This window comes from Pan paniscus, chromosome 6 (assembly GCF_029289425.2).
Source record: "Pan paniscus chromosome 6, NHGRI_mPanPan1-v2.0_pri, whole genome shotgun sequence".
In the NCBI taxonomy this organism is placed as follows: domain Eukaryota; kingdom Metazoa; phylum Chordata; class Mammalia; order Primates; family Hominidae; genus Pan; species Pan paniscus.
This window is the reverse complement of record NC_073255.2, coordinates 34,454,486-34,571,061: the sequence shown is the minus strand read 5'-3', so window position 1 is coordinate 34,571,061 and position 116,576 is coordinate 34,454,486. Positions and strand designations below refer to the sequence as shown.

General features: G+C 39.0%; 1 protein-coding gene and 1 pseudogene across 1 annotated transcript in view; both read right to left on the bottom strand.

Moving 5' to 3' along the window:
• Window positions 1–4,637: 4,637 nt before the first annotated feature.
• On the bottom strand, window positions 4,638–66,714 carry LOC117980901 (probable C-mannosyltransferase DPY19L2; annotated as a pseudogene).
• A 45,466-nt stretch (window positions 66,715–112,180) lies between these two features.
• The window catches only part of LOC112440511 (thymosin beta-4-like), a 7,635-nt gene continuing 3,239 nt past the window's right edge, over window positions 112,181–116,576 (bottom strand). Inside the window, exon 1 of the mRNA XM_034963858.3 lies at window positions 112,181–116,576. This exon is cut by the window's right edge and continues 3,239 nt beyond it. The gene's annotated coding sequence lies outside the window, so the exon portion shown is untranslated.

The following is a 116,576-nucleotide window of genomic DNA, read 5'->3' as shown; positions in this document are numbered from 1 at the left end:
CTTTAACCAGGTACCACTGAGATGTGCAGAACTCTGTGGCTGCAGACCCTGAGTGTCAGTGTGCATTGTTTCCTGATAGGTACGAAGGCTTTTCCTGGGGTGGCAGCCCCAAAAGCAGAGCACCTTCTGACCTGGGAGTCTGGCAGAGTTCCAGCCACCCAGCTCTGTAGAGTTGAGGAAGCGAGGGCCAGTGGGGCTACTTATGCTTCTTTCTAGCTGCTCCCTGGGCTGTGGGGCAGCCTTCCTCCCTTGGTTTCACTTTCTTAATTTCAGTCTCTAAGGCTCAGCCTTGAAACTCCAAAGGATACTGAGGCAGGTCACCCTCTCTAACCCCTGTCGAAAATTTTGCACAGGGGAAGGGAGCTGAGGAAGTCACAGAAATTCATGGGGGTGCCAGGCCCACACATACCTGCCTGTGGGGCTGAGTGGATTGGCAATGACAATGCTGACAGCTGACATTTACTGAGTACGTGCTATGTTCCAGATGCTGCATCTCTGTTTCTCAGATGAAGAATCTAAGTTTCAGGGCCTCATCCAAAACCATACAGCTAATAAGCAGTAGAGTTGGGATCTAAGCCCAGGGAATTTTACTCTAGAACTCACAGTATTAACCACAGTGCTCCCTTGGCTTATATTTCTAAGGCACATGCTGTAACCACTTTTTTTTTGTTTTTGTTTTTGAGATGGGGTCTCACTCTGACACCCAAGCTGGAGTGCAGTGGCGTGATCTTGGCTCACTGCAACCTCCGCCTCCCAGATTCAAGGGATTCTCCTACCTCAGCCTCCTGAGTAGCTGGGATTACAGACACGTGCCACCATGCCTGGATAATTTTTTGTATTTTTTAGTAGAGATGGGGTTTCCCTATGTTGCCCAGGCTGATCTGGAACTCCTGACCTCAGGTGATCCGCCCGCCTTGGCCTCCTAAAGTGCTGGGATTACAGGTGTGAGCCACCGTGCCCTGCCTATAACCATTCTTTTTTAGGGAGGTGTGGTATATGGTGCTACCCTGGATCTGTAGTCAGGATTTGAAGAGGGGAGAACAGACCAGTATAGTTCTTCAGTGTTTGCTTGTGAAGAAGGCACCATGCATTGTGGTTGGTAGTGGTGACTGGAGAGAGAGATAGGAGGGGCACAGGCAGCAAGGTCCCTGCTTAAAGACAGTTATCTAGTTTGGAAAAACTTAGCTGGATAGTCAGTTCTTACATGCATTTGGCAAGCACTTATCATACACTGTAAAGAGGCAATATGTCTAGCTTGTTAGAGGGTGGGCTCTGGAGTCAGACTCCTGGCTTTGAACCCCAACTTCCCTGCCATTTTCAAATGACACTGGAGAAGTCGCAAAACCTATTTCTGTCTCAGATTCCTCCCCAGTAAAAGTGGGATATTAATAGTACCTCCTTTGGCTTGATATGAAAATTCAATGAGTTGATATATGCAGAACATCTTAGAACAGTGACTAGCTTAGAGTAAATCTTCAGTAATTGTAAACTGTGATTATACTATGTTTTTGGCACTGAAGCCACGTCGTGGTGAGTAAGACAGTGCCTGACCTCAAGAAGCTCAGAGTCTAGTACTGGAGAGAGGTAAACAAATACTTGCAAAGTGTGTGGTGTGAGAGAGGTGTGACAGGTGGGCGGGAGCCTGCAGCAGGCACATCTGACCCATCCTAGGTGTGTATGGTGCAGAGAAGTTAGCCTAGGCTTTCTAGGGGCACTCATGTCTGGGCTGAGTCTTGCAGGGCAGGGAGCTAGTCAGGGGGAGCTGTAGTGATCCAGCTAGGGGCTGAGCAGGAGCTGAAAGTGAACAGCTCACATCTGTAGGGTTGCCAGATTTAGCAACGGAAAGTACAGGATGCCCTATTAAATATGAATTTCAGATAATGAACAACTTTTAAGAATAAGTATGTGTCATGCAATATTTTTAGTAAAAGTATGTCCCAAATATTGTATAACCACACACATTATTCATTGTTTATCTGAAATTCAAATTTCACTGGGCATCCTATGAAAAGTCTGGCAATTTTACCTTTCCACATTTAGGAAGGTGCAGTATGTTTCAGAGTAGCTGGAGTGATGCAGGGAGGAAAGGCAGAGTGGGCGGGATGGGGCTCAGAGGCACACAGGAGGCAGTTCATAAAAGACCTATGCTATGTTAAGGGATTTGGATTTTATCCTGAAATTAACGATGAGCCCTTGGAGAGCTTTAACCACAAGGACATGAAACCACGGAGACAGCAGTGTCAGGTACGATGAAATGAGTGTTAGTTTCTATGGCCGAATAGCAAATTACTCCAAATTTAGAGTCTTAAACAGTAAACATTTATTATCTCCTAGTTTCTGTGGCTCAGGAATTCAGAGGCAACTTAGCTGGGTGGTTCTGGCTGAGGTTTCTCATGAGGTCGTAGACAAGATGGTGACCAGAGTGGCAGTTATCTAAAGGATGCACTGGAGCTGGAGAATTTGCTTCTAGGGTGACTCACTCTAATGGTTGGTAAGGCATTGCTGGCTGTCAGCAGGAGAGCTCAGTTCCTGGTCACAGGGACCCACCACAGGACAACTTGAGCCTCCTCACAACATGACAACTGGCTTAGTGATCCGAGAGAGCAAAGTGACCTTAACTTTGGAGGTCACATGCCGCCTTGTCATTGCCATATATCCCAGTGATAACACAGCTCAGCCCCGCTCAATGCAGGAGGGTCCTACACAAGGACGTACACACAAGGAGGTGGGGATCATGGGGTTATCTTGGAGACTGGTTTTCTGGGATGGGAGGCTTACATGGTGATGCCTGTGACCTTGGAGGTGGAGGAGAATGATGGGCGTACAGAGGAGTGAAGAAAGGCTGGGAGGAATAGAGATGTGGGAGAGGAGGGGAGGGAAAGAAAAAAAAACAGGAGGAAGGGGTGTTGGAGCAGAATGTAGTCTGTCCGCAGCAAAGGGCATCACCAAAGCCATTCCAGGAGGAACTAGATCCACCTCCTTCTCTCCTGGGCATGCTCCAAGGATGGTTGTGACCTCCAGAGAGGACCCCAAAAGAAAGCACAAAAACTAGACAGTGGGAGGGCAGTACCCAAAAGCCCTGAGTTTCTGAGCAAAATATTGAACGTTTCTATGGTGAAATAGGAAGTTAATATGCTTAGGAAGAAAAAAGTGGTAATGATTCAAGGAAATATAATCACACACAATTTCAGTTTTAATGGACACGGGAGGAGCCATAAAAGTAATCTATCTATCATCTATCAATTATCTATCTATCTATCTATATCAACTATCATCTATGTATCTACCCATCTATCAATCATCTATCATCTATCGATTACCTATCTATATCAACTATCATCAATATATCTATCATCTATCAATCATCTATTACCTATCAATTATCTATCTATATCACCTATCATCTATCCATCTATCAACCATCTAATTATCTATCATCTATCAATTATGTCTATATCAACTATCATCTATACATCTATCCATCAACCATCTAATTATCTATCATCTATTAATTATCTATATCAACTATCTGTCATCTATATGTCTATCCATATATCAATCATCTAATTATTATCTATCAATTATCTATGTCATCTATCATCTCATCTATCATATCTATCATCTATCTCTATCATCTATCTTCTATCTATCTACCTATTTATCATCTATCTAATCTGTCATCTATTTTTTAAAGGGCCGTAAACTTGTTAACATATATATACACAGGCATTTTAACAAGTGTTTTCCTTGGAGAAGTGAGGATAGAAACTAACCCATAGGAAGAGTGCCCTCTGCTGCTACTTATTCAAAATAGCTCCTCTGTCTGGCCATACCAAGGAAAACATCCTAAAAGGTTCTTTGCCTTCTGGCTGCTGTCTATAACAAAAAATTAATAACTAACATCTTTACCTCTTAAAATACCTTTAAGATTTCTTTTCTGTTTTGTAGACAGCCGTGTTGCTACATTTTTCCATTTGGTTTTATTCTTTCCATGGTTAACTAAAGCAAACATAACTAAGAAACAGACATTGGATACTTATGCAGTACACAGAAAGCATTTCTTCCAAACTCTTAACTAAATAAAGTAAATCCTTTTCTAGGTGCACAAATCCATAGGTGAGAGGTCAAGATTACCCAACCAGGAATAGCTCATCACTGTAGGCTGGAGGAAATGGCTTTATTTACTCCAGAGCACCCAGGAAAATGTACTGACCTTTACAACCAGCTCTGTTTGCTATTCCAGGGGAAAGCAGGAAGGGAGGGGCGGAAGGACAGACCCATAAATGTTCTATGACAATTACTTGGCAGCACCGTTTCAAAGAAATAAGGGAAGCCTTTACTTGGCATTCTGTACTAAGCAGTGCATGGAAATGGGTTGGTTTCAGCTCTGGACTGCCCACCCACACCTGGCCCCTCTGGGCATACTAAACACAGGAGTGACACCGCTACCCCAGGTGTTAGCCTGGAAACTTCCCTCCCTTCCATGCATCATCCCTGCTTTCATCTCTGTAGTTGACAGATTCTCTGGGTCTGTTGTGTGGACTTTGGGATCAGCTTCTGAGCCCTTGCCCTTCTCTGAAACATCACTTTTGGCTCACTCTTTAACTCAGGACTCTGCAGGGCTCCTGATTCTGAAATACTTGCAACTTCAGGGAGAAGACACTCCCTTGGCCAGCTTCATCCCAGCCTCTAGCTGAGGAAAGAGGATTGGACATGCTACATTTTTGGGCAAGGTATTTATCTTCTCCAAACCTGTTTCCTCATCTGTAAAATGCAAATGATAAAATAACTCACATGATCAAGCTTTTGTGAGAATTATAACTGATAAAGGATAAATGTCGATTATAACATAGCAATAAATGTCGATTATTATAAAATAGTAATAAAACAAGTATTATGGAATATTATTAAAGTTTTCTTTTTCTTTTCTTTTTTTTTTTTTTTTTGAAACAGTTTTGCTCTTGTTGCTCAGGCTGTAGTGCAATGGCACGATCTCGGCTCCCTGCAACTTCTGCCTCCTGGGTTCAAGCCATTCTCCTGCCTCAGCCTCCCGAGTAGCTGGGATTACAGGCGGCTGCCACCACACCCAACTGATTTTTTGTATTTTTTAGTAGAGATGGGGTTTCACCATGTTGGCCAGGCTGGTCTTCAGCTCCTGACCTCAGGTGATCTGCCCACCTCGGCCTCCCAAAGTGCTGGGATTACAGGCGTGAGCCACCGTGCCCGGCCCTGGTTAGAGGACAAATATTAATATATGGGTATCTAGTGGCTGCGACCAGGCCAGAGAGAGGAAGTTTAAAAAATCAAGGGAAGGAGTTTTGTCCATAAGTTTAAAAATACATAACATTAAGTCTGGAGATAAATAGACCAAATACTAACAATGTTTATCTTTGGCTTTTTTGTTTTATTTTCAGCTTTTTTATTTTTTGTGGATACATAAGGGGTATATATATTTATGGGTTACATGAGATATTTTCATACAGGTATGCAATGTGTAATAATCAGATCAAGGTAAATAGGACATCCATCACCTAAAGTGTTTATCCTTTGTCTTACAAACAATTCAATTATACTGTTTTATTTTAAAATGTAAAATTACATTATTTTTGACTATAGTCACCCTGTTGTGCTATCAAATATTAGGTCTTATCCATTATTACTTTTTTTTTTTTTTTTGAGACAGCCTCACTCTGTCACCCAGGCTGGAATGCAAAAGGTGTGATCCCGGCTCACTGCAACCTCTGCCTCCCGGGCTCAAGCGATTCTCCTCCCTTAGTATCCTGAGTAGCTGGGATGACAGGCACATGCCAGCATGCCCAGCTAATTTTTGTATTTTTAGTAGAGACAGGGGTTTCACCACGTTGGCCAGGCTGGTCTCAAACTCCTGGCTTCAAGTGATCCTCCTGCCTCGGCCTCCCAAAGTGCTGGGATTACAGGTGTGAGCCACCACACCTGGCACTATTTTTATATCCATTAACCATGTCCACTTCCCCCCAATACCCAACTACCCTTCCCAGCCTGTAGTAACCACCATTCTACTCTCTGCCTCTGTGAGTTCAATTGTTTTAATTTTTAACTCCCACAAAAAAATGAGAACATGCAAAGTTTTTCTTTCTGTGCTTGGCTTATTTCACTTAACATAATAAACTCCAATTCCACAACAATGGTTATCTTTGAGGGGGGAATTTATAGGTGATGACTTTTTTTTCTTCTCCTATTTTTCAAATTTTCTCTAATGAGTACTTTTTAAATACTTTTTAAATAAAAAGTACGAAATTTTGTTGTTAAAAAGCCATCATTTGTTCTTTCTTTTCACTGACTTATACAATTAATACATGATTTTATTCTCAATCTAAAGCTTACAAGCCAGAGGTAAGGCTAAAACCCCTCATGGACACACAAACATGACTGCTGTCACACCAAATGCAGTCACTTCCCAGAGGTAGTCATGATATTAATTTTGTGCCGACCCTTCTAGATATTTTTCTATCCACTTATGTGTTACTGGCTCATTGATCAAGGACAATTTGTGACATGATTAAACACGCTTTATTTTTCTTCCCATCGTCTCTTCAGAAGTTGTGGTGGGGGGGTAATCATCTCTTGCCACTAGATGAAGAATAGGGCCATTCTAGAGGCTCTCTGGTCAGTCATAGGTGATGGACACTTCCACATTTTCTTCCTTGTGAGACACAGGGTCCATTTGGAAATTCTGAATATCCAATGTAAGGTACACAACAAACCGTCCTATGGCAAAGGGGAAAAACCTGAGCCTAAATATGATCAAAACTATAGATCAGTGGTTTTCAGCGTTGGTTGCACACTGGGATCATCTGAGGTAGTTTAAAAAATTCCTGTGTCTCAGTTCCCCCCAGAGTCCCTGGTATAATTGCTCTTGGATTTGCCTGGGCTTCAGGGATATTTATTTATTTATTTATTTATTTATTTAATTTATTTATTTAATTTTTTTGAGACCCAGTCTCACTCTGTTGCCCAGGCTGGAGTACAGAGGCGTGATCCCAGCTCACTGCAACCTCTGCCTCCTGGGTTCAAGTGATTCTCCTGCCTCAGCCTCCTGAGTAGCTGGGACTACAGGCACCCACCAACACACCTGGCTAATTTTTGTGTTTTTAGTAGAGTCGGGGTTTCACCGTGTTGGCCAGGCTGGTCTCGAACTCCTGACATCAGGTGATCCGCCCGCCTCGGCCTCCCGACGTGCTAGGATTACAGGTGTGAGCCACCGCGCCCGGCCGGCGTCAGGGTTTTCAAGAGCTCCTCAGGTAATTATAGTGGGCTACCTTTGAGAATCACTGCTCCGGATTTAACATCCAATTTATAGAAAATACATGGGAAAGCATAGAAGAACAGCATGGAGTGCAATAAGCAATAGCCACACTGGGACACGCTATAGGACAAACACTCAGTTTCTTTAGAAAAAGTTGTAAGAAAAAAGGATGAGGAGGAGAGAGGAACCTACAGGTTAAAAGTGACTTACAAGAAATTACTAATTGCAATGTGTGAAGAGATCTTTTTGGATCTTCAGGTGAACAAAGAAAACATATGAAAAGTTTTACACATCAAACAGGAATATTTGAACATTCAGTAGATATTTGATATTAAGGGATTGTTTTTAATTTTGAGGCTACGATAATGTTGTGGGTTTTTTTTTAAGTTTTTTTTTTAACTTTTAGGCTCAGGGGTACATGTGCAGGTTTGTTATACAGGTAAACTCGTGTTATGGGGGTTTGTTGTACAGACTGTTTTATCACCCAGGTACTAAGCCTAGTACCCAGTGGTTATTTTTTTCTGCTCCTCTCCCTCCTCCCTACCTGAGGCTTCGCGTAGGCCTCGGTGTCTGTTGTTGTTTTATTTTTAAAACAGTTTTTCTCTTTCAGAGACATGTTGAAATAACTGAATGAAATATCTCCAGATTATTTATCTGGGATTTACATGAAAAGAAGCCTATGAGAGGGAGGAGTGCGTGAGGGTGTAGATTAAAAAAAATGATTGGCCATGAGTTGATAATTGTTGAAGCTGGGCAATGGGTACATAGGCAACTCGGTATTCTATTTCCTCTATTTTTGTATGCTTAAACGTTTCCAAAATAAGAAGTTTTTCTGGAATGCTTAGTCCAAGATATTAATTAACAATTTAGTGCTTAAAGACAGAACATCTTTTTCCTGCTACAGAGTGCAGTTCTTGGCTGTCTGCTTTTGGGGAGACAGGTGTGACCATCTGTTCTGCTCCTTGCCCATCCCCACCGCCTCTCCCTTGCTGAGCGTTGCTTCCCAAGGCCAAGGCCAGAGGGCGGAGGAGACATGAGGGTATTAGACCATTAGACAGCTCTCATCTACTGGATGGCCTTGGGCTCCCACCCTGGCTGGTTTTACAGCTGGCTTTTCCTGGGTTTGGTCACTTTGCTTGTGTTATGCATCAATTCTGTTCTCCCAAAAGACTTTTTTTTTTTTTTTTTAACAGAGTCTTGCTCTGTTGCCCAGGCTGGAGTGCAGTAGCATGATCTCAGCTCACTGCAGCCTCTGCCTCCCAGGTTCAAGCAATTCTTCTGCCTCAGCCTCCTCAGTAGCTGGAATTACAGGCACCTGCCACCATGCCTAGACGATTTTTTGTATTTTTAGTAGAGATGGGGTTCACCATGTTGGCCAGGCTGGTCTCGAACTCCTGACCTCAGGTGATCTGCCCGCCTTGGCCTCTCAAAATGCTGGGATTACAGGCATGAGCCACTGTGCGCAGCCCCAAAAGACATGTTGAGCTTCTAACCCCAGTACCTGTGAATGTGCCTTTATTTAGAGAAGAGGTCTTTGCAGATGTAATCAAGATGAGGTCAGACTGGGTGTGGTGGCTCACACCTGTAATCCCATCACTTTGGGAGGCTGAGGCGGGCAGATCATTTGAAGTCAGGAGTTTGAGACCAGCCAGACCAACATGGTAAAACCCCATCTCTACTAAAAATTCAAAAATTACCCCAGTGTGATGGTGTGAGCCTGTAATCCCAGCTACTTGGGAGGCTGAGGCAGGAGAATCGCTTGAACCTGAGAGGCGGAGGTTGCGGTGAGCTGAGATGGTGCCACTGCCCTCGAATGAGGTCATACTGGATGACAATGGGCCCTAAATCCGATGACTGGTATCCTTACAAGCAGAGAAATTTGAGAACACAGAGGAGACACAGGTGAAATAAGGCCATGTGAAGACAGAGGCAGGGCTTGCATAAGCCAAGGAATGCCAAGGTTGGCAACCAAAGGAGTTAGAAGCAAGGAAAGATTATTCCCTAGAGACTTTAAATTCCCTAGAGAGCATGGCTCTGCTGACACCTTGATTTTGAACTTTGAGTCTGTAGAACTGTGAGACAAGTTTCTGTTGTTTTAAACCACCCAGTTTGTGGTACTTTCTTACAGTTGCCCTAAGAAACGAATACACTCGATCCAGACCTTCCCAGCTCTGGGGATGTCTCTTCTGCTGCACACTGTGTTATTTGGTCCCCAGGAATGCCAGCTCCAACTGTGGCTCCCAGGAGCCCAAGCAACACATACTCCTGCAATTGGGGTCCGTCACCTTTGCCTCTGGGTCCACTTGGGCAGGACTTTGCATTCCTCTGCCCTAAGTGGTTCAAAGAGTTTGAGTGGGTACACTCTGGTACTAGAGAAAATCTGAAGCAATTCACCTAGTTGGATGAAAAGGGACTTACGTACCCTTGATTTATTAAAATTCATTGTTCTTTTATATACATTTCTCTTTAAAACTCTGAAGTGAACATTTGTTTATGCAGTATGACATGATTGAATAATTTATATGACAAGCTTAATAAGGCTGACATTCAATGAACAGAAAAGTAATTTACCTTTTAGTAATCAGAAAAACTTTCAATCCATTTTTATCTTATTTTTAAGTGTCTGTTATTAAAGCTTGTGATTTTTATTAATGTAAATAAGCCAAAGGGTGATTGTTTTTGACACACGGCATTGTGCCATAGTGTAATGGGTAGTTTCCTTCTCAGTTAACCTTCAATACTCTGTACACACTATTCTGAAATACTGGCATCTTCGAGCAGGACACTACATAAGGGAGGGTTAGCTGCATTGGAAGGGTCTTCCACATCCCAGATTTCAAGCATACTGCAACCAGGCCTGAAAAAAACATATATATCCATATTAGAAATGTATTCCTGTCTAGAGAAAATAGATACATAACACACATCTAGATTTTCAGAGACAAATTTATCTAATGTTAAATATTTTAAGGCGTCATTTCAAAAAACATAATTTCAATGTTTAGAAATTTAAAAAATAGAATGAAATTAAGTATGTTGCCTTTTCACATCTCATTTAACCAAATGAAAGACATATCCTAATAATAAAGCTTCAATATACATTCATAAATACGTATTTAAAAGCTCACTTTCAAGATGAAACAAACATAAGTATACTTTCCAAGTGCCATCACCATCTAAACATAAGGCCCATTTGTAGTAAAATAAGATAAATTAAAACCTAATTCAATTCCTGATGAATTTCACATTTTTTAGCATAAACTGCCTTGGATTAGCATGAAATGATCCAAGGCAGGGACAGGAGACTCTTATGGCAATTTGTTTTCTTCAATGCTTTCCCATTTTGGGTGGCTCTACGACTGGGCTAAATGAGACACTTTCCTCCCTAGAGAGTAATCCTGGATGGCAGTCATTAAAGGGAAGGAGTCAGACAAAATTGATTTCTAATTTTTTAACATTTATATTGAAGTATAAGTTATACACAATAAAATTTCACCTATTTTATGTGTAAAGTTTGCCAGGTATGGGCATATGTGTATAGATGTGTAAGCACTACCACAATCGTAATACAGAAAATGTCCATCACCCCCACAAGTTCCCTGTGCCCTTTTGCAATCTACCACCTTCCCCAAACATGGCCTCAGGCAACTACTGTACTTTCTGCACTATAGTTTTCTTTTTCTAGGATTTCATATAAATATATTATGTAGTCTTTTCACTTTTGGCTTCTTTGCCATAGCATGTTTTTGATACTCATATCTGAGCTGTAGTTCCTACAACTTCTGTTGTGGTTCAGTAGTTCCTTCCTTTTTGTTGCTAAATAATATTTCATTGTATATAGAGAACACAATTTGTTTATCCATTTGCAAGTTAATGAACATTTGAGATGTTTTGAGTTTTTGGTGACCATGAACAATGCCACTATAAACATTCATGGACAAGGCTTTTTGTGGACATATGTTATCATTTCTCTTAGGGAAACACCTAGGAGTGGAATTGCTGGGTTGCATGGTTATGTATGATTAAATGTGGATTTATCTTTATAGGCAAGTTCAAAACTGTTTTCCAGAGTAGATGCACCATTTTTCATTTCCACCAAGAATGCATGAGAGTTTAAGTTGTATCAGTTTTTGTAATTTTAATCATTATAGTATGGTTATGGATGATTCAAAATATCTTCTTTGGTGGAATGTCTATTCAAATATTTTGCCAAATTTTGTGTTGTTTCTTATTGAGGTGTGAGAGTTCTTTGTATATTCTGGGTAAAAGTCTGCCAGATTTTTTTAGCAGATGTATTAAGGCATAACTGTTCAATAATTACTCAATAAGCTGCACATATTTAGTATCCACTTTGATACATATTAACATATGTATACACCTGTAAAACAGCAGCCACAATAAAAATCATGAACATATCCATCTCTCCCAAAAGTTTACTTCTGCCTGCTTGTAATCCTAATTATTGCATGCTTTCTTTTTTGTCTGGCTTCTTGTCCTCAGTAGAATTATTTTGAGATCCATCCATATTGCTGTTCAATAGTTTGTTCATTTTTATTAGTGACTAGTATTTACATTGTTTGGATATTCTAGTAGTGTGTTTATACATTCATCTGTTGATAAATAAGTGGGTTGTTTCCAGTTTGGGGCTATTACAGAAAATAAGGTGATATGAACATTTGTGTACAATTACTGGGATGGATATATGCTTTCTTTTATCTTAATAAATATAGTAGTTGTATGTTTAACTTTTTATAAAATTGCTAAACTGTCTTGCAGAGTGGTTGTACCATATTACTTTTGCACCACTGGTGTATGAGAGTTCGAAGTCCTCCATAGTGTCAGCAACACTTGGCATGATCAGTTTTTTTTTTTCAATTATAGCTATTTTATTGTTTAGCGATATCTCACTGTAATTTGCATTTGCATTTCACAAATCACTAGTAACATCAAGCATCTTTTTGTGTGATTATTTGCCATCTGTCCTTTTGTCTTTTTTTTTTCTTTTTCTTTTTTGAGACAAGGTCTTGCTCTGTCGCCGAGTGGAGTGCAATGGCACCATCTCGGCTCACTGCAACCTCCATCTGCTGGGTTCAAGCGATTATCCTGCCTCAGCCTCCTGAGTAGCTGCGATTATATGTGCCCACCATCATGCCTGACTAACTTTTTGTATTTTTAGTAGAGACGGGGTTTCGCCATGTTGGCCAGGCTGATCTTGAACTACTGACCTCAGGTGATCCACCCGCCTCAGCCTCCCCAAATCCTGAGATTACAGGTGTGAGCCACCCACTGCACCCAGCCTATTTTGTCCATTTCTAATTGGGTTGTTTTATGATTATTGGGTTTTGAGAGTTCTTTATACATCTAGAGAAAGTCCTTTATCAGACATAGGCTTTGAAAATATTTTCTCCCAGACTGTGGTTTATCTTTTAATTCTTCCTAACACTGTTTATAAAAAAGCAGAGGTTTACAGTTATGAAGTCCTATTTATCAATATGTTCTCCTGTGGATCATGATTATGTTACTGTATCTGAGAAATCTTAGCGTAATCCAAGGTTACAATAATTTTCTTCCATATTTTCTTCTAGAAATTTTATATTCTTGGATTCTTAGTAGCAAGTTACCTTCTACTCCTAGTTTGCTGAGGGTTTTTAATCAGTTATGGATACTGAATTGTGTCAAATACTTTTTCCTGAACGTACTGAGTGGATGATGCACGATGATGCGATCTTTCTTTTTCAGTTTGTTACTATGGTGAATTCACCTGATTGGTTTTCAAATAGTGAGACAACTTTGCATTCCTGGGATAAACTCCACTTGCACATTATGTATTGTCTTTAATATATTGCTGGATTCATTTGTTGCAATTTTACTTAAAAATTTCACATATGTGTTCATGATAAATTTTGATTGGTTGTTTCCTTTTACTGTAATGTTTCTCTCATGTTGGTATCAGGATAATGCTGACCTCACAGAACCAGTTGGGAAGTAATCCCTCCTTTTGAATTTTCTGGAATAGTTTGTAGAACTGGAATTATTTCCAGTGAAGATATCTGTCTTAAAGTTTTCTTTGTGACAATTCTTTTTACTACAAGTATAATTTTATTAATAGATATAAGGTCATTCATAATAAGGTAATAGATATAAGATTTTCTGTTTCTTAAGTGAGCTTTGGTTTTGGATCTTTCAAAGAACTTGTCCATTTTATCTATTTTGTCCTACTTAGTGCAGTAAAGTTGTTCCTAAAACTCCCTCATTATCCTTTTCATTTCTTCAGATTCCTGTAGTGATAAAATCTTTCTTATTCCTGATATTAGTAATTTCTGTCTTCAATCTTTTAGTTTGGGTAGAAGTTAATCAATTTTATTAATCTTCTCAAGAATCGGTGTTTGGTTTTATTGACTTTTCCCTGTTTTGGGGGGAAATTCACACTGATTTTGATTCTAATCTTTATGCTTTCTTTTCTTCTCCTTACTTTGGAGTTTACTCGTTCTTTTTTTCTAGTTGCTTAAGGTGAAGCCGAGTGACTGATATGAAGCCTTTCTTCTTTTTCTATTATAGGCATTCAACATAAAAACAAATCTCTCTACTGCTGTATCTGCATCCCAAATAGCGGGATGGTGTTCTCATTTTCCCTTAGGTCAAAATACGTTGAAACTAACCCTCCTTTTGTTTCTTCTTGAGCATGGATTATCTGGAAGTGTATTACTTAGTTTCTAAACATTTGAGGGAATTTCCACATAGAATTCTGTTACTGATTTCTAATTTAATTTCATTGTAGTCAGATATTGTACTTTACATGATCTAAAGTATTTTAAATGTGTCAATACTTGTTTTGTGGCCTAGAAAATGGTCTTTTTTGATAAATAGTCTGTGTGTGCTTGAATGTCTATTTTGCTGTTCTAGGGTGGTGTGTACTATAAATGTCAATTAGGTCATATTGGTTGATGGCGTTATTCAAGTCTTCTGTATTCTTGCTAAATTTCTTTTTATTCTACAAATTATTTAGAGAAGGCTATTAAAATTTCTAACTATACTGTAGATTTGTCTATTTTTTCGTAAAGTTCTATCAGTTGTGCTTCATATATTTGAAGCTGTTATGTAAGTGCATAAATGTTCAGAGTTGCTACATCCTCTTGAAATATAGATCCCTTCTTCATTTAAAAATCCTTGTTTAACCTTGATAATATTCTTAGCATTCAAATGTACTTTGATGTTATTACAGCCACACCAGCTTTCACTGACTAGTAGTAGCATCACATGTCCTTTTCCTACCTGTTAACTTTTAACCTCTTTGTTTCTTTATATTTAAATACATTTCTTGAAAGTAGCCTACAGTAGGGTCTTGCTTTGCTATGCAATCTGACAATTCTTGCTTTTCATTTGTGGTGTTTAGAGCTATATTCATTTCCTATTGCTGCTATAACAGATTACCATAAACAGTTGCTTAAAGCAACATGTATTTATTCCCTTTCAAATTTTGGAGCTCATAAGTCTAAAATCACGGTATTGGCAGGGCTCCAATCCTTCAGGAGGCTCTAGAAGAAAATCCACTTCCTTGCCTTTTCCAGCCCTAGAAGCTGGCCTCCTTCCTTGGCTTGTGGCCTTATATCACTCCAACTTCTGCTTCTACCATCACATCGCCTTTTTGATCTCTTACTCTTTTGCCTCCTCCTTATAAAGACTTTGTGATTACATTTGTCCTACCTGGATAATAAGGATAATCTCCACATCTCATGAGCATTAACTTAATCACATTTGCAAATTTTCTTTTTCCATGTGAGTAATGTAATTCACAATTTCTGGGAATTAGGACACAGCCATCATGGGCGGCTCATTATTCAGCCTACCACAAGTCCATTTACACTTAATGTGATAATTGATATGGTTAGATTTAAGTCTGTCATCTTGGTGTTTTCTCTTTGTTCCACCTGATCTTTATCTCCCTTTTCCACTTCTTCTGCCTTATTTTGGATTGAGTGATTTTTATAATTCCATTTTAATCTTGTTTGTTGCCTTTTGGGTTCTGTCAGTTTTTGCTTCATATGTTTTGATATTCTCTTTTAAGTTCATATGCACTCAAATTATTGTACCTTTCTTCTGTACTGAACTATTTTGCCTTATAAAACATAGTCGTTTCTAGTAATATTCTTTGTCTTAACATCTATCTTATCTGATATTTATACATTTTTCACTTCAGCTTTCTAATGTTTACTCACATGCTATCTTTTCCATTCTTTTTCCTTCAGCCAATATACATATTTGTATTTAAAATGCACCTCTTGCAGGCAGCCCATAGATAGGTTTTGCTCTTGTATTCAATTTGCCAATCTCCGCCTTTTGTTAGGAAGAATTTAGTCCTCTTTCACTTTGAAATTACTGATATGGTTTGATATAGGCTTGCTATTGTGCTCTTTTTAAAAAAAAACTTTTTATTTCAAGACATTTGGAGATCCACATTAAGTGAGAGATAATACAAGTAGCTCTTGTACAGTCTTTAGACAGTGTCCTCCACCATGGTAACATCTTGAACATTTGTATAATATCACAGCCAGATAATTCACATTGATAGAATGGTGATAGAGAGCATTTCCATCACCACAGAGATCCCTTGTACAGCCACACATACTATACTCCCCCCACATTCCCACCCCACCCTAACCCCTCGCAACCACAAATCATCCATATCTATAATTTTGTCATTTGAAGACAGTTATACAAATGGAATCATACAGTATGTAACCTTTGGGGATTGTCTTTTCTTCATTCAAACAATTCTCTGGAGATTCATGCAGGCTCTTGAGTGTATCAATAGTTTGATCCTATTGCTGAGCAGTATTCCATGGTATGAATAGATCACTATTATTTAACCATTCACCTTGCGAAAAACATCTGGGTTGTTTCAGGTTTAGGCTATTACAAATAAAGCTGCTATAGACATTTTTCTACAGAATTTTGTGTGAACACAACTTTTCACCTGTCTGCGAAAAAATGCCCAATACAATTGCTGGGTCTTAAGTTGGTTATATGTTTAGGTGTTTTCCCCTTTTATTTTTAGTTGGCAAGTAATACTTGTACATATTTAGGGAGTATAGAGTGATATTTCAATGCATAATTACAATGTGTAATGATCAAATCAGGGTAATTAGGATATCCATCATCTCAAATGTTTACCACCTGTTTGTGCTGGGAACATTCAGAATCCTCTGTTCTGGCTTTCTTGACATATATGATAAGTTACTGTTAACTAATATTCACTCTACAGTGCCAGAGAACACTAGAACTTATTCCTTCTATTTATCTGTAGTTTTGTATCTCTTAACCAACCTCTCCTTATCTTCTTCTCCTCCCTACCCTTCCCTCTCAGCCTCTAATTACCACAATTCTGCTCTACTTCTATGAGCTACTTCTTTGAGCTTCCACGAGCGACAACATGCACTATTCATCCTTCTGTGGCTGACTTATTTCACTTAATGTATCCAGGCTCAGAGGCTTGCCATTATGCTCTTTTTTTCCCCACTGTTTTATTTATTTTTTGAGTGGTTTTGATAGGGATGACAACAAGCATCTTTAACATATCATGATTTACTTACCATTTAAATTGGGTTATTTCTAGTAAATCATACATTTCCATTTACTCAATTTTTGTGCTATTGTCATGTATATTTAATTTCTGTCATAAAGTAAAAAATATAATGGTATCACCTTTGCCTTAAATAATGTCTTTTAAAGCTTTTCAGAGAAGAAAAATGTATAGTGATTAATATCCACATATTTACCATTTCCAGCGCATTTCAGTATTTCTTGTATATCTGAGTTACCATCTGGCATCATTTCTCATCAGCTGACAGAACTTCTTGTCCATCCTGAAGTATAAATCTGTTACCATCAAATTATCTTAGATTTTGTTGATCTGAAAAATGTATTTTTGGCCTCCATTTTAAAAAGATAATTTCATTAAATATAGAATTCTTGATTTTTCATCTTCAGCACTTTGAATTATCATTCCAGTGTCTGTTAATTTCCACTATTTATGTTGAGAAGTCAGATGTTTATATAGCATATCATTTTTTCTCTTATTTTCAAGATTTTCTCTTAATCTTTGATTTTACCGTTTTGACTATAATGTGCCTTGCTTTGGTTTTCTTTGGGCTTCACCCAGTTGGATTTGTTGAGCTTAGCAGATCTCTAAGTTAGCAGCTTTTATCAAACTTGAGAAATTTTTGGACAACATTTCTTCAATGTTGTCCATGAACATGGACAGAAAAGAACATTTTTCTGTCATGTTCTTTTTTTCATTACATCTAATACTAAAATTATGCATGTGTTGAACTACTTAATGTTACGTAGGTCTGTGACTTTGGTTATTTTTCAATCTTTTTGGTTCCTGTTCTTTTGATTAACTATTCTCTCTTGATCTATCTTCAAATTCACTGAATTTTCTGTTCAAATGTTCTGTTTACATCTCAAAATTGTTGAGCATATTTAAATAATTTTCATTTCATTTACTATACTTCTCAGCTCTAGAATTCCCATGGGGGCTGGGGTGTTTCTATTTCTGCTGAGATTCCATATCTCTTCACTCATGGATACCATGTTTTCTTTTAATTCATTGAATATATTTTTCTTAAGCCTTTGAATGTATTTGTAATAGTGGCCTTGCAGTCTTTGGCTGCTAAATCCAACATCTGGACCTACTTGTATCGGTTTCTATTAACTTATTTTTTTCAGAGTGTTGGTCATACTTTCTCATTTTAGTTTGCATCTCTGAAACTTTTTGCACATTGTAAATGATATAGTGAAGTGACTGTAGAACCTCTTTTGTTCTTCTGATTGCCAATGTGTCATTCTAGGAGACAATTAATGTGCCTGAATTTCCTGTCATGTGCAGCAGCTAATATCTCTGCTTAGGAGTCTAAACAAAGGACTCAAAAGATCCATTACCCATCTTAGAATTTTATGATTTTTAGAGATTCAAAATTCAGAAATTAAAAAATTTTAATTAGGAAGTTTTTCTTATTATGTCATTTTGGTTTTTGTCACTTTCAAGTCTTACAAATCCAATATAATTCAGCTATATAATACAGAATGCCAATATCTCACTTTGTTGTGAATTCAAATCCATATTTCAGATATCTAATAAAAATTTTCATAAATATTTCAAAAATTATGAAAAAAACTAAGTAGAAGATGTTAAATTGAAAAATCAGGATATTAAAATATACTATAATGTTTGGAATTAAATTCTACTTCATTGATAGTATAATTTTACTTCTCTAGATGAAATAATTTAAACTAAGATACCAGGATAATATTTTAATGAATTTAAATTAAAATTTCGTAAAGAATCAGGACTACTGTAATAAAGTGAAACATTTGTTGCTTAAAAATATACCATATCAGATAGCATAGGGTTAATACTCACTTAGTTCTCACAACACACCATGCCTCTTCTAAAACACAATAATTCACATGTAACTCCAACAATTTCTCTCCTACTTCTTTGGCAGATTTTCGACTACATGTAGAATAAACTACTTTTGTCTGGGCCCTTTAAATTTAAACAATAGTTTAAAAGATTTTAAAATGAATGATAATAGAATAGACTAAAAAAATCGTACTAGCAAATTGAAATCTCAGTACTCACTGGATGGAACACTGATATACATGACTCAAAACAGCATCAACTATTTTGGGGATGGCAGTTTCCACATTCCTACTTATATTTTGAATGTAATAAAACTTACAGCAATTTTAATTTTGCATATACTGCTCATTAGTATATAAAATAGTCTAAAGCTGTACTGGGAGCAGAGAGCAGCTTAGGATATACAATTTTCTTCTTATAATTCACACAGTTTTCAGAGAATATATTCTGACAGAGACTGAATGTAGTGAAAACATATCTTTCAATGCTTAATTTCATCTAAAGAAGCTCTGACAAATACACGAATTGAAATTGAGTGTATCAAGTAGAACACTTAGACAATGGGCATCCAGGGTGTCAGAAGAGGTAGGAAAAGCACCTTCACAGAATCTTGAGAAATGGGGATGGTCACCAAAATATGGTACAATAGGTGATTTGACCATAGTGGGAGTTCTTACAAAATCCTGACAAACTATCACTTATGCATTGGATGTTGCTTAGAATTTCAAGCATATGGGATGCTCAGTCACCACAGTGGTTTCCATGCCAGTTCACCGCAGTAGAACAGAGAGAGCATCAGGTACATTTCTAAGGTGTCTCACTCCAAGCCCTGGCTCCTAGACAGCAGACCTAAAACTTATAAATAATTTAAAGATTTGCCTCTAACGATAGGCCAAAAATCCACTTTAAAAAAAGATTACCCTGAAAATTACTAGAATAACCAAAATAATTTTTTAAACCAGCCATTTAAGGAAAGCAAAACTTTTAGACATCAATGGAAACTAGAGTTCTCATAATCGGCTAGCAAAAATACTCTAAATTTTCATGAAAGCACGTAGTGTATAATAGCAACTTTCATGTACTTTTTCTACCTGTCACAAAAAGCTAGTCATTGGCCACCAGTAAGATCTAGAAATCATTTCTTAAATCAGAGTGGGGCTTGTGGTGTAGAGCAGGGGTTGGCAAACCACGGCTGCGAGTAAAATCCATCCTACCTCCTCTTCCAATTACCTAGTAGTTTTACTGGAATACACACACACATCATAAATGTGACACATTTGTCACTTTGGGAAAAACTGGCTTTTGCATTTTTCAGTTTTCAGAGGTCTGCTTGCTCCAGAGGCAACAGGTACGTATTGTCATTTCTGGATGGTTATTGTCAATTTTTTTTTTAACTTCCAGCATGAAAATGAGGACGAGTTTGTGTGTGTGTGTGTGTCTATGCATGTATGTGTGTAAAAATTTCCCCAATTCCTAAGAATTGGGAGTCACCAAGTGAGTCTTGATGAAATACTCATCGGCCGCCAACCTCAAGTCTGCATCTTCGTAATGTGGATGATTCACAATGGGATGAAGTGTAGACAGCTTCACGCTTGCCATTGTAGGCATGGCACCTGCGAAGACAGCATCTGAAAAAAAAAAGGCTCTCTTCTTCAATGAAATGTTTTAAAGAAAATCAGAAGTTAAACTTACCTCTAATATGTAAACCCGAATTAAGAAGGATGATGCCTATTTACAAGACCATGGACCTCATTCTTTTATTGACTCAATAGTTATTCATTGTCTACTATAATAATAGCTGACTTTTGTTAAATGCTATCTTGGTGCTAGAAATTGTGCTCCATATTTTAACAAGAATTAAATAACTTAATTTTCACAATTCTAAGAGGTGGGTCCTCTGTTCTTACTTTGTAGAATCTACAAACCGAGCATGTGAGGGGTCTGGGTTGTGCACTCATTAGAATCTAATGCCTGATGGTCTGAGGTGGAACAATTTCATCCAGAAACCACCCCCTACCCCCCAGTTCTGTGGGAAAAAAAGGTCTTCCAAGAAACAGGTCCCTGGTGCCAAAAAGGTTGGGGACTGCTGTTGTAGATGATGAAGAGACACAGCCAAGTTAAGTGACTTGCCTAAGACTGCACAGCTAGGAAGTTCCAGAGCCTGCCCTCTTAGCTGCTTCACTGAAGCTTCCTGCTATGCTAGAGCACCATGCTAACAGCAGGACTACTGACACACATGAAACAAAAAGAATGTAAAATGTCACATCTGTTCCAAGAATGTGAAATGCCAGGAGCTGAGAGACTGCCATGAAGGGCAAGTCTCATGGGACATTTTTTCCAATGACTTTTGTGGCTGGTGAACTGTGGTCCTGTGGATGTGCCATAAAAAAAGGAAAGCATTGTTTTCTTCCCGCAGATCATCTTTAATTAAGTTCTCAGAGTTACCATTTGACTTGACACCATTTATACATGCCATGAAATCATTTCACTACTTGCTGCTAGTACTTTTTGGTGTAATGACATGTATAAATTTGGTCATAACTAGAGATACATCAAAATCTACTATCTGGCTTCCATTTCATCTCTTGAAGCACCAGAAGACCAAATGCTTACTTCCTGGTACTTTTGTATAAAAAACAATTACATAATTGTGAAGGTTATTATTTTTAATCAGCACAATAAAATCAGTAACAAAGACAAGACATATTATTCAGATCTACTGTAAAAAACTGTATGCTGGAGAGGAGGTGGAGCATGATGACCAAGTAGAAACCTCCACTGTTCATCCTCCCCTCAGGAACACCAAATTTGATAATGATCTACACAAAAAGCACCTTCATAAGACCCAAAAATCAGCTTAGGTACCAGCTTGGCCACAGTGGGGAGCAGCACCAAGCAGGCTCTTGTGGTCCCCGATTCCAGGCCTTGGCTCTTGGGTGGCATTTCTGGACCTGCCCTGGGCTGGAAGAGAGCCCACTGCCCTGAAGGGTGAGTCCCAGGCCTGGCAGCACTCACCACAAGCTGACTGAAGAGCCCTTGGGCCTTAAGTCAATGTTGTCAGTAGCCATGCAGTACCTCCCATGGGCCTGTGGTAGTCGTGGAAATGGAGAGAGACCCCTCTGCCTGGGGAAAGGGGAAGGAAGGGTGGGAAGGACTTTGGTGGTTTCGGCACCAGCTCAGCTGCAGTAGAATAGAGCATCAGGTAGATTTCTAAGGTGTCTCACTCCGGGCCCTGGCTCCTGGACAGCAGCATCTCTGGACCTGACTATGCCCTGGGGAATCTTGCCACCCTGAAGGGAAGGTCACCAGCCTGGTTTGCTTTGCCACCTGCTGACTGTTGAGCCCTACACCTTGAGCAAACATAGGTGGTGGCCAGGCAGTAGTTACAATGAGCTTTGGGCAAGACCCAGTGCTGTGCTAGCTTCAGGTCTGACCCAACACATTCCCACTAGTGGTGGCCACAGAGATGCTTATGTCACCCCACCCCCAGCTCCAGGCAGCTTAGCACAGAGAAAGAGAGAGAGAGAGACTCCATACGGGAGAGAGTAGGGAAAGAGAACAAGAGTTTCTGCCTGCTAATCTTGAGAATTCTGGATTTTATCCAAGACCACCAAGGTAGTAACTCTAAGAGTCTGTAATAGCTTCAGCGTTACTGGGCATGGGGTGTCTCCTAGTGCAGATACAGCTGCAGCAACCAGAAATTTAGATCACAACACCAAAGTCCCTTTGAATACCTGGAAAGCCTTTCCAACAAGGATGGGTACAAACAAGCCCAGACTGCAAAAACTATAATAAATACCTAACTCTTCAATGCCCAGACACTGACAAACATCCACAAGCATCAAGACCATTCAGGAAAACATGACCTCACCAAACAAAATAAATAAGGCACTAGGGGGCCAATCCTGGAGTGACAGAGATAGGCGGCCTTTCAGACAGAGAATTCAAAATAGCTGTGCTGAGGAAACTCAAAGAAATTCAAGATAACACAGAGAAGGAATTGGCAATCCTATCAGATAAAGTTAACAAATAAATTGAAATAATTAAAAAGAATCAAGCAGAAATTCTGGAGCTGAAAAATGCAACTGCCATACTGAAGAATGTATCAGTCTCTTAATAGCAGAATTGATCAAGCAGAAGAAAGAATTAGTGAGCTTGAAGACAAGGAGTTAGACAGAGAGATAGCAGTAGGAAGTTTATTCAAAAGTATAACAGAATTTCTCAAAGCTAGAGAAAATATCAATATTCAAGAACAAGAAGGTTCTAGAACGCCAAGCAGATTTAACCCAAAGGCTAACTCAAGTCATTTAATATCAAACTCCCAAAGGTCAAGGATAAAGAAAGGATCCTAAAAGCAGCAAGAGAAAAGAAACAAATAACATACAATGGAGATCTAATAGATCTGGCAGCAGACTTTTCAGTGAAAACCTTACAGGCCAGGAGAGCATGCCATGACATATTTAAAGTGAAGGCAAAAACCTTTTACCTGAGAGTAGTGTATCCAGAGAAAATGTCCTTCAAACCTAAAGGAGAAGACTTTCTCAGACAAACAAAACTGTGAAATTTGATCAACACCAGACCTATCCTACAAGAAATGCTAAAGGAATTTCTTCAAGCTGAAATAAAAGGACATTAATGAGGAAGAAATAATCAGAAGGTACAAAACTCACTGGTAATAGCAAGTACACAAAGAAACACAGAATATTATAGCAGTGTCATTATGGTATATGAACTACTTATATATGACAAGTAGAAAGACAAAAAGATGAACCAATAAAAAATAACTACAATAACTTTTCAAGAGACAGAGAGTACAATAAGATATAAATAGAAACAACAAAAAGGTAAAAAGTGGGAAGATGAAGTTAAAGTTTAGAATTTTTATTAGCTTTCTTCCTTTGGCTTATTAGTTTGTTTATGCAATCAGTGTTGTCATCAGTTTAAAATAATGGGTTATAAGATATTATTTGCAAACCTCATGGTAACCTCAAGTATAAAAACATACAATGGATATACAAAAAATAAAAAGCAGTAAGTTAAAACACACCACCAGAGAAAATCACCTTCAATGAAAGAAAAAGAGGAAGGAAGAGAAGACCACAAAACAATGAGAAAACAAATAACGAAATGGCAGGGGTAAGTCTGTATCAATAATAACACTGAATGTAAATGGACTAAACTCTCCAATCAAAAGACAAAGAGTGGCTGAATAAGAAAACAAAACCCTAAGAATCTGTTACCTACAAGAAACACACTTTACTTGTAAAGGCAAATATAGACAGAAAACAAAGGGATGGAAAATTATATTTCATGCCGAGGGAAACCATAAAAGAGCAGGAATAGCCATACTTATATCAGACACAATAGATTACAAGACAAAAACGATAAAAAGAGACAAAGAAGGTCATTATATAATGATAAAGGGGTTAATTCAGCAAGGGTATATAACAATTGTAAATATGTATACACCCAATACTGGAGCACACAGATACATAAAGCAAATATTATCAGAGCTAAAGAGAGAGACAGAGAGAGACAGATCCCAATACAATAATAGCCTGAGACTTCAACACCCCACCTTCAGCAGTGGACAGGTCATCTAGACAGAAAATCAACAAAGAAACACTGGACTTAATCTGCACTATAGATCAAAAGGACCTAATAGATACTTACAGAACATTTCACCCAACAGCTACAGAATACACATCCTTCTCCTCAGCACATGGATCATTCCTCAAGAATAGACCACAAAACAAGGATAGGCCACAAAACGAGTCTTAAAACATTTTTTAAAAATTGAAACAATATCATGTATCTTCTCTGACCACAATGGAAAAAAAACTAGAAATCAGTAGCAAAAGGAATTTTGGAAACTCTACAAACATAGAAATTAAAGAATATGCTCCTGAATGACCAGTGGGTTAATAAAGAAATTAAGAAGGAAATTGAAAATGTTCTGGAAACAAATGATAATGAAAACACAACATATCAAAACCTATGGGATACAGCGAAAGCAGTATTAAGAGGGAAGTCTATAGCTATAAGTGCCTACATCAAAAAAGAAGAAAAACGTCAAATTAACAACCCAATGATGCATCTTAAAAAACTAGAAAAGGGCAAACAAAACCCAAAGTTGGTAGGAGAAATGAAATAATAAAGATCAGAGCAGAAATAAGTGAAATTGCAATGAAGAAAACAATATAAAAGATCAACTGGTTTTCTGAAAAGATAAAATTAACAAACCTTTAGCCAGACTAAGAAAAAAAGACAGAAGGCCCAAATAAATAAAATCAGAGATAAAAAAGGAGACATTACAACCATATCACAGAAATTAAAGGATCATTAGAGACTACCATGAGCAACTGTATGCCAATAAATTGGAAAACCTAGAAATGGATAAATCCCTAGATACACAAAACCTACCAAGATTGAACTATATAGAAATCCAAAACCTGAACAGACCAATCACAGGTAATGAGATCAAATCTCTAATGAAAAGTCTCTCAGCAAAGAAAAGCCCAGGACCTGATGGCTTCACTGCTGAATTTTATCAAACATTTAAAGAGAACTAATATCAATCCCACTCTAACGATTCCATGAAATAGAGGAGGAGGGAATACTTCCAAACCCGTTGTATTAGACCAATATCACTTTAATACCAAAACTGTACAAAGACCCATCAAAAGAAAACTATGGGCCAAAATCTCTGATTAATGTTAATGCAAAAATCCCCAACAAAATACTAGCAAACTGAATTCAATAACGTATTAAAAAGATTATTCATCATGACCAAATAGGATTTATCTCAGGGACACAAAGATGGTTCAACACAGCAAATCAACATGATACGTCATATCAACACAATGAAGGGGAATAAATCATATGATCATCTCATCTCCATAGATGCAGAAAAATCATTTGATAAAATTCAACATCCTTTCATGATAAAAACCTTAAAAAAACTGGGTATAGAAGGAATATTAATGAACATAATAGAAACCATATACAGCAAACGCACAGCTAGTATCATACTGAGTGAGGAAACGCTGAAAGCCTTTCTTCTAAGATCTGGGACAAGACAAGGATGCTCACTTTTTACCACATTATTCAACATAGTACTGGAAATCCTAGCTAGAGCAATCAGACAAGAGAAAGAAAGAAAGGGCATCCAAATTTGAAAGGAAGACGTCAAATTATCATTGTTTGCAGATGATACGATCTTATATTTAGAAAAACCTAAAGTCTCCACCAAAAAAAAACTATTAGAACTGATAAATTCAGTAATGGTGTAGGACACAAAATCATACAAAAATCATTAACATTTCTATATGCCAACAGAGAACAATCTGAAAAAGAAAATTTAAAAAGTAATTCCATTTACAGTAGCCACACATAAAATTAAATATCTAGAAATTAACCAAAGAAATGAAAGATCTCTAGAATGAAAGCTATACAAAACTGGAGAAAGAAATTGAAGAAGACACAAAAAATGGAAAGCTATTCTACGTTCAAGCATTGGAAGAATCAATATTGCTAAAATGTCCATATTATTCAAAGCAATCTACAGATTCAATGCAATTCCCATCAAACTACTAATGATATTCCTCACAGAAATAGAAAAAACAATCTTTAATTATATGAAAACACAAAAGACCTAGAATAGCCAAAGCTACCCTGAGCAAGAAGAACAAAACTGAAGGAATCACAATACCCACAATACCTGACTTCAATTATACTACAAAAGTATAGTAACCAAAACATCACACAGTATTGCCATAAAAACAGACACACAAACCAGTGGAACAGAATGGAGAACCCAGAAAGAAATCCATACATCTACAGTAAACTCATTTTTCACAGCAGTCTCAAAAACATACATTGGGGAAAGGGCAATCTCTTCAATAAATGGTGCTGGGAAAACTGGATATCCCTATGTGGAAGAATGAATCTACACCCCTATCTCTTGCCATATACAAAACTCAAATCCAAATGGATTAAAGACTTAAATCTAAGACCTCAAACTCTGAAATTACTACAAGAAAACTTTGGGGAAACCCTCCAGGACTTTGGATTGGGCAAAGATTTCTCGAGTAAATACCTGGGAAACACAGGCAACCAAAGCAAAAATGAACAAAAGGGATGACATGAAGTATAAAAGCTTCTGCACAGCAAAGGAAACAATCAGCATGGAGTATGGGGTTAATGGAAATTCTCTCTACTGTCTTCACAATTTTTCTATAAATCTAAAACTATTCTATAAAGTAGAAGTCACAAAATAAAATCAAATATTCTACTTACAAATATAAAATGTAACTTGAAAACTACTATTAGGTACTATGCTCACTACCTGGGTACAATATACCCATGTAACAAGCTTATACTTGTGCCCCCTGCATCTAAAATAAAAGTTGAACACTAAAAAACATGTCATTTGAGATCATATTTCCCTCAGAAGGAAATTTTCATCACAATTTACTTCTTGGGTCCTATAGCAATTTACTTATGTGTGACTGATATGATACATTTTGCTGGCATCTGCTTATGCTAGTGACATTACTAAAACCATCCAAAAATGTTATACAATAAATAGTTTTAACAATAAGTTTAGAAAAAAATTCATAAATATTCAGAAACACAAATAATTATACCCCCTCTGAAAGTTAAAAAAAGAGAGAAAAAGAAAAGCCTGACCAACATGGTGAAACCCCCCCTCTACAAAAAAAATACAAAAATTAGCTGGGCATGGTGATGCACACCTGTAGTCCCAGCTGCTTTGCAGAGCTGAGATGAGATGATCGCTTGAGCCCAGGATGTCCAGGCAGCAGTGAGCAGAGATCATGCCACCGCACTCCAGCCTGGGTGACAGAGCAAGACTCTGTCAAAAGAAAGAAAAAAAAGAAAAGAAAAGAGAAAAGAAAGGCAAGGCAAGGCAAGACAGAGAGAGAGAAGGAAGGAAGGAAGGGAGGGAGGGGGGGAGGAATTCCAAAAATAAATCTTTAGCTTACTGACTTTAAATTCTAATGATAAATTATAATTTATCAATTTAAACTTTGAGTTATTTCACAAATATAAATATCTCCAAAACAAGTCCAAATACATATAAGGAATCTGTAAGAATAATATTTTTAAGAAAACATCTGTTTGGTTCATATCTCCTGTCTTAATCATAATGCTAAAGTTTAATGCATATTCATTTGAAAAATTAATGTTACAGTAAGTTATTTAATAATTGAATACAGTATGTTTTAAAAATGATGATATAATTACCTTAGATAAGTGTTTGTAGCTAAAACACATGAAATATCACGAACAGTCTGTGAACAGAATCAAATCAATGAAACTTTTCTAAGGAATACTGCAATATTTAAAATGTTCTGATTCATTAATGTAAACACTCCGCCAAAGAAAGAAGTATTTTTTAATGTTTAAGGGAGTCCTCAGTAACAGGACGATCATACTATAGATGCCTTCCTTTTCTCCTTCTGAGAAGTGACTTCACATCATTGAAAACTAAATGACCATCAGAAGTATCCTTGGGGTGAAAAATAAGCCACAATAGGACAAATAAAGACTGAGGGGTTTATAAGAAAGCAGCAAGGAAGGAGTGAAACTTGGCTGGCTGCAGGGATGAGAGAGGGACAGAGACAGAGAGTTGTGTGTGTGTGTGTGTGTGTGTGTGTGTATGAAACTTGGCCGACTAGAGGGATTTGTGTGTGTGTGTGTGTGTGTGTGTGTATGAAACTTGGCTGGCTGCAGGGATGAGTGTGTGTGTGTGCACGCACACATTTGTGTATGTGTGTATAAACTTGGCTAGCTGCAAGGATGTTTGTATGTGTGTGTGCGTGTGCGTGTGTGTATGAAACTTGGTTCGCTGCAGGGATGTGTGTGTGTGTGTATGTGTGTGTGTGTGTACGCACATGCCCCTGCTAGTGCACATGCATAGTTCAGGTTGTGGTGTGTTTGGAGACTAGTAATGTATTTATAAGTCTTGGATCTTAATTTTTTAAAATACAGCAGTTGTGGATCTAGCTATCAGTTTCTCCCACATTGACTGACTCTCCACTGAATAGTTAATTCATGCATTGGCCCCTCTAAGTGGAGCCTTATAAGGATAACTCGACAGTTTGCCTTGATGGAAAAGAAACAGGCCAGTAGAGAAAATCTTCATTCTAGGCCAGCATGGGCCGAAAGAATGCAGGGCAGTAAACCTGCTCACATTTTACTCATGTCTCCTGGTTTCCTTTATCCTGACCCTTTCCACGTGGTCCCCAGGGAACTGGATCAAGGGTGAAACAACAGAGATGTCGAGGGAGATGCCTTTCTCACTCTTAAATTATTCACATCTCTGTGTAAACAAAGGAGTGAGAAGTGTGGCAACTAAAACTACATAGAGAAGATATGCAATTTGACTGTAAATACAGAAAACTCCTTTCAACAAGAACACAACTGGTATGGTGGTAGGGAAATCGCATTATTGTTATCTGCTTAAAAGTATACAATAAATACATACTGGCTTAAGACTTGATAGCTTGTAAATAATATAAATAAAGATAGCTCAAGACTGCTAAAAAAAAAAATAAACCCACTGTCTTTAACCATGCTTTTAGATAAACTCTACCCAGACCAACAAAACCTGCCAGTGGTATTTTAAGGATTATTTCTTTTATTGAGATATTATTTTCTTCTGTCATGAAAACAGTGAACATGTAGAAAAATATTTTTTAATTAGCTATACAGAATTCTTCTACGCAAGCCCACTCAAACTAGATCAAGACTTCACTGTGCTTTATATTTGAAAGATACTAATGTAGTTGTCACTGGACTTTTCTTTCATAGCACCTATAAAAATTTTAATTCTTTAGACATTTGTGCGATTATCTGCTTCATGTTTGCACCCCCACCCTCAATAATCCAGGACTGTAAGTTCCAAGACAGGAGTGGCCACGTTTTATTTGTCTGGGTGTACCTACAATGTTAATGTAGTCCTTGATACACAGTTGGTGACTGGTATATATCTTTTGAAAGAAAAAATAAGAATACCTTTTATCATGGCTTTTTATAAAAAGATCGATAATGAAAGATCTAAATAAAAAGCAAACTTTTAGAGAGAGAAAGAGTTCATCCTAAAAATAACATGGAATTCTGAGCAATTGGCATTATTATAGTCCTTATATTGATGCCAAAAACAAATAATAATTTGTTTAAAAATACCTTTTTAAAGATAAAACGTAATCACCATAACAACTGGAAGCAATAATGTCTTTGTGTATCTCAGTGGAGTCTGAAATATACCAAATTATTAAAAATAGTTACTTACGATTTTTACATTAAATTAGTAAACATCTATGTCAAACTAAGTGCCATGATAACATTCCTTAAAAGTAAAAGGTAAAATTTGTCATCAGCAGAATATATATTTATTGTCTTCCATGTCTTAATGGAATAATTAAAATTATAAAAATAGTTATAAAAAGTATTCCAAAAATTTAATGAAAAATTTATTATTTTAATAAAACTAGAATTGCTATATCTATTATGTTTTTCTTTTCTTTTTTTATTTACATAATACTAAGTTTTAAAATGTGTGTTTACCGATCCCTGGGTCCTACATTGTAATTTTCTGTACTACACAGCTCCATTATTTTCATTAGTGAAACTAGAGCTAAAAAGAAAGCTAACCAAAGTTAATTACTAAAACTATGAATAAGTACAGAAATAACATTGGCTAACTAATTCTGATGACCTGTTATTGTGATGATAAGGAGTAATTTACCATGTAACTAAATTATACATTTCTTAAAAGCAAGAAACCAGTTCATTTTCCTCTTTGTCGTGCTATAGCAAACTGCCTCATGGATAACTATAGTCAAGAATAGTGTTTGAATGAATGGATGATTGGTTAGATGGATAAGAGAAGAATGTAAAATTTTATTACTTACCACTAATTCAGAATTCATAATAATTACACAAGGAATAATCAATCCAGTAGCAACTTTGTTATGTTCCATGAAAAAAATTAAGCTACAAATAGAGGAAAGCCCTGGATTGAGAGTTCTAGAATCCATTAGAATCCATGTCCTGATCTTGGCTTGTGTGTGCTTTAGGCAAATCTCTTAAGTTTTTCTTTATCTGCAAATGAAAGAACTATACGGCATGGTCTCTAAGAGCCCTTCCTGATCTTGTGTTCCATGATTCTACAAAGAGGCCAATTTTTTTTTCTTTTTTTTTTTTTGATACAGAGTCTCACTCTGTCGCCCAGGCTGGAGTGCATTGGTGCGATCTCAGCTCACTGCATCTCCGCCTCCAGGGTTCAAGCAATTCTCCTGTCTCAGCCTCCTACTCAGGCTGGGACTACAGGCATGCACCAACATACCTGGCTAATTTTTGTATTTTTAGTAGAGATGGGGTTACCACCATGTTGGCCAGGCTGGTCTCAAACTCCTGACCTCACGTGATCCACCCGCCTCGGCCTCCAAAAGTGCTGGGATTACAGGGATGAACCACCATGCCCAGCCTATGTTTTAAAGCTTTATAGCATGAACTTTTTAAAAAGAATAATACCTTGCCTTTGTATAATTAAAAATGAATTTTTATATGTTCATTAAAACTCATCAGTAGCATACCTTTCTTGGTAACACCTTGTTAAAAATGTTATAATATTTGGGGTGTTAACTGTAATAAAACTGAATTTCTTAAAAACAGAAACAAGAATTTAGACTTTTTCCTGAATGGTCCCATACTTCCAAGTGGCCTAGGTTATTAAAAGTAGTTGATTGGTAATAATAATTATTACGGGTCATATAGTATGTTAAACACTCTTCTCAGATTATCTCATTTAACCATCATCAATAACTCTGTAAGATATGAGACTATCTTTTTTTTATTCTACAGACAAAAAAAACGAGGAAGGTGGATTAGCAAGTTATAGTAAAAAAAAATAAAATAAGTTGACTGTTTCTGAGTAAAAATTTTGAGTTTCAGATTAAAAAAACTAGAGCAAAAACTTATAGTAGTAGAGAAGGAAAAAAGAAACATTCATACCGCTTTTTCCATGAAGTCAAATTTGGGAGCACAGGTGTATATTAAAGTATCAAATTCCGTATACCTTAAGATTCTGGCTGCTATAAGATCACTCAGGCAAATCTGGGAGAAAATAAAGTAACATGAATTAAAATTACACAAATGATTATAGCCTATAGCCAGTAATACTTTATTGATGTAAGAATAACAAAGTTTATAGAGCAGATAAATCCAATGTATTTAGACATCCCTCTAAGAAAACAAAAAACTACAGTGAACCAAATATACGACGTGCTGACTTCTCAAGATAACTGAAAATTAAGAGAAATATCATGAAAAATGAAAAGTAGAAAGAAGTCAGAAAAAAATAAAGAGAAGATGATAAAGAGTGAGCTAAAATCAATATCTGCTGAGAAGAAACCATCATGTAGTTAATTACATTTTATACTAAGATAATTTATCATGAAAAACTATTTTACTTAACCTCTTTCAACATACATTGTAGGTCATAAGCTTTCTGTGCATTGTCAATTTCACAAAGCCTCACAGACTGATTACAATATTTGGGTATTTCTTGATGTTTTACAGACATATATTCAAACCACTGAATATAAGATCTGATCCTCATAAGAATTACAATTATACATACCACTTTGATCTTTGACTTAGCTATTTGATCTCCAAGGCTAAAAATAGATACCAACAACCAAATCCAATGCAGAACTTCTATTTTTCTACTGATTATTTACAACCTGCTCTTGGTGAGACAATTATTTTTCCACAGCATCCTCAGAAGGCCAGAAAAAGGAAAATATTTGGCAAGTAAACTCTTAATTCAAATTATTTTATAGGGACAGAAATTATAACAAGTTTGATGATTATAAGTGGTTTTCATTCAATTATTTTTCCTAATCTACCAGTACTCAAGGATAATTTAGAGTTGCAATTTATTTTTCTAATTTAGAGTAGGCCTGGTGACTAACAGTAATTTAACCAAACCACTATAATTTCAGGTCTTCCTCATAACTTCACATAAAGGAAGTCACTCAGGACTACCAATGAAGTGTGTTTGTATTTTTTTTTTTTTTAAGATTTGTAGGGCAGACATGGTGGTTCACACCTGTAATCCCTGCACTTTGGGAGGCCAAGGCAGGCGGATCACTTGAGGTCAGGAGTTTGAGACCAGGCTGGCCAACATGCTGGAATCCCATCTCTACTAATAATACAAAAATTAGCCAGGCGTGGTGGCACGTGCCTATAATCTCAGCTACTCAGGAAGCTGAGGCATGAGAATTGCTTGAACCCAGGAGGTGGAGGTTGCTGTGACCCGAGATTGGCCACTGCACTCCAGCCTGGGTGAGAGAGTGAGACTGTGTTTCAAAAAAGATAATAATTTGTAAAGAGCTGGGGGTCAATGTGAAGTAAGTGAGACTGTTTTTAAAAAAATAATAATTTGTAAAGAGCTGGGGGTCAATGTGAAGTAAGTGTGAAGTAAGGCAAGAAACATAATCATGAACAAACTTAACAGATACATAAATAACTTAGAAGCTCTAAATAAAGTTTATCATAAGACATATATAATAAAGTTAAAAAAAATAAAAAGGAAAGGAGAATGGGGAAATGTGTCAGACATACCAGAGAACAGCAGCAACAAATAAACTAATAAACCACCATGCAAAGCTAGCAATAAATGGCAAACGCTTACATTTAGAAATTTTATTTAATAGAAACACGTTGTATGTTATATTGCATAGAGATAGCATTTGACCTTTTAGAGAAGTAATACTATAATCCCTTGCCAAAGTACATAATTTCAGCATCAAACAGGGCCCTAATTGGATAGCATTAAATGAGGTAAATTTCAAAATTGATTATTGTATGATATACTCACGTATGCTTATTTCTAAACAGAAAGTGCTAGAAATAAAAAGTAGATTCATGCATTGTTTTCTATTCCCTAAACCAGTTAGTTAAGCAGGGACTTAGGCCTTGAAGAGGGCTACTCTTTAAGACATTAACAAACAGAAATACCACATGAGAGATAAATGCTCTGCATGTATTTCCTAGAAAATGAAAAGATCAAAATTTTTTAACATTCTCTTTTTATATAACGAGAAAGGCCTTAAAACATCAAATCATACATTGATTTTAGTCCATAGTTATAAATAAATAAAACAATACTGAGATTTTAAGAGCTCTGTATTTTCAAAGCTGAGGACAGCCTCCCATATGTTAATATCTGCAATAAATGGATAATTTATGATGTAAACAACTAATTATTTGTATTTTAACTGAAATATAAACAACTACTTAATAAACTTTTTAAAAGTTAGTTAAAATAAAAAAGTTTTTTTTTTTTCCTAAAAGTCCAAGTCAGCCTTCACGAATATTCTTTCTTTTTAGTGGGTTGCAATGATCACTGAACTGCAAGACTTTATTGTTGACTCTGCCAATAACTCGTCTAGAGACCTTAAAGAAGGCACTTAACCTCTGTGGAATGAGATAAGAATAGATGGTTTCAAAGTTTTCATTCAGCTACATGTTTATAAGAACTTTTATGTTTTAACTAAAAGTACTTACGTGGTCTGAAACGCCTAAGATTTTAGATGTCAGAAATTTCAAAATGATTGTTCCACACCACCAGGCACTACCTTGAATTAGCTAGAAAATAAAATAGAAGTCCAGTATTTAAAACTACAAATCACCCAGTTAAAGTATTCAATTATACCTATAAATGACATAGAAAAATTTTAATTATGTGAGGTATAAATGGTGAGGTTTTTAAAAAAAGTTCCTTTAGAAAATCTTGTTTAAAAGCAAAGAATTAAAACTGATGACACTGGTATAAAATATATGGCAACACTAGAATTCTACATATCCTAAATCTTTTTTTTTTTTTGTCTTAAGGAGTGAAAAGGTTAATAGGCAAGAAAGAAAGAAGGAAGAAGAAAACAGCTCCCCGTACAGAGACAGAGGGAGGGGGGATTTGAACAAAGAGAAAACCCTGTGTGGGTCAGAAAAGTGGCTGCTCATACATATCCTAATCTGAAGTTTTAAAAGGAAGTTTTAAAAGGTTACTTCCTTTTGATTTCTGTTAAGAAAAGGGAGTGTTTATGTGTTTGTTTCCAAATATTATTTCTCAGCTGAAAATCCATTTTTCAAAACACTACCTTAAAAGTTCTTCTACCACTCCTGTGGAAATATAGGCGCCCATCTTCAAGAAATAAGTTTGAAATGTGAAAACTTAAGGTTTCCTTTAAGAAAGAGGAATATGAACTAGAACTGGCAATGAGGCTTCTGTTTTGTTGTTGTTGTTGTTGTTGATTTTTTGACTAGCCTTGATTAAAAAGGGAACAATTGTGTACTTCTGGTTAGCCTGGGGAAAGTTAAGCAACCTAAATTCAAATCTCTGCATATATCAACCAACAAGTAGAACAATACAATCACATATATGGAAAAAAGGTAACAGCACAAACTTCAAATTACCTATGAATCGAAAAGGAAGCAACGAATCTATAGAGTTATACCTCAAGTCCCTGACCTAAGCCTTTGCAGAGAATGAGGGGAGACCCATAAAAGGATAAAGAAGAAAAGGAAAGACAGGGGTCAAAATTGGAACTAAAATAACCCAAGAAAGAGACAAGTCTATCATATGTGTAAAAAGAGCCCTGGGAGATTGGTAAATGGGAGTACAGAGCAGGGCCTAACAGTGAGTAGAGACAAAAACACTGATGTTAGAAAGGCATCATTTCTGGAAAGAAAGTAGGATAAAAAGGGGAGTGCAAGAAGGAAAAAGTATCCAGCAGGAAAAATGAGAACCCAAACCAAAAGACTATCCATCACTACTGCCATCATGCACACAAAAAGAAAAAAGTTATTCATTGAAAAAAAATCACACTATGCTACATTTTCAGAAGAGGTTTGCACTTGGACTAGAAAACACAAAATAATTAATAGATGAAAAAATGCCTATATAAATATCCAAAGCTTCTTTAAGAAGATAACAAACATGAAAGTCAAATATTTCAGCTAATGAAATCCACACCACTGAACGATAAAATCTCACAAAGCAAAAGAAAATTATGCAGAATTAAAAGTTGAATTAAATATCCTCAAACGAGCATTCAGAAATATTAAAAAAGCAATTTAAACAAGAAATTCAAAAACCAAGAACAGAAGTGGGGAAAAAATCAGAAAGAAATAAAGAGTTTATTAGACATAGAAAGGGAATGGAAGAAAAGGAGAATATTATCAAAAATAAAAACGAAATCACAAGATGATTAAAAGAAAAGAAATTCAAATAAGTTAATGAAGGAATTGAAGTAAAGGCACTAAAACAATGATGAAGAATGAAAATGATACCAGAGAAAGAAGTGAGAAGTATCAGAGAAAGTGGCAGAAATGGAAGAAAGGCACATGATTATAACTGGAGTGCCTGGAAAAAAACAACACCACAGCAATGAATCAAAACTAGTGTTTAAATTATAATCCAAGAAAACTTTCCAGAAATAAAAGAAGACCTGAATCGGGATTTGGAAAGGATCCAGGGGGTACTGGAAAAAAATTAATCTGGTATGGTAAACTAACTCAAGACATCTTTCAGTAGAACTATGAAAAATGAAGAAAAATTTCTCAGAGCCTCCAGGCAAAAAAGTCACATAATTTATAAGGGACAGAAGAATTTGGCTAGCATCAGACTTGTTAAAAGAAACATACAAACCAAAGCAGTGGTGTAGACGCATTTTTAAGAAACTTTAAAAAGTGAGAACCAAGGATTTTATATCTAGCCAATCTGTCATTCAAGTATAGATGTTATAAAAAAGGTTTCAAATATGCAATAATTGAGGAAATAATAGTAACCTTCTTAAATACAAAAAGTTTTAAAGAGAATCATATACAGAAACAAAGCAAATATAGTCAAATACACATAAAACTTACAACAAAGGTTTTCACATTATCTCACAAAGCAAAGACAGACTCAACTTATGCTACACAGGGAAGACAAATAAAAACAGATTCAGAAAGATGAAAAATAGAATGATGGCAGCAAGCATGGCAGGCAAATACCATTTCCATATGGAAACTAAGGAAGACATTTAAAGCAAGCATAAGAAGCAAATTCATGGCCTCAAAAGCTTTATCAATAAAAATGAAAGAGTGAAAATAAATGAATTAAATCCTTGACTTAAAAATCTAAATAAAGAATAACAAAATAAAGTGAAAAAAGTACACAAAGGGAAATACTCATGAGAAGAATAGTCTATTATATCAACCCCTCTGTGTATCTGTTTTGCTGTTTTATATTTCTTCCCTATATTCTAGGATTCTTTCTTTCATTTCCTTTTTGTTTTCAGAAGTTTTTAAATTTTAAGTTCAGGGGTACATGTGCAGGATGTGCATGTTTGTTACATAGGTAAACGTGTGTCATGGTGGTTTCCTGCACCTATCAACCCATTACCTAGGTATTAAACCCAGCATGCATTAGCTATTTTTCCTGATGCTCTCCCTCCCCACACCCTCCCCTGACAAGCCCCAGTGTGTGTTGTTCCCCTCCCTGTGTCCATCTGTTCTCACTGTTCAGCTCCCACTTATAAGTGAGAGCATGTAGCGTTTGGTTTTCTGTTCCTGCATTAGTTTGCTGAGGATAATGGCTTCCAGCTCCATCCATGTCCCTGCCAAGGACATGATCTCATTTCTTTTATGACTGCATAATATTCCATGGTGTGTATGTACCACATTTTCTTTATCCAGTCTATCATTCATGGGCATTTGGGTTGATTCCACACTATCAAAAAAGAGCTCATATAGCCAAGACAATCCTAAGCAAAAAGAACAAAGCTGGAGGCCTCAGGCTACCTGACTTCAAACTATATTACAAGGCTACAATAACCAAAACAGCATGGTCCTGGTACAAAAACAGGCACATAGACCAATGGAACAGAATAGAGAATTCAGAAATAAAACCACATATCTACAACCATCTGGTCTTCAACAAACCTGACAAAAGAACTTCAGTTAACCATTCTTTAAGGTTCTCTGCTAGCCACAAACTATCTTAATTTTCCTTGATTGGAGAATGTCTATTTCCCCTTCATTCCTAAAGGAAACATCCACTGGATATGTAATTCATCTTGACAAATGTTCTGCCACAACCTTCTGGCTTCCTTACTTTCACATGAGAAGTCTGCTACAATTTAAGTCAGTTTTGCCCTGTAGGTGATGTGTCATTTCTCCGTACCTGCTTTCAAGATTTTTTTCTTTTAGTTTTAAAAGTTAACTCATAATGTATCTTGGCATGGATTTCTCTGGGTTTGTCTTACTTGGGAATGGCTCAGGGTCTTCACTCTGCAGGTGTGTCTTTCACCAAATTTAGGATGTTTTCAGCAATTACTTCTTAAAATACTATTCAGCCCCACTCTCTTTTTCCATTCCTTCTGAAATTTTGATGATACAAATATTAGATCTTTTGATACTACACCATAGGTCCCGGAGGCTCTGTCCTTTTTCCTGTGATTTTCTCTCAATTTAGATTGGGAGATTTCTATTGTTCTATCTTCAAGAGCACTGACTGCTTCCTCGGTAATATTCACTCCACTACCAAGTCCATTTACTGAATTTTAATTTCAGTTATTGTATTTTTCAGTTCTGTAATCACCAAGCTGTTCTTTAAAAAAAAAAAAAAGACAATTCTTTGGTGACATTTTATAGCCTTTTCATTTGCTTCCAGAGTATTTAAAACTGCTCATTGAAGTGTTTTTTATGATGACTGCTTTAAAACCCTTGTCGAATAATCCCCACATCCTATTCATCTCAGTGTTGACATCTGTTGATTGTCTTTTCTCATTCAAGTTGTTATTTTCTCCATTCTTGCTATGATGAGTGGTTTTTCTATTGTGTCCAGTACATTTTTTATATTATGTTAGAGACTGTGGATCCTATTTTAAATTTCTATTTCAGTAGACAGTCACTTTGTTTTTAGGTTTATCATGCAAGTCCTGGCCTACTTCTGTGTGCTATAGTTACAATGACAGTTTAGTTTTCAGAGTCTTTGCAGTGCTAGTGCTATTCTGGTCAGCTTGATTCATCTGGTGCCCTTGTGGTCCGTCTCTGCCCCAAATCATGCTGCCGATGCAGGAAGAATGTACTTCCCATGTCCTGTTGCCATGAGGTGGAGGGTGAGAGACACCAGGATTGTGGGGTAGGAGGTCGGCAGAGAGCAGAGGGCTCTTTCCTGGGCTGCCTAGTCCCGGCAGGGCACCTGTTAGATCCCCGCTGCTGCTACCTGCATGGGCAGCCTCCCTGGAGGGAATAGTAGATACCAGAACCACAGTATGGAGAGTATTTCCCCGGACCCTCTTTCTGAGTGTCTTCTGCCACTGGATGGAGTTTCAGGAGATGGCAGCCTGTGGTGTTTTTCTGTGAGTTCTGAGGTACCTAACTAGTCTGCCTTTCTATAGCATTGGGCTGGGAATGGAGCTACAGATATGAAATCATGATTTCATACACATACACAAGTGTGCACATACGTGCAGTGAAAGGGCCTAGAAACAAGGACATGCTGGTAGTAATGAGTGCACATACCACTCAGGTCTTGGTTTCCAAATACCATTCTCCTCTAAAAGGAACCAAGCCTCCTTGGAAAAAATGGCTGATTCCAAGGCTAGCACAAGGAAAATCAAGAGAAGCCTGGAGCATTATAAATTTATAAAGACATGTCAAAAAGACATCTAGCTTAGGAACATTCAAAACAGCTAGGCCTGGAACTGATATTTGTGTATAACATATGGTTTTTCTCATATAGATAGACTATTCCAGCATCATTTAGTGAAAAGTGACCTGCAAGACAATCTTGCTGAAATTGCTTTGAATCTGAACATCAGCTGGGGAGAACTGCATTACATGAAACTTCATACACATAAATGTGTTTTATTTTTCTATTTATGTCTTAGAATTATTAAAATAAATTTTCATACAAATACTATATGTATTTTGTTGGATTCATTCAGATCCTATGCATTTTTCTTCCTAATACATAAGGCATATTTTTAAAAAATGTTTTCTGTTTGTTGCCAAAGAATAGAAATGCAATTGATTTTTGAATATTAAACTTATATCTAGCCATGGTATTGAATTCTTCTAATTCCTAATAATTTGTCAACTATTTTATTCTTTCTAGGTAATCTTTATTTATTGATACTATAATAAATTTTCCTTCTTTCTGTTTCTTTCCTTTTCCTATTTACTTTTCTTGAATTACTAGGCTAGTTTGGACTTTAATAAAATGTGAAAAAGCACATTTATCTTTATCGTGATTTTAAACAGAACACTCTAAATACTTTATTATCGGTAAGACTAATGACTGCTGAAGAATTTTATGGGGTTGAGAAAACTGTTATTTCTATTGTGTTACATGTTTTCATTATAAATGGGTGTTCAATTTTATTTTCTGCATCTAATGGGATGATCATAAGATTTTTTCTCTTTTAATCTGTTAGTGTGATAACTTACATTTTTGGATTTTCCAGAAACGTCTTTGGATTCCTAGAATAAGCCAGATGTATCACAAGTGGATTATCTTTATCACATATATGGCTGTTCTTGAGCTACTAATCTTTTATACTTTTGTGTGTAAGGAATGTTTTTAATCTAGGTGAAATTTTGAATCTATGCTCACAAGTAAGAATATCCTTTCTCAAACTATCCTTATCTGGCCTTAGTACTGAGCTTTAGATTATCTTGGAGGTTCCATCTCCCTTCTTGTAATGATTCTTATGCCTCATGATGCACACAAAGTTCCCCTTTGTAAATTTCATATGAGCTCAATTCAATAATTACCTTGCCACCAAAAACTGGAGTCTCCCATTAAACAGTGAATTTGCTTCTATTGATGTTAAACTCTAAACTGAATCACTTAGATCTAAAAATACCTTGTTCAGGTTGTGTGTAATAAATACTTACCTTTGCCAAAGATATACAGAGCTAAAAACAGAAAATAATACCTAGGGAGGCTTAAAAAACATGTAAGCTGAACATTTGGTTAAATCTCAACTTTTCTCTCCTTAGATTTTTTGTTTCTTTGATATTCTTGAATTTAAAACTTACTCAATTCATGTTCTTTCCAGTCTACTACTGAAAATATTGTTGAAAATGAAGACAGTAAATTTTCCTTTGAGTGCAGCCTTGGCAGAATTTTTTTGATGTTTATGGACACCTTCTGTTTACTGTCATTTTTCAATAGTTTGCAAATGAAATTCTGACCTTCTTTTGAGTTGAGTTATTAAATTGCTCAATTTTTCTGAAGTGAAAGAATTATATATTACAAGTGTAATGTCGACATGTGAATTTCTACAAAGTCTGCATGCCTAAGGACAGGTGGCCTGGGTAAAGAGTCAAATGGGTAGAACCAATAAAGAATAACAAAAAGACAAAAAAAGCATCATGTCATTCATTCAACAACTTAGTGGACAAATCTTTCTATATTTTCACCATAAAGGATGGGAGAATGCCTCCAACAAGAAGAAAATAGCAACTCCTTCCATTTTGTTCTCTTGTATTGTGGGTAGGAACCTACCTCCTCAACTTGTAACATTTCCAGACTTATCCTCTCAATATATAACATGAAAACATACAGTTCATTTCTCCTGTCACCCAGGGTGGAGTGCAGTGGGGTGATCATGGCTCACTGTAACCTTCCTGGGCTCAAGCGATCCTCCCACCTCAGCCTCCTGAGTAGTTGGGATCACAGGCTCATGACACCATGCCCAACTAGTTTTTCTACTTTTTGTAGAGACAGGGTTTTGCCATGTTGCCCAGGCTGGTCTCAAACTCCTGGGCTGAAGCCCTCTGTCCATGTTGGCCTCCCAAAGTGCTGTGATTACAGGCGTGAACCACTGTGTGTGGCCCAGGGTTTATTTTTTAATAGAAGTACATCACAGACCAGAGAAAAAGAATATCATCTGTCTCATATTAAGAGAATTTAAGAGTTGCACTACCTGCCTAATAACTTATATTACTAGGAAACCATGGAGGTAATACGGGCCATCCATCTGCATATTTGGGAAGAAGCCAAACAAAGATTAGGTAGTGGCTGAGTTCAAATTAGAAGGGGCTGGGAGACTGTAAGGAAAATGTTAAAAGGACAAAAGTAATAGAGTCTAAAGTTGGAAGCAGAAGGAAAGAGAGATAGGCGATGGATAGATGCAGAGGAAAGAAAAGGAGAAAGGTGGAAAGAAACTACAAACCTGAGTTATGTTGAAGGAAAGTTTAACTGAAGCTAAAGAGAGAAACTCAAGACGAACAAATTTTAAAAAGCAAGACTGTATGGATATAGCAGAATGAAACATAGAGGAAAAGTGGTCTGAAAGTTAGTTGTGAAATATGTGAGCTAACTTCTTGAAAATGATTTCTAGTCTTTGCTGAGGACTATTTCCTTACATATCTATCTACCTTAGATAGTAGCTATTTTTAAGACAGTAGCTATTTATTAAATATAAGTCATTAGCATTTTAAAGCATATTAACTGTGTTTAGTTTGTAGAAATAAAAAGTAGAATTTAAATAAACCGCATTAAAAACACTGAATCTTACCCAAAAGTTGAGTTCAGATACTCCCAGTTTTTAAATTTTATTTCCTTTAGAATTATTGCCTAAAATGCACATAAGGGAAAATGAAACAATTCAATTCAATTAACATTTATATTTTGTATAAATGGTACATTCCAAAAATTACATAGTCACCCTGTTCCATCTCAGCTATCACCAGCCATTTTCCTCCTTAACTGTTTATTTTTCAAATTCTGGACATGGCAAATTTCCTTGAGGTGAGAGTTAAATGGTTTATGTGTCAAAAAGCTGCCTCTTGAATCAAATTATTTCCTCACTTAGACAAATGGCCATTTTCTGCAGGATAATTCCTCTACAAAGGTAAATGGTATGTGAGCAGATGAGAGCATCCATGCAAGTCTGTATGTGAGTTATCCAGCAACATTAGTGAACTAAAGTAACATGTAAATCCTTCCTCTCCAAACTGCCAAATAAAATATTTAAACATGTTTAAAAAATGTATACTCATGTGAAAGAGAAGGAACTTCTGATGCTAGAAAAAAGGTGAATTTTTAAAAATACAATATTCATTAGCAGAGAGCCACCACCCCTGGCAGTCTTTATAAGTGCCTGTAGAATAAGGTCACAACTATAGGCTTGTATTGTAAAGGGAGGGCAGCAGAAGAGGCCTTGGGTCTATGCAAGGTAAGAAGTTGGAATTGAGACTAATACATAAAGCTAGGGTCCTCAAAACTATACCTGAAGTGCTATGCACTGAGTATTTGTGTCCACCTCAAATTCATAGACTGAATCTTTAATCCCCAGTCTGATGGTGTTTGGAGGGTGGGCCTCTGGGAAGTAATTGAGTCATGAGGGTGAAACCCTCATGAATGGGATTAGTGTGTCCATATTACAAGAGACTAGGGAGTTGATGTCTCTCTCTACCATGTGAGGACACAGTAAAAAGGCTTCTGTCTGCAAACCACACAAAGGGCTTTCACCAAGAACCAAATCAGCTGGGACCTTGATTTTGAACAGCTCAGCCTCCAGAACTGTGAGAAATAAATTCCTGTTGTTTAAGCCACCCTGTCTGTGGTACTTTTGTTATAACAGCCCAAACTGACTTAAGACACACAGTGACTAAGAATACTTCACCTACCATCTCTACAAGTTGATAGGTTATTTGTTTATTCCCAAGTTTGGGGTGAAAATAGTGCTCACATGAGAAACTGAATTCTTGGACTTGTATATTATTTAGACTTGGATTCGAATTTTGTATCATTTAGTTGGTGTAGAAATTCCCAAAGTGAGCCAGGATTACTAAACTTCCAATAGGAAAATATAAATGTATCAGATTATTCATTGCAACATTGTTTGTAAATGCAAAATTTAGGAAACAACCTAAATGCCCAGACATAGGAGAGTGACTGAATTACAGTAAATCCAAACCAGAACACTAGGAAACTACCAGAAAGAATGAGGAAAATCTCTACGAACTGATATCCAGAATAGGTTGTTAAATGAAAAAAAAAGTGCAAAAGACTATCTTTAAGACAAGAAGAGGAGATATAAAAAATATACATGTAACAGTTATTAGTACTCAAAAAAGCCCAACTAAATGAGGTCAACCAGAAAACTAGTAAGATTTCTTACCTACAGGGAATAGGCAGTAACAGGGTGAAAAGAAAGGTGGACAGAATGGGCTGGAAGGAATAGTGGGGAATATTTTCTGAGTATAATTTTATATATATATATATATTTCTTGGGAATATTTTCTGAGTATAATTTATATATATATATATTTCTTCCTCATTGAAACATGGTAATGTTTCACCCAAAGTAACTAAAATCAATCAGAATGAAACTTCAGCTTCTGTCCAAGTTTGTATAACAGAAACCACATTTACTTTCTCACCCTAAAAAACTAAAATACCAAGCCAAATAGATTATAGAGACAGCTATGAAGAATTATATGCCAACAAATTAGATAATTTATAAGAAATAAATTTCTAGAAACATACATCCTACCAAGAGTAAATTATGAAAACACAAAAAAACTCAACAGACCTATAACTAATAAATCAGTAATAAAAATTTTCTCAACAAAAGAAAACCTCAAACCAGATGGCTTCACTGGAGAATTCTATGAAACATTTAAATAAGAATTCACACCAATCCTTCTCAAGCTCTTCCAAAAAACTGAAGAGAACACTTCTATACACATTTTATGAGGCCAGCATTACTCTGATACCAAATCCAGAAAAAGATACTACGAGAAAACTACAGGCCAGTATCTCTGATGAATATAGCAAAAACAAAACAAAACAAAACAAAACAAATATTTCTATTAAAAATGAGCAAAGGACTTGAATAAACATTTCCCCAAAGAATAAATACAAATGTCCAACAGGTATTTAAAATGATGTTCAACATCACTTATCATCAGGGAAATGTAAATCAAAACCACAATGAGATACCACCTCAAACCTATTAGGATGGCCATTATAAAACAAAACAAACCAAAACTAAACCAGAAGTAACAAGTCTTGGCAAAAATGTAGAAAAATTGGAATGCTTATGTACTGTTGGTGGGAATATAAAATAGTGCAGCCAAAGGGCACACCAGGTAGTCTACACAGAAGAGTTTGCTTCAGAGTGCAGCAATATTAGCCACAAACTAACCACTACTTTAATTCCAGCTAACAGATCTTAAAAGCAAGACCTGAAAACATCAGCCTGTGTTCAAGCAACTTAACTGCATCACAGAAAAAAGCTCAAGAGTATCTATAGGAATAAGAAAATATCCAGCAGCTAAGAAGGTAAAATTCACAAAGCCTGGCATCCAAGTAAACATTGCCAAGCATGCAAACACTCAAGAAAACACAACCTCTATATGAGGAGAAGAAACAATTAATTGAAACTGACACAGATGACAGAATTAGCAGGGGGAGGCACTGGGGCAGTTACTGTAACTGTATTACACATGGTGAAGAAGTGGTAACAGAGAGAGAACAAGTTAACTAGAGACAAAAAATACTTCAAAGATACAAAATGAACTTTTAGATATGAAAACTACAATGACTTAAATGAGAAATACACTGGATGTAATTAACAACAGGTTAGATACTGCAGAAAAACAACCAGTGAACTCCTGAAGACACAGCAATAGTAACTATCCAAAATTAAATAAAGAACAAAAATAAACATAGGCTCCATGAATCACTGAACATTTTCAAGCAGCCCAATATGCATTTAATGAGAGTCCCTAAATGAAAGTGAGGTGGGGAGGCAGAAAAATATTTGAAGAAATAATAGCCAAAATTTTTCCAAATTTGATAAAAATTGTAAACCTAAAGATCTAATGATCTAGGATTCATTTCAATGAATCCTAAATACAAGAAACATGAAGAAAGCTATAGTAAGGCACATTATATAAACAAACTGCTCAAAATCAGTGGTAAACAGAAAATCATATCTCTAGCTGGGAACAGCTAGAGAAGTAACATATTATTTACAGATGAAAGCATAGGGATGTCAACAGATTTCATAAGAAAAAAATGCAAACAAGACAAGTCAAGCAGCATCTTTTAAATTCTTTTTATTTTATTTTATTTTATTATTATTATACTTTAAGTTTTAGGGTACATGTGCACAATGTGCAGGTTAGTTACATATGTATACATGTGCCATGCTGGTGTGCTGCACCCATTAACTCGTCATGTAGCATTAGGTATATCTCCCAATGCTATCCCTCCCCCCTCCCCCAACCCCACAACAGTCCCCAGAGTGTGATGTTCCCCTTCCTGTGTCCATGTGTTCTCATTGTTCAATTCCCACCTATGAGTGAGAACATGTGGTGTTTGGTTTTTTGTCCTTGCAATAGTTTACTGAGAATGATGATTTCCAATTTCATCCATGTCCCTACAAAGGATATGAACTCATCATTTTTTATGGCTGCATAGTATTTCATGGTGTATATGTGCCACATTTTCTTAATCCAGTCTATCATTGTTGGACATTTGGGTTGGTTCCAAGTCTTTGCTATTGTGAATAGTGCCGCAATAAACATACGTGTGCATGTGTCTTTATAGCAGCATGACTTATAGTCCTTTGGGTACATACCCAGTAATGGGATGGCTGGGTCAAATGGTATTTCTAGTTCTAGATCCCTGAGGAATCGCCACACTGACTTCCACAATGGTTGAACTAGTTTACAGTCCCACCAACAGTGTAAAAGTGTTCCTATTTCTCCACATCCTCTCCAGCACCTGTTGTTTCCTGACTTTTTAATGATTGCCATTCTAACTGGTGTGAGATGGTATCTCATAAAGAAAATTGCTGTTAACCTGCAATTCTACACCCAGGAAACATACCTTTCAAAAATGAAGGCAAAATAAAGACTTCATGACCAGGTGATTTGCACTAAAAGAAATGTTAAAGGAGGTCTTTCAGACAGCAGGAATACAGTAGGTCAATCTGGCTGTACACAAGTAAAGGGCACTGAAAATTGTAACTACGGGGTAAATATATAACATTTTAAAAGTTTTAAATATTTTTAAAAGGTAATTTACTGTTTAAATAAAAACAAAAATTTATTGAGATTCCTATATTATATGTTTAAGTAAAATGTATGACAATAACATGAAATAAATTTAAAAATGCACTTTATCAAAATATGTGGGATGCTGATAAAGCAGTACTTTGAGAAAAGTTTATAGCACTAAACACCTGTGTTTAAAAAAAAAAAAAAGAAACAAGAAAGGTCTCAAGTCAATGACTTTGCTTTATACCTTTTTTAAAAAAAACCTAGAAAAAAAGGAGATCAAAACCCAAAGTAAGCAGAAGAAATGAGGTAATAAAGATCGAGTAGAAATCAATGAAACAGAAAACAAAAACAATAGAGCAAATCAATGAAACCAAAAGTTGGTTCCTTGAGAAAATTAATAAAATTGATATACCTCTAACCAGACTGATCAGAAAAAAAAAATAGAACACAAACATCTAATACCAGGAATGAAAGAGGAACTATCACTACAGATACTATAGATACATAAAGAAAGAAAATATTATGCCTTTGACATCATAAATAAAATTTTAAAATTCCTTGAAAGATACAACGAAAGTTCACTCAAGAGGAAATGGATAACACAAATAGCCTTATATCTTATTAATGAAATGGAACGAAGCTTTACTGACTTTTTATGTTTTTAAGGAAGCTATGTTTGGGACCTAAGCCAAAAACAAAATTGCAAGAATATAAAATTTCAGTTAGAGTGTCATATTCAGGCAAAATGCTAAAAATCTCATGTCTGAGAAAGAAAAGGCAGTTTTAAAAGTAGTAATAATAATAAGTAAAACATAAAAACAAAAGTTTTAGACAGTAAAACACATATACAGTCTAGCTGAAAGTATAATCTGTTATAATATGACATGTATAATATACATTTCCAGTTTTCCTTCTGGATATCACCAATACCATATGTATTAAATATTACCAAAGAGGAGGTACCCTATAAAACAGAATTGCTTCGATTTTATAAACTCTGAGAACCCATCTTAATATTTGACTTACATAAATTAAAAATGTTACCATGTTCAGATAACTGATCTTCTGAAATTTGCTTGGTTTAATGTATCCCACAACATACATGGGAAATAATGATGCTATCTGAAATAATATAAAAAAGCAAAAGTGAAAAAATATAGAAAACTAACACTTTACTATTCACAGGCAAAGTAAATATAAGAGGAGGGCTACAGTTCTAATAATGGTAAGCAAAGGAATTTGAACCAACCTTCCCACTAAGAACTAGAATGGCTAGGAAAAATATAAATATATAAATAAAAATATTTAAAAAAATGTATAAAAGCCACAGATTATTAACAAAACAAATGAGGAATTTAATAGATGGCAATCTATACCGATGAGCATGACATTTTGGGCCACTTTTCTCCCAGAGGTATCTGCCAATTTCAACAGAGGTAGATACCTGCCAGCTGAGAGGCAGTTGGGAGACCAACAAGCTGAGCAGGCATTTCAGCAGATTCAGCAGTCAGAGTGCACCAAGAAGGGTGCTTTAGTTTGGAGTTTCAAAAGGCCACACTATAATAGTGAACCAGAAATCAAGCAGCCCTGAGAAAGACTGAAACCCATCTGTGGATCATCTCAATCTGATTGCATGAAGGTGGTTCAAGATTTATTAGTGCTTTTTACTCGCCTCTCCAATTATTCATGTATAATGTCCAGCACCAAATCAAAAATAACCCAGCATAGATGGAGATAAGACACTATCACTAACACAATAGAAATAGATCCACAAAAGATTTAGATCAGCGATTAGCACATTTGTTATATAAAAGGCCAGATAATAAATATGTTATGCTTTGTTGGTCACACACAGTCTCTTGTATATTCTTTTTCTATTTTTGTTCTATAACCCTTTAAATATATAAAAACTATTCTTAGCTTGGAGATCACTCAAACACTTGTCTGGCATAATCAGATATGTCTTTAGTTTTGCTTCAAATGTTCAAGGAAGTAACTGATAGGATTGAAAATTCCAGGAGAGCACAGAAGTCATAAAAAAAAAATTGGACCAGGCATGGTGGCTCACGCCTATAATCCCAGCATTTTGGGAGGCCAAGATAGGAGGACTGCTTGAACCCATGAGTTCAAGAGCAGCCTGGGCAAGACGGTGATACCTCATCTCTACAAAAAATTAAAAAATTAGCCAGGTGTGGTGGCACAATGAACTAATTTTAACCTTAATCTATGAAAAACACAATTAAGAATAAAATCTTAAAGTACTCCCAGAAAATAACAAATAACATTGAATTATTCCTCTGTAAGCATGAAATGCACACATACAAACAAAACTATATACATTAGTAAAGAAAAATAAAAGCCTAGTATATATGCAGAGATTGGCTAGAAAATCATCACAGCAATATCAAACTTACCCAATAGCTTCTTCTTCTTCTTTTTTTTTTTTAACTGAGTCTCGCTCTGTCACCTAGGCTGGAGTGCAGTGGTGCGATCTTGGTTTACTGCAACCTCCGCCTCCCCCTGGGTTCAAGCAATTCTCTGCCTCAGCCTCCCGAGTAGCTGACATTACAGGCACCCGCCACCATGCCTGGCTAATTTTTTTGTATTTTTAGTAAAGACAGGGTTTCACCATCTTGGCCAGGCTGGTCTTGAACTCCTGACCTTGCGATCCACCCGCCTCAGCCTCCCAAAGTGCAAGAATTACAGGCGTGAGCCATCGAGCCTGACCCCAAAGAGCTCCTTAGTTTCATCAGTACCACTGGATTAATAAATTTGCTTGCAATGAAGTGATGCTCGTTAAAAATCTATTCTACTCTGTTGGCATGTGCGAATAATGAAAAACATAGAAAAATGTCCGTGTTATAACCTGAAAGGGGCCAACTATCATGAAGTAAAACAGAGGGAATACTTTAAACATGCAGCACCAATTGAGCTGGGGTTATAATTTCGTTCTTTGTAGGCTACTGGCAGCATGAGACTTCTTGGCAGAATTTCTCACTTCCAATATAGAATATTATTATTATTATCAGTATTTGTTATGCAGGCAGGAGCTCTGATGGAAAAATCTTAGTATCATGAAATTTCATCAAAATTCTCCATTTACTCTCTGCTTCCCCAATTCAGTTTCTTGGTACTAGTTACGTAGTTGCTTTGGAAACAGGATGTAGGCTCAGCTCACTTAAGGAATGATGAGCTTTATGATTAAAGCTCACAGAAATGGTGCCAGGAAAAATTCTGCTCCACAGACAAAACAGCCAACATTTAGCTGGATTAGCAGCAGAACGTCCTGCTGTGAAGAGTAGGATTGGCCTTTAGCATGCTGTGTAGCTTGGCACCCAGAATGATTCCCAGGACAAAAGGAAAATCTATAGGTAGATATATACAGATATTATCTCAAACACCAAAAATAACATTTGTGAATAAAAATAATAGAAAAACTCTTTCAGATGTTGAGCCTTAAAATCTGTCAAACTAATCAATACAGTAAAAGAATGTGGAATTATATTATTTCATAAAAATCATACCTTTAAGTAAACTTTATTCCCTATTTTGAAAATCTTTTAGGGCATAAATGTAACCCTATTTAAAAATTTCTATGGAAACAACCAAGTACATCTTGCATTCAATTTAATTAATATACGCAAAGGAATATAAATCATTCTATTACAAAGATACATGCACCCATGTGTTCACTGCAGCACTATTCATAATAGCAAAGACATGGAATTAACCCAAATGCCTATCAGTGATAGACTGGATAAAGAAAATGTGGTACATATACACCATGGAATATTACACAGCCATAAAAAGGAATGAGATCAGGTCCTTTGCAGGGACATGGATGGAGCTGGAGGCCATTATCCTCAGCAACAGGAACAGAAAACCAAACACCACATGTTCTCACTTATAAGTGGTTGCTGAACAATGAGAATACATGGACACACGGAGGGGAACAACACACACTGGGGCCTGTCGGGGGATGGGGTGGGGAGAACATTAGGAAAAACAGCTAATGCATGCTGGGCTTACTACCTAGGTGATGGGTTGATAGATGCAAAAACCACCATGGCATACATTTACCTACATAACAAAGCTGTACATCCTGCACATGTACCCCATAACTTAAAATAAAAATAAAAATTAATTTAAAAAATCATCTTACCTGTGTAAAAAGTATAAACTGAGCAAATTGCCAGGGAAGCATAAAAGCAACATTGGAAAGACAGAGTGCAATGAAGGGCCTTCTATCATTGCTCGAGGTCCTTAATAGAGAGAAGTGATACCAATAAGTTTCACCCTAAAAGTAGTCTGTCACTGAAAAGAAAGACTACTTGCAAAATGATAAAATCTAAATTATTCCATTACCTTTACTATAATACAACAAAATATAGTTAACTTTTTAAAGTATACTAAAAAGAAATTGCAATATTTCATGGCTTGCATGAAGCAATCAAAATTAGAGTTTTAAAAATAACATTGTACCAAAAAAGAGCCCCCATTGCCAAGTCAATCCTAAGCCAAAAGAACAAAGCTGGAGGCATCACGCTACCTGACTTCAAACTATACTACAAGGCTACAGTAACCAAAACAGCATGGTACTGGTACCAAAACAGAGATATAGATCAATGGAACAGAACAGAGCCCTCAGAAATAACGCCACGTATCTACAACTATCTGATCTTTGACAAACCTGAGAAAAATAAGCAATGGGGAAAGGATTCCCTATTTAATAAATGGTGCTGGGAAAACTGGCTAGCCATATGTAGAAAGCTGAAACTGGATCCCTTCCTTACACCTTATACAAAAATTAATTCAAGATGGATTAAAGACTTAAACATTAGGCCCAAAACCATAAAAACCCTAGAAGAAAACCTAGGCATTACCATTCAGGACATAGGCATGGGCAAGGACTTCATGTCTAAAACACCAAAAGCAATGGCAACAAAAGCCAAAATTGACAAATGGGATCTAATTAAACTAAAGAGCTTCTGCACAGCAAAAGAAACTACCATCAGAGTGAACAGGCAACCTACAAAATGGGAGAAAATTTTTGCAACCTACTCATCTGACAAAGAGCTAATATCCAGAATCTACAATGAACTCAAACAAATTTACAAGAAAAAAACAAACAACCCCATCAAAAAGTGGGCAAAGGATATTAACAGACACTTCTCAAAAGAAGACATTTATGCAGCCAAAAGACACATGAAAAAATGCTCATCATCACTGGCCATCAGAGAAATGCAAATCAAAACCACAATGAGATACCATCTCACACCAGGTAGAATGGCAATCATTAAAAAGTCAGGAAACAACAGGTGCTGGAGAGGATGTGGAGAAATAGGAACACTTTTACACTGTTGGTGGGACTGTAAACTAGTTCAACCATTGTGGAAGTCAGTGTGGCGATTCCTCAGGGATCTAGAACTAGAAATACCATTTGACCCAGCTATCCCATTACTGGGTATATACCCAAAGGACTATAAATCATGCTGCTATAAAGACACATGCACACGTATGTTTATTGCGGCACTATTCACAATAGCAAAGACTTGGAACCAACCCAAATGTCCAACAATGATAGACTGGATTAAGAAAATGTGGCACATATACACCATGGAATACTATGCAGCCATAAAAAATGATGAGTTCATGTCCTTTGTAGGGACATGGATGAAAATGGAAATAATCATCCTCAGTAAACTATCAAAAGGACCAAAAACCAAACACCACATGTTCTCACTCATAGATAGGAATTGAACAATGAGAACACATGGACACAGGAAGGGCAACATCACACTCTGGGGACTGTTGTGGGGTGGAGGGAGTGGGGAGGGATAGCATTAGGAGATATACCTAATGCTACATGACGAGTTAATGGGTGCAGCATACCAGCATGGCACATGTATACATATGTAACTAACCTGCACATTGTGCACATGTACCCTAAAACTTAAAAGTATAATAATAATAAAGAAAATAAAAAATAAAAATGTTACTGTTACATGAAAAAAAATAACATTGTAATTTACCATTAAATATTCTAAATACAAAAGCTCGTTTTCCTCTACATCTGCATGACATTAGAAATTTAATACTCCAGCAAGGAGGTCAGAAAATAGGACACGGCGCTGCCCCTGCACACCTCAACATGCTTCTTGTGTATGTGTAGCAACAACTTTTATATACCACCACTTTTCTGTTTCAAAAAACATTGAAGAGAAATGTAAGTGCTGACAAAGTAATAAGTTAACAACTATGGGAAAAATTTAAGGAAAAAGAATCTTAAAAAATTAAAAAATCATTCTAGAATTCAGCTGAAGCATGTGGAAGTTTAAATTGTCCATTCTGCATTACTGAGATGTATTGGGAACGAATACCTTTTACCACAGAGAATTATAGTAACTTTTAGATAAGAAAGAAGAAACACAAACATATTACCTAAATAATAAAACTGTAACTGCTCCTTTTATAAATGCTGTATTGGATTTTGATGAATCTTTGTACAATCGTATATAAATTTTCAAAAACAAAATTCTAAATTCATATTGTTTATTAATGTTATCATAAAATACTCATTATGTACTTTGTAATCTTATATTTTTCAAACAAAAATTAGTTCTGACTAAGATACAGAGTATAGCACATGCACTCAATGATACAACCCTAAATGTTCTCATTAAGACATTTTATTCCACGAAAGCCCTGACTGACCAGACTGATACCACCTCAAAAAAATAAAAATAACCCACCTTCCTAGGAATTAAACTGGGAATGAATAGCAAGGGGTGATGAAGAATGGTCAGCTTCCATCACCTAATCTTTGAGAGAAGGCAAAGTGTAGAGCAAAGATATAGAAATCTGAATGAGGAGGAGGTTCCTAAATCCAAATTCAACCCCAGAATATACTTGTCAGGTTGGTAAGAAATCAGAAGTTAGCCTGCTCCATTCTCAAGGTTTGTGCCACTCCAGTACACTACTATTTACCACTCTTCAATTAGCTTTATCTGAGTGCCACAAATATTTGCATGGACGTGTGCAGTATTCTGTGGTTAAAGAGATAAATATGGCATGGTCCCTGTTTCCAGTGGTATTTTTAAATACTTATAATTGGCTGGGCACAGTGGCTCACGCCTGTAATCCCAGCACTTTGGGAGGCCGAAGCGGGCAGATCACTTGAGGTCAGGAGTTCAAGACCAGCCTGGACAACATGGCAAAACCCTGCCTCTACCAAAAATACAAAAACTAGCTGGGGGTGGTGGTGTGCACCTGTAATCCCAGCTACTTGGGAGGCTGAGGCAGGAGAATCGCTTGAACCCGGGAAGCAGAGGTTGCAGTGAGCCGATTATGTCACTGCACTCCATCCTGGGTGACAGAGCAAGACTTCATCTCTAAAGAAATAAATAAATAAAAACTTGTGTATGTGTGGATGATTCATAAATTTACTGTTTTAAAAAACAAGGAAGAAAAACAAATGATTTTTATATAAGGCAGAATCTGCCAGGGACTAGTAGGTGAAGAATGGGGTCCTCTGGGAGTTTGGAGGAGATAGTGATCATTATTTCATTCAGTGAGAGTTCTCATTAGTATTCTATCAAATCTATTTCTCTGATAAGGCTATTTATACTATTCTACCACATATGGTTTTTTTTGTTCATTTCTCAGACCTCTTATATATCTAAAATGCTTATAAATGTAATCCCTACAAAAAAAGTGTATCCAAAAAAAAAGTTTGAAATGAAACTGGTTGTCCTGTTAGAAACATTGGTTGTTCAGAAATGCTTCATAAATATGTGAATATATGTACTCTTTATCCATCTAACTCCGCATTTCCCAAATTCGTGTGCACACAGAACACTTTTTTCATGGCACATTCATCAAAACCACAGGTTAGAAAACAATGTCAGGGTACCTAAACTTTGAAGAGAAAATGTAATTGTTTCTCAAAAACTTCTGAATCTTGGCAAACTATATACAAACACATACCTTTTGGTTTATTAAAATATAATGTAGTTATCTAAAACCTGTAGCCTACACTCTTAAATGGAGAGCAATTTTTACGTAGCAATTTTGAATTATTTTCTTAACTCTATACTCAATTTACTTTTAAAATAACTAAAAAATGGTCAATTTGGTAATTACAACTTCATAGGTTGAAGTATATATAATATATATATTTACATATTTTTTTTTAGAGGGAGTCTCGCTCTGTTGCCCACGCTGGAGTGTAGTGGGCACAATCTTGGCTCACTGCAACCTCTGCCTCCCGGGTTCAAGCAATTCTCCTGCCTCAGCCTCCCAAGTAGCTGGGATTACAGATGCACATCACCATGCCTGGCTAACTTTTGTATTTTAGTAGAGACAAGGTTTCACCATGTTGGCCAGGCTGGTCTCAAACTCCTGACCTCAAGTGATCTGCCCACCTCAGCCTCCCAAAGTGCTGAACTGAAGCATATTTTAAGACACTAAAATTATAATTTATTTGCCTTTGTTTTATAAATCGAAGTTACCTGAGAATCAAAGTTAAAATATACATCTGAAGTACAAGGAATGGATAGGAAAAACTTTCACGGAGAGGTGGTGTCCACATCACACGAGTGACCTGAAATCAACAAAATGCCCACTTTACATCATGTTTACTACAACAAACATATTTAAAAACCAGGGGTGAGTTTGTTTTAGTAATTTCAATACTAGGCTCACTAGATCCCATTTCTGAGTGTCTGGCATAGCTTCTCAGTTTTTGAAGCTCTCTTAACGCATGAGGCCATTAAGTAGACAGCAATTAACTACCATGTCCAGAAACCAGCAACAGATATATCAGACCGAGCAAAATGAAACCCAAGGGACAAACAAGATTGTACGTATAAGAGTTGTGAGAATTCTGGGACTGACCAACTAGATCCATAGTCCAGCCCTGCAGTATGATCCTGGCACATGATCCTGGCATCCCAGGCTTTGGGATACATGCATGCCAAGACAAACACCTAAACAAATGTCACCTAGGTCATTCACAAGCACCATGAGAGTTTCTATGTAACAAGTATGAATGAATATAAATACACACTTTAAATAGCTAAGATTGCCTCAGATTTTGTAAAATGTACCTTAAAAAAGGTTAAGTATATATTTTAAAAACAACTAGAAGTATTTGGGAACTACAAACGTGATGCATGTAACGAAAGTATTAAATTTTCACACAAACTTTAAAATTATTTCTAAGACATATGGGTCAGAGTATTAGAAAAATTTTCCATCAAAAATTCTGAAATTCTAGAAAGAATGTGAATTCTTATTACTTTGCAAGAGTCTTAAAAGTTATTGCTCCTCTTCCAAGATACCAAAATTGTAAATGTTGGAAGAGGAATTGTGATACATAAAAGAAAGTCAACTTATACCAACAGTTGTCTGGCACACTCAGAGAAAAAGCTTTGTCTTTAAATCAGCACATTGCTGAATGTCAATGCATTTGTTTGCTTTAAAATAATATATATGGCTTTTATGTATAATTTTTATGATTCCTTTATCTAACTGATTTTTAAAAATTAACCCAATAGCAATGGATAAAAGTACTTCTACCCCGGCCGGGCGTGGTGGCTCACACCTGTAATCCCCAGTACTTTGGGAGGCCAAGGCGGGTGGATCACGAGGTCAGGAGTTTGAGACCAGCCTGGCCAACATGGTGAAACCCCATCTCTACTAAAAACACAAAAATTTAGCTGAGCATGGTGGCACATGCCTGTAATCCCAGCTACTCAGGAGGCTGAGGCAGGAGAACTGCTTGAACCCGGGAGGCAGAGGTTGCAGTGAGCCAAGATCATGCCATGGCACTCCAGCCTGGGTGGCAGAGCAAGACTCCATCTTGAAAAAAAAAATACTTCTACCCTATGAAACCTGTGTCATAACATATTAAATATTTTGCTCCCAAGAGCTAGGAGTCAGAATCTCTCTCTTTTTCATTGCCATATCCTCAGCATCTAACAGAGTATGGACATGGTATATACCAATATTTTGTTGAATGTATCCATCATATTTGAAATAAGCTTCTATGAGCTCTTTTTTAGGTGGACTATGTTTCATTGGGCTGAATTAGTAAGTTAATGTCTATTTTGAATTCAGCATTTTGCATTACTGAACAGACAGCATGATGTAACACAAAGAAGTGAGGGAGCAGGTGGCAGTGTCTTAACCGTGTCCCTGCTGTCAGGCCTGAGGCCTCTTTCATTGTTGTTAAGGGGAGTGCAATGCATACAAAGTTTCAGTTAGGCAAGATAAATAAGTTCTAGAGATCTGCTATACAACATTGTGTTAACACTGTATTGTACACTTACAAATCTGTTAAGAGGGCAGATCTCATGTTACTTATTCTTACCACAATAAAAAAGCTGAATATATATGTTATACATATAAAATATATAAAAGTTTTTATAAAATATAACTATAATTTTATAATTAATAAAATATAAATTAATATATATGTGAGGTTTTAGAGGCAGACATAGAATGGGAAATCCAGCTTCATCATGTAGTAAATGTAGAATGTGGATAAGTAACTTAATTTTCTCTAAATTTAAATTTCATAACTTGTATGGTGAGGCTACCACCACCCACAAAAAAAGTTTAGTGGGAATAAATCAGATAATGTGCATGACGTGATTCAACTCAACAAGTACAGTATTTCCTTTTCTCTACAGAATATATGTATATGTATATATTTACTAAAAATAAGGCAAGAGATTTCATTTTTGAAATTCTAGCTATTTAAACATTTCAATCAGCATGATTAAAATATCAACTTATAACACGAGGGTCTTTGAAATACTGTGAAGTCATAAGTAGTATACAATTATATATTGTTTCGATGAGTATATTTCTTTGTTCCTCTATAACCCCTTCTATTTCTTAAAAATTGCTTTCTAGAAAACAAACCTCTCCATGGTTGAAAAAGCAGCACAGTACTGTAATAAGACCTCCTAGTTGAGTCCCACTGTAAAAAATAATAAGAGTATACAATCAAAATTCATGTAAAATATAGTGAGTTTTTCACAAAATTACCTCAGAATTTTAAACCATAGTTTAAATCATATTTAAAACATAATAGTACTAAACCATACCCATGTGGTTGATGTTTAAATCCTGAATGTACAATCCTAAAAAGTGTACATATAAATTAATCTCAATTTTATAATTTATCGTAGCTAAAATACTTTCTAAATGAAATACATAAGGTGTGAACATAAATTTTTTTTGAGATGGGGTCTTGCTCTGTCGCCCAGGCTGGAGTGCAGTGGTGAAATCTCAACTCACTGCAACCTCCGCCTCCTGGGTTCCAAAGATTCTCCTGCCTCAGGTTCCCGAGGAGCTGGGATTACAGGCGTGTGCCACTATGCCCGGCTAATTTTTTTACTTTTAGTAGAGATGGGGATTCACCATGCTGGCCAAGCTGGTCTCAAACTCCTGGCCTCGTGATCCACTCGCCTCGGCCTCCCAAAGTGCTGGGATTACAGGCGTGAGCCACCGCGCCCCACCGCATAAAGTAATTTTTAAGAAACAGGCTAGCACTTTAGAGTCTAGATCACATCCTTTGAATAACCTGAATAAAGGCAACTTTTTATTTTTGAAATTGGATTTAAGGGATTGAGAGATAAAGACAAGATTCAAACAGTTTCATGTAGCATTAACTTAGAACTGTCTAAACTACTGCAAATATTCTTTACTTGAGTCCCAGAGAAGCAATAATGCAGAATACAAAAATCAGATGAAAGATAAAAACCATTTCTTTTGTTGTTGTCTTTTTGTTTTTTTGTTTGTTTGTTTGAGAAGGAGTCTCGCTCTGTCACGCAGGCTGGAGTGCAGTGGCGCGATCTCGGCTCACTGCAACCTCTGCCTCCCCAGTTCAAGCCGATTCTTCTGCCTCAGCCTCCCGAGTAGCTGGGATTACAGGCGCCTGCCACCATGCCTGGCTAACTTTTTTTTTGTATTTTTAGTAGAGATGGGGTTTCACCATGTTAGCCAGGATGGTCTCGATCTGCTGACCTCATGATCCGCCCGCCTCAGCCTCCCAAAGTGCTTGGATTACAGGCATGAGCCACTGCGCCTTGCCCAAAAACAGAACTTTAAAAAAAAAAATAGAACATTTTTTAAACCTGCCCAAACAATCTCAAAGCAATCCTTTTCCCTCAAAGTACTTTAATGGGCTTATATTTTTCTACACGGCATACAGAAAAGTGCATAAAATTTCTAGATTATAGAACTACTGTAAAGGGAACGTCCATGTAGTCACCATATAATTAATTGAAATAGAGAAATGATTATACTCAGTCTTCACTTGCAAGCCTCCAAGATAAGAATCAGCTACTGACCTGATTTTTGAGATTATCAACATAACTCTTTCTATACACATATCAAACTATGATTTACTTTAATCTGTTTTTAAACAACATACAAATGGAAGAATGCAGTATTTTTTTTAATTTTGTACCTGGATTCACTCATTCAAAATTATATTTGTAAGATTCAACCATGTTGTGTGTAGCTGCATAGTTCATTCATTCTCATTATTGTATACTGTTCCACCATGTTAATAAACCAAAATGTATTCATTTCTCTGTTAATGGATATTTGGGTTCTTTCCAGTTTGAAGCTATTGCAAATAATGCTACCATATTATTGTATGTACTTCCTAGTACACATGTACAATACTTTTTTGGGAATATATATGTTAAATTAGAATTGCTGAGTTATAAGGTATCTATACCTTCAACTTTACCAGATAATATACACTGTTTACCAAAATAGTTGTACCAATTTATATGTCCACCTGTGGTGGATGAAAGCTCCTTTATCAATCTATTAGATGTGAGTTGGTATTTCACTGTGGTTTGAATTTACATTTTCTTTATGACAAATGATGGTGGTCAACTTTACATATGTTTATTGACCATTTGGTGTTCTTCTGGGAAATATCAGTTCATAAACATTTTGTCCATTTTTCTATCAAGTTGTCTTTCTTCTTTGTCTTTATCTTCCCACTCTAATATAAACTTCACAAGGACAGAGATTTCTCTTCTGTATTCCAAGCACCTAGAACAGTGCTCCTGGTCACAACAGGCTTTCAATAAATATTTATCAAATTAATGAACGGAATTTCTGGATAGTAGGTGGGGCGTACACTTTGTAAATATCTTCACTCACTTTCAGGTTTTTTTTATCCTACAGTTCTTTTGAGGTAAAATTGATAAACTCATCAAATTTATCAGTTTCTCTTCATGGCTGGATTTTTGTATCTTGTTTATCATTTCTTATTCCAAGTGATTTTTCTGTATTATATGCTGAACACTTGTATAAACCTGTCTTTCATATTTGAGTGTTTAATCCAGCTTGGAGTAGTATTTATATAGTTCCAAGTTCTCTTTGTTCCATATGATCTCCCAAGTATTCCACGACTATTTTTTAAAATGCCTGCCCTTACCCACCAATCTGCAATACCCGCTCTTCCATATATCAAATGCCTTTAAATGTACATTTCTGCTTCTGGGCTGTACTCTATTTCGGTTATCTATTTGTCTATTCCTGTGCCAATATCACAGCGTCTTTTTACATTAGCTTTATAATATAGCAACAGTTGATAGTGCAAATCGTCCTTTTTCAAGAATACCTTGACTGTATTTGGCCCTTTGCATTTCTGAGTAACTTTTAAATCAGTTCATCAAAGTCAACAAAAAATATGTTGGAATTTTGACTGGTAGAGCATTGAATCTACAAATCTTTTTAATATCAAGTCTTCAGTCAATCAATGTGGAATATCTCTCCACTTAGATTTTCCTAGACATATCTCAGGAATGTTTTAATCATTTTCCCATAGCTATCATATATATTTTTTGTTGGATTTATTCTGAGGAACGTCATGCTTTTAATGCTATTCTAAATAGCATCCTTTCAAAATTTCATTTTCTATTTGATCCTAAAGTATAAAATTTATAATTTTGAATTTTAATATTAATGTTTACATCTAGTAACATTGTATATTTTCTTATTGCAAATACTGTATCCATAAACTTGTAAAATTTTTCTAGATATACGATGTAATCTACTTTCAAGAACACTTATTTCTTTTTTTTCAAGTTTTCCAATCCTTATACTTATTACTAATTTTCTTTTTACGTACCATGCTGGATAGTATCCCTGGTACAACACTGACTATGTCACTAGTTTTCATTGATTCTATGCTAGTCTTTTTTATGCTGAAAACTTCCTAAAACAAAGAGTGTGTATATTTACTAATCTCTATATTGACATAAGCCCTATGAAAACTCAACAAATATTTGTTGAAAGAGTAAAACTATTAATTAATTTTAATTTTAATTTTAAATGTTTTACACGACAAGAATAACATTGTAAAGAAATCTGATGATTCAGCTACGAATATGTTCCACTGAAAGAAACAGAAAACCTAACAAAAGTAGCTTACACAATATGGATGTTGTTTACTATATCATTCAACAAGAAAATGAAAGATAAGTACCTGTTGGCATTGGTTCAGCAGCAGAAGGATGGTAGGCCAGATATATCTGCTATTTTTATGGCCTTTCCCTTATGGTCACAAGATGACCGCTACAGCTCTGGGCATGACATCCTAGTGTAATAAAAGCAGGAGGAAACAGAGAAGGGGCAGCTAAGTCTGTCCTTTGTGAGAAAGGCAGATACTTTCCTAGATGTAACCAAAACTGACTTCACCTTAGTTTTCATTGACAAAAACTCGCTGATTTGGCTATCTCAGGGAGCAATTAAGTGTGGGAGCAAAACATATGACCGTTGAAATTAATTTCAACTTATCACCTGAGACCGGTCTCACTGCTTCTTCATCGTGGTACTCTTATCAAGATAGGCTAGTAGATGTAAGTGCCTGCCACATGTGATACAGTTTTTCCTACTGCTTTCTTAATTTCATCCTTAGAGAATACAATTAGAAATAAGCTGCTGTTACTGCTAACCAAAGATCTCCTCCAATGTTTTATTAATTTTACACATGAACTAGGAGATATTCCATTAAAGCCTTTGTTAGGAAATCTTAATTAGTCAAAAAAAAAATCCTTAAGGGATAAAAGGGATGCCTTTGAGATAGAATTTTAGTGACATCTCCAGTTTCTGGTTACATATTGGTTAAGCTTCTGAAAAAATCAAATAAATCCACAAACTTTCCTGATATGAATCTAATCTCGTTAATTTTCCTTTTCATTCAATCAAAAAATATCAGCCAGTCTGTATAAGCCCACTGAAAGGTCTCTTAATTCAGTAGTAGTCTTACCTCAGGTATGCTCCATACACGAAGAACAATCTCATCATTAGTCCATTCAAAATAAAGACTACACCAACATAAAAGCAAGCAGGATCTCCCAATCCTTTGAAAAGATACAGATAATCAGTGTTTAATGAATATATGACTCGAAAGCAATTGGGCATAATTATCTCAGTGCTTTGCAATCAAGAGCTTATGAATTTGCTCAAAGCATTTGCTTTCCAGATTGCCGCTGTGTTTAATTCTTTACCCTTATAAGAGTTTGTGTGTGTGTGTATGCAAACACATATATGTATGTGTGTATATATGTGTGTATATATACACATACACATATGTAAGCTCACCCTTAATGAGGTATTATATAGTTACACTTTATACTTTTTATAATTGCATTTGTACTTTCATCTAATGAATTACTATTATACTGTAATGATTTGTTGGGGATTCACATTTATTTAGGTGATGCTGCTAGTGTTCAGTGTCTGGAACTGTCTGTAGAACCACTTAATGAATACAAAAGAAAATCCATTGCATTATTTTTATCTTTTGCTAGGCTCTAGGAAGAGTTAAGATATGGTTTTGACTTCAGGGTACAGCTTTAGTCTATATGAAATGATCCAGTCATTTGATCCATTATTATGTATAGCTAGAATCTTAGTATATTCCATATAGAAGATCGTGCATGTGTGTGGCAATATGTACTTTACAATCATCCCACATTTTTCTCAGAACAAGTTTATGATATTAGCTGATATAAAAATACTTTTCTTATGATTAAGAAAACAGAACATAGAATATTCAACTTGTCAATGGTTATTTCACTTTAACTGGCTGGAGCCAAGGTCTGAAGGCTGGCCTTCTGATTCCCCCTGCCTCTCTGGTCACTCCTTTCAATCAGTTCCAGTAATTTCTCTTGTTTTATGTACCACTCTTTAATACTGAACCACCTTAGGCTCTGTCATATGCCCCCTTCATTTCTCCATCTGCACATTCTCCATAAAGAAATTCTTCCACATCCATGGCTCCAATGATCTATATACAGATGACTCCAACTCTACATTTAATCCAGAACTTTCTCCTTATTCTTATACCCAGATAGCCACTTGATGTCCCCACTCTGAGGTCTCTCGAGTACCTCAAATTCATGCATACACAATGAAACATAACAATACAAACCTGCTGCTGTTCAAATGTTTCCTACCATTCAAAGGAGCTGTTACTTAAGCTAGAAACCAAACTGTGTTTCACATGATTCTTCACTCACCTTCCCCCTCTTGCCAAACAATTACCAAGTCTTGTCCATTCTACTTCCAAAATCTCTCTCAAACCCACATTATCCACATTATCTTTCCTGTATATCCACATTATCTTTCCTGCAATCACTTGCTGAGAATATAATAGTCTCCTACCTGGCCTCCCTGAACCTACTTTTGTCCCTTTACTAATATTCTTTCCATACCATTGATTAAATAATGTTTTAAAATGAAACTCTGTTAATATTCTTCAATGGATAAAGTATAAAATCCTTCACCAGTGCACGCCTTTCATGATCTGATCCCTGTTTATATTCCCAGCACCATTTCACATCATTTTTCTTCTCCATCACTTCCAGGAATTCTAGCCTTCTTTCAGTTCTCTCTTGCTTCAGGATATTTGAATATGTTATTCCCTATTCTTAAAATACTTATCCTCTTACTCCTAATGTCAGTAATCTTATTTTCTTATTTGTAGTATCCCTCACAGTTGTAACTGCTAACAGACCTCTTACAGCATAAACTATGAGGGTAAGGCCCCATGTCTAGCTGGTTCATCTCTGTGTCCCAAGTGCCAAACACTAACTTATCACTTATTGGGAATGTAATTAATACCATATTTAGGTGATCATTTTCACCACTCAGACAGGGTCACACCTTCTAGCTGATTGAATCATTGCAAAGTATCTCATTTTATGAGGCATTTTCTCCAATCCTTTACATTGTACACAAATAAGTATAATTGCCCCTCAAACATCCTCATCAATTCTATTTTTACTGAGGGAATCAGTAAAAAATGTAAGGAAAATAGATTTAGTTTATATTCCAAGAGTTGAATGTTGTTACAAACAAGTCTAAAAATTTATCCATAAAATATAATAAGTCATGTTGTTAAGAATTTGAAGAAATGCAGAAAAAACAACAGTGTTAGTGTTATAAAAAGAGATACATGTGGCTCTCAACAAGAGTCTCAAGGGACAGCACCATATTTGAATTATAAAAGTGCTGAAATGCAAACATCTTAAATGGAAGTGACCACTATGTATCCTGGAACGCTGCTGGATGACTCCAAAAGTGGTTCTTTGACAAAGAAACCAATGTAGAAGATAAATAGGAAGAGTTTCATTAATACTACTCACGGACTATGAGCATATATAAAAAAGTAATGTTTCTAAATCAATCTATTATTGCATATCCGATTTTTAAATATGTATGCATAATTAAATTTATACATTAGCTATTACAAATAGATATTTGACTGTTTAATCTATCCTCAAAATTTATATATTGAAGCTACCCCAAAAAACATCTTTCTGTATCTTCGCATTCTGAAATAGAAGCCTAACTTATAGTCAAGATTGCCTTACAATGGGACATGTTAATACTCAAATTCCAAAATTTATACGCAAATTTGTAAGTACATAGCCTTCTCAGAAAACTTCTTTAAAATGTAAAATACTCATTGAGGTGAGCCAGTTCTAATTTTTTTTTTAAATCAACAACAGTATTTTACAATAATTTTTAAAAGTGAATCATAATATTATTAAATGTTTATGAATGTTTACAAATGACAGCATTTTTGGAAGAAACATGCCTTCACAGCTTTGAACTTCATTAAGAGGTTCTATTCTGGTGACATTCCAGCAGGTCTTAGTTTCTAGTCCAAATAAATTCATTATTCCCATGGATGTGCGATACCAGGAGGCTATGATTACCTTTAAAAAGATAAAAACAAAGAGATAATGGAGGAAAATATATTCTCTTCATAATAATAATCTTTCCAAAATACCATTTTGTGATGGTTGCTTTAGACACTATAAATTCTGACAAATTTATTTAGATCATTTCACTTAGGAATCAGTCACTTCAAAATTACACATTAAGCCTCTATATAGAAAAATATTATATATGTGATACCCAATTCTGTAATATAAATAATAGTCAATATAAAAGTATATAATTAAAATATGGTGATAATAGAAAAATACAAAGATTTATAGAAACATTTCATAATTCACTTCATTTAGATCCTTGAATTTATTCCTTCATAAAATATATAAAATATATTGTAAAAACTGGAACAGAATGGAATAATAGCACCTGTACCCATTACAATTTTAACCAAGCAGAAGATTTAATTGACCAATTGTTTCCAAACTGCAAGCTATTTTTAAAAGTTCAAAGACAAAGAAAAAATAACAACAGAAAAAAATTTCCAACAGAATGTTCATGTCTCAGAGGTTTTTTAAAAATAACACTATACATTCTGGGAAAGTAATGTGAAATCACTGGGGGGAAAATGTCAAAAAATAAAGAGTTGAAAAGAGAAAGTAAGCACCTCTTAGAGCTAACCATTTTTAATATTTTGGTGATTGGTGCGGTGGCTCACGCCTGTAATCCCAGCACTTTGGGAGGCCAAGGCGGGCGGATCATGAGGTCAGGAGTTCGAGACCAGCCTGGCCAACATAGTGAAACCCCATCTCTACTAAAAATACAAAAATTAGCTGGGCGTGGTGGCAGGCGCCTGTGATGCCAGCTACTCAGGAGGTTGAGGCAGGAGAATCACTTGAAATCGGAAGGCAGAGGCTGGAAATCGGAAGGCAGAGGCTGCAGTGAGCCAAGATCACAGGACTGCACTCTGGCCTGGGCGACAAGAGCGAAACTCCATCTCAAAAAAAAAAAAAAAAAAAAAAAAAAGTTGGTGATTATCTTTCCAGTCCTCCCTCTAGGCATTTAAAGCATGAAATTAGAGTTACTCAATACTACCTAATGAGATCATATTATCAATGTTAATGTAATATACATCACTAAACATCAGAAACATCTTTCCTCGTCTCAGAAGTGTAGTTTTATTATGCAGGTTGACATAGTAGGAAAAGCATAGCTTTGATGTCAGAATTGAACTCAAATTCTGACTCTGCAAGTTATAGTTTCCATGGTCTCAAGTAATCCTTCAACGGCTGTCAATCACTTCACCTCTCAGATAAATTTAATAACAACCATTCTACAAGAGAAGTGAGATAAGCTCTCACATATACAGTCGTATATGTCCTATATGTCCTAAGTATAGTGCTGGCATATAGTATGCAGTGAATGCTTTCACCTTGTTAAAACATTCTGTTCTAAACTTACATTTTTATTTGTAAATGAGAAATTAATCCCCTGTGAAATTAATCTCGCAGGGGGAGCGAAGCCACGGTTGCCGGGAAGCGCGGGCCACCCCTCCCTCCCTCCCATTCTTCATCCTCCCCTCGCGCGCCACCCGTTTTTCCTCTTTCTCCGTTAATAACGGCTGGGTGGCTGGGGGAGGAGGGAAGGTGGCTCCGGCGGAGTCTGGGCGGGCGCCTCCCACTCAGCCGCCAGTCGCCGTGGGAGCCGGAGGATGGCGGCGGTAGCAGCGGCCGCCGGAGAGGAGGCGGTGCGGAGGCCCGGGGCGCCAAGCGCGGCGGCAGAAAGCGGCAGCGGCCCGTCATGGCGCACCATAACCGAAACCAGCGGCAGTCGCACCGCCACCTGAGTCGCCCCTTCCTGCTGGAGACAGCGAGGGGTGCCTGCAGCGGGGACACCTTCCTCTCCGCGTCTCCTCGTCTCCCGCGCCCGCGTCAGGCCGCCAGCCTTGCCCAACGCCCCGAGAAGAGCGCGCCGGGCGCCGACTGCCCCTCGGGGCGCCGGGCGGCGGCCCTGGACGTGCGGGGGCCTCTCTGGGCCGGCCGCGGCGCCTCGGCCCTGCCCTCTAGCTCCCGCGTTCGCTCCTGCCCTCTTGGCTCTCGGGGCACAGCGCGCGGCCCGGTCCGGAGCAGGGCGGACATGAGCGCCAAGCAGAGCGGCCTGGCCGCCGCTAACCGCGCACGCGCGCGTACTCGGCTCGGATCTACCTTCCAGTAGCAGCGGAGTGGCCAATGGGACCGGGACCAGGGCCGGGGGACGGGGGCCGCCGCCGCGGGGAGGTTCCCGGCCCAGGTGCCCAGCGCTCACCAGCCCGGCGGCGCCGCCGCGGCGGCCCCGCAGCTGTTTCCTCGGGGGGGCGTGGCGTCGGGGGCCCTCGCGGCGCAGTCCTCCTTCAGCATCTCGAACAGCAGCAGCGGCCCGCAGGACTCGCAGGACTGGGTGCACAGCAGCCCTGAGGATGGCGGCGGCGGCCGGCACTGGCCGGTGGGCGGGAGCCCCGGCGGGCCGCGCCTGGTGATCGGCTCCTTACCAGCTCACCTCTCACCGCGCATGTTTGGAGGTACGGACCCCTCTCCGCGCGCCCGCGCTCGGTCCTCCCGCGGCTGCACGTGGGCCGTGGCCGCCGGCTATTTTTACCCTTCTCCTTTTCTCCTTCGGCCGGGGCGCCGGGGGCTGCTTCCCGGCCCAGCCCGCGCCGGTCTCCATCCTGGGAAGAAACCCGGCACGTAACACCTGCGGTGTCGCTGCCGCGTAGACACGTGGTTTTGTTTTTAAACATCGTGAGCACCCACACCTCAGCGGGTACTCAGTAGAGATAGTCTATTTTCCAGTGAGTTGACTGGAGCAAATGTTTTACAGCAAACCCACGAAACAGCCCTTGTGGTTGTGGCTTTTAGTACCAGGAATTCAGAAAGAGACGGTTGCTAAATGTAGTTCTATCTGGAGACTCGAGTGGGGAACAATTTTTAAAAGCCAAAAGTCAAAGGGTCTCAAATGAACTCTGAGTTACCATCTTTGGACCGACTTTTAATATAAAGCTGTAATCCTTAAATCTGTGTCAGTAGTCCCACTTACTATGTCACTTTAATTGGATGAATGCGTTAATGAAAAGTTTGTTTTCAAACCTCACTAAACTGCTACTTAAGATCACAGTTAATGTGAGTCCTGCTTAATTTGGAAAGCATTTAAAAAATGGAAAAGTTTCTTAGGGAAGTAAAAATTTTGCAACTCTGCCTACAAGGTACAGTAATTGGCTAGGTTCTTTTGAAGAGCAGTGTTGACTAGAGTTAAGGAAAAGTCAGTTGTGAAAAATGGACATTTTTAATAGCAAAGTGATGTGCTTTACTGTAGAAACAGGAGGAAGGGTGCATTATCCTGGGGAAAATGAATTCTTCTTCAGTTATGTTTTATGCTGCTCTACTTTATTGCAAAACGCTAATATTAAATGAATCAAGACCACCTCCCCTTCCCGCTTTATGAAAATAAATAGAAGTATAGAAGATATGCATTCCCATTTCATCGCATTATGTACCTGATATTAGAAGAATTCGCAACTGAGCACAGATGAGCAACGAAAACACCATCCCCTATATTTTTGTGCCTCTTTTACTTACATATTTGTAAACGTAGGAACTTTGAGTGGAGACTTAGTAAAGTGGAATACGTAGTAATTTATCTGTTGTGATGTTCTGTGCTATCAGCACACACGCCAGCATAAATTAAAAATAGCAATGTCATGTTTAGTTTTTCCCATCTTTTTAGTAACGCTTTGTACATTCAATATGGAACGACGCTTGACTTTTAATTAGCAACCTTGTTTTAAAGTAATTTTTGCTTCTTAAAAATATTCATCCCTCTTAAAATTGGGCCATTTTTAAAAGTCATTTGCTTTTGAGTAAAAGAACTCCACTGGTGTCTTTAAAGTGATTTGATTACAACTAACCCAGCAGTTGAAGTTGCTGTAGTCCACACTGAAGAATATAAAAGGCAGTTTCTGAGAATTGGTGATTAGTGCGAAAATGAAGGGCAAACTGGTTTTTAATATTTATCTTTATCTTTTTAAAGTGAAAATTTGCATTTAGCAGTTATCAAAAGATGAATATTTGTTTGCTAAAGAAGGGTCAATAGGAAAAGCCTTGTCAAGTTAATATTTATTTAATATGCTGATTTTTAAAAATTCATTTTCTAAGAGCTGATAATTCCCTTTGAGGAACATTATAGTTCTATTGGTTTATTTTGTTAAGTAAATGCATTCTATTCAGAGCAAGAGACAGTTGAGCCCCATGCTATTCCTAGTAAGTAAAAATACCTAGTTGCTTAAAGTTGGAGATAAAGCATTTATCTTTTTTCTTATCTAAGTTCTAGATTTGTGCACTCATTATAGTTCTTTTAGTGCTGTTGGGGTTGGGTGACTGGGGCCTAGTGGTACAGTGACACTTTCTGAGGAACTTATAGCAGCCTTTCTCACCCGGCTTTCTGGAGAGAATTGTGCCGTAGTGTGCAATGAATTTTAACTTTCAGCACCAGTGCATTTAGGACGGTTTTAGTTATGTATCATTCTTGGAACAATTGAGAAAAGTCACTGAAATAATTTCCTATGTTTGGTGATTCAGATGAGGAACCTCAGTTGAGAATTGCTGGAAAGGGATCAGAGAAATTACCTGTTCTTATTATATGACAGGATCAGATGAAAGTGCCACATCCTGAAATCTCTGTTGAGGCAGGGAGATGGAATACACTTATGTAAAAACCCATCTTAGTGGCATTGCCTTACTGAGATTTTTACCTATATTTTAGTGGACGGGTTATTAGGAAAACAATAAAAGCATGTTTCTCATCATCTTGAGATTTAGGGAGCTAGATGAAGAATCTTAAAAAAGTTAGACTTGACTGTACTTCACATTTACTTAATTTTTTAGTATCTATTATAGCATTATTGTGTTTATTCAGTTACAAATTGTATAAATGGTTATATACAAATAACTCCATCTGAAAATTGATAAAAGGATTATTTCAGAATTAATGGAAAGTTCATATTGTTTTTTGTAAAACTGTTGTTTTAATTGTTGTTTATATTATTAACGTCTCCTAATAAGAAAATGTGGTACTAAGATTCAAAATTATTCTCTTGTGAGCTCTCATGTAATTTACAGAAAATGAAAAACAGTCCCCCCCTTTTATTTTTAACACTTAAGAGTCTAGCAAGTGGAATTGTTAATAGTTCCCTCATAATGAATTGCCACACTGAACGAGGAAGTTTTCTGTGTTGGTTTTATGTTTTGCGGTCTTTTGGACATCTATTTTGGCTATATACACTCTTATTCTCTCTAGAGAACTGGAAGAAAAATGCCTAATCCAGATATTTCAGTGTGTAGAAATTTCCTAGAATTGAGTTGCCGGACATCAGAATGTGATTATATTTAGGAGTTTTTAGGTGAAGTAAATCTTGGGCTTGTTATTCTTTCCAGAGTGGGGAGTGTTAAAGTGAACAGACGCTTTCTTGACTACTGCTAGTGTTGTCCATCACCTTTGTTTTAAAAAAGGTCTTAAGGGTATTTCCTAATATTTAAAAATGTTGGTGGTATTTTAGGGTTTATTTGGCTTTAATTTACGTCTACGTTTTTTTTTTCCACTGTCAAGTAGCTATTGTTCATAAGAGCATAACACGAGTGGTAAAATAGCCTTTAATGATGCAGCAAGGATGGGGTAGATGAATTGGGCTATAGAAATATACCAATACATGGAGATTATTTCCAGAGACATCGTGTGGACTTCTATAATGTATCCTTGAGTCCAGAAGTGAAAATGTAAAATGACTTAATCTAAGACAACCAGTGGTGCTGGGTTGCTTTTGGCCTCCTGATTTTCTTGAGCTTTTTTGGGTGTGGCTTGCTCATGAGTATTTCAGTAGTCTGATTGTAACTCAGGTGCCTTGTTACTTGTGCAACATGTTTTCTTATATTGAAGGAGTGTGGGTTATCTCTTAAAACTGAATATGTTGAATAAGACCTGTATTTCTAGGACGATTTCTCTTAATTTTTAAGCAGATGTGAAGTTTTATGCTGTTAGGTTGTCTTCATCAATTAACCATTATGGAATTGGTCTCAGTTATCACTTCTTACCAATATCAAGTGCCAAAATGTTTGAATTTGGGATACTGTAATTAATCTACTTCCTATTCCTGAATGTTATTTTGTGCCATTGAAGGCTTTTATGGGGAGTGGCCAAAGAGGAATGTTTGCCTCTTTCTAAGAAAAATGAGCCTTCTAACCACAACCCCTGCCACTCCTGAAGTAATAAGAATTTTGGTGGTTATTGTTTCTCACTTGTAATTTCATACCTTCGTGTTATATGTTTTGCTGTGTGTAAGTGTGGCCTGTGTCATGGAAGTTTCTGCTTTGGGGATTTTTTGAAACTATTCTTGACTGCAAGGTGGGGAGGATTGGTGAGTTGCACAGGGCATCACCTGATCTGAGAGCAGCGTGACCTAAGAACCTGGTATTTTGATGCTTTGCTGGCTGGTGCAGTGCCTGAGGGAGTAAGAGCCCTGTTGTTGTAAGATAGTGTCTTACTCCCTCAGGCACATCTCCAACAAGTCTCTTGCTCTCCTCCAATTTGATTGCTTTGCCTGGTGACCAGTAAGTAAGTTCTTTTGATTACCAAATATCATGAATTAGATATCAACTTTTAAACTATTTATTATTATTTGGGTTTGTAAGGAGAATTGCCCTAATATTAAACGTATTACATGTACTAAGTATTATGTACAATTGGGTATACTGGCAAATGTTAAAAGAGAGTGTAGGAACTGCTTTATGTAGCAGATTACTTCCTAAGTTTTACCTTATGTGAATATTCTTAAGAACTATTGTTTATTTGAAATGTTAGTCTGTGTTTTAATTTTGCATATACATGACATTTATTTGTTTAGAAATTGGACAAAACATAGGCCTTTTTGTGAACAAAGAGTTCAGAAATACCTTAGGTTCTGATTTTATTCATTTTTTTATTTTATTTTATTCATGTTCTAAGCTGCTTGTTCACAAATAACTACAAATTTAGCTGTTCTAAGCAACACATTTATTATCTCGCAACTTCTATGGGTCAAGAGGCTGGGCACAACTTAGCTGTGTCCTCTGTAAGACTGCAGTCAAAGTGTTGGCCAGGGCTGGGTTGTTATCTAGAGACTCAACTGGGGAAAGGTCTGCCCCAAGACTTCCTTGGGTTATTGGCTGAATTTATTTCCTTGTGTCTGTTAGGTTCAGAGCAGCTTGCTTCTTCAAAGTCAGCAAAGGAAGAGAGTCTATCAAAGGTGAACTGGTGCTGTGTTCTTACGTAATCGTGTACATGTAATCACATACAACCCATTGCCTTTGCTGTATTTCATTGATTAGAAGCAAGTCATAGGTCCAGTTCACGTGCAAGGGGAGGGAATTATACAAAGGTTTAAACACCAGGAAGTGTAGGAATCAAGAATAGTCACATCAGTTCTGTCTGCCACATGGATTATAGACTTAGATTGACAGCTGAACATGCAACTTTTTTTTAAAACTCAGTTTTTATTTACTTTTAAAAAGTTGTACTAATGCATATGGTAAGTATAGTATTAATAAACATGAATTGAGCCCCTTTTAGGGGCTGGGCATTGTAGATATTCAGGGTTCAAATGTGGGGCTTCTTTATGCACTGCTCAACTCTCCATTGAATTTGAGAGATGGATATGTGTGATCATTATACAGTGCAACAAATTCAGTAATAGAACTGTTAACAAAATGCTTCGTGAAGTATTTTTGTCTAGGCTAGTCAAAAAATGCTTCACAGAGGAGGATACATTTGAACTGTAGTTTGAAGGATTTAGAAGTTTTATGGAGAGAGGGCACTGTAGACTAAAGAAAAATCCACAAAAGCTTGGGTTTTGATAGGGCATACTGAAAAGTTAAATATGTCTGGATTGTAGGGTGCATAGAGGAATGATGAGAACCTGAAGCTGGAAAAATAGAAAGTGGAGCCAGTTGAAAGATTTTATAGTGCTGTAGGTTTGTTTTATCTAATGAAGTTTGAAAGCAGGGGGAGTATCATGATTAGGCCATTGGGCACAATTAACATTCGTAGTTTACATGGATGGCAACCTTCTCTAGTGGTGCAGACTTCAGGCTGTATGCAGCAACCCTGATCAGGATTCAGTTCTTAAGGAGGAGAGTGTGATAGCAGGAGGATAAGTTAGGATTCTTTTAGAATATAACTGATAGAAGATGCCTACGTTGAAAAGATGGCATTGGTGAGGGAGAAGAAAAGTTAGATTTGATTGAGATTTCTAAGGTAGAAGTGATAGAATTGAGAACCTGGGTACATAGTGATGTCTTGACCAGTATTGAAGATGAAAAGAACAAGTTTTAGGAAATGATAATGAGTTCCTTTTAGGCCTGTTAAATTTGAGTGGCTATCGGATTTCCATCTGGATAGAAGTATCCTTTAAGTGGCTGGAAACATGAGTCTCTAATTCGGGATATTACAAAAAACTGAGAAATCAATTTGCAGGATATAAATGATTCCAGAAAGTGGATAAGATTACTGAGGGATGAATATAGATTGACGAAGGACAAGGATGGAATCCAGAGGAGCAAGTATTTTAAGAGACAGGCAGAGGAAGAGGCCAGCAGTTAGAATTCAACCAGAGGGAAAGGAAGTTTTTTAAAACCTTTTTTTAAATTATAAAAATAATACCTGTTCACTAGAGAAAAACTAACATACAGAAAAGCAGTGGCTCACGCCTGTAATCCCAGCACTTTGGGAGGCCGAGGCGGGTGGATCATGAGGTCAGGAGATCTAGACCATCCTGGCTAACACGGTGAAACCCCATCTCTACTAAAAATACAAAAAAGTGGCCAGGCGTGGTGATGGGCGCCTGTAGTCCCAGCTACTCCAGAGGCTGAGGCAGGAGAATGGCATGAACCTGGGAGGTGGAGCTTACAGTAAGGGGAGATCGCGCCACTGCACTCCAGCCTGGCCCACAGAGTGAGACTCCATCTCAAAAAAAAAAAATCGCAAATCACTTGTAATCTTACCACTAGAAATAACCAGAAAAAAGTGTTAATGTCTTTTATATATGTATTTGTTTTAGACACAAAATTTGGAACATTCATTTTTATATTGTTTTGATTTTAACCTTTCTGATGTTCTAATACGAAGTTTTAAAGCTACACATTTTCCTCCAAGAATTGCTTTACCTGAATCCCACTGATTTTGAAGGGTTCTTGTTAACATTCAGTGAAAAATGTATTTTAATTTCCCATATGATTTCTTCTTGATCCATGAGTTACACATTCTTTGATAACGTGCTCTTTCCATTTCCACCAGTTTCTAACATCACGTTAAAATTTTTTATAACATGATTTTTAATTATTACCCAGTATTCCAAAAATCACTCAAATATTTAATGAGGACCCGCTCTTCCGAACACTATTCTGGGGATACAGCAGTGAAGAAATAAGATAAAAATCCCTGCTTTTAGGGGCCTTATTATTCTATTTGGGAGAGATAGTAAACAAACAAGTAAAATACATAGTGTGTTAGGGCATTGAGTGTAATGGAAAAAAATGGAGTGCAAAGGCTGATAGAGATTATGGGGTGGAGGCCTATCTATAGTTGCTATTTTAAATCGGGTTTTAAGGATGACCTCACTGACAAGGTGACAATTCAAGCAGAAAGTGAAGGAGCAAGTCATGAGGATCTCTGGGGGAAAAACATTCAGGCACAGGGAGCAGTAACTGTAAAAGCCCTGAGGCATGAGTGTACCTGATATGTAGGTTTACTACAGCTGGAGTGCAGAGGGCTGTAGAAGATGAGAGCATAGTGGGGTGGCATGAGGTTGGGACAGAATCATAAACTGCCTCATAACCACTGACCTGTGGTTTGCGGCTTTTGTTTTAAAGAGGGATGGGGAGACACTGGAATATTTTTGTGCAGAGGATAGACATAATCTGACTTGGGTTTTAAAGGATTACTCTGGCTATCGTGTGAGGTGGCAAGAGTCAGCAAGGAGGCAAAAATCCAGATGAAAGATAACAGTGGCTTGGACTGGGTGGCAGTGCTGGAGGTGCTAAGCAGTGGCCAGATTCTGGATATCCCGTGTTTTGAAGATAGAGCCACCTGGATTAGATGTGGAGGTATGAGAGAAAATGAAGAGTCTAGGATTTATTTGGTTGTTCCTTATAGCTGAACATTTAGTTTGTTTGGTACAGTTATAATAAAATACTGTTGCCATGAACACCTTGGTAAGCAAATTTTTACAGTGTTTTTTTTTTTTGGATGGAGTCTCGCTCTGTCACCCAGGCTAGAGTGCAGTAGTGCGATCTTGACTCACTGCAACCTCTGCCTCCCAGGTTCAAGCGATTCTTGTGCCTCAGCCTCCCAAGTAGCTGTGATTACAGGTGTGCACCACCATGCCTGGCTAATTTTTGTATTTTTAGTAGAGACTGGGTTTCGCCATGTTGGCCAGGCTAGTCTCAAACTCTTAGCCTCAAGTGATTCGCCCACCTCAGCCTCCCAAAGTGCTGGGATTACAGGCGTGAGCAACATGGGATTGCCAGAAACAAAGATGTGCTTTTCTTCAAGGCATTTGATCTTTATTGCCAAATTGCTCATTAGAAATGGAAACAGCTGGGGGGAGGAGCCAAGGTGGCCAAATAGGAACAGCTCCGGTCTACAGCACCCAGCGTGAGTGACGCAGAAGACGGGTGATTTCTGCATTTCCATCTGAGGTACCGGGTTCATCTCACTAGGGAGGGCCAGACAGTGGGCGCAGGTCAGTGGGTGTGTGCACCGTGCGCGAGCCGAAGCAGGGTGAGGCAGTGCCTCACTTGGGAAGCACAAGGGGTCAGGGAGTTCCCTTTCCGAGTCAAAGAAAGGGGTGACGGACGCACCTGGAAAATCGGGTCACTCCCACCCGAATATTGCGCTTTTCAGACCGGCTTAAAAAACGGCGCACCACGAGATTATATCCCGCATCTGGCTCGGAGGGTCCTGCGCCCACGGAGTCTCACTGATAGCTAGCACAGCAGTCTGAGATCAAACTGCAAGGCGGCAGCGAGGCTGGGGGAGGGGCGCCCGCCATTGCCCGGGCTTGCTTAGGTAAACAAAGCAGCCCAGAAGCTTGAACTGGGTGGAGCCCACCACAGCTCAAGGAGGCCTGCCTGCCTCTGTAGGCTCCACCTCCAGGGGCAGGGCACAGACAAACAAAAAGACAGCAGTAACCTCTGCAGACTTAAATGTCCCTCCCTGTCTGACAGCTTTGAAGAGAGCAGTGGTTCTCCCAGCACGCAGCTGGAGATCTGAGAACTGGCAGACTGCCTCCTCAAGTGGGTCCGTGACCCCTGACCCCCGGGCAGCCTAACTGGGAGGCACCCCCCAACAGGGGCACACTGACACCTCACACTGCAGGGTATTCCAACAGACCTGCAGCTGAGGGTCCTGTCTGTTAGAAGGAAAACTAACAAACAGAAAGGACATCCACACCAAAAACCCATCTGTACATCACCATCATCAAAGACCAAAAGTAGATAAAACCACAAAGATGGGGAAAAAACAGAACAGAAAAACTGGAAACTCTAAAACGCAGAGTGCCTCTCCTCCTCCAAAGGAACGCAGTTCCTCACCAGCAACGGAAAAAAGCTGGATGGAGAATGACTTTGACGAGCTGAGAGAAGAAGGCTTCAGACGATCAAATTACTCTGAGCTACGGGAGGACATTCAAACCAAAGGCAAAGAAGTTGAAAACTTGAAAAAAATTTAGAAGAATGTATAAGTAGAATAACCAATACAGAGAAGTGCTTAAAGGAGCTGATGGAGCTGAAAACCAAGGCTCGAGAACTACGTGAAGAATGCAGAAGCCTCAGGAGCCGATGCGATCAACTGGAAGAAAGGGTATCAGCAATGGAAGATGAAATGAATGAAATGAAGTGAGAAGGGAAGTTTAGAGAAAAAAGAATAAAAAGAAATGAGCAAAGCCTCCAAGAAATATGGGACTATGTGAAAAGACCAAATCTACGTCTGATTGGTGTACCTGAAAGTGATGGGGAGAATGGAACCAAGTTGGAAAACACTCTGCAGGATATTATCCAGGAGAACTTCCCCAATCTAGCAAGGCAGGCCAACGTTCAGATTCAGGAAATACAGAGAACGCCACAAAGATACTCCTCGAGAAGAGCAACTCCAAGACACATAATTGTCAGATTCACCAAAGTTGAAATGGAGGAAAAAATGTTAAGGGCAGCCAGAGAGAAAGGTCGGGTTACCCTCAAAGGGAAGCCCATCAGACTAACAGCGGATCTCTCAGCAGAAACCCTACAAGCCAGAAGAGAGTGGGGGCCAATATTCAACATTCTTAAAGAAAAGAATTTTCAACCCAGAATTTCATATCCAGCCAAACTAAGCTTCATAAGTGAAGGAGAAATAAAATACTTTACAGACAAGCAAATGCTGAGACATTTTGTCACCACCAGGCCTGCCCTAAAAGAGCTCCTGAAGGAAGCACTAAACATGGAAAGGAACAACCGGTACCAGCCGCTGCAAAATCATGCCAAAATGTAAAGACCATCGAGACTAGGAAGAAACTGCATCAACTAACGAGCAAAATCACCAGCTAACATCATAATGACAGGATCAAATTCAAACATAACAATATTAACTTTAAATGTAAATGGACTAAATGCTCCAATTAAAAGACACAGACTGGCAAATTGGATAAAGAGTCAAGACCCATCAGTGTGCTGTATTCAGGAAACCCATCTCACGTGCAGAGACACACATAGGCTCAAAATAAAAGGATGGAGGAAGATCTACCAAGCAAATGGAAAACAAAAAAAGGCAGGGGTTGCAATCCTAGTCTCTGATAAAGCAGACTTTAAACCAGCAAAGATCAAAAGAGACAAAGAAGGCCATTACATAATGGTAAAGGGATCAATTCAACAAGAGGAGCTAACTATCCTAAATATATATGCACCCAATACAGGAGCACCCAGATTCATAAAGCAAGTCCTGAGTGACCTACAAAGAGACTTAGACTCCCACACATTAATAATGGGAGACTTTAACACCCCACTGTCAACATTAGACAGATCAACAAGACAGAAAGTCAACAAGGATACCCAGGAATTGAACTCAGCTCTGCAGCAAGCGGACCTAATAGACATCTACAGAACTCTCCACCCCAAATCAACAGAATATACATTTTTTTCAGCACCACACCACACCTATTCCAAAATTGACCACATACTTGGAAGTAAAGCTCTCCTCAGCAAATGTAAAAGAACAGAGATTATAACAAACTATCTCTCAGACCACAGTGCAATCAAACTAGAACTCAGGATTAAGAAACTCACTCAAAACCGCTCAACTACATGGAAACTGAACAACCTGCTCCTGAATGACTACTGGATACATAACAAAATGCAGGCAGAAATAAAGATGTTCTTTGAAACCAACGAGAACAAAGACACAACATACCAGAATCTCTGGGATGCATTCAAAGCAGTGTGTAGAGGGAAATTTATAGCACTAAATGCCCACAAGAGAAAGCAGGAAAGATCCAAAATTGACACCCTAACATCACAATTAAAAGAACTAGAAAAGCAAGAGCAAACACATTCAAAAGCTAGCAGAAGGCAAGAAATAACTAAAATCAGAGCAGAACTGAAGGAAATAGACACACAAAAAACCCTTCAAAAAATTAATGAATCCAGGAGCTGGTTTTTTGAAAGGATCAACAAAATTGATAGACCGCTAGCAAGACTAATAAAGAAAAAAAGAGAGAAGAATCAAATAGACACAATAAAAAATGATTAAGGGGATATCACCACCGATCCCACAGAAATACAAACTATCATCAGAGAATACTACAAACACCTCCACGCAAATAAACTAGAAAATCTAGAAGAAATGGATAAATTCCTGGACACATACACTCTCCCAAGACTAAACCAGGAAGAAGTTGAATCTCTGAATAGACCAATAACAGGAGCTGAAATTGTGGCAATAATCAATAGTTTACCAACCAAAAAGAGTCCAGGACCAGATGGATTCACAGCCGAATTCTACCAGAGGTACAAGGAGGAACTGGTACCATTCCTTCCGAAACTATTCCAATCAATAGAAAAAGAGGGAATCCTCCCTAACTCATTTTATGAGGCCAGCATCATTCTGATACCAAAGCCTGGCAGAGACACAACCAAAAAAGATAATTTTAGACCAATATCCTTGATGAACATTGATGCAAAAATTCTCAATAAAATACTGGCAAAACGAATCCAGCAGCACATCAAAAAGCTTATCCACCATGATCAAGTGGGCTTCATCCCTGGGATGCAAGGCTGGTTCAGTATACACAAATCAATAAATGTAATCCAGCATATAAACAGAGCCAAAGACAAAAACCACATGATTATCTCAATAGATGCAGAAAAAGCCTTTGACAAAATTCAACAACCCTTCATGCTAAAAACTCTCAATAAATTAGGTATTGATGGGACATATTTCAAAATAACAGCAGCTATCTATGACAAACCCACAGCCAATATCATACTGAATGGGCAAAAACTGGAAGCATTCCCTTTGAAAACTGGCACTAGACAGGGATGCCCTCTCTCACCACTCCTATTCAACATAGTGTTGGAAGTTCTGGCCAGGGCAATTAGGCAGGAGAAGGAAATAAAGGGTATTCAATTAGGAAAAGAGGAAGTCAAATTGTCCCTGTTTGCAGACGACATGATTGTATATCTAGAAAACCCCATTGCCTCAGCCCAAAATCTCCTTAAGCTGATAAGCAACTTCAGCAAAGTCTCAGGATACAGAATCAATGTACAAAAATCACAAGCATTCTTATACACCAACAACAGACAAACAGAGAGCCAAATCATGAGTGAACTCCCATTCACAATTGCTTCAAAGAGAGTAAAATACCTAGGAATCCAACTTACAAGGGATGTGAAGGACCTCTCCAAGGAGAACTACAAACCACTGCTCAGGGAAATAAAAGAGGATACAAACAAATGGAAGAACATTCCATGCTCATGGGTAGGAAGAATCAATATCGTGAAAATGGCCATACTGCCCAAGGTAATTTACAGATTCAATGCCATCCCCATCAAGCTACCAATGCCTTTCTTCACAGAATTGGGAAAAACTACTTTAAAGTTCATATGGAACCAAAAAAGAGCCTGCATTGCCAAGTCAATCCTAAGCCAGAAGAACAAAGCTGGAGGCATCACACTACCTGACTTCAAACTATACTACAAGGCTACAGTAACCAAAACAGCATGGTACTGGTACCAAAACAGAGATATAGATCAATGGAACAGAACAGAGCCCTCAGAAATAACGCCACATATCTACAACTATCTGATCTTTGACAAACCTGAGAAAAACAAGCAATGGGGAAAGGATTCCCTATTTAATAAATTGTGCTGGGAAAACTGGCTAGCCATATGTAGAAAGCTGAAACTGGATCCCTTCCTTACACCTTATACAAAAATCAATTCAAGATGGATTAAAGATTTAAACGTTAGACCTAAAACCATAAAAACCCTAGAAGAAAACCTAGGCATTACCATTCAGGACATAGGCATGGGCAAGGACTTCATGTGTAAAACACCAAAAGCAATGGCAACAAAGGACAAAATTGACAAATGGGATCTAATTAAACTAAAGAGCTTCTGCACAGCAAAAGAAACTACCATCAGAGTGAACAGGCAACCTACAAAATGGGAGAAAATTTTCGCAACCTACTCATCTGACAAAGGGCTAATATCCAGAATCTGCAATGAACTCAAACAAATTTACAAGAAAAAAACAAACAACCCCATCAAAAAGTGGGCGAAGGACATGAACAGACACTTCTCAAAAGAAGACATTCATGCAGCCAAAAAACACATGAAAAAATGCTCATCATCACTGGCCATCAGAGAAATGCAAATCAAAACCACGGTGAGATACCATCTCACACCAGTTGGAATGGCAATCATTAAAAAGTCAGGAAACAACAGGTGCTGGAGAGGATGTGGAGAAATAGGAACACTTTTACACTGTTGGTGGGACTGTAAACTAGTTCAACCATTGTGGAAGTCAGTGTGGCGATTCCTCAGGGATCTAGAACTAGAAATACCATTTGACCCAGCCATCCCATTACTGGGTATATACCCAAAGGACTATAAATCATGCTGCTATAAAGACACATGCACACATATGTTTATTGCGGCACTATTCACAATAGCAAAGACTTGGAACCAACCCAAATGTCCAACAATGATAGACTGGATTAAGAAAATGTGGCACATATACACCATGGAATACTATGCAGCCATGAAAAATGATGAGTTCATGTCCATTGTAGGGACATGGATGAAATTGGAAATCATCATTCTCAGTAAACTATCGCAAGAACAAAAAACCAAACACTGCATATTCTCACTCATAGGTGGGAATTGAACAATGAGATCACATGGACACAGGAAGGGGAACATCACACTCTGGGGACTGTTGTGGGGTGGGGGGAGGGGGGAGGGATAGCATTGGGAGATATACCTAATGCTAGATGACGAGTTAGTGGGTGCAGCGCACCAGCATGGCACATGTATACATATGTAACTAACCTGCACAATGTGCACATGTACCCTAAAACTTAAAGTATAATAATAATAATAATAAAATCAGTTCCAATGGAAAAAAAAAAAAGAAATGGAAACAGCTTCTAGCAAGGTATAATCTTTAGGACTATGTAAAATTTTTTAACCAATAAAATCTTGTGAGGTTTTTGATATTTATAAGTGCAGATTGGTAGATATATTTCGAGTAATATCACCTGTCAGAGTCATTATTTCATTCAGGGCTCTTTTTTTTTAGCAACAAAAAGATTTAGTGTGTCAGAAAATTATAGGTATATTCAGTCATTTGAATTTCATAAGTTCTGACCATGTGGAATATTCTAATTTTTGCTTGAATTGTGATTAGTGTGTAATAGTTCTTTAATTTACCTATTTATATATGAGCTGAGGAAAAAAAAGAACAAAGAAGCCATATATACATAATGGGTTATTTATTATGTGTAATATGTTTCAGAGAGCCAGTGCTCAGTTGAACAATAAATTTTTCTATTTTTGTTGGTTTTTAATTTTTTTCTACTGTTACCTCTGTTCTTTCTCATTTTGTAAAGTTAATTTTGTTCTTTCTCCTAGCTTCTTAGTTCTTTCATTTTTTATTTATCATTTTTAAATGATAAAAGCGTTTAAGGCTGTGTTTACTTCTCGTTACATGTAGTAACTTCCCATAGCTTTGGATACTTAACATTTTCATTGTCATTGAGTACACATTTTTTATCTTTTGAAAGTCAGTTCTATCGAGGAATAATCATGTTAACTGCATTTTGATATTTTCTTTTACTTGAAAGTTATTTTAAAGTGTGGCTTTATTGTGGTTATCCTTACTACTACCCTATCGTTACTTCTAGTGTTAATTTAGAAATATTGCGCCGTGGCTCGGCACTGTGGCTCACGCCCGTAATCCCAGCACTTTGCGAGGCCGAGGTGGGTGGATCATCTGAGGTCAGGAGTTCGAGGCCAGCCTGGCCAACATGGTGAACTCAAACTTTACACTTCATCTATATGACCAGCTATCATATGTCAATTATACCTTAATAAAGCTGTTTAAAAACATTTAGGGTATATCTACTGGAAAGTAAAACTTTTTAATTATAGACTTTATCATCACGTGCATAGAAAAATCCAAAGGATTCTACAAACAAGCTACTAGAACCGCTGATTGCATCAAGATGCAGGTACAAAGTTAATATTCAAAATCAACTATATTTCTATACAAGAGCAACAAAAAATGGAAAAATAAAAAAATTTAAAATAATACCATTTATAATAAAAGAGTACTGGGGAAGACCGTACATTGAAAAATACAAAACATTGCTGAGACTAATTAAAAATAATCAACAAAATGGAGATCTATACCATGATCGTGGATTAGAAAATTCAGTATCATAGAGATGTCAATTCTTCCCAAATGCATGTACAAGTCCAACATAATCCCAACCAAAATCCCAGCAGGTTTTTTTTTTTTTTGAGAAATTAATAAGCTGACCCTAACATTTAGATAGAAATGCAATTTTAAAAAGGAAAAACAAAGTTGGAAAACTATCTACAGTCAAGATTTATTGTAAAGCTACAGTAATCAAGACTGTGGTAGTGGCATAATTATAGGTCAAGAGAATAATAGAGTCCAGAAACAGATTCACACATAGTGTGGTCAATCAATTTTCAACGAACGTACCGAGAAAATTAATTCAATGGGGGAAAATACAGTTACCACAATGGAGCATTTTTTGGCATTCTGAAAATGTTTTGTAACTCAATTGTGGTGACGGATATATAGCTTCATGCATTTGTCAAAACTCAGAGAATGGTACACTCAAAATTGGCACATTTGATTACATGTAAGTCATACCTCAAAAAAGCTGATTTGGTGACAAAGATTTATATATGTTGTTGATAGAAGAAAAAAATCCAAATGCTTATTAAACATGATAATATATTTATTCCCATAAATAATAAGGGAAGAACAAATTAAAACAAAAAAGCATATCACAGCCATCATAAGAGTAAAAATCACAGGGTCTGACAATTCAAAATCTAATAAGGATATGAGAAAATTCTAGACAGCAGTGTGAACTGCTACATTTGCTTCAGACAGCAATTTAGCAATATCTGGTAAAGCTGAAAAAGCACACACTCTATAATAGCAATTCCACTTTTAGGTATATATCCTAGACAAAATATTGCACATATACAGAAGAAAACCATACAAAAGTGTACATTTTAGATTACATTGCTTGTAATTGAAAAATTGGAAATAATGTATTAAGGTGGGGAAATACATAAACTTTAGAATTCATAAAATGGTTAAAATTAAAGAAATATACATATATACAGAAAGTTCAAAAATACAATTTTGAAGAAAAAAATCCTACAGTGATACATACAGTATGAGATCATTTATGTGGACTTAAAGCACATAATAAAACAATCTGAAAACAGAGATTGGATGGATACACACACCAAATTTTAATAAAGGTATAAGTTGGACTAGAAGCAGAACAAAGGTGATTTTAACTGTATTTATAATATTTTAATTATTTTAAAATAGCTGATGCAAAAATGACAAAGATTAGCATTTATTTATTCTAGATGGTTGATCACACATATTTGAATATTATTTTCTAAGTGTAGTTTTAAGCATTTCAAAATCTAAAGAATAATTTTTAAAAGCTATAAAAATATGAATAAAGGACTAGAAATCAGTAACTTTTAATTAATATGCTGGATTCTGGAACAACTTTAAACTCAACAGTAGTATTTACCATGGTGTCAAATTTAGCATTTATCTTGAGTTCACAAACTTGAGTTCACTAATTTTGTCTCTGTTTTTCAAATTTCTAGCGTTTACAGACTACTATAACAACATACTCTTTTAGGCTAAGTGTTGGAAGATAGTAATAGATTTCTGGCTGAAAAAGAAGTCTTACTTTACTAACGTAACTCCAAGATCACTATTCAAGCCCATCATTCTCACCGTCCCTTCACGTGGTCATCATGCCCACCTACAAGTTCTCCAAAGCCAAAAGCCCATCCCCATTTAGAACCGTTTTGGCTCCCATGACTCTCTTTTCCATTTGGCTTGTCTATTACCCTGGCCATTATTTACACACTAAGGTTCATTCTTTGAGTTCATGCGAGAACAGTTTCTGGAGTCTTTAAATTTTAAGAGAAGAACTTATGATATTCTGCTCACCTATAAGGATACACACAATTAATAAACCTGAAAGGTCCCCTCCCTTTCTTTTTAACAAGATTGTGCCCACTATTTATATCTGATAAAAAGGATCACTCTACAAATATTATTTGTCTCAAATTATGACTCACCTCTGGATAAAGATGGAAGCGTTTTACTGTATTAATTACAAGAGGATATTCAGTAAGCCTGTCATTCATAATCATCCACAGTCCTTCCAAAAATGAAGATGCTTCAATATTGTTCTTGAAGTAGCAATAATAAAGTCCCTTTTTTTAAAAAAAAAAGGCACATATTGTCAATGTAATTAAAACTTTAAAATATTTATTTTTATCAATTATTTAGTACTTTTTTTCTGAAAAAAAGGTCAATAATAAGACTTCCTAATTACTCCTTGCTATTTTGCATTCTTGGACTTTAAAAAGCACATATTTTCAGGTGATCACTGTACTATTCTTTCAAATTGTCTATAGGTTTTCAAACTAAAGAGTTGGAGGTATGGTCCAACGATTTAAAGAGTTTATCTAATATTGTCTTAAAGTGTGTAGACAGTACATGTTTAATTTTATCAAATCTGGGTTTTATCCCCCACATTTGAGATGCTTGAAAGTTGACCTCTGATTAATTCTGTCATAAACAGGGATGCCTTCATGCCTCTGTACAACTTTGCATATAGAAAATTACTTCTTTTTTTCCCATGCTCTTAGGAAATAAAATATAATGACCATAAGCATCATGGGCAAGGAATCCAATGCTTCTAGCTTACTTCATAGCTCCATCTAATTCTCTGTACAAAGTGAAAGCTCAATGTCGATTGACTATTGTTGCTTACAAATGCTATGTACTAAAAAGCAGATTATTTTAGTGTCTTACACTTCAGCATATAAAATAAAGTCTTCATTAGGATAGTAGAAGTGCTGTTGAGTTAAAATTCATGGATTAATCTCAAGGATCTAGAACTAGAAATACCATTTGACCCAGCCATCCCATTACTGGGTATATACCCAAAGGATTATAAATCATGCTGCTATAAGGACACATGTACACGTATGTTTATTGCGTCACTAGTCACAGTAGCAAAGACTTGGAACCAACCCAAATGTCCATCAATGATAGACTGGATTAAGAAAATGTGGTACATATACACCATGGAATACTATGCAGCCATAAAAAAGGATGAGTTCATGTCCTTTGTAGGGACATGGATGAAGCTGGAAACCATCATTCTCAGTAAACTATCGCAAGGACAAAAAACCAAACACCGCATGTTCTCACTCATAGGTGGGAATTGAACAATGAGAACACTTGGACACAGGAAGGGGAACATCACACACCAGGGCCTGTCATGGGGTGAGGGGTGGGGGGAGGGATAGCATTAGGAGATATACCTAATGTAAATGACGAGTTAATGGATGCAGCACACCAACATGGCGCATGTATACATATGTAACGAAGCTGCATGTTGTGCATATGTACCCTAGAACTTAAAAGTATAATTAAAAAAAAATTCGTGGATTAACAACAGCATGTTGTGTCTTATTTTCCCATCAATTTCTTGTTTTCACTCCTAAAATCTAAAAGCAAAAAAGGGCCACATTGTTTAAAATGCACTCTCCCTAAAAAATGCTATATGCTATAATCATATCTGCCTCATCCAACACGAGTAACTACTAAATTAAAGGTTTGTTTTAGCTGGTGTCTGAAAGGCCATTACCTCATAGTTGATTGGCAAAATATGAGTTCATAAAGAATTTTCCTTTCTGCTTAGGAGGATAACAAAGCAATACAATAATTAAAGGATATCTAATATGCAAAAGTCTATATGTAAGGAAATATTAAATATATAAATAAGTTACTAATAACAGCTATTGTTTTGTGTTAAGTATCCTGCTATGTGTTGCCATTCATTATCTCCCTTCATTTTCCCTAAACCTCTCTAAGGTTGGCATTATTTCTATTGAGCAGATGAGATTACTGAGAATCTGAGAGGTGACCTGACTAGCCATGATACAATAAAGCACAGAACTGCTATTAGAATCCAGCAATCTGTCACCAAAGTCCAGACTCTGCCACAGTTACACTCTTTATTTAATACTATTTTATATTCTGTCTTTGGAAATACCTTTAAAATGTTCAAATGTCATACATATGTTAATGTATCCAATGCTTTGAAACTTTATAGGGGCAATATAGGGATGAAAATTAAAAAGCAGTGACTGAGGGGCCTGGCATAGGCAAAATCATAGAGACAGAAAATAGAGCTGGGTGTGATTAGTGTTTAGTGGGTGGAGTTTCTGTTTGGGATAGCAAAAAAAGTTCTGGATGTGGACAGTGGTAATAGTTGCAAGACAACACGAATGTACTTAATGTCACTAAATTGTACGCTTAAATGATAAACGTATTGAAATTTTTTTATTAGAAATTTAAATCTAAATTTTACCATAATTTAAACAAAAAGCAATGGCTAGAGTGAGGAGAGTCAGTTTCAATGCTTCAGTAGGCCCCCGACCAGCTGTGAGCAGATCTGGAAGATGGACGGTTGTGGTGTCTTCTAAATGTAAAATTGCACAATTTTGGTATTCGCTATCCCACTTACTCCTCACAATAATTATGTGAGATGTGTATGGCAGAAAACTCCATTTTAAAGATTAAGTATCGAAAAACAGAAAAATATTTAAAAATTATATCAAAAGTTATCTCTTAAAAGATTATCTTGAAATCAAAAGAGAACCAAATAATAATTATCATCAGTAAAAGACCCAATAAAACATGGGATCTCCCAACTGTAGCCAAAGAAAAAGCAATTTCTGATAACATCTCATTTCATTCCCCTTTATCACTTCTTCAGTGCTTTCTTTGTCCTCCTTCCTCAGCTACTATAATTCATCTTCATTATCTTAAAAAGAAGTCTGCATTAGGAAAGGGTGAGAGACAATGAAATAAGTAACAGAAAAATAATCTCAACCACTTTAAATAATAAACCTGGGTTATAGCTTACAAAACAGTGCAATTCACCAAAAGCTGGTTTCAATTCCTAATACATTTCTACCTCATAGTCTCACTATTCTTAAACCACAGATTAATTCGTCAGAAGAAGAAATCTAACCATTTCAGTGGGAGAAGTCATCTAAGTCATCTCCCGTTCCAAAGATGAGAGGTGAGAGAAATGACGATCATTTTCAAAAAGTGTTACTAAATGTAACCTAGAAAAAAAAGAAGTATCATATTACAGTGAGAACAAGTTTCAAAACCAACACTAAAATAAGCGATAAGCAAAGTAAGAAAGCCACGAAAAAGAAAATAATAAATTGTTATAATATTGTTTTTATAATTTGCTTACTAACTTGTATGTTTTTAGGCATTTATAATGCAGTATGGCACACACCTGAAATTCCTTAACTCAGTGGTTTTTAAACTTAATTGTTGCCGGGTGCGTTGTCTCATGCCTGTAATCCCAGCACTTTGGGAGCCCAAGGCGGGCAGATCACTTGAGGTGAGGAGTTCGACACCAGCCTGGCCAACATGGTGAAACCCCCGTCTCTACTAAAAATACAAAAATTAGCCAGCCATGGTAGTGCATGTCTGTAATCCTGGCTGCTAGGGAGGTTGAGGCAGGAGAATTGCTTGAACCCAGGGGACAGAGGTTGAAGTGAGCAGAGATCATGCCACTGCACTCCAGCCTGGGCGACAGAGTGAGACTCTGTCTCAAAAAAAAAAAAAAAGAAAAGAAAAAAAAACCCCTAATTATATATCTAAAATTCTTGTGGCTTTTTTCACGCTCCCTTCCGTCCCAGGCCTCTAAATCAGAACAGAGGCAGGTTATTGTTTGTTTTTTAAGTTTCAAGTGATTCTAATGTACCAGCCTTGGGAAATACCTCCATAACTGTTGAAAAGGGTTCCGAATATAATTTTAAATAAAATTACTTTAAATCAAAGCAGACTTACAATAAGTATAATATCACATAAGGGAGCAACTTTCAAGTGCCAAAGAATACAGGTGTGTACTTGAAGACCTTTTAGTAGTGAAACTCAGCAGCTGTCGGCAGTGAAGAAAGGAGCATATGTGATAAACAAAATTAGCTGTGGTCAACAATTATGCTATAGCTAACTTATGTAGTCAGTACTTTCCAGTGAAGTTGAAAATAAAGCAAAGTTCCATACATTAACCCTGTTTTCCACTAACCGTTCTTTACATGTAGGCCATATGCCAGGGTACCAAAAACTGCAGGAATATTCCCTACCATTGCAGCCTCAGTTCTAATATCAAAATCTCCCTGCAGACTAAATGTCTAGAGCAGCACTGTGTCAACAGAACATAGGGGCAGATCTCATACCTCCCAAGGGTATAGAAATCGCTGAGCACAGGTAAAAATAAAATATTCCAGAGGGAAATATTATTTTACAAATTTTTATAAACACTTTTGTAAAATAATGTACACAGGCTTGCACACTGAAAGGCTCAAAGCCATTTAATTCTGTATAACCACTGCAGAATCTTTGTCTTCTTTTTTACCTGATTTCCAATTGGCAGGTGTCACTAAAATTTTATGACCAAAGTTTTTTTGTTTTTTTTTTGGGGGGGACGGAGTCTTGCTCTGTTACCCAGGCTGGAGTGCAGTGGCGCGATCTGGGCTCACTGCAGGCTCCGCCTCCCAGGTTCACGCCATTCTCCTGCCTCAGCCCCTGAGTAGCTGGGACTACAGATGCCCGCCACCACACCCAGCTAATTTTTTGTATTTTTAGTAGGGACAGGGTTTCACCGTGTTAGCCAGGATGGTCTCGATCTCCTAACCTTGTGATCCGCCCGCCTTGGCCTCCCAAAGTGCTGGGATTACAGGCATGAGTCACCGCGCCTAGCCATCACCAAAGTTATTTCACTGGCTGGGTGTGGTGTCTCATACCTGTAATCCCAACACTTTGGGAGGCCGAGGCACGTGGATCATTTGAGGCCAGGAGTTTGACACCAGCCTGGCCAACATAGTGAAACCTCGTCTCCACTAAAAATACAACAAATTGGCTGGGTGTGGTGGTGCACACCTGTAATTCCAGCTATTCAGAAGGCTGAGGCATGAGAATCACTTGAGCCTGGGAGGCAGTGAGTCAAGGTTGTGCCACTGCACTCCAGCCTGAGAGACAGAGCAAGACTCTGTCTCAAAAAAAAAGAAAAAAAAAAGTTATTTCACTAACAACATATAATTACCATAAAATAAAGGAGGGTTTTAAATGAACTACACATGCAAAATACACTAGAAAAGCTAGATATTTAAAGAAACGTGTAGTGAATTATTTGGTAAAGCAAAACTATTTTAATTCACAAGTTACTATTCCCCTAATGCATCTATTTTGTAAATGCTGCTTCACATATGAGGTTTGTAAAAAAGCAAAGTATACGTATAAATTGGTGCACATAAAGATGTTCTACAAATATAGTCAGAAGTTATTGTTTTACTGTATGCAAAGAGTGATGGCAATTTTTAATTCAAATGTTTTTAAATATTTCAAACTGAAACTAAATCTTACCAATGTAAAATTGCCACAAAGACGGCTGGAATAAAGAAAAAAAGAAAAGTTATTAAAAGCTGCTTTATTATAAAATACCATTAAAACAAGTATTTCAAATGTATTATTTTACATGTCTAGAAAAGATAGCACACAAAGCAAGATGGCCAGCTAATCCTGTCTCTATGAACATAGGAAAAAATCCAGGACACAAAGCAAATTCTGAACAGAGCTTACCTGTCTGCAGCGGGGCTTGACAAGCAAAGGGAGAGATTTGAGAGAGTTTTTTTACTTCAGGTAATTGATAAGAGTGATGGAATTATAGAAGATTGTGACCTTTTTTTTTTTTAGTATTCTATTCCTTTATATGAAATTTTTTAAAGAAGTAAATATATACAGTATGCTTCAGCTAATTCTAACCAAGAGGAGCCACTCTAGATCAGTTTCTCTAGCATTCATCAGAAGACAAATGCAGGCAATCACTTCCTCAGCGGCACATCTAAAAGCCCCATTGTGCAACTCAACCCTTGATGAATTGCAAGCTCTTTGCAAGCGCCCAGACCTAGGAGCTACTAGATGGCCTAGGAAACTAATCTGGAGTCACCTGTGCCAGCGCCCCATGTATACGTAAGACTTCACCAGGGAGCTGGGAGACACTGCTCTGGGTATGGAGCTTTTACAGGAGCTGCAAATGCAGCCTGTGCCCCTGTTTGGTTGGGGAATTGCTTGTTTTCAAGGATACCATGGAGCTGGGGAGAGAAGAGTGGGGAATAGAACAAGTTAAAGCACCACAAACTTTGCTGTTCTTATAGAGGTTCAGCAGCTTTTCTTGAATTAATGCTCTTTAGATTGTTGTAAACCTTTGGTTAATTTCCAAAGTTTTGAAGAAAATGATTTTGATAATTTTCCAAGTATTTTCATTGTCGTCATGGAGGAGTGCATTTCCTTGGCTATTCCAGAAGTCCCACCTCCCTTCTGAGATCTTATAATGGTATTTCTTATGGTTATCCCAAATATACTTGGCAAGTCGTCTTATAAACCACCAATAATAGCCTCTTAAAAATTCAAAAATTACTCCACTTGGCTAACAAAATAAATGCAAATTAATTCAATAATTATTGAAGAAATTAAATTTTTAAAAATTAAAAAATTGCAATGTTGAAATTCTCAACCAGGCTTATCCAGATCTTTTCCTATGTTACTAACTGTCCTGGGCTTATCTTAAATACTGCTCAGAAGATTTACTTGTTTTATACCAGGATAGGCAAAGTATGGCCCATGGTGTGTTTTTGGACTGTCCGCAAGCACGGTTGCTATAATTTTTAAAAGGTTGAAGAATTTAAAAGGTTCTAAAGATGCTCATTAACTGTTTATTAGGCTTCATTAATTTTAAAATATACAGAGACTATCCTATTCAACTATATTTGTATCCTATTTCTAATTCTCCTAACAACTATATACACTGGCAAAAACTCTTCAGATGATATATAAGGAAAAGGTCAAATATACTTCCAAATTCATCCAGCTTTCCAAAGATGCTCAGAATCTTTCTGTGTCTCTCCCTCCCTTAACCCACATACCACATCTGAAAAAAAATGATATGGTGTAACGATGCCAGTATTCTAAATGCTTGAAGGGCTTATCACATGCCCTTTCCAAGCTGTGAAGAAGCATGTCCCCTGGACCCCGGCATCCTATCAGTCTCACCTCTGAAGGTGACAACAGCCTCATACTTCACTGCAACAAAGACCATTAGACGCCAGCACTCCCGACTTCTTTTATCTCCACTTTAACATTTCTCCATATAGTAATCCTCACTTTTCTACTCCCTGCCATCTCAGAAAAGGAATTCCCTCTCCTCTTTTCCACAGTTAGCTTCTCAAATTTGTGCCTTTAATTCTACCCCTCCCAAATATTCCAAGACTTGCTCCACTAATTATTTCCTCTCTTGGAATCTTAATCTCATCCTCTTCCCTTGATCCTTCCCCTCAGCCTTTAAAACTCCTAGACCTTAAAACACTCTCTGCGATCTGACAACCCTTCAAACCAATATACTCCCCATGTCTCTCTCTCCCCTGGTTCAATGACAAGATCTTTGGCCAACTTCTTTCTACTAAGTTCCCGTAAGTTTTTTTTTTAAATGACCAACAACCTTTTAGTTATCACAATTCTTTTGCGTCTTTCTGTAGCATTTGGTTAGATTCTTGGATCTCTTCCCCTCTCATCTTTCATCACACCAACTTTCCCAGTTCTATTTCTGTGACTACTCTGATTTTCTCTGGTTTTTCCTTTTCCTCTCATCTCTTAAAACCAAAAGTTTTCCCCAAGTATCTGTCCTTTGCTGACTTTTCTCTCTTGGCAGTTTCACTCATTCTTAAAGTTTCGGTGCTCACGTCTACAGAGATAACTCCCATATCCTTCATTCCTGAACCTTCATTCCTGAACTTTCTCCCTTCCCAGGCTCCTCTTCTACCAGGCCACCCATCCAGTCCTGTCAAATGTCTCCATCAGCTCTCACCTATCCTCTCCTCTCCATGTCTGCTGTGGCTACCCTCGTGAAGACTATTATTGCCTGGATTCTAGTGCTAGTTTTCCAATTATTCTTTCTGCTCCCTTTCTCAGTCTCTCTTACACACTGCTGCCAAGTTAATCTCTGAAGCTCACTTCTGATCATGTCACTCTATTTAAAAATCGTTTGGTGTCAATATTGGGAATGTACTATATGCCACTAAACTGTTCACTTTAAAAGGATTAATTTTATGTTATGTGATTTCATCTCATTAAAAAAAAATTTTTTTAAGAAAAGAATTAACACCTTCCTACAGATGGAGTTCAAATGCCTTACACCTAACCTTGAATTAGACTCTCCAAGGCTGGTCTCAATCAACCTTCTCAACTTATTTCCTGTTACTTCTTTCTCATGCCCTTCATTTCAGCCTACTTGGCTTTCATGTTTTCTGCCTCCTATGACTTTGATCATGCTGTTCTATCAGCCTCTGACACTTATTGATCTCAGCTCCACATATCCAAATATAAACCTTTTGTCACAATTCGAATCTCACCTTTTCCTAAAAGTCTTCCCTGATCTCATTTCCCATTTCCCATCCTAAAGCATTTGTTCACACTTCTGAACTTCCATAACACTCACGATAGTCACGCATTATTTACTAAACCCTAGGGTTCCTTCAATGCACGAGATGTTGGTGCACTGGAGCTTGTGTTGGGGATGGCAATACAGCTTGGTTTCCAGGACCACGTTGATTCTGGATGGGGGATGTGTTCACTGGCATAATTAGATATCTGATAAAATCCAAGTCTGAACCTCCATCATTCCTCAAGTACTGTTAACACTTCAAGTGTGGGGACACATTCTACTTTGACATCAACAGTCAACTTACAGTGAGAAAATTACAATAATTGACATTAAGAGACATTTATCTATGACAGTTTATATCAGCAGCCAGTCTGACTTAGGGCCAGGCTCAAAACTGATTCTATACCAACAGCAACAACATTTAAGCTCCCTCTTATGGTACAGAAAATGAAGCGAATGAGGGAAAGGGAATGGGGGGAAGAAAAACCCTTCAAGTGCATAAAAAGGAAATCTCCCAATTGTAGGCACTGAAGCTCCACAGCAAGATGGAAGTCAATCGGGCAATATATATCTACTTTGGCCCTATTTCCATTATAAATGTTCTCAACTAATTTTTTTTACTCCATTTTATTCTGCTTTCAGGTGCTGAGAAACATAATGTCTGTTCCCCAAGAGCCAGCTAATCATTTTTACTAAGTACGATAATTGGCTGCCCTGATTCAGATAACATATCCTTATTGTGACATAGGGGTGACTGTTGTCAGAAAACCCTGAAAATGTTTTAAAACAACTAATGGGGCTTGGCGATTCTTGCCACGCTTTTCCAGAGCTCGGACCTTGCTATTATTTGCTACTAGGCACCCACAAACCCTTGCTTGTTAAACTGATCTCCTTCAAGACTCAAGAAAAGCACCATGCAGCTCCCTCCTAGGGCTCTCCTGACCTTTCCTCACCAATGCAGAGAGTGGTCCTGCTGGAGAACCGACACGCCTGCAGTTCGTGCACCTTTTCCCGGAGCTGCACCAGGAAATTATGGATCAACTGGAAGCAGCCAAGAAGAAGGGACTTGGCGATCACATCCAGCTATTTAGCCATCTCAGACTGCGGACCTCCGTGCGCCCCCTGGCAGGTTCCCTCCGCCTAGGGTCGAAAGCTGCAGAGGCAGCCCCAACTCTTCCACCTCTTCCTCCATCTCTGGCTCCCAGGCTTGGGAGGCCCCGCGCCACCGCTTCAACTGGCTGGGGTGGGAAGATTGAAACGGCTCTTGAGACTCTGCTTTTGCGCTTACTGCTCGTTTGCCCGACTATTTTCTCATAGTCCCTATTCCAGTCAATTTCTGGCACAGCCCAGCTTGAAACTGCTCTTGAGCCTCCGATTTTGAGCTTACTCCTGGTTTGCCCGACTATTTTCTCATAGTCCCTGTTCCGGTCAGTTTCTGGCACAGCCCAGCTTGAAACAGCTCTTGAGCCTCCCCTTTTAAGCTTACTCCTCCTTTGCCTGACTCTTTTCTCATAGTCCCTGTTCCGGTCAATTTCCGGCGCAGCCCGGCTTGAAATGGCTCTTGAGCCTACGCTTTTGAGCTTACTTCTCATTTGCACGACTATTTTCTCATAGTTCCTGTTCCGGTCAATTTCCAGCGCAGCCCAGCTGAGTTGGGCGAGGTCTGGAAAGGCCTGACTCGCCTCTTGGCCTCAATGACTTGTACCCGCTGCTTTTGCAGACCTGCCGGTCTTCATGGCAACTGTGAAATGTGGGGTGGGGGGCGTCGGGTTGAAGCCATTCGCGCGGGTAGTCCCTGCATGCCCCCTCATGTGCTCCCCAGTGCGCACAGCACCCCAGCCTCCGCGCTTCTGGAAGCAGCCCAGAAGGGTCTTGGCGATCACGTCCAGCTGTAAGCCATTTCGCGGTCTCAGATTGCGGACCTCCGCACGCCCCCTGGCAGGTTCCCTCCGCCTAGGGTCGAAAGCTGCAAAGGCAGCCCCAACTCTTCCACCACCTCCTCCATCTCCAGCTCCTGGGCTTGGGAGGCCCCGCGCCACTGCTTCGACTGGCTGGGGCGGGAAGGTTGAAATGGCTCTTGAGACTCCACTTTTGAGCTTACTCCTCCTTTACCCCACTATTTTCTCATAGTCCCTATTCCAATCAATTTCTGGTGCAGCCCAGCTTGAAATGGCTCTTGAGCCTCCGCTTTTGAGCTGACTCCTCGATTGCTCAACTATTTTCTCATAGTCCCTGTTCCGGTCAATTTCCGGCGCAGCCCAGCCCAGTCCGGCGAGGTCTGGAAAGGCCTGACTCGCCTCGCAGCCTGAATGACTTGTACCTACCGCCGATGCGGACCTCCCAGTCCTCTTGGCAACTGTGGGGTGGGGGGCATGCGGTTGAAGCCGTTCACGCGGGCAGTCCCTGCATGTCCCCCCACGTGCTCCCCAGTGCATGCAGCACCCCCGCCTCCACGCTTCCCTGAGCGTGCAGCCTTTGGTGAGGGCAGCCCCACGCACAGCCCCCCACACCCTCCCTGGCGCCTGCAGCCCCTGGTGCACGCAGTCCCCAAGCCCGCACATGCAGCCCCCACCTTGCGCACAGCTCCACGTACAGCCCCTCACACGTTCCCAGCCCCAGTGGCGCAGAACCCATCACTACTCGCTCTTCACGCACTTCACTGGGCTTGCAGCCCCCACAGCGCGCAGCTCAATGCAGCCTCTCCACGTGCTCCCCAGGGCCTGCAGCCTCTTCTTAACTCTTTTGCCAGGCCCACACATACCTGCCTGTGGCCTGAGTGGATTGGCAATGACAGTGGTGACAGCTGACATTTACTGAGTACGTGCTATGTTCCAGATGCTGCGTTTCCATTCTCCGATGAAGAATCTTAAGTCTCAGGGCCTCATGCAAAACCATACAGCTAATAAGCAGTAGAGTTGGGATCTAAGCCCAGGGAATTTTACTCTAGAACTCGCAGTATTAGCCACAGTGCTCTCTTGGCTTATATTTCTAAGGCACATGCTGTAACCACCTTTTTTTTTTTTTTTTTTTTTTTTTTTTTTGAGATGGGGTCTCACTCTGACACCCAAGCTGGGGTGCAGTGGCGCGATCTCGGCTCACTGCAACCTTCGCCTCCCAGATTCAAGGGATTCTCCTGCCTCAGGCTCCTGAGTAGCTAGGATTACAGGCACATGCCACCATGCCTGGATAATTTTTTGTATTTTTAGTAGAGACGGGGTTTCGCCATGTTGCCCAGGCTGGTCTCAAACACCTGACCTCAGGTGATCCGCCCACCTCGGCCTCCCAAAGTGCTGGGATTACAGGTGTAAGCCGCCACGCCCTGCCTATAACCATTCTTTTTTTAGGGAGGTGTAGTATATGGTGCTACCCTGGATCTGTAGTCAGGATTTGAAGAAGGGAGAAGGTATTTGCTTGTGAAGAAGGCACCATGCATTGTGCTCTGTAGTGGAGACTGGAGAGAGAGCTGGGAGGGGCACAGGCAGCAAGGTCCCTGCTTAAAGACAGTTATCTAGTTTGGAGAAACTTAGCTGGATAGTCAGTTCTTACATGAATTTGGCAAGCACTTATCATACACTGTAAAGAGGCAATATGTCTAGCTTGTTAGAGGGTTGGCTGTGGAGTCAGACTCCTGGCTTTGAACCCCAACTTCCCTGCCATTTTCAAATGACACTGGAGAAGTCGCAAAACCTATTTCTGTCTCAGATTCCTCCCCAGTAAAAGTGGGATATTAATAGTACCTCCTTTGGCTTGATATGAAAATTCAATGAGTTGATATATGCAGAACGTCTTAGAACAGCAACTAGCTTAGAGTAAATCTTCAGTAATTGTAAACTGTGAATATACTATGTTTTTGGCACTGAAGCCACGTCGTGGTAAGACAGTGCCTGACCTCAAGAAGCTCAGAGTCTAGTACTGGAGACAGGTGAACAAATACTTGCAAAGTGTGTGGTGTGAGAGTGGTGTGACAGGTGGGCGGGAGCCTGCAGCAGGCACATCTGACCCATCCTAGGTGTGTATGGTGCAGAGAAGTTAGCCTAGGCTTTCTAGGGGCACTGATGTCTGGGCCGAGTATTGTAGGGCAGGGAGTTAGTCAAGGGGAGCTGTAGTGATCCAGCTGGGGCTGAGCAGGAGCTGAAAGTGAACAGCTCACATCTGTAGGGTTGCCAGATTTAGCAACGGAAAGTACAGGATGCCCTATTAAATGTGAATTTCAGATAAAATAATAACTTTTAAGAATATGTGTCATGCAATATTTTTAGTATAAGTATGTCCCAAATATTGTATAACCACACACATTATTCGTTGTTTATCTGAAATTCAAATTTCACTGGGCATCCTATGAAAAGTCTGTCAGTTTTATCTGTCCGCATTTAGGAAGGTGCAGTGTGTTTCAGAGTAGCTGGAGTGATGCAGGGAGGAAAGGCAGAGTGGGCCAGATGGGGCTGAGAGGCACACAGGAGGCAGTTTGTAAAAGACCTATGCTATGTTAAGGGATTTGGATTTTATCCTGAAATTAATGATGAGCCCTTGGAGAGCTTTAACCACAGGGATGTGAAACCACAGAGACAGCAGTGTCGGGCACGAAGAAATGAGTGTCACTTTCTATGGCTGAATAGCAAATTACTCCAAATTTAAAGTCTTAAACAGTAAACATTATCTCCCAGTTTCTGTGGCTCAGGAATTCAGAGGCAACTTAGCTAGGTGGTTCTGGCTGAGGTTTCTCATGAGGTTGTAGATAAGATGGTGACCACAGTGGCAGTTATCTAAAGGATGTACTGAAGCTGGAGAATTTGTTTCTAAGGTGACTCACTCTAATGGTTGGGAAGGTACTGCTGGCTGTCAGCAGGAGAGCTCAGTTCCTTGCTACAGGACCCCCCATAGGACAACTTGAGCCTCCTCACAACATGACAGCTGGCTTAGTAATCCAAGACAGCAAAGTGACATTAACTTTGGAAGTCACATGCCACCTTGTCATTCCCATATATCCCAGTGCTAACACAGCTCAGCCCTGCTCAGTGCAGGAGGGTCCTACACAAGGATGTACATACAAGGAGGTGGGGATCATGGGGTTATCTTGGAGGCTGGTTTTCTGGGATGGGAGGCTTACATGGTGATGCCTGTGACCTTGGAGGTGGAGGAGAATGATGGGCGTACAGAAGAGTGAAGAAAGGCTGGGAGGAATAGAGATGTGGGAGAGGAGGTGAGGCAAGAAAAAAGAAAGGAGGAAGGGGTGTTGGAGCAGATTGTAGTTGATCCACAGCAAAGAGCATCACCAAAGCCATTCCAGGAGGAACTAGATCCACCACTTCCTCTGCTGGGCACGCTCCAAAAATGGTTGTGGCCTCCAGAGAGGACTCCAAAAGAAAGCACAAAAACTAGACAGTGGGAGGGCATACCCAAAAGCCCTGAGTTTCTGAAAAAATATTGAAAGTTTCTATGGTGAAATAGGAAGTTAATGTGCTTAGGAAGAAAAAAGTGGTAATGATTCAAGGAAACATAATCACACACGGTTTTAGTTTTAATGGACATGGGAGGAGCCATAAAAGTAGTCTATCATCAGTTACGTATCTAATGAACTGTCTATCTGGGATACCCTATCCTGTTTTAATCTGAGTGACTCTCTCTCAGCTGAGAGAGCTGGACAGACTGCATTTTAGCTTCTTCACTTGCAGTCCCCTTATCCCCCTCCCTTAAGGGAATAACTAGTGCAAGCTGACTCCAAGCACATCCAGGAATGCACTTACTGATAAGATATTGAGGCAAGCTGTACCAGCAGCTCCTGGGGACGTGCTCAGTGGATGGTACCCAAGCCCCTGCATTTATCTCTTTGTGATAGTTTAAGCCCCTGCACCTGGAACTGTGTATTTTTCTGTAACTATCTCTGTAACCATTAATTTTTTTTAACTTTTTGCCTGTTCTGCTTCTGTAAAAATTGCTTCAGCTAGGCTCCCCCTGCCCTATTTAGACCATGGTATAGAAAGAAATCTATCCCCTTCTTCGGGGCTGAGAGAATTTTGAGCTCTAGCCATCTCTCGGTCACTGGCAATAAAAGAACTCCTGAATTAGTCTCAGAGTGTGGCGTTTCTCCATAACTTGCTTGGTTACAACATTTGGAGGCCCCAGTGAGATCTGCCAGTGGGTGAAGACCGGACTCGCTCTGGGCTCCCCTGGACAGATGGCGGACTTATAGGGGAGGCACCCCCTGAAGACGTTCCAGGGCCCTGTAGGCCACCGTCTTCTGGAGGGGAATGGATTGACTGCCGTTGTGCCCGGCCAAATTCAACTCCTGAGTCCTCAATCTCTGGTCCCAGGAAGGTAAGTCAGATCTGACTCTGTCTTTCTGGGAGGGAAATGGCCCTGACGAGGGTCCTCCCTCAGACTCTGTCCATATTCCAGGATGCTGGAGGACAGAGTCCTGGTTTCTGTCATGTTTCTCTGTTAAGCCTCTCTCTCTATATATATATATACACATATATACACATATATATGTGTATATATGTGTATATATATACACACATATATACACATATATATGTGTATATATATACACATATATATGTGTATATATATAGAGAGACGTCTATATGTGTATATATAGACGTCTCTATATATGTGTATATATAGAGAGACGTCTCTATATATGTGTATATATATAGAGAGAGAGACTTAACAGAGAAGCATATATATATACATATATATGTGTGTATATATGTATATGTGTGTATATATATATATTCTCCTTCTCTTGTTCAAGTCTCTAGGAGACCTCCGTTTTAGAACGAGTATATATATATATATATATATATATGTAAAAATTGTAATAAACTGTGTGAGTGAATGAGTGAATGTGGAGTTCAAGGGCTTGCGCTTGAATTTCCAGTTTGTAGCTCCACGTTGTAAGCTACGGAGTTCGAGTGGGCCCTCACCTGCGGTTCCATGGGGACCTCATAAGGCTTAAGGCAGCACGGGGCACAGCTCGATCCAAGCCGGGGGTTTATGCCGGCCTGCCAATGCCAAGAAGAGCCTAAGTCCCCGCAAGGGGAGCAGCGAGGCGGGCCTCTGACTGATCCCATCACGGGACCCCCTCCCCTTGTCTGTCTATAAAAATTGTCATACTTGTTTATATACCCTAGTGTCTATTGTCCTGTTTGGTGTCTGTCTAAATTTTGTATGTCCGGTCGCCGATACTGCCCACGGCAACTGGGCAAGGACTTCTTCAAGGTCCTCAGTACAGATTTGATATCTCAGGAGGTCAAATCTCTCATCAGTCGTTTGCGCTGGCCATCCCAGTCCTGCCTTTTCTGTCAGACACAAATCAGGTGTTGTTATGGGGAGGGGTGTGGAAGACATTCACCCGTTTGGGATTTCTGGCACAATAAAGATTACTGGCATTTAGATTGCCATACTCCACACCCCAATGACTGGACCATCTCCTCCTTAGACCAGTGGTGGATTCAAAATAGCCACCCTGCAGACCTCCTTGCTCACCTTTTCTGTCATACCATAACTTTTCCTGTGCCCTTAAATAAGGCACTGTGCAGAGAAACCTACGCCCATACTGCTTTACTCCATCTGGACTCTTATTCCATCCCTCCGTGGCTACTCTCTTACCTTAGGAAAGATCCAAGTGGCCCCTTTCCTCCTCATCCCCATCCCTTACCCCGTACATCTCCTTTTCCTGTGTCACAGCAAGTCCAGCGCCTCCAAGACTTGGCTCTGCTCTCCCTCCTAAAACCCTTAAAAGAAAGGGCTGAGTTTGAACTTTCTGCCTTTTAGTCGTGGAGACACCACAGATATTTGGGCTGTAAGTCAAGAAGGGGGGGCGGTCCTTGAGGAGGCAGATCTTATGTGGCAAGAAGCATTAGCTATAGCTGTTTTCCTACTTCTTCTAGCTATAATACTTCTGTTCTTCCGATACTACAGCCTCCCAGGCTGTGAATATCTCTGTCCGTGCTGGGTTTAATATTTCTGCTGAAACCTCGTTAATTGCCTCCAGAATGGGAAACTCTTCTTCCCGGCCCCGTAGAGATTGGAGCCCTCTCCAATGTATGTTACAATGTGCTTCTCTCTGGGCTTCTCAGAGGATTACGGAGTCCACCTTAGAAAAGGCAAACTCCAGACACTCTGTGAAGTAGATTGGCCACAATTTGGAACCGGGTGGCCCCCAGAAGGGTCACTGAACCCCACAACTGTCCAGGCTGTGTGGTGGGTCGTTGCTGAAACTCCTGACACCCCAATCAGTTTCCCTACATTGATCAATGGCTAGAGTTGGTCCGGAGCCCTCCTCCATGGCTCCGCTCATGTGCCATTCATGATCCCACCTCCAAGGTCCTTTGAGCCAGACCGCACTTTTGCCCAAACCCTCAGCTCCCTCGGCTCCTCCTGTACTGCCTCCTTCTGAAGAAGAGGAAAGTTTTCTCTTCTTCAGAAGAGGACAGTTGTAGGTCCGCTGTCCTACAACCCTCCTGCTTCCCCAGAATCTTCCCTTGTCTCCTCGACTACATCCCCTGTGGCCTCTCCGCCTATAGCCACCCGATTGCAGCCTCGGCCGGAGGCAGTGGCCCCCCTCCTCCCGTTGAGAGATGCCCAAATCCCTCTGGAGAGTGAGCGCGCTGCTCCATTTTTAGTTTATGTCCCCTTCTCTACTTCTGACCTGTATAATTGGAAGGCTCATAATCCCCCCTTCTCTGAAAAGCCCCAGGTCTTGACTTCACTGATGGAGTCTGTGCTCTGGACTCACTGGCCCACCAGGAATGACTGTCAGCAACTCCTTTTAACGCTTTTCACCTCTGAAGAGAGGGACCGTATCCGAAGAGAGGCCAGAAAGTATTTCCTCACATCAGCCGGTAGACCAGAGGAGGAAGCCCAGGACCTCCTTGAGGAGGCTTTTCCCTCTACCCGGCCTGATTGGGATCCAAATTCCTCAGGTGGGAAGACAGCTTTGGATGATTTTCACCAGTATCTCCTTGCGGGTATCAAGGGAGCCACTGGAAAACCCATGAATCTGTCCAAGACAACTGAAGTTGTCCAGGGGCCTGATGAGTCACCAGGAGCGTTTCTAGAACGCCTCCCGGAGGCCCATCGGACTTACACCCCTTTTGACCCCGCGGCTCCCGAGAATAGCTGTGCTATTGATTTGGCATTTATGACTCAGGCAGCCCCTGATATTAAAAGAAAATTACAAAAGCTGGAAGGATTTGCTGGAATGAACACCAGCCAACTCTTAGAAATAGCCCAGAAAGTTTATGACAATCGAGAGTTTGAAAAGCAAGAACAGGCAGCCCAGGTAGCTGAAAGAGCTGCTGACAAAGCATCAAAAAGACAGGCAAAAATCTTAGTAGCCACCATCGAGGGGGGCAAGAAGAAAGGGCCCCCATCACAAAACACTGGCCAGAGGACCCCGGGTCCCCACCAGAAAGGCCAAAAAGGTGAGTGGGCTCCCCTACAAAGAAACCAGTGCATGTATTGCAAACAGATTGGACACTGGAAAAAGAAATGCCCATTAAAACCAGAAGAAAAAACAGAAAAGAAAAAGATCCTCATCCTCCCCACTGTGGAGGAATCTGATGATTGACGGGGCTGGGGCTCCCTCTCCCTTGGCCCCCAGGAGCCCATGGTGACCGTCACAGTTGGGGGCCAGCCTGTACACTTCCTAATTGACACCGGGGTGGAACAGTCAGTACTGCAAACACCCTTGGGCAGTGTCTCTAATAAAAAGGTGGCTGTGCAAGGGGCTACTGGAGCTATTCAGGAATATCCTGTCACCCACTCACGAGAGGTGAGTTTGGGACAGAAAAGAGTAACCCACTCGTTTCTTGTGGTCCCAGAGTGCCCCTTCCCCCTCGTTGGACAAGACCTGCTTCATAAGCTGAAGGCATCCATCTCCTTCTCGGCCCAACAAGCTCATCTCACGTTAGGGGACCCAACACCCCCTACCGCCCAGCTCCTGCTAACCACCCCTCTTTTGGAGGAGTATCTCTTAGTTTCACCCTCACAACCACTGGAGAATAAAACCAGTCCTCTCCTACTGGATTTACAGACCCTCTTTCCTCGCGTCTCGGCCGAGTCAAACTGCCCAGGACTGGCAAAGCACCATCTGCCAGTAGTTGTAGAACTCCTGGCCACTGCCCTGCCAGTCCAGGTAAAACAACATCCTATGAGTCAGCAGGCTAGAGAGGGAATCAGTCCGCATACTCATTGACTATTACAAGCTGGTATACTCACACCATGTCAGTCCACCTGGAATACTCTATTTTTGCCAGTCCAGAAACCTGGAACAAATGATTACCAGCCAGTACAGGACTTGTGGGAAGTTAACAAGCAGACAGTCACCGTCCATCCAACTGTCCCTAACCCTTATACTTTACTCAGCCTGCTTCCACCAGAACATACAGTATACAGTGTCCTTGACTTAAAGGATGCTTTCTTTGCTATTCCTCTGGCCCCCAAAAGCCAACCTATCTTTGCTTTTGAATGGACAGATCCTGGCTCAGGAGACACCACCCAATTAACCTGGACTCAGTTACCCCAGGGTTTTAAAAATTCCCCCACCCTTTTTGGGGAAACCCTCCAACAAGATCTTATACCATTCCGAGCCAGTCACCCTAACTGCACTCTCCTCCAGTACATGGACGACCTGTTATTGGCTACTGAAACTACTGACAGCTGCCTGCAACACACTAGGGACCTACTTTACCTCCTTCAGGAACTTGGGTATTGTGTCTCAGCCAAGAAGGCCTAGCTTTGTCTTCCCAGAGTTTCCTACTTAGGGTACGAGATAAACAAAGGAAAAAGGGCACTCACTAGTGCTCAAAAGGAAGCCATCCTGTGGATCCCCACTCCCACCACCAAGAGACAGGTATGTGAATTCCTGGGGGCCGTGGGATACTGTCATTTATGGATATTGGGGTTCGCAGAAATTGCCAAGCCCCTGTATTCCACTACTGGAGGAAATGGCCCACTAGTTTGGACTGACAAAGAAGAGCAGGCTTTTCAAAATTTAAAGATGGCATTAACTGAGGCCCCTGCTCTTGCCCTCCCAAATATCTCAAAACCATTTCACCTTTTTGTTCATGAGAGCCAGGGATTTGCTAAAGGGGTACTTCCTCAGACTTTGGGACCATGGTGATGCCCAGTGGCCTATATATGTCTGAAAGACTGGACCCTGTGGCCTCTGGGTGGCCAAGTTGTCTATGAGCCGTAGGGGCAACAGCAAGCCTGGTCCAGGAGGCTGATAAACTTACTCTGGGCCAGAATTTAACCCTTACAGCTCCTCATGCCATAGAGACTTTGCTATGAAGTGCTTCTGGCAAATGGATGTTGCACGCTCGCATCCTATAATATCAGAGTTTACTGTTAGATCAGTCTTGTTTAACTTTCTCTCCCACAAGGTGTTTAAATCCAGCTACCTTGCTCCCTGATCCAGACCTTACCACACCTGTCCATGACTGCCAAGAACTGTTAGAGACTACAGAAACTGGCTGACCTGATCTCCAAGATGTGCCTCTAAAGGAGGCAGATGCCACTGTGTTTACAGACAGTAGCAGCTTCCTTGAACAGGGAGTATGAAAGGCTGGTGCAGCTGTTACTATGGAGACAGATATACTGCAGGCCCAGGCACTGCCAGCAGGTACCTTGGCACAGAAGGCTGAATTGGTCACCCTCACTCAGGCTCTCCGATGGGGTAAGGACAAACATATTGACATCTACACTGACAGCAGGTATGCTTTTGCTACTGTACATGTACACGGAGCCATCTATCAAGAGCGAGGGCTACTCACCTCAGCAGGAAAGACTATTAAAAACAAAGAAGAAATTTTGGCCCTGCTTGAAGCTGTTTGACTTCTTCAGCAGGTGGCTGTAATTCACTGCAAGGGACATCAAAGAGAAGACTCAGCCATTGTCTGTGGTAACCAAAGAACAGACTCTGCAGCTGGAGAGTCAGCTCGGCTCCCGGTCATGCCTTTGACCCTGCTGCCTGCTGTGTCCTTTCCTCAACCTGACTTACCAGACCACCCAGAATACTCCCCAGAGGAAGAAAAACAAGCTTTGCATCTTCAGGCCAGTAAAAATCAGGAAGGTTGGCAGATTCTTCCAGATTCCAGAATCTTCATGCCCCAAACTCTCAGGAAAACTTTAATCAGTCGTCTGCATTCTACCACCCATTTGGGAGGAGTAAAACTGGCCCAGGTTCTAAGGAGCCATTTCAAGATCCCCCACCTTCAGGACTTAACTAACCAAGCAGCTAGCTCTCCAGTGTACGGCTTGTGGTCAGGTAAATGCCAAACAAGGTCCCAAGCCCAGCCCAGGCCACTGCCTCCAGGAAGGCTTGCCAGGAGAAAGGTGGGAAGTTGACTTTACAGAAATGAAACCACAGCAGGCAGAGTATAAATACCTCCTAGTGCTAGTAGACACCTTTTCAGGATGGACTGAGGCATTTGCCACCAAAAACGAAACTGCCACCACGGCAGTTAGGCTTTTACGCAATGAAATCATCCCTCGACCTGGGCTGCCTGTTGCCATAGGGTCTGATAATGGACCAGCCTTCACCTCATCCATAGCTCAGTTGGTTAGCAAGGCATTAAACATTCAATGGAAACTCCATTGTGCCTATCGACCCCAGAGCTCTGGACAGGTAGAACACATGAGCTGCACCCTAAAAAGTACTCTTACTAAGTTAATCCTAGAGACCGGTGAGAATTAGGTAAAGCTCCTTCCTTTAGTCCTTCTTAGAGTAAGATGCACCCCATATTGGGCTGGGTTTTCACCTTTTGAAATCATGTATGGAAGGGCTCCGCCTATCTTGCCTAAGCTAAGGGATACCCATTTAGCAGAAATCTCACAAGCTAATTTGTTACAGTACTTGCAGTCTCTCCAACAGGTACGAGTCATCATCCAGCCACTTGTCTGGGGAGCACACTCTAATCCAGCTCCTGACCAGAGTGAGCCCTGCCACTTTTTCCAGCCGGGTGACCTGGTGTATGTTAAAAAGTTCCAGAAAGAAGGACTCACTCCTGCCTTGAAAGGACCTCATACTGTCATCCTCACCATGCCAATGGCTCTAAAGGTGGATGGCATTCCTACTTGGATTCATCACTCTCGCATCAAAAAGGCCAACAGAGCCCAGCAGGAAACTTGGGTCCCCAAGCCTGGGCCAGGCCCTTTAAAACTGTGCCTAAGTTGAGTGAAGCCATCAAATTAATTCTTTTTATTTACCTCTTTTGTTTGTTTCTGCCTATTATGCCTTCTGCTCCATCCTACTCTTTTCTCCTCACTTCTTTCACGACAGGGCATGTGTTTGCAAAAACTACTTGGAAGGCAGGAACCTCAAAGGAAGTCTCTCTTGCAGTCGATTTATGTGCTTTGTTCCCAGAGCCTGTCTGTACCCACGAAGAACAATGCAACCTGCCGGTCGTGGGAGTGGGAAATGTCAACCTTGCTGCAGGATGTGGACACACAGGAAGCCGGACTGGATGTGGGAGCTCTAGAGGTGCAGAAAAAGGACTCCAGAGCGTTGACTTTTACCTCTGTCGTAGAAATCGCCCTGACTCTAGCTGTCGAGATTCTTACCAGTTTTTCTGCCCTCACTGGTCGTGTGTAACCCTAGCCATTTTCCCTGGAGGATCAACCCGGTCCTCAACCCTCTCCATAACTCGCACTTCCCGTCCTAGACCGTGAACTATGGGAAATTGTAACCCTCTTACTATAACTGTCCGTAACCCTGGTTCAGCTCAATGGTATTATGGCATGTCATGGGGATTAAGACTTTGTATCTCAGGATTTGATGTTGGAACTATGTTCACCATTCAGAAAAAGGTCCTGGTCCCATGGAGCCCTCCTAAGCCAATCGGACCTTTAACTGATTTAGGTGACCCTATGTTCCAAAGACACCCAGACAGGGTCGATTTAACTATCCCGCTGCCCCTCCTTGTTCCCAGATCTCGGTTACAACGACATCTCCAACCCAGCCTGATGTCCATTCTGGATGGGGTGCATCACCTCCTTAATCTCACCCAGACTAAATTAGCCCAGGATTGTTGGTTGTGCCTAAAGGCCAAACCCCCATGTTATGTTGGATTAGGAGTAGAAGCCATGATTAAAATTGACTCTCTTTCTTGTCGTACATGCCCCCATGCCCTTACACTAGGAGACGTGTCAGGGAACGCCTCCTGTCGAATTAGCACCAGGTATAACTTATCTGCTTCTCCCTTTTAGGCTACCTGTAATCAGTCTCTACTTACTTCCTTAAACACCTCAGTCTCCTACCAGGCACCCAACAATACCTGGCTGGCCTACGCTCCAGGCTCACTCATTGCATCAATGGGACTGAACCTGGACCTCTCCTGTGCGTGTTAGTTCATATACTGCCCCAAGTTTACGTGTACAGCGGGTCAGAAGGGTGACTTCTCATCGCTTCCCCTGAATTACATTCCAGGTTTCGCAGAGCCGCCCCACTCTTCATACCCCTTCTGGCCAGCCTTAGCATAGCTGGATCAGCAGCCATTGGCACGGCTGCCCTCGTTCAGGGAGAAACTGGACTAATGTCCCTGTCTCAGCAAGTAGATGCTGATTTAAGCAATCTCCAGTCAGCCATAAATATGCTACATACCCAGGTAGAGTCTCTAGCTGAAGTAGTACTTCAAAACCCCCAAGGCCTAGATCTGCTATTTCTCTCCCAAGGAGGGTTATGCGCAGCTCTAGGAGAGAGTTGTTGTTTCTATGCCAATCAGTCTGGGGTCATAAAGGATACTCTCCAAAAAGTTCGAGAAAATCTAGATAGACGCTAACAGGAATTGGAAAATAACACCCCTGGTACCAAAACATGTTTAACTGGAATCTATGGCTAACTACTCTAATCACTGGATTGGCGGGACCCCTTCTCCTCCTCTTATTAGGTTTAGTCTTCGGGCCTTGTATATTAAATTGGTTTCTTAACTTTATAAAGCAGTGCATAGCTTCTGTCAAACTTACGTATCTTAAAACCCAATATAACTCCCTTGCTGTGACTGAAGAATCAATGACTTGATTACCCAAAACATGAGTGGGGAATGTGATACCCTACCCTGTTTTAACCTGCCCCAAGTTTACGTGTACAGCAGGTCAGAAGGGTGACTTCTGACCCTTCTGCTCAGAGTGACTCTCTCTTAGCTGAGAGAGCTGGACAGACTCCATTTTAGCTTCTTCACTTGCAGTCCCCTTATCCCCCTCCCTTAAGGGAATAACTAGTGCAAGCTGACTCCAAGCACATCCAGGAATGCACTTACTGATAAGATATTGAGGCAAGCTGTACCAGCAGCGCCTGGGGACGTGCTCGGTGGATGGTACCCAAGCCCCTGCATTTATCTCTTTGTGATAGTTTAAGCCCCTGCACCTGGAACTGTGTATTTTTCTGTAACTATCTCTGTAACCATTAATTTTTTTTAACTTTTTGCCTGTTCTGCTTCTGTAAAAATTGCTTCAAGTAGGCTGCCCCTCCCCTATTTAGACCACGGTATAAAAAGAAATCTATCCCTTTCTTCGGGGCCAAGAGAATTTTGAGCTCTAGCCATCGCTCGGTCGCTGGCAATAAAAGGACTCCTGAATTAGCCACAGAGTGTGGCGTTTCTCTATAACTCCCTCGGTTACAACATATCATCTATATATCTATCAATCATCTATCTATCTATCATCTATCAATTACCTATCTGTATCAACTATCATCAATATATCTATCAATCATCTATTATCTATCAATTATCTATATCAACTGTCATCTATATATCTATCCATCAATCTAATTACCTATCATCTATCAATTATCTATATCAACTGTCATCTATATATCCATCTATCAACCATCTATCATCGATTATCTATATCAACTATCATCTGTGTATCTACCCATATATCAATAATCTACCTAATTATCATCTATCAATTATCTATCTATGTCAACTGTCATCTATCATCTCTCATCATATCTATATATCATCTATCTATCTACCTATCTATTTATCATCTATCTAATCTGTCATCTATTTTTTAAAGGGCCATAAACTTGTTAACATATATATACACACAGGTTTTCCTTGGAGAAGTGAGGATAGAAACTAACCTGTAGGAAGAGTGCCCTCTGCTGCCACTTGTTCAAAATAGCTCTTCTGTCTGGCCATACCAAGGAAAACATCCTAAAAGGTTCTTTGCCTTCTGGCTGCTGTCTATAACAAAAAATAAGTAGCATCTTTGCCTGTTAAAATACCTTTAAAATTTCTTTTCTGTTTTGTAGACAGCCATGTTGCTACGTTTTTCCATTTGGTTTTATTCTTTCCATGGTAACTGTAAAGCAAACATAACTAAGAAACAGACATTGGATACTTATGCAGTACACAGAAAGCATTTCTTCCAAACTCTTAACTAAATAAAGTAAATCCTTTTCTAGGTGCACAAATCCATAGGTGAGAGGTCAAGATTACCCAACCAGGAATAGCTCATCATTGTGGGCAGGAGGAAATGGCTTTATTTACTCCAGAGCACCCAGGAAAAGGTGCTGAACTTTACAACCAGCTCTGCTTGCTATTCCAGGGGAAAGCAGGGAGGGGCGGAAGGACAGACCCATAAATGTTCTATGACAATTACTTGGCAGCACCGTTTCAAAGAAATAAGGGAAGCCTTTACTTGGCATTCTGTACTAAGCAGTGCATGGAAATGGGTTGGTTCCAGCTCTGGACTGCCCACCCACACCTGGCCCCTCTGGGCATATTAAACACAGACAGGAGTGACACCACTACCCCAGGTGTTAGCCTGGGAACTTCCCTCCCTTCCATGCATCATCCTTGCTTTCATCTCTGTAGTTGACAGATTCTCTGGGTCTGTTGTGTGGACTTTGGGATCAGCTTCTGAGCCCTTGCCCTTCTCTGAAACATCACTTTTGGCTCACTCTTTAACTCAGGACTCTGCAGGGCTCCTGATTCTGAAATACTTGCAACTTCAGGGAGAAGACACTCCCTAGGCCAGCTTCATCCCAGCCTCTAGCTGAGGAAAGAGGATTGGACATGCTACATTTTTGGGCAAGGTATTTATCTTCTCCAAACCTGTTTCCTCATCTGTAAAATGGGAATAATAGAAGAACTCACATCATCAAGCTTTTGTGAGAATTATAACTGATAAAGGATAAATGTCGATTATTATAATATAGTAATAAAATAAGTATTATGGAATATTATTGAAGTTCTTTCTTTCTTTCTTTGTTTCTTTCTTTCTTTATTTTTGAGACAGAGTTTCGCTCTTGTTGCTCAGGCTATAGTGCAATGGCATGATCTCAGCTCCCTGCAACCTTTGCCTCCTCAGTTCAAGTCATTCTCCTGCCTCAGCCTCCCAAGTAGCTGGGATTACAGGCACCCGCCACCACACACAGCTGATTTTTTGTATTTTTAGTAGAGATGGGGTTTCACCATGTTGGCCAGGCTGGTCTTGAACTCCTGACCTCAGGTGATCTGCCCGCCTCGGCCTCCCAAAGTGCTGGGATTACAGGCGTGAGCCACTGCGCCCAGCCCTGGACAGAGGACAAATATTAATATATGGGTATCTAGTGGCTGTGACCAGGCCAGAGAGAGGAAGGTTAAAAAATCAAGGGTAGGAGTTTTGTCCCTAAGTTTAAAAATACAAAACATTAAGACTGGAGATAAATAGACCAAATACTAACAATGGTTATCTTTGGCTTTTTTGTTTTATTTTCAGCTTTAAGTTTTTCTTTTTATTTTTTGTGGATACATAATGGATGAATATATGTATGGGTTACATGAGATATTTTCATACAGGCACGTGACATGTAATAATCATATCAAGGTAAATAGGACATCCATCACCGAAAGTATTTATCCTTTGTCTTACAAACAATTCAATTATACCATTTTATTTTAAAATGTAAAATTAAATTATTTTTAACTACAGTCACCTTGTTGTGCTATCAAATGTTAGGTCTCATCATTATTTCTAACTTTTTTTTTTTTTTTTTGAGACAGCCTCACCCTGTCACCCAGGTTGGAGTGCAGTGGCGTGATCTCGGCTCACTGCAACCTCCGCCTCCCAGGCTCAAGCATTTCTCCTGCCTTAGTATCCCAAGTAGCTGGGATGACAGGCACATGCCAGCATGCCCGGCTGATTTTTGTATTTTTAGTAGAGACAGGGGTTTCACCACATTGGCCAGGCTGGTCTTGAACTCCTGGCTTGTAGTGATCCACCTGCCTCGGCCTCCCAAAGTGCTGGGATTACAGGTGTGAGCCACCACACCTGGCACTACTTTTTGTACCCATTAACCATGTCCACTTCCCCCCAATACCCAACTACCCTTCCCAGCTTATGGTAACCACCATTCTGCTCTCTGTCTCTGTGAGTTCAATTGTTTTAATTTTTAGCTCCCACAAAAAAATGAGAACATGCAAAGTTTTTCTTTCTGTGCTTGGCTTATTTCACTTACCATAATAAACTCCAATTCCACAACGATGCTTATCTTTGAGTGAGGAATTTATAGGTGATGACTTTTTTTTCTTCTCCTATTTTTCAAATTTTCTGTAATGAGTACTTTTTAAATAGAAAATATGAAATTTTGTTGTTAAAAAGCCATCATTTGTTCTTTCTTTTCACTGACTTATACAATTAATACATGATTTTATTCTCAATCTAAAGCTTACAAGCCAGAGTTAAGGCTAAAACCCCTCCTGGACACACACACAAACACGACTGCTGTCACACCAAACGCAGTCACTTCCCAGAGGTAGTCATGATATTAATTTTGTGCCGACCCTTCTAGATATTTTTCTATCCACTTATGTGTTACTGGCTCATTGATCAAGGACAATTTGTGACATGATTAAACATGCTTTATTTTTCTTCCCATCATCTCTTCAGAACTTGTCTAGTGGGGGGTAATCATCTCTTGCCACTAGATGAAGAATAGGGCCATTCTAGAGGCTCTCTGTTCAGTCATAGGTGATGGACACTTCCACATTTTCTTCCTTGTAAGACAAAGGGTCCATTTGGAAATTTTGAATATCCAATGTAAGGTACACAAGAAACCGTCCTATGCCAGAGGGGAAAAAACTGAGCCTAAATATGATCAAAACTGTAGATCAGTGGTTTTCAATGTTGGTTGCATACTGGGATCATCTGAGGTAGTTTAAAAAATTCCTGTGTCTCAGTTCCCCCCAGAGTCTCTGGTATAATTGCTCTTGGATTTGCCTGGGCTTCAGGGATATTTATTTATTTATTTATTTATTTATTTTATTTTATTTTATTTTTTTGAGACCCAGTCTCACTCTGTTGCCCACGCTGGAGTACAGAGGCGTGATCCCAGCTCACTGCAACCTCTGTCTCCCGGGTTCAAGTGATTCTCCTGCCTCAGCCTCTTGAGTAGCTGGGACTACAGGCACCCACCAACACACCTGGCTAATTTTTGTGTTTTTAGTAGAGTTGGGGTTCCACCATGTTGGCCAGGCTGGTCTCGAACTCCTGACATCAGGTGATCCGCCCGCCTCGGCCTCCTGAAGTGCTGGGATTACAGGTGTGAGCCACCGTGCCCGGCCGGCTTCAGGGTTTTTAAGAGCTCCCCAGATAATTATAGTGGGCTACCTTTGAGAATCACTGCTCTGGATTTAACACCCAATTTGTAGAAAATACAGGGGAAAGGATAGAAGAACAGCATGGAGTGCAATAAGCAATAGCCACACTGGGACACGCTATAGGACAAACACTCAGTTTCATTTTTTTTTTTTTTTTGAGACGGAGTCTCGCTCTGTAGCTATGGCTGGAGTGCAGTGGCGCGATCTGGGCTCACTGCAAGCTCCGCCTCCCGGATTCACTCCATTCTCCTGCCTCAGCCTCCCGAGCAGCTGGGACTACAGGCGCCCGCCACCACGCCCGGCTAATTTTTTGCATTTTTAGTAGAGATGGGGTTTCACCGTGTTAGCCAGGATGGTCTCGATCTCCTGACCTCGTGATCCGCCTGCCTCGGCCTTCCAAAGTGCTGGGATTACAGGCGTGAGCCACCGCACCCGGCAACACTCAATTTCTTTAGAAAAAGTTGTAAGAAAAAAAGATGAGGAGGAGAGAGGAACCTACAGGTTAAAAGTGACTTACAAGAAATTACTAATTGCAATGTGTGAAGAGATCTTTTTGGATCTTCAGGTGAACAAAGAAAACATATGAAAAGTTTTACACATCAAACAGGAATATTTGAACATTCAGTAGATATTTGATATTAAGGGATTGTTTTTAATTTTGAGGCTACGATAATGTTGTGGGTTTTTTTTTAATTTTTTTTTTTAACTTTTAGGCTCAGGGGTACATGTGCAGGTTTGTTATACAGGTAAACTCCTGTTATGGGGGTTTGTTGTACAGACTGTTTTATCACCCAGGTACTAAGCCTAGTACCCAGTGGTTATTTTTTTCTGCTCCTCTCCCTCCTCCCTACCTGAGGCCTCGGGTAGGCCTCGGTGTCTATTGTTGTTTTATTTTTAAAACAGTTTTTCTCTTTCAGAGGCATGTTGAAATAACTGAATGAAATATGTCCAGATTATATATCTGAGATTTACATGAAAAGAAGCCTATGAGAGGGAGGAGTGGGTGAGGGTGCAGATTAAAAAAAATGATTGGCCATGAGTTGATAATTGTTGAAGCTGGGCAATGGGTACATAGGGAACTCGGTATTCTATTTCCTCTATTTTTGTATGCTTAAACGTTTCCAAAATAAGAAGTTTTTTTAGAATGCTCAGTCCAAGATATTAATTAACAATTTAGTGCTTATTTAAAGATAGAACATCTTTTTCCCACTACAGAGTACAGTCCTTGGCTGTCTGCTTTTGGGGAGAAAGGTGTGACCATCTGTTCTGCTCCTTGCCCATCCCCACCGCCTCTCCCTTGCTGAGCGTTGCTTCCCAAGACCAAGGCCAGAGGGCGGAGGAGACATGAGGGCATTAGACCATTAGACAGCTCTCATCTACTGGATGGCCTTGGGCTCCCACCCTGGCTGATTTTACGGCTGGCTTTTCCTGGGTTTGGTCACTTTGCTTGTGTTATGGATCAATTCTGTTCTCCCAAAAGACTTTTTTTTTTTTTTTTTTTTTTTGACAGAGTCTCACTCTGTTGCCCAGGCTGGAGTGCAGTAGCATGATCTCAGCTCACTGCGACCTCTGCCTCCCAGGTTCAAGCGATTCTTCTGCCTCAGCCTCCTGAGTAGCTGGAATTACAGGCACCCACCACCATGCCTGGATAATTTTTTGTATTTTTAGTAGAGACGGGGTTCACCATGTTGGCCGGGCTGGTCTCGAACTCCTGATGTCAGGTGATCCACCTGCCTTGGCCTCTCAAAATGCTGGGATTATAGGTGTGAGCCACTGCACGCAGCCCCAAAAGACATGTTGAGCTCCTAGCCCCAGTACCTGTGAATGTGCCTTTATTTAAAGAAGAGGTCTTTGCAGATGTAATCAAATTAAGATGAGTTCAGACTGGGTGTGGTGGCTCACACCTGTAATCCCATCACTTTGGGAGGCTGAGGCAGGCAGATCATTTGAGGTCAGGAGTTTGAAACCAGTCAGACCAACATGGTGAAACCCCATCTCTACTAAAAATTCAAAAATTACCCCAGTGTGATGGTGTGAGCCTGTAATCCCGGCTACTTGGGAGGCTGAGGCAGGAGAATCGCTTGAACCTGAGAGGCGGAGGTTGCGGTGAGCCGAGATGGTGCCACTGCACTCAAATGAGGTCATACTGGATGACAATGGGCCCTAAATCCGATGACTGGTATCCTTACAAGCAGAGAAATTTGAAAACACAGAGGAGACACAGGTGAAATAAAGCCATGTGAAGATAGAGGCAGGGCTTGCATAAGCCAAGGAATGCCAAGGTTGGCAACCAAAGGAGTTAGAAGCAAGGAAAGATTATTCCCTAGAGACTTTAAATTCCCTAGAGAGCATGGCTCTGCTGACACGTTGATTTTGAACTTTGAGTCTGTAGAACTGTGAGACAAGTTTCTGTTGTTTTAAACCACCCAGTTTGTGGTACTTTCTTACAGTTGCCATAAGAAACAAATAGACTTGATCCAGACCTTCCCAGCTCTGGGGATGTCTCTTCTGCTGCACACTGTGTTATTTGGTCCCCAGGGATGCCAGCTCCAACTGTGACTCCCAGGAGCCCAAGCAACACACACTCCTGCAATTGGGGTCCCTCACCTTTGCCTCTGGGTCCACTTGGGCAGGACTTGAGCGCCTCTCTCTCCCACATGCCTATCCCAGCCCAAGGGAAACCCTCACCCATCCCTGACTTCGCCCATGCAGAAAGAGGTGGCTTTGCTCAGTGCAGTAGCACTTTCTGGCTCCCACAGAAAGCTCTTAGTTGGCCCCTTTCCTCTGTGTAGATTTCCTGGGCATGAGCCAGGAAAACCCCCCTTTTATATACCTGGTTTTCTCTCTCTTTACACTTGAGTGTGAATAACAGAAATTTCCCTTCCTCTGGAAGTCTCCCCTCTCATCTCTCTGACCTTTTTTCTTTTTTTTTTTTTTTTTGTTTGTTTTTGTTTTGAGATGGACTTTTGATCTTGTTGCCCAGGCTGGAGTGCAATGATGTGATCTCGGCTCACTGCAACCTCCGCCTCCCGGGTTCAAGCAATTCTCCTGTCTCAGCCTCCTGAGGAGCTGGGATTACAGGCGCCTGCCACCATGCCCAGCTAATTTTTTAAATTTTAGTAGAGACGGGGTTTCACTATGTTGCCCAGGCTGGCCTTGAACTCCTGACCTCAGGTGATCTGCCTGTCTCTGCCTCCCAAAGTGCTGGGATTAGAAGCGTGAGCCACTGCACCAGGCCCACTCTGATCTTTTCATATCCCAGGTCTATCTGAGGTGTGCGAGAGCCTAGGAATCGGTGCTGAGCATTTCCTTTGTAAATTATTCACACGGGGTTGCCTCATAATCACTCTAGTAACTAAATTACGTGTCCCTAGAACTCGGTTAATTGTTTTGTGGGTTGTTCTCCTTTTTTGGGTTGTAAATAACATCATATCATATATACTAAAACTAACTTTTAAATCCTACAGTATGTCCTAAAGATCCTTCAATGCTTCAATGATAGTACATATC